Source organism: Diplotaxodon limnothrissa, linkage group LG10 (genome assembly GCF_057381915.1).
Source record: "Diplotaxodon limnothrissa isolate DT_005_m linkage group LG10, D_limnothrissa_male_GT1.1, whole genome shotgun sequence".
In the NCBI taxonomy this organism is placed as follows: domain Eukaryota; kingdom Metazoa; phylum Chordata; class Actinopteri; order Cichliformes; family Cichlidae; genus Diplotaxodon; species Diplotaxodon limnothrissa.
The window spans coordinates 24,085,125-24,229,303 of NC_140605.1; the positions used below are offsets into that span (position 1 = coordinate 24,085,125).

At 38.6% G+C, this 144,179-nt stretch overlaps 3 protein-coding genes across 11 annotated transcripts; 1 reads left to right on the plus strand and 2 right to left on the minus strand.

Annotated features, from left to right (window-relative positions):
- Window positions 1–15,343: 15,343 nt before the first annotated feature.
- gabra6b (gamma-aminobutyric acid type A receptor subunit alpha6b) lies at window positions 15,344–36,203 on the minus strand. The gene is made up of 9 exons (XM_085364631.1): window positions 36,169–36,203; window positions 35,893–36,011; window positions 35,438–35,505; window positions 34,140–34,360; window positions 32,609–32,691; window positions 32,268–32,411; window positions 31,831–31,983; window positions 22,986–23,263; window positions 15,344–15,604 (listed from the first exon to the last, which is right to left on the minus strand). The coding sequence occupies exons 1-9, from the start codon at window positions 36,201–36,203 to the stop codon at window positions 15,344–15,346; spliced, it is 1,362 nt and encodes a 453-aa protein (XP_085220757.1).
- A 13,435-nt stretch (window positions 36,204–49,638) lies between these two features.
- Window positions 49,639–116,818, plus strand: gabrb2b (gamma-aminobutyric acid type A receptor subunit beta2b). Of its 9 annotated transcripts, none has more exons than XM_085363976.1 (10): window positions 49,639–49,721; window positions 49,859–49,956; window positions 50,504–50,571; window positions 82,722–82,942; window positions 95,108–95,190; window positions 105,386–105,523; window positions 107,463–107,615; window positions 114,491–114,735; window positions 116,207–116,344; window positions 116,471–116,818. In XM_085363976.1, exons 1-10 carry the CDS (start codon window positions 49,639–49,641, stop codon window positions 116,816–116,818), a joined length of 1,575 nt encoding a protein of 524 aa, XP_085220102.1. The 9 variants fall into 9 exon arrangements, with proteins under 9 accessions (XP_085220102.1, XP_085220103.1, XP_085220108.1 ...); XM_085363977.1 differs by having other exon boundaries at window positions 49,865–49,956; XM_085363984.1 differs by having other exon boundaries at window positions 49,702–49,721; window positions 116,207–116,365.
- On the minus strand, window positions 58,335–67,352 carry LOC146624506 (zinc finger BED domain-containing protein 4-like). Its single transcript, XM_085364827.1, has 6 exons — window positions 66,780–67,352; window positions 64,757–65,817; window positions 64,295–64,611; window positions 63,931–64,086; window positions 61,724–61,919; window positions 58,335–58,383 (listed from the first exon to the last, which is right to left on the minus strand). Exons 1-6 carry the CDS (start codon window positions 66,981–66,983, stop codon window positions 58,335–58,337), a joined length of 1,983 nt encoding a protein of 660 aa, XP_085220953.1. The 5' UTR covers window positions 66,984–67,352.
- Window positions 116,819–144,179: the final 27,361 nt, after the last annotated feature.

Sequence of the window (144,179 nt, forward strand, 5' to 3'; positions counted from 1 at the left end):
CCCCCGGACCGCCGTCGCCTGAGTGGCCGCCGTTGCCGTCCGCACGGCCGGCCTCCCGAACTGTATCCACGTCGCCGCCGTTGCCGTCCGCACGGTCGGCCCCCCGAACTGTTTTGGACTCCTGTGCTGTTGGCCCCCTGGCCGGCCCCCTGAACTGTTTTGGGCTCCTGTGCTGTCGGCCCCCTGAACTCTTCTGTTTTGGACTCTATTTTTTTTTTTTCCTGTGTTTTGGTGTGCTTCGTTTCTTTTGGTTTTGGGCTCGTTTTTTGTTTTTGTCTTTTGGCCTTCTGGTGCTCCGGTTTTGTTTTGCTTCGAGCCCTCCTTCCTGGGTCCCCCGCCGCCCGCCCTGGTCGGGTTGTTTTCTGTTTTTTCTGGCTGTTTTGTTTCTTGTTGGGCTGTCTGGAGCCAGCCTTTGAGGGGGGGGTACTGTCATGATCCTGGGTCCTTTTGACCCAGCGTTTTGTGTTTTCTCTTCGCGATTTTGGTTCTGTTCTTCCTCTGGTTAGTGTTTACTCTGTTCTGCCCGTGTGTTCCTGTATCTAGTCCGCGTTTCTTAGTTTGTGTCCTTTCATGTGTAAGTTCCTGTTTTATTGTGAAGGTCTGTGTCTTATGTGAGTGTTTTCAGTTTGCCTCCCTAGTCTCGTCATGTTAATTACTCCCAGCTGTGTTCCCACCTGTATGTAATCTCCCTGTGTTCTCTGAGTGTATTTAAGTTGTGTCTTCTGTCATAGTAGTTGCTGGTTCGTCTGTGTTGTTTCCCCTCGGTCTCCCTGTATGTATTTCCCCGGACCTCCCTGCACCGTCATTCTTGGTTTGTGTTGTTAGTTTACCCAGTTTAGGTTTCAGTTTCATGTTCCTAGCGCCTTTGTTGTTTGCATTTTTGTTGTTAATAAACACTCACCTGCACCAGAGCTGCCGCCTTTTGGTCCTATATATATTCCACACGGCTTGCCCCCGCAAACCGTGACAGAAAGTTTTACAAACAACAGATTGTGTCTTACAAATCTCACAAGAGCTTCAAAGATTTTCTGACTAAACTAATAACACACAAACAAAGGTAATTTTGCCGTGTCTTTATTAAACACACAGAGTAATCATTCACGGTGCAGGCTAAAACAAAAAAGTAGATGAACCTATTTTAATGACTTCTTCAGAGGCTACTTGAAGTCAGGTGTTCCAATTAAGTTAATGCCATCTTATATGAGGTTTGTAAAGATTTCTCTCCTTATAAATAAAAACATGCTAAGTTTGGGAGCTGGTCTAAACCATCCCTGAATTGAAACAACTTTCATAGGACCATAAGTGATGTATTACATAGATGTATGAACCTGATATATAGCTAGAAAGGCATTTATACAGAGAGGTGTTCACCAGTCCAAAACTGCCTACAAACAGGAAATTCAGGCGCTTCCCTCAAAAGAGCACACTGGGAGTATAACATGCATCATAAAAGACGTGAAAAATAGAAGAAATCTAGATAACTTGCACAGCATTTTGTTAGAGGGAATAGGCACCGCACGCCAATACTAACATAGAGCATCGCAGTTTGAGACTCTTTTCCTATTTTTAAACCCGGGTTATTCCGTAATCACTGACGGAACAGTGAATTTGCAACTCTTAAAAGAAATGTTACAGGAAAAAAATCAGAGCAATAGTGTATGATCTAAAGGTTGGGTGTTGCAATATTAAAATTACCTGATGCAAATTAAAGCAGAATGTTTGGAAAACAAGAAAAAAGGCTTGAAATGAACCCTAACACTATGCTGTAGCGTGAACTCAGAGTTTGATAAGGTTTTATAAGGAGAAATAGTGCAAATATGTACTCTCATCTCATTGTTGTTCTGATTTCTTTTTTCAGTCTGCACTTTGAGTGATGACTCAATGTATATATAAATGCATGTTTCAATGCATATATATATATATATATATATATATATGTGTGAAAATGAGCAGGGGTCATTTATTGACAAAACATGGACATATGCACATATTATCTTTTGAAAATAAATTAATAAATAAACACAAACAAAAAGCAAGCCTTACTTGGTAACAGTGTATAAAGGAGCAAAAAGGGATCAACTAAATTCATAAAATGTAAAAAGCTGTAGTCATTCAGACAGGTACAAATGGCTAATATTGTGAAGATGTGGAGATGATCATCAAGCAGAGCCATACAATAGGAGTACATACATAAATATCTCATTATATTCACAAAATATACACATAATATAACAGTATATGGCATTCACTGTCTTCTAAGGTGTGGTAAAAACTTCTAGGCAAATAAGAAAAACAGAACAAAACATTATTTGATAAAGAATCAATAAGCCATGTCTGTGGAATGACCAAAAAATAAAAATAAAAACTGCAAAGGCCAATTTGTGGCCAAAGTCACCAGAACAATAGAATTCTATTTTATATAGAGTCCGTTATCTTCTACATTCAACAACCCTAACATACACATAAAGGGTCAGAGTTCATGCATATGTGATTCTTGCAACTAGGCTTTGGGTAAATGCATACAAGTTCAGTCAGTATAGAAAAAAAGTTTCTCAGCACTGTTTAAACTGATTATTTGACTGAATATTGTTCTGCAGAGAAAATGCCCAGTCACTGCTGGAGGTGGAACAAAGTCAGTGCTCCGAGGCTCCATTGGGGTTGCACCAATAGTTCTCTGGCAGTCTGATTTCACTGGCAGTTCCACAACACAGCCTGACATACAGGGCATTAAGGGTTGAAACGTCCCATCTCTTCAGCCTCTGCCTCATAGACAGAGGGGAAGAGGGTGATGAATAAAGTAGGGAAAGAAGGAAGATACAAGGACAGTTTATAGAGACTGCCATTATTGTTACTTTAGTCTTCTAATTTACATGTGAAAAAAAATGCACAACAGGTTTTAAAATGAGCAAATCTTTGAAAATCAGTTTACAAAGATCGTAGATCACAATACACTTTATCTCAGTGTCAACTGAACAAGGATCTCAAACACAATTTACCTAGAACATCAGATTTTTCATGTAGGATACAAGACATTCTATCTTTCACAGATCTACAAACTTATTAAAACAGAACAAGCAGAACACGTCTTTGCTTAACCCTAATAAAGTGGCTAACCTAATGGCAACTGTGATCATACCATGCAGTGATGGCATACAAAACAGCTATGTATAATCCTTGGCAATATTCAAAGACCCTTCTATTAATGTATTATTATTATTATTATTATTATTATTATTATTATTATTAACAGATTTAAAATGCTAATTTAGAAAAAAAAAAAGAAAACATTTGCATCCTACCAACATTTTCTATGAAATTGATCTGAACCTTAGAGTTCAAATTGATTTATTATTGCATTTTTTGTTGCATTGCATATTGTCTTCATTTGACCTTTGCATTACTGATTATATCTGTGTTTTCACAAATGTTCATATAAGATACAATAATTACATAAAATGATTGAATACTATTAAACATGATGTTATTTCTTGTTTCAAACTAAATATTCAAAACTGAACAAGAAGATGGGGAAAAACTTCTCCACCATAAAGTTTGTTTATGTTTCATCAATATCAATCAGCCACTCAACAGACACAGACTTCAGACTTCATACAATCTTTTGGTGCTGTAGTCAGGTGTTTTTTTATTTATTTAATATGAATAATAATTATTAATACTATCAAATATTAAATAATATTATTTTTTGTGTCTTTGTCAATAAAAGCACTTTAAATCAAAACACCCTTCGTGCATGATGCATGCAATGAGGCAGTAAACACACTGGTTTAGATGTAGACACCACATATCTTGAACATGTTACCCTTTGTACTTAATTGGAAACACTGCATAATCATATGCTAATCCACATAAGTGGATTATTAATGAATATGTCTTGGCATTTTGTATAATTGGTGATGATAGGTTTAATTTTCTATTTCTGCTGCTTTTTAATGAAAAACTAGAGCAATGGCTGTCATCTTGACAAATTATTGGGAACCAATGCAGGAATCATTTAACTCCAATTAAAATTATGAAAAAAAGGAGAAAAAATAAGTATTGAATAATAAAATGCTTACATTAGCATATAAAGGTTTAAATATTTTCTGTGAAAAGGGGGTTATTGCCATGCCTCGCTGTATTAAATGGTTGCAAGTAATGTCAATATTTTAGTCCAAAAATGTGGCTCAAATAAGTAGTATGCGTGGATGTTTTTAACCCTCTAGTAACTGTATGCACACGTTTTTTCTATCTGCATCTGCATGTGACACTAAATATTCAGTGCAGCCAATGAATCTGTGGAACACACCATCTAAACCCTTTGAAGATTTTTCTTCACATCCTCTATACTCCAGCAGAGGGAAATTAAGCCAATGAACCAAAAAATAGAGTGTTGGAAGGGAAAAAATGAATAGTGGAAAGTAGAGCTGGCAGTGAGAGAGTTCCTGCAATTCAGTCACTCAGTCACAATGGATGCAGTATCAGGACAAGTACACTTATTCCCTTACATGTGTTCTAAATATTGAAGCAGGAAATGTGTCATTTCAACCACAGATGCAATATCATTCTGATGTCTGGAACTGCATGTGAATTGCATGCACACAGAAAATCAATACATACAACAAAGTGGATCTTTGTGGATGCTTTAGCTCTTGCTCTCCCAAAGTAGGTCCTACCCCAGCTATTACTAATGGGTAATTTTTTTTATATCTCAGAGATTTGAAATGAATGAACAAGAGTGGTAGAGAGATGTAGTTTCTGTTTTAAATTATACCAGAGCATGGGGCTCTGGAGCTCATATGGCTTTGAGTTGCCTGGTCAAGTTGGCAAAAGGATCAGGTACATCTGCTCTCAAAGCACTTGCTTTCCATGCAACAAGATAAAATGAAATACAATGCACTGAGGTGGCAAAAAGAGAGCTTGGCAAGTATTTTTTTCTTTGTGTGAAAATCCAGTTTATTAAGTGATCAGATTGCTCTATGTGGTGAATCTCCCCATAAATGTTCTATCTTCTCCAGCACTAGAATCCGGCAACCTGCTTTTTTTGTTTGTTTGTTTTTTTTAAATATATTTTTGCTTTTGTCGTGTAACTTATAGACGAAGTTTAGTGGCAAACTTACTCTATATTATATTTTTAGATTATATCTGCTTTGCTGTTAGGAAGGGTTCAATGGGTTAATGTTGTAACCCATTGAACCCTTTCTTCTTTATCTTAATGTTGTAAGATAAAGAAGAAATTCTACAGGTAGCCTTGAAGCCTTTATCTGGAGTCTTTCTATACTATGTTTACTTGTATTTGCAGCCATATAAAAGTCAGTGAGCTGATATTAAATTAGAAAATATTTTATCTGAATAAATGGATAAGCATAATATTTTTGGCAGTTCAAAAATAACTTATAACTTTTATAACTTATAGATGTGTGGCTGCCCTAGTTCTGCAGCCAGGTAAACATATCCTACAATTAATATCTGAATCTCCTGTGGTATTCTTTCTGGATTAAGGAACTAGATCTCTTCAAAATGTAAATAACAATGATTAGAGATGGGTCAGATAGAGCCAAGTGACTAAGCAGCAGTCAGTAGTAGAAGGGAATATAATGTCCAAATAGGTGGTACATCAGGTCAGGAGCATGACCAGAGTCATGGTTATCTTTTGTTTCATGTACTGTGTAACTCCAGGTTCAGACTTTTCGCTTACATCCTGAAGTGTTTAAGGGGAAGCATTTGGCACAAATAATCCGGCTTGTGTTGCAATGTGTACATAGCAGTTTTTTGTCACTTACCACCATTATTACTTACCTACATGAGTTGGCTACTTGATATGATAAATGGAGTAGGAGCATTGTAAGTAGTGCAAAACATCAAAAGAACTTAATAACTTACTTAACTGGGTTTTGCTTTTTTATGGAGAAGTGGAACTTTTTGTTTGTGCCTCTTAAATTTATATCAGATTAGCCATAACAATGAATCTAATTGCCTAGCACTGGGTTCCACTTGATCTGCAAAAGCAAATCTAACCTGTCCAGATATGGACATGGGGTGTCTGAGGCTGGGTGTCCTCTGGTGCCTGGCTTCTTTAGAGTGTATCTCCTGTGAATTTGTGGCTCATTCTGGAGAATTCCACTGATTCATCATCAGATAAGTATCTGGGAACTTTTGTCTTTGTTGTGTTCTTCACCCATTCCTGAGGAGTTTTTATATCACGGGGGTAAATTATACAGCTTGGGAAGGTTGCAGTTGTTGGGGAATGTTGTTGCAATGGTGGGGTGTGCTTAGTCGGGAACAAAGGTTAGGTAAGCAGTTCAAGTCAAAGTAAAATCCATATGAATGTCAGAGCCCAAGGTTTCCCAGAAGAGTGCTGCATTTAAATGAACTGATCAATGTTGTTCACTTCAATGGTCGCTGGTTTTAAGGTTATGGCTGATACATATAAATGTAAATGTATGCATGTAAGTGTGTGTGTGCCATCCAGAAGAACAAACACTAGGCCTAGATGGTATCCCTGTAAGACAAAAATCAGAGAAGAAAATGTTGAATTAGTAAAAATTATTTAAAATAAAATAGAAAGCATCATGATCATGAAGAATGGATTTTAACACATTCAACTAAACTAATATATGCTTACAGAAACCTACACATGCATACCTATTCAAATCTGCATCTGTCCATATCTGCCTGAACACCATTCCAGACTGAATTTAAAGGTAAAATAAATCTGAAATTATTCAGTGTCTCACTGCCACTGTTCTCCTGAAAGACTTTGTGAAACCCATCTGGAAAACTTAGCTAGGTAGTTTACATCTTTACCATCTCTGCCTTATGTGTTGAAGCCGGTGACACTTTTGACAGCACTGAGAGCCATTTTTAGCCAGAGAACTTTACATGCCTGCTGGCAAAAGTTGGAGGTTTTCTGTGTGTTTTTAGTTAGAATTCACTGCAATACAAAAATGAAAACAAAATCTTTAATAGTTTCAGTATGCAAATGTATTTTTTGTGTCTTTTAACTTCATCCTTTATATCATCAAGTTTTAACTGTGATATGCTGAGACAGATTAAAAATAGGCATTTAGCATTTGTAAATCCAGTAGACATAAGTGTTTAACCATAGTGTCATTCCAGTCAAAAGTAAAACACAGTGGAGTATGACAACAAATGTACCATTGTATACTGATTTGTTATAATTTATTGTCACTGCCTTGTATTATTGGTACACTCTGGGGTTTAAGAGGGCTGGAATGATCTAGAATAGCATTACAGAATCTTCGATTCAATGACTAAATAAATCTGATAGTTAGTATTTTGTATGAAACTGCCTAACTTACTAACTCCATCTTTCCAGCTGATGCTACAGTTAATTCACCACTTGACCCTACCCTACCTACTGCAGCCCCTTCTCCACCATTGATTCATTCCTGTTATGCATTCAATTGAATTCAACAGTCGCCTCAAGGCGTTTTATATTATAAGGTAGACCCTACAATAATACAAACAGAGAGGAACCCAACAATGAAATGACCCGCTATGGGCAAGCACTTTGGCGACAGTGAGAAGGAAAAACTCCCTTTTAACAGGAAGAAACCTCCAGCAGAACCAGGCTCAGGGAGGGGCGGCCATCTTCCACGACCGGTTGGGGTAAGAGAAGGAAGACAGTATAAAAGACATGCTGGTGAAGACAGCCAGAGATTAATAACAAGTATGCAGATATCAATAATGTTGCACCAGCAGTACTTCAGCATCTAGCTAGCACTACAAAATAACTTTTTTATGGGTAATCTCAAATGAAACCTTTCTAGCAGTTCAACAAACATCACCAGTGACAAACAGGTTCTCTGTGCAGTTTGGCACAGAATCTGTGCGCTAGCTAGATGTGCACAGTTCACGTATTTTCCAGGAAGAACAAAGATGTTTTAAAACGTCCCACTTTAGGTGGAGAAAAATGCAACAAAGAGAGGACACTGAGAGATTACTTTCAAATGTAAGTGCTGCTCAGCATGTGACATTTGGTAAGCTGGAAATTTAAGGCTTAGGACTAATTCATATTAGCTTTCAGTGGATCTCTATATGATTTATGGCTAAAGTTGGCAATTCATATAATGAAATCTCTTTGACAACAAATTAAATGATGATTGAAATTCATCTTATTTAAAGTCAAGGAGGACAACAGGTGCCGGCCAAACTGGGCAGGGTGCAATAGACTTATTGGGCACATTGTACAGTAGGCAGACTCTTTGCTACACAACTGTTGGGTAGAGCTAGCAGCAGTAGCATCATAAGAAAGATAGACATGAAACTCAAACAATTTCTAAAAATGAAATTCATGGGAGATTTTATAACAGCAAATATGCTGGAAAAAGTGAAAAAAAAAAAGTCTTATTTATGGGTAAAGTCAACAAATATTTAAGTATATTCGATTGGATTTGGATATTTTGTACATGCAGTTTTTATGGTCCCCTGACCATTGAAATGAAGGGTAATTTTGATAATGTTTCAAAATAATTACTAAAATAACTGCCCCAAATTTGATTCATTGTCGTTGCTAAGTAACAGGACTTGTTTCGAGATGAGGTCGAGTTGAATTTGAATTTCTTTAGCAACTCTTCTCAATTTCCATGTTTACAAAGGCTAGGTTTTGGAAAGCAGCCATAATACAATATTTCACGTAACTCCTGCATATACTATGTAGCATGTACGACAAAGAGCAAAGGAAAACCTAAAGAAGGAGCAACATTTATATGAATATACCCTACAAAATTATTGTAAGACTTAGTTGTAAATGAGTCTTTTTCCCCTTTTGCCCCCTTACCTACACTACCTCCACTTGGCAAAGCCCACTTGGCGACCCCTGGGAACACTGCATAGATTAAACAAAACAATTTGCAATATACATGTGTCCAGGTGACAGAAATTATATATGTGACATTTGCTACGACATTTGTCATTCCATTCTCACAATATTTTACTGTCAAAACAATTCATATGTCTTTAAGAAAAAGATTCAAAGAGTCTGACTTGAAATGAATCATCAGTCTTGTTCTAGGGTGCACTGACAGGTCAAAGAACTGCAGACAGGCTCTTAAAGGAAGTGAACTTGTGACCTTTTGGTAACAGCACCATTTATCTTAAAACAAGGCTGCCTTTCCTTATTAACTGCATTTGTTCAACTAACCAAATGACAAATTTGCATCTGTACAGTTGCTAAAGAGGACTGATCAGCAAAGCACTGGGAGAGTCCCACAGAGACAAGTCTCTTCTTTGCAGTTGAAAGCCTGGGTGATTAATGCTGAGAAAATGAGGTAGAGGGACAGCACTCTGCTTAGCCTGTCAGGCTGTCCCGTTTTATCAAGGAAGATTCAGACTGCAGACTGTGCACCATGGCAGAGTGGAAGATGTGGTAATATAGTGGAGAGATGGTGACTGAGAAAGGAAGCGTTTAAAAGAGTGACACTAGATAGAGTAAGAAATAGAAAAAGCAAATGGGAGCAAGGGGTGATAGACGATGCGAAAAAAAGAAAAAAGAGAACAGATTTCTTGTTTGATAACAAATTATCCTATTAAGATTTGTAAATGCTTGTGTTTTTTTTCTGCATGAGTGTGCACACAGGCTTCCATGCAAACAAAGGTAGATGTGTGATAAACGCCTGACAGACAAAGGCAGATGTAAACAGTTCTCACAAGAACCAGGAGAGAAAAATGATAGATAGGGGATCACTGTTTATATCGGTCTTCTCTACTCCCTGTATGAGTGGCCTGTAATTGAATGATCATTACACCAAAGCTATGGCTATGGCCCTGCAGTTGAAAATAGGAATTGAGTTTGAAAGAGCATTTAGTGGTTTTGATTTATGAGCAACAATAGGGAAGTTGTTTTTTCAAGCCTGGAACTCTGATGGCCAATAAAGAGGAGCAAGGCTTATCGCCTGCTGTACCCACTCTGACACACATACACCATTTAGCCTGCTAGGCAGCCAGCAACCAGTCAACCAACCAGCTGGGGCCCTTCACGGAAGGAAGTGTTTTCAGCAAATTTGTTTCCTTCATGTCTCGCCCTGAATGGTGCTATTCATTAAAATAGCCTGCAGTCGGTAGGCACTGCTGCCACGGCACATTTATACACTTGTATGCCTGTATCCTCACTGAAGTAGACACACACTTGCACACAAATCCACCTACACTCACAGCAGACCAAAATCTTTTCTTTTGGTTCACCTCATCTTTGCAGGAGGCCCTTCAATAAAAAAGCAAAGACACAAAGAGAGAAAAAGGGTCTGTTGCTTGCACAGCTATCTGCTTTCAGTTAGGCCGCTGGAGTTGTATATTTATTTCTCTGAAATGAAAAGAGCTGCTCACTTTCATTTAATGGATACAATATTTGGATTCATGTGGGTCTTACTGAGAATCAAGAGGTTACTAGTGTAGGTGGTGCTGCACACAAGAGCAAAGAAATGTAAAGTGTTAACTGTGAAAGTATTGCGCAGTGGACCGTGTTTCAGTCATAATCTATAGCGCTCCCGCTATTTTAACTGTAATTTAACTTATAATCTTAGGCAGTGTTTGCACCACTTTAGCCACAATTCAAAATATCAGCCAAATATATCTCAATTATCCCAGGCAACAAGCAAATTAGGTAAAAATGCAATTCACCATTCAGGTTCTCACCCACGTTGATATGTTTCCCTTCATTCATGCTGATAATCAGATGTTTAATTGAGAAAAGGGTGAACTTTACAATACCAAACAGTTTATTTATGGAGAAAAGTCAACTATTGGCAGCTTTATAACCTCTTTATTCATGTTTACCTCCATGTGGCATAAAGATTGGCAGCAAATTTCAGTGTGATTTTACTTGTAAAGGTTATCATTTGGGTGAGTCTGTTGGCAAGATGCCAAAAGTGAATTATCAAGCAACTATATATATTTCATAATAACAAAATGCATGCCAAGAAATGTTTTATGACTGTTTTTAGTGTTTTAGAAATCATCATTATGTCAACAAAAGCGTTGTGAGTTTTTCTCTGCACTTGTCTATTTTCATGGAATGGATTGAGGTGCAGTACTGTTACTTTTTAGAGTCATCTCAGCAGATAACTGCCCAGCTCCTGACATGACGAGCACACCAAAAACCTCTGATCATCCTGCCAGGAACTCTATTCCCTTGCCAAGCCCGATAGTAACTTATTGCTGCCTCTGAGACCCACTGTGATTTGAAAATAAGTAATTTTGTTCCAAAGATGTAATATCTACTGCTGAAAAAATGGATAACATTTTAACAGGTGCATCTCTTCGCAGCATATCACTGTCAATAAGATTATTTTCCCCAAAAAGGGTCTGTTTGCGGTTGTTGTCTTCTGCTGACATGCCAAGTTCGCAAGTAGGATTTCAGACATGAGATGTTCTGTATTGGAGAAGACCTTCTGATCTTTCTCAGGATGAATATAAGAACCATCTCTACAACAACACCTGCAGCAAGCGTGTTCAGTGGCAGTTTTTGTCGCTGTTAGACGATTCAACTCTTACAGTCATGTAGCCGTTATCGATCAGAATGACAACCTGTGGTTATACTTGTTCTTTGCACTAGCTGCTTCTAAGACCACTGGGGGTTTCAGTTATTAGCCCTGGGGCTCTGTGTATTGTATCACCTCCTTCTTGCCTTTCATCAATCCTCCCCACTCACTGCACTTTCTCAGTCACACTTAAATGCACTGTATGTGAAGAAATTCCTCTGTGACATATGCACATGAATTCCAAAAGAAACACATGCATACTTTATTATATGCCATTTTCTTATTTTTAATTGCTCCTGATTCCCAGAGCTGAAATGCTGTCACTCTGCAATTTTTCTACAGGACGTTTGTCAGGATCTCCTTTCAAGCTTGCAGTTCCTATCAATTAACAGAAACAGTTAGGAGTGTGTCACTAAGCGGGTTAGTCACACACAGCTATCCTGATCCCTTCCAACACTGTCATGTCATCTGACTTGTCTCAGCTCATGCCAGGGGGCTTTTCTCTTTTTAGAGAAAGAGCAAGAAAGGAGAATAAAAGGAGCTGAACCCACACAGTTGAAAAGCCCCAGAGTCAGAAGTGTTGATGCACATTGATAGTGTGCATATCGATAGTGTGAACATAAATGCACAACCAGGCAGACACATTTGTTTAGAGCATATGGCCGGGACAAATCAAGCACACTAAGTTGCACACATACACAATAAAGTGAGCCTTTTTATCTCTAACTAGTATAAATCTCAACATCCTATCAAAGTGTCATACGGGAGCTATAGATGTAATATAAGAGAGCACAATGCATCTCATGATGTCATCAAAAGAACCATAGCGCTATTTGTGCTTTAGCAATAACAAAGCCAAGACGCAGCACGACTGCTGTGTATATCAGCAATAACTGTAAGTTATGTGCAGTATACAATTTAAAAGACAGCACCTGAAAAAACAGAAAAATAGATTCAGATTTAGTTTACTATGTTGTACTATAAGTATTCATAATATAGTCTGTTGTGAGTATTAGCCTCTCAAGTTGCTGTTTCAAGTCACATCCTATATATGATTTGATGCTGTTTACTAAACTGATTTAGTGTAAGCTTAAGGTGTATTGTTTGAAAGCTGTCGCCTTTGCTGAATTCAATATGTAGAAATCCTGATGTTTGACAAAAAGCTAAAGGATTTCTTTGAGATCACATTTTGTATGAAAATTTGAACGAAAATTTAAAAAAACTAAATATTAGTGGGAGCTTAGTTAGCAAACAGCAAAGAAAAGATCATCATACAGAGTGTGTGTCTGATCAGGACCTGGTGTCCACATATGTGGAAATCACATTTTGGGTTATTTAGACCAAAATACTGAATTTTGCTCTACAAGGTCCTGATATCTACTTACGAGGACATTATACTGCTACTGTTCTATGAAAATTTTAAACGAATATGCTCATATGTGGCTCTCATTTTTCTTAAAAACAAAAATAAGGCAAAAAACAAAAATCTGGTAAATCTTTGTTTTTACATTCATCGGGCCCCAATATGTCCAAATATCAAAGAGAAATTAAAAATCCATGCAGTGGAAGAGTTCGGGTCTTAGGAGGTTAAAAAGTGGATTGATTAAAAAAGTTAGCATGATTCAATAACAAACTTTAAATTAAAGTTTTAATAAGACATTAAATTAGCATTTGAGATAATAAACCTATCAGGAAAGTGTTTACTGAGGTCACAGATCAAGTGAGTAGAAGGGTTGTTTTCTGGTAGATTAATGAAGTTGCCAATTATAAAGAGAGCAAGCCGTCCCTTTTTACCATATATTTCACTTAATGTGACTGCAGATTCAACATAAAGTTAATTTTGCATTCAATATGACTTGAAATTCCCAAATGAGACCATTAAGTCATTAGTGAAATGTTGACTGAGACAATAAATTATGCGTGAATTAGGCTACTTTTATCCTAGTCTTCTCTACACTTTGACTTGTTTTAAGATAGGAGAGCCAACCCCTGCTGGCCATTACAGATATTGCACAGTTTTGTACCACATTAGCCCAAATATAAGAGAATTATGACTTTATAAAGAGGTCAAGCAATTATACATTAATTATTTTTTCTTTATTTTCTCTGGCTTGGACAGGCATGGCTCATTAAAGCTTTGCACACAGCTATTATGCCTGTTTACAAGTGCAATCTATGCATGGCAAATGATGGCTAGGAGATATATTTTTAGTAATGTTGCTAAGAGAAACAGAAGATAATTGCATGTTCATCCTATTTGGGCAAGAATTCATTATGTATTGAAAGTACATACTCATAAAACCTGTAAATAATGCAGTCCGTTCAGTATCAACCCCGTGACCAGTCTCTAACACGTTTGGAAAAAGTCATATTGGAAAAATTCTCTGTAAGTTGAAAGATCTTTGTGTATTTGATGAATAATATATGCCCTTCCAGAATAGCAAATGCACAATGAAGAAAGAAAAAAATGTAAAACAATATATATAATGAATACTTCACATTCCCATATTCTGTTTTCTCTCTCTGTCTCTAACTTCCTTTATCTCTTACACACAGAGACCCATTGATATACAAACACACAAGTACACACACACACAGCAGACAAACTTTAGAACACAGATGGGTATATTTTCAGTTATATTTTGCTCAATAGCCAAAGGTCCCTAAGCGCAACAAAATCCACCAATAAGGAAGACAATATAAGCTATTTCTCACACACTTGGAGACTTAGCAAAATGTAAACTTCCAGAACCACCTGCCCACATAATCAGCATACTGCCTTTCTTTTCATCCAAAACTCTCACATTTTTCTTAATTGTGAGAAATGTGTATGCATGTATGTGTATTGTATTATTGTTGTGGGGACATAAACCAGATTACACAGTCATATTGTGGAACCTTATGAGCCTTTTTTGAGCAAAAAGCATCTTTTGCGTCTTTTAAAATTTACCACATATTGACTCTTCAAGTTTATTATGAAGATCTGGAATCAAAGTAGGTAATTGTAACTGATGAAAAGACTAACACCAACTGCGTGTGAGAACCTCAGCATGCAAACTTGACAGAGAAAAGACTTTCTATTACAGTTTGGTAATACTGTGGTAGTGTGGTATTAATATGAAAGTAGCAAAATAACTAAACCTGCAGTTTCCCATCCAACGTCCTCACTGCTCCTTCAGACTCCACCTTCTCACCCAATATTATTATTACTCAGCTATTACTATTACTCTATTACTCAGCTAAAGCCACTGATTATGCATGATATTACTTAGTTATTACTTTGATATTAATTTGTATTTAAGTCATAGTAAACTCCTATTTCCATATTATTACCTTGTCATTTCCACCTTATTACTCTATTATTACCACACTGTTACCAAGCAGTAATGTAAAGTGCAAATAATTTTCTTGTTCATATGTCAATAATTTGATGAACATTCCATATATCATTATATCTTATATAAGTACAGAAGCTGTACATTTGTTTCGTAGTAGTCAAGTTAATGCTTGACCTCTGACCTTGACCTTGAGGCTGAGATCTGTGAGATTCAAACTTGTGTGAGATTTTAGTAGATGTACCAATGGTGCTAATTTGATACTACTATGTTGCGTTGTTCTCAAGTTATTGCATTCACAAATTTGGGTGTCGACGCCGCCTGCCCGCCCACCCTCCCACCCAGCAGGTTGCCGACAATATCCCATCGGGCTTTCTTAGCCGAGTGGGGGGAAAAAAACCCATTCAGTTATAGTCAGTAAGGCAGTAGTCATCCTAAAATCTGTCTGTTGTCTCTCTACAAACACATAAAAACAAATGCTGGAATCATTTGTAACAACATGCCATCTGTTCACCTGGACATCTCCATTGTGTCCTTGGTAAGATAGACAATCCAGTAGACCAGGTTGAAGGCGCCAAACGAAAGGGGGAAAAGGATGCGTGAGTATTTGTCGATGATGCTGGTGCCAGTCAGAACATTGTTGGCCGGTACAGCCGAACCTTGCTGGAGGAATGCTTGGGCATTGACCGGTGGGTTGGGAAATGTCTTGGCAGGACGCTCAAACATCGGGGTGGAGTTCATCCTCTTCTTAAGCACACTACTGGCATCCACCTTGGAGAGGAAAATAAGAACGATACAAAGTATATAAAGACCAGGGAAAAACAAAATGTTATAATGTCAGTATCTTATAACATCAATGCTAGTTAGTGTTAAGGGAGGAAATAAGGAAAAAAGGAAAAATCCATTCTGATGATAGTGGTGTGTTTAACATACTGTAAATAGATAAGTCCATATGTTCTATGGAGCATGTGATCTATATCTAAAATGAGTATGAGTATCACAGTAATTACACCCAGAAAAGAAAATCAATGATGTTTTGATTTTGATTGAAACTTCAGCCCATTCTGTCAAGGCTGGTGTAGTTGTGGGAGGCAAACAAACCATATTAAACGAAAGAAGCTCAATATATTGACGCATGGGTTTCTCACGCCTCATCAACTTTGAGTAAACTAGTGTGATCGCAACACATGCTCCCTGCTCCAATAGTTGTAAATCATATACAGTATGTGTACAGAAAGTAAGGGGAGTGTACATCTGGAAAATGGGTCAAGTAACAATGTGTTGCCTCCAGGTAGAGTAAGTGAGAAAGAACACGTTCCCTTTTAAAGGAACAAATTTCAGCATAAAAAAATACAGTCATTCCACGATGGCCTTTTATTGATCAGCAGCTTCACTGAGTAAGCACTGAACTTTATAATAATATAATTTAATATTTATTTTAAATATGCTGTTTTGTGCCATATTTATGCTTTATAGGACACTTTTTGTTTACATGGAAATTTCAAATATATTCCTTGTTAAATTTGCAAGTTTCTAGAACATTTATTGCAGAGCAGAGTTTGAACAGTTCTTTACATTTTATTTTGGGGGAAAAACTCCTAGTAGTTTACTAAAGCATTCAGTGTTTCTCACTTCAGTGTGGATATTTTTTGGCAGTCTTGGAACAAAATCTGAACTTGTGAGATTTAGGCAGGATTTGTGAGGCTACAGGATTACATGCTCCTCTACAGGTTAAGAAACTATTAAACTGTTACAATCCTAAGGCTTAGGGGAAACATTCCAAAAAATAAATAAATAAATAAAATCCATGGTGGCCAGTTTAAAAATCCATTAGCAGTTAAATTAACAACATTAATACTGAATCAAATTAAATATAAAATATTTGTCAGTCATTCCATGGCAGCTATGCTGAGTAGTGCAATCATGCTGTAAAATCTTAATATATTATACGTCTGGGGGTTTAAATGTGTTTATCATTTGAGGAAGTTCACAGGAGTGCAAGTCACAAACATTTGATATGGAGGTGTTAGACAAAGATAAAAAAGCTAATGTTTGAGCAGCATTTTAAACCTTTCTATTCTCTTTAAGCTGTATTATTATGGGCTTGATGAATATATCAAGCTCTGTAAAGTTCTATAGCAACACTGGGGAAGGGCTGTGAGAGAGAGAGCAGGTCCAGATGATCTAACCACCATTACCACCAGTCATTTTCGAGGTTAAGTTCACTCTTCAGTGAATAATAGTGTATCCTCTTATCTGTGAGTGGTATACTGTATGCTTCACAACACCAGGCTGTAGCTTCAAATGTCAGCTACCTGTTTCTGTTTCCCTTTTAGGTAACAACATGCAGTGAGTACACACACCGCATGCATTACTTCTGCATGGTGTACTGCACATGTCTGCAGTTGAGCCAAATGACAAGCTATTGCTCATGATGACAACAGGATCTCTTGGCTTCCTCTTAAATCTCATGGGAGATCAAGTCCTTGTCCCTTATTCACTGCTCTAGTTTTCAACAGACTCACAGAAAGGTTGGGTGCTGACTAACGGATATATGGATCATGTTTGGATGTGGGTCTCCGTGAGTAGAGCAGGTTAAGAGCTACACACGAGTGTGTTTATGTTTCATAGTGTGCGAAGGGGTTAATAGACAGCACGATTTCACTTTCTGTCCACTAAGGAGCCTCATCTCTGGGTGTTTGGATGTAAGTGGGTGAATATATGTAAATAATTATTACAAATTAAAAGCCATGGATATTACACACACAGTCACACACAACAGTTATGATCCAATAAGATGAACCATCGAAGGATACGGATAAATGAATGAAAAGACAAAAAATTTCCTGATCATTGTCATTTTGCACATTTAAACCATATTAATCTCACAATCTCACAGGGTTCACGAAACTGTTTTTTGTTTTTGTTTTGTTTTTTTACTTTTATGTACAGTACCAAGAGATTACTGGCAGAGAAATAAGGATAAGAAACAAATTGTTCACACATATATCAAAGCCTTCAAAAACACTGGTGACAACATAACTCTTTTAACCTCGCAAATTCAGTAACACAGAGATCTTGCCCTAGGCGAAGTGAATTCAGGTGACTTCTTTGAATCATAGCATGGTTGCTCAAGGTGATTGCACAGTTTAAGGCACAGTTGCACATTTTAGATGACTAAATTAATTTGCATGACTAAATTACATTGCAAAACTGCTACTAGTATGACTTCTGAAAATTTCAATAAAGAGTTGGTGGGAAACAGTGGGAGGCATGCAGTTCTGCATAGTGTGTGGGAAAGTTACTTAACTTTCCTACACTACTGCCATTATGGGAAGTGAAAGTAGGCTAATGACATACATTAACTGGCTTAATGGTTGTAGCTTGTTTCTAAAAAGTTCTTAAAAATACAAAATTTCCCAATGATTAAGCCTGGCAGGCAGTCATTTTAGGCTTGGAAACTTTAACTGTGCTGAATAAAAAATGAATAGGCTAGAGATGTAAGCTTCATGTAGCGCCGGTCCCTGGTGGTTTGATTATTTCCTGTCTCATGTTGACTGAAAGATAACAGTTGTTCAGTGTTTTTCACAGCAGAATTTTCTCCAAAAACTGGATGTCCATCGAATTACCATGACTAAATTATCATTTAATAATACCGTTGATAAAGGTGGATATTTATGGTTATGCTTCACATACTGAATTATTATAGAGTTAGCTATAAACATAGAAAAATAGGGGGTGGGGGGTGGAAGACTGCTAAATGATGTAGAAATAGAAATTTCTAAATAAATACCTGTAATCAGTGCATTCAACAAGTGTTACTTCATTACAATTTTTTTATTAGTCCTTCATTTATTCAGGTAAAAAAAAAAATCTCATTGAGATCAAAAAATCTCATTTCCAAGAGAGACCTGACATCTTGGCAACAAAAGTCAAAATGTTATGCACCATCCATGACGCTACTTTTTAGTTAGTGTTGATCCCTGAACCTGAAAATCCTCTCTTTCAGTCTAGTTATTAAGCCGACAGGACAGCAAAAGAATTTCCTTAAAAATGTCCTGATTTAATCAGTGTCTCATCGCCTAAGCAATCTTTTCAAATTCTGTGATTGCAAGTACCCGTGGCTCAACCTCTGCATAAAGATCACATCTTTCTATCTCTCACCTTATTTTTTTTTCTTAATATGAAAAAAATATTTTCTTTATTTCCAGCACTAAATACTGCACCACCTACTCACCACTGGAAATGCATTCAGCACCCGTTACTCACACTGACAAACACTCGATCCCCCATTATGTTTACAGTTGTATATTTGATTCATTAACTGAACCAATTTGCTTTTGTGAGGTTTCCATGCCTGCTGTGTTTTACATGACAGTCATAACAGGTCGTGGTCTTTTAAATCGTGACTGGTAGATGGCTATTTCTATTCCCAGTGATACGCCATTGTTGTGTTTTTTTTCTATGTAATAAAGAGTCTTTCCTCCTACATATTTGGTGAAAGCAGTCATTTTCCATGATGCATCCCTCCCACTCTATTTCTCCTCTCAGTGTAACTTTAATGCATACACACACACACACACACACACACACACACACACACACACACACACACACACACACACACACACACACACACACACACACACACACACACACACACGAATGCAAACTCACATAAAACACAAAAAACAAACCACACTGGCCCATCATCCATCTCTCCATCTTGTTCCATATAAAAAAAAATATATATATATATATTTTTTTTTTAAATGGACTGTGCCTGCTTTCTCAGCCCCCTCTCTGCTTTATTGTGGTGGTGGTTGCCCTCCTTCTTGTGAGCGTGCAGTGATATGCTGGATAGTCCCTTAATCTATGGCTCTTACATAATCGGCAGCAACATCATTCACTGAGCCACTGGCTGTCTCCCCGTGTCACTCACTGTGGTTATCACACAGTTACAGGGATGAATAAAGGACTGGGAGAAAGGGCTGGATGGATGATATACTGTAGCTAGATGGATAGATAAGGCATTGTTGAAAGCGATGAGTGAACTATATGGATGCAGGGGACATCGTTTGTTGCCGATGATGTATATACACGGGTTGGTTAGGTGTGTGTTGCAGATAATATCTGCATGTGAGTTATATGAGTGCAAAACTGGAAAAAGTGAAGATTGTTATGTTTCACTGTTTATGTGTGGACAGCACATTCAAGCAAAAGTAGCAGGAGAGACGCAGAAGGGAGATGTGTGTGTGTGTGTGTGTGTGTGTGTGTGTGTGTGTGTGTGTGTGTGTGTGTGTGTGTGTGTGTGTGTGTGTGTGTGAAGTAGAGAATAGAGGTCTTACAATAGCAGCATAGAGCAGAGAGAGGAAGCAGGGAAAAGCAATATTGTAACATTTAATTGATCAAAAGGGTGAGATAGAAGCATTGGATAAATTGCAAACAAAAGCATGATTTTGTGATTTTTCATGTATTGTGTTCTATTTACATTATAGATGTGGCAAATGTCGTATTTGTTCTGTCAGCAAAAAATACGACAGAAAGAATTTAGGGGGAAAAGGTTAAGAGTAGAATCAAATCTATTCTTGTCAAGCAGGACCAACATGCTAAAGCAGGGGTAAGGTCTCCCATTGCTCACAGAACAACCTTTAATTTTCTTTGCAGAATTTCACAATATATCACAAACACTGCATTGACATGATTACTTCATGTATGCAGCAGGGACTTGGCATGGTCTACACTTGTTAAAGCCTGCCTTTCTCATTTACATTCAAACAAAAATTTAAGATTTTTTTCAGGTAATTTGGTATTTCTCTTATGTTTCTGTTTATTATATTTGTTGAATGTCTTTCATGAAAGGCTTTGCTGTTAAACATTTTTTAAAATATTGTTATTGTTCTTTTTATTAGATATTCGACTGAAGACAACACTCATGTATCGAAAAAAAGTTCTTTAAATTGAAAGGCTGTTTAAAATAAAGTGAACAAAAACACGAATCTGCCGTAACACTAAAATGGGAACATTTCTAATATTAATAAATTGGAATGCAAACTAAATCTTCACTAAACAGAGGATAAACAACAAATATGAAAATGAAAGTGGTTGGTAAATGGACTACCATTATGGACTATATACCACTTTTCTTAAAGTGCTTTATACAACTTGCCTAATTCACCCCCATTCATTCAAGTACATTTTCCTATGATTTTTTTTCTTTTTGGTAAGTGTTTTTTAATCTAAAATTCATAGAAGTTCTTACTCTTATGGATGCATTGGAGAGCAACTCGGGGTCAGTATCTTGACCAAGGATATTTGGCATGCAGACTGGAGCAACCAGAGCTCAAACAACCAATTTTACCTGCTCTTTCTCCTTCAAAGCGGCCTTTAAGATTTAATAAAGCAGTTTTCGGACACAAGCACAATTGTGTGATCCATCACATTGCTCTGTAGAAAGTCTGATGCTTTCAAATTGCTGTAATTGTATCCCTCCAAGAAATACTGGCCCATGTAGGAGTCTTCTGCTATATGATGGATACAGACTCAAAACTCCAGCTAACTCTTTTTGCATTTGTGTGTCCATGGAGCATTCTCTAAAAAATGGCACAAATAACAGGAGTTGTAGAACTAGTCAAAAAAGACATCAAAGTGTGTGGCTCCGGTAGTGACATGGCTTTTGATGCACACTGTGTTGACGCAATAAGTACAGACTAAGCTTTAAACATTGATCAATGAACAATCATTTGTCATGGAGATATCGGTCACAGTGATGAAATATTCTTGTCATCGCTGGCATGAAGCTGAAACAACTATACGATCATAAAACTTAAGTAAATGTGGTTTAAATCATTTTACACTATAGACAGAATATAGTTCGAATATGTGTTTTCTCCCCACGTGGGTTCTCATAGGGAGTACTACCTACATTTTTCCTACAGTATGGCTTTACAGTGTAGAGTGCTCTAAGATAACTCCTATTGTAAATATCAGAAATGAATTGAACTAAATTTGAATAATTACATTTCAAGTTGTGTGATTCATTGCTGTTTTTCAAGTTCCTTGGAATAAAATGACAGCTCTGCTCTTTATATCACTGCCATCATGAATCATTGCATCAGAGCTCAGTTAACAATGGCTTTTTTTATTATACATACAACTTCGTCAGACACTTTTATATAGTCAGAGTTAGCTAAAAAAAAATTCAAGTGTTCAGGTAATTCAGGTCTTTTTCAGCAAACTCTTTTCTAACTCAGGATTAGACAATTCAGAATTCAAGAATTAGACTCAACGTAAGTTAAGCAAAAAGGTTGCATATTGTAGTACTCGCCTTTTTTAACACAATTACTATTTTTTTTATCTACTGCTCTCCGTTTGCCACACAGATGTGCTTATGTCATGCTGACAGAGCCAACATAAACTGTGAAAAGAATGAAACGCTGAAATTGTTATATAACAGCACAGAGCAAAGAATGGATTTCGTCAGCTAAAGAGAGACAAACACAAGCTAGACAGGATGAAAAAAAAATACAGAAGCTTAGCAAGATACCAGAAGTCAAGTCAAACCTCAGATCTAAATAAACACAATGATTAGGGAGAAGAACCTGATATGCAATATATAGAGATGATGTCATAATGCGCATGTTATATACCTCAACCTTAGAACCACAAGCACTTTTGGCCACCTCATTTTTGTGTTTTTAGCCCTTCCCAAACAAATGACTCATACTTCACAAAAAAAACTGCTTCCCACCTTCCTTGAGTTATAATTCAGAAAAACCAAAACTAATAAGTAAATTTCTAGAATTTGTGTAATTCAAATAGGGGCATATCAATATGTGCAAGCCATTTCACAGAGCAATTAGTGCAAAAAAATACATAAATACACTTTGCTTAGTATTAGCCAGATGTTACTGAGCCACATTTTTTAAATCCCATGCTTCATTCATTTGCTGGGATTAACCAATTTCTAATGTTTAAAGCTGGTTTAAGTAAAGAAAAGCAAAAAAGTAAAGGTGGCATTTCTCTACTTTTGTGATATTAAGATGTTTTATCTGAAAGAAACAACAGCAGGCTGGTCATCTTCAACTAGCTAATTATCAGAATATTTGTTGATACATGTAAACAGAAGTTTGAAAAGGTGAGCTAGACTTACTGAGGACACCTCTACGTCATTCCCTGCGGCCACAGCGGGAGCAGCGGCCGCAGTTGCTGCCTCCTGAGCTGCTGCCTTCATGGCCGCTGCTTTCCGGTGCTCCCTGTTGGCCTGTAAGGTGGAGAAGTAGTTGACGGCGGCAAACTCAATCAGGGCGGAGAAGACAAAGGCAAAGCAAACAGCAATGAACCAATCCATGGCTGTGGCATAGGAGACTTTAGGGAGTGAGTGGCGGGCACTGATGCTGAGCGTTGTCATCGTCAAGACAGTGGTGATACCTGCATATGGGAAGGAGACAGCAGTAGATATATTGTTAAATAAGGATGCTGAGCCAGCCTGTTTAAATTGAGCCTTTTTTTTTTCTCAAAATCTGTAGATCAAATCTTAGAAATCATTTATCATTTTACCCAAATCTTCACACCACTTATTACAATGGTGTTTAACACCAAAAAAGAGAAAAAAAACTATTTCACGCATGTCAGGATTTTAAAGAGAAAGCACTGCTGTTCAAACAGAGGGCCAAAGGATTGTCTGAACACATTTTATTGGATGTATATGAGTCAAAAATCGAGCTTTCTGGTTGAAATGAGAAGTTTCTGTTTGGAGAAAGGAGAACACTGCATTCCAGCAAAGGAACCTTATCCCATCTGTGAAACGTGGTGGTGGGAGTATTGTAGTTTGGGCATGTTTTGGTGCATCTGGTCCAGGGCAGCTTGCCATTAGTGATGAAACAATAAATTCTTAATTTTACCAGAGAAAACGTGAAAGAAAAAGACAACCAGTAAACAAACACTGATCGGTCGTTCTACCAAAAAGTTTTTGTAGTAAAAGAAAGATTATTTTTTGGAATCATCAAGGTTCTGATATACATCCAGCAGAAATGATGTGGAAGGATCAGGATAAGCAGTTCACGAGCAAACCCACTAACAATGCAAAGTTGAAGCTCTTCTGTAAAGACGGATTTGAGAAAACTGGATGTTTAGGTGTTCATTGCTTCTCAAAAAGTAAAAACATTAAAGACACTGACAGTAACAATCCACACACAAATATGCAATACTGGGACATTTGTTCCTAAAGAACAAAAAAGTTAACAATTTAGGTTAACAATGATTGTTAACCTAAATATTGGGAGAAATCTTACAGTTTCTTCATGCAGTTGCTAAATTTGAGATTTCAAATTTATACTTTCATCAAAATATCAATAGTATCAGCAATATCCATGATGAAACTGCAAACAAACCATCATGATGGACTCGTACGAGTTACTGATAAATATCATAATAAGCTAACTTGACATACACATTTATACATCTTCTTCTTCAGCTGCTTCCTTTAGGGGTTGCTAATGGATCATCTGCTTCAATTTCACCTCATCACTTATATCCAATTCTATCATCCCTACTCTCTGCATATCCTCGTTTGCTACATATATATGAACCATCTCTGTGGTCTTCCTTTTTTCCTTTTGCTTAGCAGCTCCATCTTTAAGATCTTTTCTCCAATATACCCCGTGTCCCTCCTCTTCTTATATTCATACTATCTCATCCTTTTCTCTTACTTTCCCTCCAAATTATTGAACCTGAGCTGTTCTTTTCTGTTCATTTCAGCTGTTCATTTCTAATCCTGCACCTCCAGGTCCCAATCGAAATCGTAGCATCGTGTTATTAATATTTATAGAGAAAGATATACTTTTAAAAAAAAGGCACATTGCACATCATACAACAAAAGATACTGTGTAACACTAGTTAAGATGTTGATGTCATAAATCTTTGATAAAAATATATGTGTATATGATGTAACAAGAAAATAACAGAGCCAAGCAGAGCATATTTTTCCCATGGAATATTTTTAACATGTGGCAGCAGTCCTGTTTTATGGCATATAACTAGAATGTGGCATTTCAAATCAGAAAGTGTTGCCAAAAAGTCACTTGAGGGAATGCTAATCTGTCCATAAGCAGACTAACCCCTGCCCCCACATTGGCACGTCGGTAAAAAGAGACCGAATATCTATAAACATTCTGGAGAAAGACATCCAGGCTGTATGGTATTTGCTAATATTTGTTTGCTTGTCTAATATGAGGTACAGACAAGATGATGGAGAGAGATGATCAGAAGAAAGAATGAACATGAACTTGAAGCTTAGACTAAGACTAACAGACTTCCTTTTAGTAGGAAATCAATATACATGTATATATATATATATAATTATTCTTTTTTAAATTTTTTTTCTAAGTAATTTTCATTTGGGAGAAGAGTAGTTTATCACACAAAAGGTCCATTACATGTCCATTTTAGATATAACATTTCAGACATAGCCCCTAATACTACTTAATTCATGAATAGAAATGATCCGTAGTTCTTAATCCTTAGATAAGAATTTCCCTTTTCCCCACCCAGATTCCTTCCTTATTAAGTCAGATAAAGATGCTGACAATGGTAAATGGTAAATATTTATATAGCGCTTTACTAGTCCCTAAGGACCCCAAAGCGCTTTACATATCCAGTCATCCACCCATTCACGCACACATTCACACACTGGTGATGGCAAGCTACATTGTAGCCACAGCCACCCTGGGGCGCACTGACAGAGGCGAGGCTGCCGGACACTGGCGCCACCGGGCCCTCTGACCACCACCAGTAGGCAACGGGTGAAGTGTCTTGCCCAAGGACACAACAACCAAGACTGTCCAAGCCGGGGCTCGAACCGGCAACCTTCCGATTACAAGGCGAACTCCCAACTCTTGAGCCACGACAATGAACATCTCTTTTAATAGCCCATTACCAAAGTACATATCTAATTCACTTTCATCAAGCTAAAGCAAGCAGGGATAAAGGGCCATTGAACACTGTTCCTGTCATGAATCGCTGTGTGGCAGGCAAGCAGGAGTGGTGGACCCAAAATGCAGAACTCAGACACGGAAGTGAAACTTAAGGCGCAGCTTTATTGCTGGGAAAAACCTCGTACAAACTAAACTCACCAAAAGAAAACCAAAAGTCAGAACAGAGGAACCAAGGACTGAAACACTGGAAAGAAACACTAAACTGGAGCAGGAGACCAAACACTAGGAACATAGAAGCAGAACACACAGCTAGTTGAGGGTACGACGCGACACTGACACAGAGAAACACAGGGCTTAAATACACAGACGGCAGAAATCAAGGGATGAGAGACAGGAGGGGAACACACCTGGGAGAAATCACAGCTGACGAGACAGGGGAAACGTAAACTGAGCACACTCACATATGACACAAACCTTCACAATAAAACAGGAAACTCAGACACATGGAACCAGACAAGACATTGAACTAACCAGACAGATTCACAAACAGATGGGGTGACACCATAGACAGAGACAGACTCAAAGGCAGACCAAATATAACACACAGAACTCAAACAATAATAATCATCATCATAAACTAGAAAATGATAACTAAAAGCGCTGGGTCACCGACCCAGGACCATGACAAGTCCGGAGGCCGGCCACGTGGAAGGCAGTGGCGGTGTTCAGGAGGGCGTCCACGGTGGCGGAGATGCCCAACAGGCGGCCAGGCAGATGACCGACGATGTGGAGGTGGTAGTAGGGGACCTGAAGGCTGCGTGGCCCCTGCAGCCCCAGGTGAAGCGGAGGCTGGACCAGACGAGGCGGACGCTGATGCGGAGGCTGGACCAGACGAGGCGGACGCTGATGCGGAGGCTGGACCAGACGAGGCGGACGCTGATGCGGAGGCTGGACCAGGCGAGGCTGAAGACGCAGAGGCTGGACCAGACGAGGATGAAGACGCAGAGGCTGGACCAGACGAGGATGAAGACGCAGAGGCTGGACCAGACGAGGATGAAGACGCAGAGGCTGGACCAGACGAGGATGAAGACGCAGAGGCTGGACCAGACGAGGATGAAGACGCAGAGGCTGGACCAGACGAGGATGAAGACGCAGAGGCTGGACCAGACGAGGATGAAGACGCAGAGGCTGGACCAGACGAGGATGAAGACGCAGAGGCTGGACCAGACGAGGATGAAGACGCAGAGGCTGGACCAGACGAGGATGAAGACGCAGAGGCTGGACCAGACGAGGATGAAGACGCAGAGGCTGGACCAGACGGGGATGCAGAGGCTGGACCAGACGGGGATGCAGAGGCTGGACCAGACGGGGATGCAGAGGCTGGACCAGACGAGGCTGAAGACACGGAGGCCGGACCAGGCGAGGGTGAAGACACGGAGGCCGGACCAGGCGAGGATGAAGCAGTGGCTGGACCAGGTGAAGCGGATGAAGCCGAAGCATGCGCTGGACCAGGCGACGCTGAGGATGCTGAATCCGGACCAGGCGACGGCGTGGAGGATGCAGCAGAGGCCGGGCCAGGCAACGGCGTGGAGGATGCAGACGGAGGCGCTGCAGCAGGTGGCGGCATGGATGAAACTGCTGCTGCAAGCGTGGATGAGGCTGCTGGTGGAGCAGCTGGTGGCTGGACGGGCTCCTCGGGCCCCCCAGCTGACGAGGAAGGAGGCTGGACGGGCTCCTCGGGCCCCCCAGCAAAAACAGTCTCAGAACCAGTGGGCACTGGAGCCCCTGGCACACACAGAACAGAACCAGCAGGTGCGGAGACCTCTGGCAGGAACGCAACAGAACCAGCAGGCACACGGGCCTCTGGCAGGAACGCAACAGAACCAGCAGGCACACGGGCCTCTGGCAGGCACAGATCGGAACCAGCAGGCGCGGGGACCTCTGGCAGGCACAGATCGGAACCAGCAGGCACACGGGCCTCTGGCAGGCACAGATCGGAACCAGAAGGCACACGGGCCTCTGGCAGGGACAGAACAGAACCAGGCACACGGGCTTCTGGCAGGGACAGAACAGAACCAGGCACACGGGCCCCTGGCAAACACATGGCAGACTGCAGCTGCACAGAGCATTGAGTCTGCTCAGGCAGCAACGGCCGGGGGCGGTCCTCAGCTGGCTTCTTAACCGCCAGGGGTCCAGAGTCTGCTGGGGGCTGAAACCCAGCCTCTGGGGAGGCCCTGGAATGAATCTCAGTCTCAGAACTGGCCAGCTTTTGAGGACTGATAACAATATTGTTTGGTTTGTCTCTCTGATTAGGATTCAAGGTTGTGGAACAGTTCTGTAAGGGTTGGATAGACATAGCTTGCTGTACCGGAGGTGTAGGGGAAAATGATGGTTGTGAAGTTGGAAACCGAGCTGACGATAAGGCTGATGATTCCTCTACCAACTGAGCTATTGACTGGGCTAAGGATTGAAATAAGGTTTGTAGTAAGTCAGGCTGTGGATGTGACTGTGCTATGGGAAGCGAGGCTGAATGTGGTGGAGGTGGCGACTGAGCTTCGGGCCGGGCGGCTAACAGAGCTTCGGGCCGGGCGGCTAACAGAGCTTCGGGCCGGGCGGCTAACAGAGCTTCGGGCCGGGCGGCTAACTGAGCTGACATAGCCCCAGAATAAACAGTTCCAGATGAAACAGTCTTAACTCCTGGGTCCGAAGGAGCATCAGAAGCACAGTCTTTTGAACCAAAGTGGAAACGATCGCTCTCAAAATGAATACTGTCATTTTCTGGAACAGGAGGAACAGAAGATCTAGAGTTCATGAAGCTGACGTTAGCGGCCTTGGGGGAAACGGTACGTTTATCCCTCGACACAGAAGGCGAATGTAGGGGGACTTTGTCACTCACCCTAGGCGGTTGGTCGAGAAGAGTCCCAGGCTCCTGCCGGAGCCGTGAGTGCTGGCGGCAGGTTCGCCGCTTCCAAGTAGAAGAGGAAGCAGCACTGGCAGAATGTGACAAGGAATGACTCGGCTGTGGCTGCTCCTGCTGTGAAGTGGAAACGCTGGGTGAGTCGGGTGGCACTATAATGATCCCTAACATCTTGTAGAAAGCTTGAGCTGGTGTAAGCTGGTTGCTCGCGGTCTCATAGTAATCCTCCCGGGACCGGCGGGAGCGTTTTCTGTGAGACCGGGGCATCCGGGGGGAAGAAGCAGGTGAGTGGACCGAAGGGTAAGCAGCTAGTGAGGAACGGCAGCACGGAGGCCCTCCAAGCGCTAGCCGGGTCCCGTCAAAGGCTGAGCTGCGCTTCCTCAGTGAGTCTGCTGGATCCATACTGGTCGCGTCGTTCTGTCATGAATCGCTGTGTGGCAGGCAAGCAGGAGTGGTGGACCCAAAATGCAGAACTCAGACACGGAAGTGAAACTTAAGGCCCAGCTTTATTGCTGGGAAAAACCTCGTACAAACTAAACTCACCAAAAGAAAACCAAAAGTCAGAACAGAGGAACCAAGGACTGAAACACTGGAAAGAAACACTAAACTGGAGCAGGAGACCAAACACTAGGAACATAGAAGCAGAACACACAGCTAGTTGAGGGTACGACGCGACACTGACACAGAGAAACACAGGGCTTAAATACACAGACGGCAGAAATCAAGGGATGAGAGACAGGAGGGGAACACACCTGGGAGAAATCACAGCTGACGAGACAGGGGAAACGTAAACTGAGCACACTCACATATGACACAAACCTTCACAATAAAACAGGAAACTCAGACACATGGAACCAGACAAGACATTGAACTAACCAGACAGATTCACAAACAGATGGGGTGACACCATAGACAGAGACAGACTCAAAGGCAGACCAAATATAACAAACAGAACTCAAACAATAATAATCATCATCATCATAAACTAGAAAATGATAACTAAAAGCGCTGGGTCACCGACCCAGGACCATGACAGTTCCCATGGTTTACCAAATGTGCACTGTAGCTGTGCACTTTTCATTAGCATTGTAGGAACTTATGGGGGTTTTAATGCACCTAATAATGTCTCAAAAACATTTTCTACACAGCACTTTGATGGTAAAACCTAACAACCCTCAGATGCAACCTCCTCCAACAGTCAACCAGTCTGACTGTTTAAATCTGAAGCACCAGTTAAATGACTGCAAAAGGGAGGAGGAACATGGAAAGAAAGCCTGTCAGGGTAGGAGGGAGAGGCAAAAGAAAAAGAAAGAAAGAGTGTGGGAGGGAGAGGGATGAAGTATAAAGACAGGATAGAAATGAAATGCTTGGGGCATTTATGGGCTTTTATAAGAAAAAAAGCAAGGTACAAATTAGGCCACACTCAATTAAGTCTGTAAGACTTGTGCTCAAGGGACTTTCAGCTCTTAGGTTGTTGACAATTCAGCACGCAATATGGTATGGTTTAATGCACTGTCAGTGTCAGGCCTGTCTCCAGAACAAAACAACCTAGGATGCATCTGAAGAAAATGAGAGTGCACTAGCTCTGGTTACCTTCCAAATAATGATTATCAGATTAATACACACAGCTATTCACTGTTTTCTGTTGTTGTAGCAAATGTATGTCTTGTGAAGTCAAAGAAGTGTTTAAAGTTCACAAATGAATTATGACTTCATAGACACAATAATTGTTTGTTTTGAACTCCCTTAATACATGTTTTGTATGTTTAATATTCTTACACCTATAGGTCACCTATAACTTATCTGTTCTTCTCAAACGTAACTAAACTGTCTATCTTTTAGTCACAACCCAAAACTTGTGTGTTAATTCAATTTATTCAAGCAGTGGCTTTTTGGCCATCACTTGCAATGCAACTTGTTTTGTACATAATCTCTTGTGTCCTCTGTCCTCGATTTAGAATGAGCAGGTTTTTGGGTTTGTTTCGGGGGTTTTTTGCTTGTCTGTATCTTTTCATTCCAGCCAGTACTGAGTGAATTGAGAACAGCAGGATGAGTGAGGCTAATGAGTTGCCACAGATGTGCTTTCTACATGAGGCTTCAACTTCCATGCAAACATTAATGACGGGGATCTATTCTCTGAAGGAGAATGCAGATTTGTTGGAGCGCTGGCTCGTTTCCAAAGACAAGGGCTAGCACTGCTTCTGTGCACAGCTGCATCTTGAGTTTTACAAATAATGGAAATTCAGTTAAAAATGATAGCAAAATCTGTGCACTTTTGCACATTATCCTCACTTTTTGCATCTGTGCTTTTTCTGTCTTTCTGTTGCTGTCATTCCTCTTAGTCTATCTCTGTTTTTGTTCAGTGTATCTCACCCTTGCTGCTCCTGAGGCTAGAGCTTGGTAGCAACTGTAGCGTAATGTAATGTGAGCAAGCGGAACCTGTGAGTGCTCGGAAAAGGGCCAAGTAAACATCCTCCCCCTCTCAGCCCTTGCATGACCAATTTCAAAAAGGACATCTATTCCCAATTAATTCAGCTCCACCATAGTGGAGGAGGAATAGAGATAATGAAGGTAAAACCTGACTGTGATGACTGTGGTGGTCTTTGTTCTATTGCAGGAGGTTTCATTTTAAAGACAGCTCATTGCAGTTTAATTTAGGGTGCAACAAACAGAGAAAATATAGTTGCTTAAAGTTTGTAAAGTGAGAGTCAGGAGTTGTGGGGTCAACCAGTGGGCGGCAAGTCAATAAATCCAGACAGTTTATTATTTGGCTTTTTGATACTTTGATACTTTACTAAAAAGAAGTAAGCCACAACAAAATAATGGATAATGTATGCTTGGCTATTTTGTTCAGCTAATTAATGGGCACTCAAGTTGTGTCATAATCTGAAGCTAACTGCAATGGTGCAAAATTAGAACTGAGAAAACCTGAATATTTACAAAAAATTGCCAGTTATTTTTGGAAGACAAACTGAAAATGTTCTTCAGCGTTCCAAATATTTCAATCCAAGTAGTCAATGGCTGTGTGAAATGTGTTAGCTCTGGAGTCTACGTCAAAATCCCTTTTTCTGATATTTTTTTCAAATCTTGAAACTGACATTGAAATTTATACACTAAATGAGTATGAGAATTTAAGGAGCTCTTACCGAACACAGTCCGAGCTGGAACTGATTCCTTATTAATCCAGAATGAGACTTGGGCCAGGATGACAGTCATGATACAGGGAATGTAAGTCTGAATCAAGAAGAAGCCCATTTTCCTTTGCAGGTGAAAATGAACGGTCATAATGACATATTCACCTGGAAGAGTAAATACCAAAAAGATTTGTCAATGCTGAGAATTTACTTGACATGGTTGCCATCTGATGAATACACCAGTCTTTTAATACTGACTGGTGAAAAGTATTGTTCTATTTATGATGAAATTTTTAAAAAGAATGCAAGTTCATGCATGACATAACATTCCACAAACATGTAATGGTAAATAGTTCACGGATTCACTGACGTGTCCTTAGCAGGTTTTAGTTTTAACACAGTGACCACTGCACACTCTTTATGACAGGTGATGTTAAACATCTGCTCACCTGTATTGGATTTTAGTCTCTCACTGGAAACTGTCTGACCAATAAGGTCATACTGCAGCAAACTGGATGATTCTTGTGGCACTTCAACAGATGACAGAGGACCTTTCTTCCATGTGTACACAATTTCACTGATGGGGTAAGCATCTAGACAGCATGGATAAAAAGGGCGATTAAAAATGAAAACTTTCAAAAATTCACACACACATACACACATATGTATGGCATTTCAAATTAAGATCTTTGACGATATCTTGTCAGTCATCTGCTCAGTGACAGAGTAATCAGTGATTGAAAGTGACACCATCTGTCGGGTGAGTAAGGCTGAAAAAAAACTAACTCACAACTCCCAAACTTAAGTGGGCAGGCATGGCCGTCCATGGGGAAGTTCATCAGACGCATGGGGCACTCTGCATTTATAGTTAATCTGTAGGAATAGAAAACAGTTTAATTAAGTGTATGATTTATATTTCATACTAGCTTTATAAACACTGCTCTTTCAAGCTGGGTCTGGTGTGGTGCCATTCAGCATTATAGCAAAAAAACAAGTACAGAATATAGGATTATACAATATTTTTGGTAACATAGATGACCTAAAACCTGCAAGACCATTTCACTGCGGTGAACACACAACTTGGCGAAGGACAACCGTGGATAACACATTTCACAAAGGATGTTTTTATTTATTTATTTATTTTTAATGGCAGAAGAAGAATCCCATGTTTGTTGTCTGCTCATAAGTAAAACATATACTTACATATTTTCATAACTTATTTATAACTTATTTTTAATAACAACTTAATGTTATTTTCTATTTGTATTTATTTTATTTTATTTATTTGTTTATTTACTTGTAAAACACATTTGATTCTTTGGAATTATTCAAGTTATAAAATTCACAGAACACAACATCTTAATAATATCCTTAGTTGTTAAAACATTTCCAGTGATATTATATTGGTTTTATTGTTAATGTAATAAATGACTTAGGTTATTCAGTTCTACAATGTTGTTATAATATTCTTGTTTACCAGAGTGACAGTTTATACAAGAACTCACAGCTAATAAGCAGCTCAGAGCTTTGAGGAAATTTCTCAGGCTCACAGACGAAGGGGGGGAAACTGATCCCAAATGAAATGATTCAAGTTAAACTACTTTAAAAAAAAAAAAAAAAAAAAAAACAACTTTAAGATGAAGTAATTCAGAAAAAGTTTAGATCTTTTACCCAAAGCTAACACAAGGACAAAATTCAAGCTGAGACTGTAGAAACTGCATCATTATACTCACAAAACTACAGTTAGCTTATCTGTTATTTAAACATCTATTGCCTTCGAATGTATTTTCTTTTCAGCCAGTGAACCAATAAATGTAGCACTACTTCATATATGTAAAAAAAAAAAAAACAATAAAAAAACAAACAAGTTGGTTTGTGTCTGCCATCTTGTCTATAGCCCCTCACCCCACCCTCATAAAATCTGTAATGTAGACAAAGGTGGCATCCCTTTATTGTAATATAGTTTACAAATTTTCTTAGATAAAGCCTTTTTATTTACTTTTAAATGTTTTAGAGTTCATCCACTTAGATAATCTAATTAAAAACAAAAAAATCTGTTTTTGTGCCATTATTGACTCTAGGGGCTTTTTTTTTCATTCTGCATATCTCCTTTTGGAACAAAGCTGGAGTCATGTTTGTTTGAATCACTTTCCAGGGCTGTTTTCAGTATCAGATGGCACATATCTTGTTTTTGGAATGGCACGCTGTTTCTTTTCATGTCTGTGCATATTCTTGGATGCCTGTTCATCTAATTTGTTTTCCAGGTCTGTGCTCTATTCCGGTCTTGGCTAGGTTTGAATCTCACTGTCCAGCACTGTTACCTCATGGTGTAGAGGATAGTTCCGTTCTGCATGATGCGGAACAGCTTGTTGGGGGTAGTCATGTTGTGAGAGATCGACCTCTTGCCATTGCGGAAAAATGTGTCCGGTGTCCAGATCTTGCTGACCATCAAGTTGTTGAGCCGCAGGATCTCAATGGGGCCCTCAAATTTTAGTCGTTCGTCAATCCACGTCTGACGAAAGAACACATCCATGGTGTATTCCTGGATGGAGGTGAGAGCGTGGGTTACGAATGTATTTACTACTACTATGACCACTCCTACTGCTGGTGCTGCATCTACTATCTCCTGCCATTATTATCTGCTTCCCCCGGAGATAATGGCAGATGGGTTTGTGAGCCATGGTTTCGAAGGAACCTGCTGGATAGAGTATTGGCAATGTGATGAATTGTTTTCTCTTTCTCAGTCTCTTTTTCTTTCTGGAGGATTATGTTATTAATGCCAATACTGCCAAAACTAAAACCTTGTTTATGATGAAAACCCTCAAGACATAGCATATTGTACACTTTGGTCACCTTTACACACACACACACACACACACACACACACACACACACACACACACACACACACACACACACATATATATATATATATATATATATATATATATATATAGTTTTTCTTCAATTGTTGCAAATTTTACTTTTCTGTTTTCCATGTTTCATTCCCTACCAGCTCTGAAAGTTAAGTGAATTGATTGAGTAATTCATTATTAATACACAGTTAAAATAGACACAGTTTATTTCATCTGTAGAGTCAGCAGTAAGTCAGTATTATGAGTCTATCCAGCCTTTAGATCACATGGATGGCCTTGCTTCCCTTAAAAGCTTTACATACCCCTCTATAGAACTGCCCCTAGCATATCGCATGGCAGTTCTAGTAGGCTTTAGAGGCTGTGAAGCAGTATCTAAAGCTTAAGACCAAAGATAGTAGAGTACAACAGACATACATCACTCAGCCTATCCCGTGGCAGAAGTAGCCCGCCTATTCCATCCTAACACAGCCACATCGCTATGGCGGAGGGTGGGGGGGGTGGGGGGGATTGTCAACCAGATTAAAATCCTAAGCTGCACTAATGACATCCTGCCCAAATGTTGGAATAATGAATGCTGGGAGTAACATGAGTTGAGGTTGAAAGACCATATACATTGCAGTGAAATCTTGTTTTCACATGTACTTTGTTTACAATCAACCAAACACATGTATGTGAATAACATCCACACATTTTTCCTTGTGTATCCTGTATCAGTACTTCAGTGGTCGGCATAGTTGACATACCATCTCAACATCTGAAACAGGTCCAAAGCTGGTGACAAAGATGTCAGTTTTGACCTCTGTAACTGGACCTACAGCAGAAAGATAAGTGGTTGCTTTGATGCAGACAAAAATTTTGGACTAGCTTATTTGTTAATTTCTTAAAATATAAAGAGGTTAAGGAATAAAGTTATATGTATAAAATGTGCCATTTACAGACTTAAAATAACCACATCAGATAAAATGAACACACAACAAAACAGCATGCTTTAGATATGATAATTTTATGAAAAGTTTCTAATAGCAAACTTGTGATTTTATTATAATGTAAGAGGGGAAAGACGGCTAAGAGATAACGTAAACTAGATGAGATACACACAACTAGTTGAGTAAAACTTTATCCTTTAAGGAAGGATATGGATCTAATCATCATGAAGCAATATTATACAAAATACAGTATAATACGTCCATTAGCATACCTCCAAATCCAGGTCGCAGTCTGTTGTCATAGCCATCCAGTAATCTATCCAATATACGCGTGATGTTATCCAAATATATACTGGTCTCACTGTGCTGATTTCCCCAAACACTGCTAGCACTGTAACTAAAGTACATATGCACTGCTCAAAGCTCATTTCAACAGATAGAAAATCAGTTGAATATACTGAGTTTCTCAAAGGCACAAGCATCCACAGTCTGTGATTAAGATGCGTAAAAGTCCGAGAACATGCAGAGAAAAGAGTTGCCATACTCACCAAGACAAAAATAAGCAAGTTACAAGGAAAGCCATGCCTCGACACCTGACAACTAGAAATCCCAGGTCAACTTTTAAAATCAGCATATTCCATCATTTTCAAAGCTTGATAAAATGCGAGTCCGCTCTTGCTTTACTTGTAAACCGTGAGAGGATACCGCGCCAGTCCAGCACGACTTGACTTTCCCTCTAGTGCGGTTGCGCCCGCCTCAGCCTGAATCGCTCAGCTGGAAAAACCTGAAGAGTTTTTAAGAGAGTGAAGAGGAAGAACGACGCGAGCTTTAACGTTAACGGGACAAAGCAGTTTGCAGGGAATACATCGGTCTCGACGGCAACTTTGCTTTAGACCGTTTTGAAGGTTAAATAACGAAGAATGTCGTCCTTTATTTATTTATTTATTTGTGTTTTTAAAGACGATGGAAAAGAAAAGCGCGAAGAGAGATACAGAAGGGGAGGAGGGAGAAGTAGAGAAAGAGAGCTTGCACAAATACAATACTGTTATATCAATGGACAGTATAGCAAGGGACCTTTTTGAGTACAGATTGATTTCAAATTCATTTTTCTGTCTCTCTCTCTCTCTCTCTGTGTGTGTGTGTGTGTGTGTGTGTGTGTGTGTGTGTGTGTGTGTGTGTGTGTGTGTGTGTGTGTGTGTGTGTGTGTAATCGCGGGACTTTGTTCATGCAAAACCCGAAAACTGCAAGTAGAGCGAAAGCATGATTCATATAGTAGTTAGGTGGTTGAGTGGAGTGGGCGGTAGGTACATTTAGTGCACCTTCAAACTCCACAGACCCAGAACAAGGGGGGAAACACCATACTGTAAAAGTCAGAACTGAGTTCACATGAATTTATTTCTGTTGCAAAAGCGCAGTTCAAGAAATTGCACCCTGCTAAGTGAGTTTCCACTAGCACATTTTGTGCAAGGTGTATGGAAGAAAGAAAAATATCGGAAAAGTAAACCCTGCAAATGAAGTGCAAAAGCGAAATTTATCACTCTATTTATTTATTTATTATTCATCTAGGTTCGTGCAAAAAAAGTCAAAGACAGTATTGTGTGGGAGGAATAGTTACTGTACCACCACTATGTGGAAAAAATGCTAATTATAACTCATATGCAATAATCATAAACTGATTTTTTCTCTTGAAAACAGAACAACTTTAAGAGAAAAAAAAAGTGAAAGCCAATATTCACTGACGAATGCCAGCAAGCCTCTGTAAGGTTATATGCTCAGTGATCAATGAACTACAATACTTTCTTCCAGTGCACCATTACTTTTTCATTAGAGGTATCATATCATAAGTGATATCATAGTGATTCCATCAATAATTCATATGAGGGATACAAATATAGGAAATTCTTCTAAAGGCATTAAATTGTGAAGACTGATTATGCAACTGTGGTCTCTTTGTACTCAAAGCTGAAGTTATATAATGATCTCAAAATATTGTTTAAATCATATGGAAACGATCACTTTCAGTTCAAGCATATTCAGATTTGATTCTTTTAAAAGAAAACTGGATATTGCTGTAATTTGTCTGATAAATTGAAGTTATTCTCTTGGTTTTCTCTTTAAAATGGTAAATGGCCTGTATTTATATAGCGCTTTACTAGTCCCTAAGGACCCCAAAGCGCTTTACATATCCAGTCAGCCACCCATTCACACACACATTCACACACTGGTGATGGCAAGCTACATTGTAGCCACAGCCACCCTGGGGCGCACTGACAGAGGCAAGGCTGCCGGACACTGGCGCCACCGGGCCCTCTGACCACCAACAGTAGGCAACGGGTGAAGTGTCTTGCCCAAGGACACAACGACCGAGACTGTCCAAGCTGGGGCTCGAACCGGCAACCTTCCGATTACAAGGCGAACTCCCAACTCTTGAGCCACGATCGCCCAATCTTGCATTGTTAGACATATCATCAAAGTAAAAATCGAAAGTTTAAGAAAGAGTTTGGTGAACATTTATAATTCTTTAAAGAAATATCCTGTATGCTGCATTATTAGAAGAACATGGAGGGCATAATTTCACTTTGCATACTGGATGATAAAACTAAGATTTGATATTTCAAAATAGAACACAGCATTTGTTAGAGGTATGGGAGCAGAAGCTTTAACACTACTTTATACAACACGAGTATTGTGGTGAGAGCAGTGGCCATCCTAGAAGTGGTGGGTACAATTGCAACAGTGGCAATAGTAGGAAATACAGACCAGGCATATACTGAGGTAGTACTGTATTAGAAGCAATTGCAGTGGCAGTTTCAGTTTCTCTGTTGACTTGCTGGTACATAATGTTATCTGACCCTAATGCCGCGATCAACTTGATCTTTTAAAGCATGAGGTCAACTCATCTGACCAACCACAGTGCACTGACCATGAAAGGCTTCTGACCTGATTTGCATTGCTGGCACTAGCTGAGATTTTGGATGAGCCACAGCAAAATCGAACACATTCTATTCCTCCCTGCTGTGAATGTGCTAAACATGCTTTGTAAAGCTTCTGATATCTCAGAAAAGCAGTCACAAGTGTACGCACATAAATACTTGTGATGCAGACAAGGGCCATCACTATTTAAGCCACCTCTGCAATTTGGTTGCTTTAAGTAGTACTGGACGCACCACACATTTAGTAGATCACTGTTTTTTTAAGCATGCCACCACTTATAAGAATATTTAACATTTACAAAAATTAGCACTTCTGAAAAGAGAAGGATCTGAAGCTACATGATGTTGTTTGTGTGGGAGAAGATTGGCTTGACCCAAATCAGAGACTGACATGCACTTTTGAATATATCTGTAACTTGTCTGCCTGTTTGCTCACCTAATTTCCTTCCATCATAGCATTTTTTTCCTAGACAGACAAGTTGCTGCCTGGATAATTACCTGACTGGATAGCTGATTGATAGAACGATGCGCTTGCTAGTTCGACGTTTTGCCTAAATAGCATAATGACTGACTTATAGACAGATATTAAAATGCTGACTGGATCATTGCCTGCCTGGAGACTACATCTAGAAGTGCACTCTGTCAGTCCTCCAACCAAACATTCACAATCAGTGGTGCAGCGAGTAGAGAAACAGATGGTTAGGCTGGCTAAATTGGGAGCCGTCTAAATCCATATTGTTATATGAACAGCCAGCAGAGATAAAATTCAGCTATGGCAACTCCTTACATCAGTTTTATTGATTGTCCTGGCATGGTGATCGTGATCTTACATGTTAGTCGCAATTCTGTCTTCCCAATTTATAATTTCTTTGTAACCGGTCACTACATTCTAAAGCCCATGTCAAGAGAACAATTGCAATTAATGAGAGGTCATTATATCTAACAGAGCATATTTCCATAAAATATAATCACTAAACCATTCATTAGTCTTAAGTTCTGAACTGAGATGAAAAAGGCACAGTGATTCTGATGGATTGCAATTAGGTATGCTTCGTTCCATGAGAACAATACACCTCGTATGCCAGGATGAATAGCAATTCAATTATGTCAATTTAGGAAGTACAATTACTTCGGGAAGATAACGGGACATACTTGAAAATCCAATGTGTTTTGATGAAGGAGGAAAAAGCCTTCAGAAGGAGTTTGTTAATTAGTTCATTATTCAACAAAACAGGATTTAATTAAACATGTCATGATATGCACTCTGTACTTGAACACATATAGCAGCCTCTCAAGGAGCAAGATGCAGAGCTAGGAGATTATTGCAAGAAACTTTTCACAACTTGCTGACCTTTTTGAGGGAGGAGGAACTTTCAGATGGTAGAACTGGAGTGTGTATGTGTGTGTTAAGCTGTATGTTCAATAAAATTCTTTTTAAAGAGACTGAAATTGGTGTGAGGAAGCACGCTACACTGTAGATAAACAGAAAGAAAAACAGATGAGAGAAGATTTGAAGATATCCGCTCTTGTGCATCTGTCCTTCAGCACCATGGACAGCTCTGACAGGCGACTTGGTTCTATTTTGCCAAAGAAAAATACAATAAGAATTCAAAGTCACTGCTGACAAACTTGCACACCATACTCCACAGTCCCTCTTACGGTGCCTGTGATTAGTCAAAAAAAAAGTGCATTGTCTAAACTCGTTTCTGGCCGCATCACAGTGCTTCTATAAATAAATGATTTTTCCCACGTGAGATGGACCCACTGTACTTCATGTGCCTCACAATGCAGTATCTATGGTAACCACTTACAGTAGAAGAAACTCAGCATGTGTGGTGTAATGTGGATGCGTGTTTGGAGATGGCATGAACTAAATGTGCTCAAGAACAGTGAACAATTTTAGGTCAGTGCTTCTAAAAGTAATTTTTGGATGACTTTAGGGTTAACGTCAGGATCAAGTTTTATTAAGTGACTGATATGTTTCAGTACGTGGTGGTATAAAGGAGTTGGAATTTGTATTTCAAAGTGCTATTTAGAGTTTAGTATTAGGTTGTTGTAGGGGGACTAGTGGTAGAGGTTATAAAATCATTTTGTGTATCTGAATTTTGTTTTTCCGCTCGTCTGTAGGTTAATGGCTAGAAATATACAGTTAGTGCTTGCGAGTGTTCCTCCATCAATAATGCCGTTGCATAACACCTACATTAAATTCAGTCTTTGAAATCTTTGGGACTTGGCCTGGTTTTATCTTTTTTTTCCCGTCAGCCCCCGTAGTCACACATCCATAACAGCGCACACAAAGCAGTAGTTCTTTAAAATCGCTGTTCCTTACACATGATGTGCTGCACCAGTTCCCGTGGTTTTCAACATTAGGAAGAAATTTCCATTGCAGTTTCCATGGAGACCAAACCATATCATAGTACGATAAAATGTTGATTTGGAGAAAACAGTTGTCCTCGCTGCCTCAGTTGACCTCTTGCCTGACTACAGCCAAAAGCTTCACAATGAACTGTGCTGGATAGCTGCCAACGTCCTGCTGTAAGGAGAGTGGAAATAAAAGTGGTGCAACAAAACAGAAAGCCACAGAATACATAATAGGAAATAATAATATTTATATATATGATGTGAAAGTTAAATGTTTTGCTCTGCAGATGCTGGTTTAATTATGAAACAGAAATTATTTGATTGCTGACATTCTGGAATCTTGTCATGCGTATGGTATTCCTTATTTTCCATATGCAAGAATAAAGAGTTGATATTCAGTCTCCATGGGAAGAAAAAAAGTCAATGTCAAGTTAAAGTCAGTGTGCTTGCAGAGGCAGTGCCTTCATAAATCTGCGACCTGAGTTGATTAAACTTGATTGAATCAAATTATTTGAAGAAAAGACGCAGAAAAAATAAAAAAAATTTCAAATGGCATTTTGATTATATATTGACAATCTTTCTCATACTTTTTATCACTGGTCTGCTTGTTAAGTTTGTCCTTGAAATTGAAAAAAAAATGAGTCCAACTTTATATACATATATATATATATGTATATACATATACATATATATATACATATATATATACATATACATATATTAAAAAGATTTGTGATTAGATTTGGTTTTGTGCTGTCAACGTATAATTTGCTATACAAAAGTAAGGCTCCCTTAATTTTGTAGCTGAGATCACATGTTAAAAAAAAAAGTGCCCCTTTAAAGTGCATCAAGTATAAGCCTCACTGTGTAACTGTAGCTCTTGATCTTTGAAATCTGCAGGTGGCATGGTGGAACGGCGACACAAGAAGCCAACTACATCGCTGTCATCCTGTGTCGCAGTCTAAATCATCGCTTTTGATGCCAAGACACCAAACGTGAGGTTTCTGGCAGAGGCCTCCAAATAATCCTCCCACCCTTCCCTCCTTCCATCACTCCCTTCATCTTTCCACCCATCCAACTGTGGCTAAAGCTGACACTCACCCTGGACTCCTGTCTGCAGTTCTGGCAGCAATGACCGACGTCTGTTGGGGCCAGAGTGAAATACTGAGACAGAAATGAAGAAAATGTGGAGGTGAAAATGGAGTTGGCCAACTATCTGCTGTTTTGGTGTTAGCTGGGCAGGTAAGGACACCATAACCTTGAAAAGCTAGCAGGTGGTGCTTCCTCTGGTAGTGAAGCTAGTTAAGGCAAGCTAATGAAGCATAAAACTTGGGTTATGGACTTCTTTTATTTATTTATTTTTTTCAATCTACATGGTAAAGGTCGATACCGCCATCCTCACAATTTGTTTGGTGTAAGCGCATTGTCAGTATTAACCCTGTTCAGGACACATTCACGGACAGCTCAAAGCAGTGCTGATGGGTAGTTTTTAACTGTAATGGATGGAGTGCAGCCAATATAGGATTTTGAATCTATTAGATCTGGTGAAACATTCATGAACTTAAATGTTGGTGAAGTGCAAGAGAGGACCGTCATATTTTTATGTATTCATTATTCAGAGGACCGATAAGTGTGTTTCTATTTAATTCATTCCTGATGCAAAATCCTCAATATGCCATTTAAAGAATATGCAATTTAAAGAAATTAAAAAATGTGTTGTACATTAGAGCATGACTTGTTTCTTTTCTTTTTCTTTAGTCTTCAAATCATGGGATCCTAAATGAAGGAAGTCAAAAAGCTTTGATCAGATATATGTATTAAAAGACACTCATCACTCTAGTCTATCCACTATCCTTCCTTCGCACAAGTCCAAATGATCTCAGTCTTGTCTCTCTTAACTTCGTCTCTAAACCACTCAACCTCTATAGCCCTCCTTCTGGTCAGTCCCACTGAAAATCAGCGCATCTTTAATTTTGCTGCTTGCTTTCCTTCTGTCACCAGTCACCGCTGACAGTCATCTCCATCTACTTCACCCTGCCGGTACTCTCTCCTTCACCTTTCTTGTGCACTGTCCATTGCTTTGAATGGATGCAATAATGTGCTTTATATTACACAAGCTACTTACATCAATAGCATGACTGATGATTAGTAAACAAAACATTTTTCTAACTTGGAAGTAACCATTTACAAAAGTTTGATTACACATTAATTGACCCTTTATTATTATTATTGATTGTTTTAAAGTAGTACATTTCTTCCTCTGTTTAGGATGTTTTTGGGACATTGTCAGTTGGTGGTTGTAAATGGTCTCTCCTTCTTTATCTTTAACTAGTATATATTGACTTTTTAGGATTCACCTGGGAGAGTTTCATTGTGTGGGAACTCATTTCAGGACCTTTAAGTATGAAGAGGTTGTTAATAGAGGCAGATTTAAGTACTGCACCGCTACTTTATGCTAATTTGTACCTTTTGTTTTCATTTTAAAGGCCACTATATAACACTTTGCAGCCTGGAGGTGAATGTCTTCTCTACAAAACTTAAACTTGCGAGAGAATTTTTACCTCGTAAGATTAGTTATGCCTGAGAAGCAACTGTTGCTTAGACAGAGAATCTGACTATTTCCTTCACTACTGCACCGCGTAAGCTTTTTTTTTTCCATGTCTAGCTATCAATAACTTTATCTGGGTCAACTATGCTTACACTACACACTGGTGATCGTCTTTTTGTGAAGCTTTTTTTTTTTTAAATTTAATTATTTTATTTTAAATTGAACTTAAGTTAACAAGTCAGATCAACACAACAGATTCAAGTTACACACAACACACAATAAGTGAAACATAACTTAAATAAACTTAAATATTTAAATAACTTCTATAATTTCAAGATGATGGAAAAATACACCACTGTCACAAAAGCAGAAAGCTGATTGAGAATATTTTAAAATATTGCATTACCTCAAGTACATCTCAAATACCCTTTTTACAATTTAATTGACCCAAACACTAAAATAAATGAAAAAATACAAGTAATATTTTCAAAAAGCCCTCCATATAAACAATCAATGGTTGTTTGCACCATGCCTCAAAACTGAAACAAAATAAAATAAAAATAATTACTGAAATAGTAAAGAAGGGTTTCTGGGTACTTAGCAACATGCACGACTTTCAACTGAGAGGCTGAGCTTTAGAGTCATTTTTTGAATCATTTTTTTTACATTTAGAGTCAATCGATGTTTACTTTCATTTTCATTCGCTGTTTGCCCAGATTTAGGCATTAAAACTAGGCTACTTGTCAGGATTAGGACCAGATTATAGTTTGGGATAAAACAGAACCTTTTACAAGGATAAACACATGTTAGAAAGCTCCATTTTCTAGGTTACCAGGGTGATGAGTTCTGCCCCATATAACAGCGACACCGCCAGCGCATATTTTACATGCATTTACCACTAGAGGTCGTTCAATTTTAAAAACACAAGGATAATTCATATTAGCTGCTTGCACAAACAACCTATTGGGTCGTACTTTACGCGAGGACAGTCTCGCATTGACATAATTTAAAAGTGCCTTCCCAAGTCCTCTAATGGAGCTCTCGTGCTGAGTTAAGGAGCTCTAATCAGCGGTGTCAATGCTGTAATTGCAGTTCGCATAAAAGAGAAATACAGAGAGGTGTTTTAATTACAGGGAAAGGCAGAGTGCAATTTCCTTCCCTGCCTGACAAATTGTGTTTGATTATATTATAAATGTGATGTACGTTAACTGTTGGATACTATGTTGTTTTGTAATTTTAGATCTGACAGTCAATCCAACTTTATCCAACACAGGGACATGGTGAGAGAGAGACAGAGAGAGAGAGAGAGAGAGGATGAAATGACGGCACTTTATTTTGGCCATGAGCTTTGGCATGCTGCTGGTCCATCTCTGTCCATCTGGATGGATATCAGACAGTCAATCCATGGGAAGCCTTACCTGCTGAGAACATACCAGGTGCAAACTCCACAGTAAGACAACAACCAGTAGAGGTTTATTAAGTACTGCACAGTAATCAATCTTCTTCCCTTCCCACCTTCCCACAGCATATGCGTGATAAATAAATAAATACAAGTAAACTGCTTTGGTCTGATTGTTTTGCTAATATTTGTTTAGGTTTTATAAAAGCTTTGACAAGATTTTAATGTGTAACAATTCATTAATAAGATAAATGGTGAGTTGAGATGACATTATAGGTACAACGGTTAACGCAGAAGAGCTCCGCATCATAATGAATTTGCTATGAAATTAAAAGTATCGATAAATGACCATTTTTAAAACAAAGATCCAGTATCTTAGGAACGTTACATTTACGTATCAGTGACATATGGAAAAATATATATTTCCTATCTATAGTCACAATGTGTCACTTTCAATTTGTGGCCAAAAAGCTGATTGCCCTTCAGTTAAATATGTTTGTATATGTGTGAAGATCAAACTATTAGAATACTGAATGTAGTGCCCATCCAAACAGTCAGTGTTTGACATCCTCTGCCATTGTTTGAGTTTTCCGTCATGTTCAAAACCTAAATCAACGTTATGGCAGATGATTAACTGAGATCTGCTATCTGTGTGCTCAGGCACAGAATGCTATCTCTCTCTCTCTCTCTCTCTCACACACACACACACACACACACGCAGAGCGAGATCACAAGCCTCTTCCCTGAATACTTCCATCATATTGCCAAGATCCCAGCAAACAAACGCATGTTTACTGACATGAAACAACACAAATGCTTCTTTGAAAACATTGCGGACATCCTTTTTCATTCCTCAGCACAGGGCAGCCTGAGTATAGCTTTGGAAGAAGTGTTTTACTGGGACGCTCAGAAAGGCAGTCATTACATTCCTCTTAGTGCAAAGATGCAGAAAGACAGAGAGGAAATGGAAGCATGAGAGCCCATTTGAGGATGTTTAACAATTGGCCAAACCAGGCATTAAGAACAGCAGAGCAGGTCAAAATATTTAATTGCTTTCTTCAGTGGCAGATTCAAGGTAATGTCTGAATCTACACACTGAGATTTGAGGGCTAGATTACAGCATTATGTTTTTTATACACACAGTATTATAACTTGTGTAGAATTGTATAATTCCTCCATCTGTTTATCTTCGAATGAGTATTGGTGAGTCAAAGATATGTCATAGTCTTCAAACCAACATACTTTTATAAACTGTTTTGTTTATACAACCATGTATGATTAATTATGTGAGCTACTTTCATATAAGACATGCTGGCAGGATTAAATTAAATAAATAGACACAAGCACACAATATTCACGTTAAAGCCCGACTAACTTCGGATATACATCATGATTTACAGGGAATTGTGTAGGAGAATGAGGAAGAAAAGTGATTTAAGTGACACTGATGGCTGTTAATGCCAAATGTACTTGGCCAGGCTGTAATTCAGAAACTGCTGATATACCATCTGTAGGATCTGCAGAGAATAGCCTGAAAAAAGGCAAAACATTCAGTAAGTGCCAGTTCTCTTTATAAAATTGTTTTATTAATGCCCGAGACCAGAAGAGAATGGTCCGACTGCTTTGAGCTGATAGGAAGGCAACAGTAACTCAAGGAACCATTTGTTACACCCAACATATGCAGAAGCCCATTTCTGAATGCACAAACATACCAACTAATAAAATCAACAGAAAGCATATGATTTATGCTCTTGTTCATTTGGATTTCTATCAGCAAGTGACCAAGTACAACATTTCACAAAAGTCTTGACCCATTTCTTTAGATTTTGCTTCCAAGGAGACAGACTTTCTGATTCTGCAATTCAACAAGTAGTCTTGGGGATCTTGATTAATGTATTTATGAATGCAAAAAAGTACATTTGACCTGTCATGCAACACCATCTGGAATGCATCCAATTGGTAATGGCTTTATTTTTCAGCATAACAATGATTCCAAACACTCTGCCAATGCAGTAAAAGCATACCTGGATGGCGAAACAAAACACACACACAATGGAACACTATCAGTCATCGAATGAGCACCACAGAGTCTAGACATCAAAATTATTGAAGAACTATGGGATCATCTTGAGAGAGAAATGAAGAAAAGATACCCTACATCTAAAGAAATTATTTGAGTCTTCTTCAGGAAGTCTGGAGAACTATTCCTGAAAACTAGATGAGGAAATGACAATAAAGGTTGCCTAAGAGATAAAAAGTTCAGATTGCCATACCAAACACTGACTTTCAAGCTTGTTAAATGCGTAAAAACTCTTTGCTTTATATACTCTTTTTCCATGTATGGCTGCATGTTTCGATAAATTGCTTCACCTATTTCCTAAATTCCCAACAAAATATAAAGAAATGTGGCGTGGTGGAATACTTTTGCATATCATGGTATTGAAAGGATAGCTCATTAAACTAAAACTGTATTTCCATGTGTTCATCTTGAGTTTCCAAGTCCCTAAATTTCGTCCTTTTTTGTCTATAGTTATAGCTGGGCTTTGTGCCAGAAATAATTTTAGCAAGACCAAATAAATAGCTTACAACTATAGCAGATTTGAAGCACAATTAAACTTATCTATGGTGGCTTCCAGATGACAAAAATGGGGACAAAGTCATTAAAGCACCATAAAAATAATTTGAGTTTGAATGAATTCAGCCAAAATAATGGTGGTAAACATTCTTACGGGTGATCATGTAAAGTGGAATGCCAACTGTTAACTACCCAAGAGGAGCACAGTGATATATGAGTTTTCAAGGCTTTATGAGGACCAAAGCATCTGTGCATGTGTTTCAGTGTAAAACCGTACAAAGACTTATTAGTAAAACAGGCCAAAAGCCCATAATGCTGATGTGCAAAACTTCAAACTTGTTCAGGTTTTTTCTTTTTTTTAGGTAGGATTTGTGCATTTGTGTGCAAAAGATGATTTGCAAATGGCCAGTGTTCATTAAAGACTATTGAAATGATTGTACCTCCCTGTAGTGAAATGCAAGCTACTTCATAACTTACAGCAATAAAAAATGTTTGGTTTTGATGTATGGGGTTGTATAGAATTAACGAAAAATAAATAATAAATCTGGCAACCTAATGTTTGTCTCTTAACGTGTCATATCAGCCCCCTGCAGATAAAGTTTCAATGTGTGCAATGGGGCTTCAAATATACCCCGATTATTATTTGATTTACTTAGACTTTAAGTTAAATTTACTTTGGTTTTTGTTTTCAGATTTTTGCACAATTTTTAGTTCCAGAAACGCCATCAGGTCGAATAAGGTGCAAAAATTCCACCTGTTGTCTTGATAATACAGGGATTCCATTGATTTATGTGAATAAATCACAGTAATGAATAGAAGTCTCAATATGAAGAGAGTTGTGCTTTGAATTGAAGAGAAAATTCTGCAGCTTCCTGGCAGGATCCCCCCCACCCCCCACCACCAGTACCACACACACACACAGAGCTGTGAATCGCTACTGGACTCCTACACGGGGCTCACTGCCTTTTGCATCTGCCTCTGATCCCACCATATTCATGACGCTTCGTGTCCGAGTTTACACAGCGGCGCACATCCTGCTTACCGGTGCGTGGAGCCACCAGCGTGCACGGCTGTGTGAGACGCGCAGAGTGCAAGCTTCAGCGCATAGTGCTCTCCTCCATGAAACCTGCTTCCAACCTCGAGGCACTGCGCTGGCAAGGCGCTTCCCAGAATGTAAAGCCAAGCTGCTCTTTTTGTCAGAGGCCTCAATGCGTTGAAGTCGATGTGTGAGCAACTGCTGGTTTAGACACGATATCACGATATACAGGAGAGAGAGAGAGAGAGAGAGAGAGAGAGAGAGAGAGCTCCATGGGCAATGTCAAGGGGAGCGGCTGACTGAATTCACTGGTTTAAGCATCATGGATAGAAAGGCTTTTTTTTCTCTTTCTCTGGGCGTTGAGCAAATTGCGGACCTGTTGTGTACCCCAGCTGTAGGAAAAGTTTTTTCTCCTGGTTTGGACAAACAATGTCACTGATGTATACTCATATCTGATAATATTTGCACATATCCTATGTCGATTAGATCTTTGGTTTAAGAACGTATCATACATATCCTTTCCTCTTCACCAACGCTTAGGTCTGTGACCAATTCCAGAATCTATAAAACTAGATTTTAGTTAAATGCTTCACCACAGTGCTGCTGTTTCACAAACAAAGATGCTAAATTTAGAATATGAACTGTGTCGTGCAGACTTCAACTGAGAGCTGCCGAGTTGCTCTGCAGGAGCAAAGAGATTTAGTGCCTTCAGTGGTTTGCTCGGGGACTGACGAGTTGGCTAACTGATGTCCGGAAAAAAAAGCTAGTGGAAAGACACAACCACACCCACAATTTTCAGTAATCTCACGAGTGTCGAACTATCGCTTTTTCTATCACAGTTGTTGCTTTTTAAACAACCGCTCAACGTGTAAAAAATCAAAACACACGCCCACGCATTCTCTCTCTCTCTCTCACGCATATCCAAAACAAACAAAACAAAAAAAAGGAAAGAAACGGGGAGACCCCCATATGCCCCTGAGCAACCTAAAGTCTTGATTCTCCTTTAAATTTTCTCCTAGATTTGCCAGTACCATCAGCGGCAGCGGTGCTGCCTCTCGGTGTTGTGGTCGGGAGTACGCATGCGCCCGGCATTGGAATTACTGCGCTGGCAAGAATAAGTTAGACCTCGTCTTTCCTAAAAGAGCGAAAAAACACAGAGTTTAAATATGGTAGTGTTCAGAAGACGAAGAATGATGTGTTTTATCGTCTGCTTGCTCCCCGTCATTGTGGCCATGGTGTGCGCTCAAAGGTAAGTGACGGAGGATGCTCCACTCGTTTTACTAAGTGTATTACAGACGGCATGGGAAATACTTAGGCACTTCTGTTTGACGAATATATCCTGTTTGAATCTGATTTTGTCTCTTTCTGTGTTTTCTTCGTCCATAGTGCCAGTGTCAGTGACCCTAGCAATATGTCTTTGGTCAAAGAAACGGTGGACAGACTGTTAAAAGGTTATGATATACGATTGAGGCCAGATTTCGGAGGTAAATGTACTTCTATTTTCCGATACTATGTTAAAGGCAGCGCGTTGTCAGCCTGTGAAATATTACAGTTAATGTGTTAACTGGGCAGTTTTAAGCAAGTAAGGAGGGGGGGGAGGATATATCAGCTTTAGAATGACAGTGTAGATAAAATACGACTAACGCCAGAACACATGTGGATGATAAATTGCACCAGCACATTTATTTGAATGACGAGTCTCCAGAGTTGGGGAAAAAAACAGTATCTGCTCATTTTTCTTAATATTAACGTCCAACTCAGGCGTTTATTGTCACGGAAATACGTTAGAACTATCTGAGCTAAAGTCAGCAACTTTTAGAGGCAATACCAATACTTTCACTGCTGGCCAACGCATCTAATCCCACCCGAAATGAACACTGTAAACTGTTATTCAGCTGACAAGAGCTAAATTCACAACTGTGTGCTTCCTAGTCACGTACTCATTATTAACCGATATGTCAGCGAATCACTCGGGCTACATCTGATGTGCAGTGTCTTCTTTTTTGTGTGTGCTTGTTTTCATCTGCCCAGGTCCTCCGGTTGGAGTGGGAATGAATATAGATATAGCCAGCATAGACATGGTATCAGAAGTCAATATGGTAAGTAGGCCATTATCACCTCTACTTTTGGGACAGTGTGTGACGATAGTGATAGCTGTTATGCTTAAGCCTATGGTGGGAGATGCCCACCATAGGCTGTGTGAACGTGCCAGATCAAATCAGTGGGCGTGAGTTTGAGACTTCAAAGCCACTGATCATTGTGTGTCATGACACGAATTAAACCTCTTTGGAGCTTTTAAATTGACTGGAATAGATGGACGATTGGTTTTTGGTCTTTTAAGCTGATTGCAGCCTCATTTTCTGAGCAAAAAGGCTGCACAGCCAAGCATCACTAACCTAACACAATCAATTGTTTTAGGGAATAAAGTTCAATCTGCATACATGGCACGCACCTGCAGTGTACTTCCATCTATCTTGAGGGAAGTTTTGATATTAACAAAAGTCTCAACGCTGACAAGATTTTCTGAAACATCGTTTTTGACGAGTCTGTCAAAGCTGGGATTTTGCTAGTAATAGTGACAGTGGAGGAACTTCAGCAGCTGTAGCTATGAGAGGTGATTAAGTTTCATACAAGTGCGCCTCCTAGTGACGATATTATAGAACATCACCTCGGTTTTGAGAGAAACAGAGACATGTATTTTATCACACTGGAAGGTCAGCTTGACACTTATAATACACCAAGCAAAGGGGGCCAAAATGATATTTATGATGTTATGCATTAGCTTTTGATAGGTGCATTGTCACTCCTACATTTTTTTTAAACTTCTTCTTTTAATGTTTTACTTCAACAGTGGGAGCTGGCACATTAGTATTTACAACTTTTACATGAAATGTCTAGCTGTGTCCTGCTGCAGCAGTTGTTTTGGTGTTGCTATCTGTGATATGCTGCAGCACCCAAACACTGTCGCTTGTGTTGTTATCTTCGTGCCTCTGTTGATTCGCAAGAGTGAGAAAACAGATGATAATATGTCTATTTGCATGTATTTGAGGACTTGCACAATCAGTCACACACACACCCACATACACAGGTACGCACACACATGCATACACAATGCAAGTCTTTGGAGCCTAGGACTGTGGCTTTGAATTCTTAATTAAAGCCATGTTTTCTCTGTGTGAAGGATGTTGAAAGCTGCCTTACATAGAGGTTGTTCATGTATATGTACTTGTTAAAGAGAGTGTAGGTTCAGAACTGTACTGTAAGTGCTAAAATAAGATGTATTTTCATGTATCAAATGCATTCATGATGTTCTTTCCATCCTCATCCAGATTAATTATAGAATAACTAAGCATGTGAACATGTTTATGCAATTTATAGATGCAGGCTGGTTAGGAAAAAAGGACAGCATACCATGTGTTACGTTACTAGTGATTCACATTATTTTCAAACTCATTAAACCACATTAGGACCCTTATGCCCTATGGATGGGGAAATTGTCATCCAGGATGACACGATAGAAGTGTTTCATCGTAGCAAAAAGTTATTATTAGAACAACCTTATACTTTTCTCCTATTTTGATCAAGTCTACCCAAATGGCAGGGTTCAGGTTCCCACAGCATAACAGGTCGTTACATCACCTCACTGTACAGTGGGGGTCGAACATCATGGTTTTTCATTTAATTTGTGTCCTCTCTGTATATTTTCTCAGAAAATGCACAACAGCAGGAACTTATTATTAAATGACAATAGTGCTAGAAAGTAAATAATGATATTTATGTTATTTAGATTACATGGAGCAGTGCGGGAAGCAAATCAGGAAACTGTAATAGATTATGAGCTAGATACCATGGTGTGCCAAAACTATTTTTGCTAATACTTTCAACTCCCAACAACATTCAGAAAAAAAAACTGACCTAACCTAACATCATTATTCTTGCCTACAAGCACACCACAGCTGGGATTTATATTCATGCACCCCCACACGGACAAACAACAAAAAAAAAAATCCCACTCTCCATCTAAACACAAAAAAGCTGCTTCTTTTGATCATGAGAAGCCTTTGTTAGGTTTGGCCTACTAAACACCCTCTAATGTGAAAGCAGAGTCATTACCACCTGACCCACTGGAGTCTCATAAAAAGAAGAGGCCACATGTGTGTGTAATGGTCTCAGCATCTTTGATCTCTTGTCTTCCTCTAAATGTAGCCACTTTTCAGGATAGCAGCTGGTGTAGAAGCACTTTCCTTTCTTCCATTTCCTCTACCCCATCTGGCTCTCTGTCTGCCACTTATTTCAGTGCAGGGATAGAACCTCCCTGTGTACTTTCTTTATTGAACGGAAAAGGGTTGAGGGTCGAGGATAATGGAGAGATGTCACAGAGGAATGCATCCAGCAGAGCTGCATTTATCTTCATGGTAGAACAGAACATCCATGTTTTGGTATGTATATATCAATTGAATCTGCTAGTCTGGCATTACTCTATGTTGGAGGCCTCACATCTGAAGCAGAGACACCAGGTGATGGCATATGTATTTGTTGACATTTTGCAAAAGACCTTTTAAAATAAATACATCTTTTGCAGCATTTGTCCTCAGTGTCATAGATCCATTTGCATCAAACTCACTTTAGATGAGTTCTCAACCTAAAAGAGCCTTTAAGCATGGGTGGCCGTCTCTGGTATTCATCACATAACCCCTCATAATATTTATGAGGGGTTTTAATATTAAAACTGTACATGCATATCTTCACTGATGATTGTGCCATATAGAAAACTATATTACATGTTTGGGTTTTTTTAAGGATTGCGGCTTGACAATGAAGAGGATGTGGCCAGTGAAAGGTCACTTGTTCCTGTGTTTTGGACCCAGTGTCACAATCTTTGGCTTGGGACTTTGGATATGATTGTCTAAGACCTAGGGGTCACATTTTTCACTTTTCAGTATGTGACATAAAGAGACAGAGAGAGAGACAGATAGGAGAAAGAGCTCTGACATTAACAAGTTACCATGTGGAGAGCCAGCAGCGGTGCTGGTGTTGGAGGGAAGGTCATGTACCTAGTGCTGCAGAGGGTTCATTCTGCGTGACTCAGAGGTGGACATACAGAGAGGGACGCACACTCGGAATACCAATGACATGTTAGACATTCAACCTAAGGCAAGTGGCTTGCAAGCCTTGATTCATGTCGTGGTCAAAATAAAAAATAGAAAAAATAGTGGAAATTAAGTGGGAATATAGAGGCATTAGTAGATCTCCCTTCAATCCTCTCAGTAATTGTCTTCTGCTTCTCTGCTGCTCAAGTCTCAATATTTACTTTTGGTTTAGCTCCTGAGCAGTTGAAGTTTAAGCCAGCAGTTTTCACAGGAGAGAAATATTCCTGTCTGAGGATGAAGAAAAGTTCTTATCCCCCTCCAAAAGGCAGAAATACCATTATTGATGCACATAAAGGTCGAAAGGAGCTTATTGATTGTTGGAGAGGGACTGCAAACTTCAGACCCCCTTCAATTTTGGTACCACCTCTCAGCACGTCTGGTGTAAATGCATGAAGACTGTACGGAAAACTCTACCGCTTATACTATATATCATAAAGATACATTATAATGGATGTTGGCTGAAAGGCAGGAGATTATTGCTTACCACATGATATTAAAAAGGAAGAAAGATTGTGATAGCACTTATGTGGTATTGCACAATATCTCATCCCAGACCTAAGAGCTTTAAAATGATATTAAGCCTGCTTCTATAGATATGTCTAAATCTATGTCACAGCCACCTTCAGTAATCTGGATAGAGCTGTATACCAATGAGCAGATGACGTACCGAGGAATGTTCAACCGTGTCAGTATTAGTTTAAATAGGTTTCCATGACATGGGTTTGAACACTGAAGAACACTTAGTATAAAATGTCAGTGGGGAAGAAAACATCTGCTTAATCAGATCATAATAAGGTTAAACCAATTGATGGGTGTCATGTAATCTTAGAAAATAATGAGCGCCACTAAATCTATTTTCATTAAAGAATACATCAGCTCTATTGTCTTTTTTTTGTCAAAGCCCACACACTTTGGCAGGGTTTCACCAAAGCTATACACAGGTTGATTGCTGCAGGCTTTGCCAGTACTCCAATTACCCCCACACTCCTGCTCCATGGTTGTTGCATAGTAACTAATGGAAGCGAAGAAGCAATGTGTGAAGATTCACAAACTGAAACACCTTTCATTTGTGGAAGGAAATAAAAAGAAATGTGCTAAAACTCAATCAACATGTGTGAATTTGTGAAGACACACCAATGTTTTTTGGTGTGCAAAGTGTCAAATTAAATGTGAAACTATTAAATCGTCTTTGCTCAGATATAAATTTGAAACAAGCTATTTAGAAAATATTGGTAATATTTATTTGAGTTGGAAATTTTGCAACTTGATGGCATACTTTGATTAAAATGACTAAAAAAAAATCTTCTTTTTTCAGTGTAAAAGTTATAACCATGCCTCTAACTTTGGGAAGGCTATAACTAGTCAAAACGTCTTCATTAAAAGTTACACTTGCTAAAAGCTCATTGAAGTGCCTCGTGTAGTGAAGTGACTTCTTATCCTCAGTCTGTGAACAGACATGGACATACTTAAAATGTCTTTAATGAGAAGTACAGTGTGTCTGTGTTTCTCCCATGCACATGCATAGATTCGCAAATCCAAAGCCCTCGCTGGTCTATAGTCATGTCTCATCTCATAAACTGGTATTTTAACAGATCCTCAGTGAAGTTGTTGGAATAATGCAAGAGACCAGAGTCCAGACAAATGCACCCATGGTCACATTCAGGGTTTTTATTTATTTATTTAAGAAAACAAGCTGAACACAATAATTGTACAGTTGCGGGCCATAAAACTACTTTATAAGCTAAAAGAGACTATGGACAGATGCATAGCTGCGTTGCAGTCTGCCACAGTAACTTTTGCTTCCAAAACCTACAACATCTGAAGCATCCTTAATTTGTAGTATTTAATCAGCTGATTATGAAAGCACTGGAAAATGTTATGTAAGAATTGTGAACAACCTTTATATATCAATAGAAGAACACATTTGGAAATAAAAGACCTCCTTCATTGTATATTGATGCTACCATGTTATTTGGTAGGAAAAGCTTATAATTTATTTGTGAATACTTTCAGGTTTGTTTACTCTTATTGTAGCAAAAGTTTGAAAGGGGAAAAAAGGCTGATTTGGAGGTCAGTCCAAATAAAAATATTTATCACAGTGAGTATTTTAGTGAAACGTGTTTACTCATACATTTATATTCACAGGGAATATTTTCAACTCCCTCATTATTAAGCTGTGATGCATTTTGAACTTTTCTAATAAGTTCCTGTCCTTGGCATTCACTTGTCTCTCCCACTGCTTCCAGGTGTAACCTGTTTCCTTGGTATAGTTTGTTCTTCAGACAGAAACCCTTGTGTCACAGAATATTCTCCACCCTCTCACTCTCTTAATATTTTCTTTCATGGCAGTTTTCATTGTGATACCTCTTTCCACCTGTAAATCTGGCCATGACTTTCCTCTGTCTAATCAGCATGAAGAGGAAAAACATGAAACGGAAATGGAAATTCTTCACCTTGCATAGAAATCAACAAGTAAATATGACATTGTGCAGAGGATGTTGGAGATGAAATTGTGTTTTAGTGATGACCCTGTTCCTCACTGGAGAAAGATTCTAGGTTCTGAGGCATTTTTGTGTGTTAGTACGTTCTCCCTCTGCATGTGTGGGTTCCCTCCTAGTGCACCAACCTTTTTCACAAGTCCAAAGACGTGCATATTAGGGTAATAAGCGATTCTATTTTGGCTGTATAGTTGTGACTGCTCACATTCACACCTATATCCATGTCGCTGTCTCTCTGTGGTAGACTGGCAACCTGTCATGGGTGTCCCCCACCTCTTTCCTATGTGTGATAGGCTCCAGCTCTGCCTATGATCCTGAATTGGATACATGGTTATGAAAACAGATGGATGGATGCCAGCCTATAGAGTTTTAGTAATCTATTTACAGTTAAGTCATGGGTCACTTGAATCTTGTTTTAAAAAAAGGCATAATTTATGTGGGTGTTTATGTACACAACATAGGATTACTTTTTTATGTCAACAATAAGAACACATAACCTACAGGTAGGTGTTAGCAGAAGCTATTAGCAGAATATAAATGAGGCTGAAGCTAATAATTGTGTTTCTGCGATAAGACCATGATATAATAAAGCAGGTAAACAGAAATAAGGTTCTAAATGATCCTCTTCATCAGGGAGATTAAGAAAATGAATGTAAAACTTGAACAGAATAAACATAAATGAGGAATTTCCTCCTTTGATGAGCACTGTACACGATAAAGTGATCACCGAGGATGTGCCTCACCAATAAATACCAACAAGTTTAGGGTAAAAAAAAAACACGTGTCAGAGCCTTAAGACTCTGTTTGTTGGCTTTATGAATATAGTATGTAAAGTAAATTTAAATTCTTTAACACATACAAAGCAAGTAATACATGTTCCATCAGTGTTCACATATTTTGGAAACTAGCTGGAATTATTCATTACTAAACTTCTTTATTTTAAGTATTGATTGTTTTAGAGACAGGGCATGGACATCAAAAAGCACTTGTAATGCAATTTTATTAAATGTTATCCTAAAATGTTTTACAGTAACAAAAACAAAGATTTCCACTCGTGTTATCTTTTAAAAAACAATTGCAAATTTAACAAATTAACATATTTCTTAACTAGACCACTTACCATTCACACAGTGTCTAATAGCAATTAAAAGCAACTAAAGTAGTACCAAACTGAGCGCCATGACACAACTGCCTAGCAACAACTGTTATAAAGAGAGTGCTGAAGGATCTCCAATCTGGATTGCTGAGTGTAGCCTGAAACTGTAGAGAAGATTGAGTATTTAGTTGCTCAATAAGCAAGCTAACAGTTGGAACCAAAGTCAATCAGATGTAGCAAACACATTTAAAATGCCGTGGGTAGGCAGTAAATCAAAAAGGAGGCTGATGATCATATAAGCAGGTACAGACAAGTGGAACACAGTGAAGGCTGCAGCAACACGGGAATAAGACAACTTAGGCAACCTGGAAAATGTTTTCTATGTGCTATTAATTTCAGATAAGGTAGAAAGAGAGGTCATTGTGATCAGTGTCAAGAAGCAACAGGAAAATTCAAAAACAGTGGCTGGTGGGCATGAAGAAAGAATGACATAGCTGAAAGTGATATTATATTACTGAGAGCACAGGAAATAGTCAGAGGCAGAGGAGGGAGGAGAGAAAGATGGAGCAGCTGTCCCCATGACAAGATTACCACAGGTTTTTGTGCAGTCGAAATCTCTTAAGCCGTGTGTACAAAGATGTCTGACTAAATAGGGACTAAGGAGTTAGCTTGCCATTATTTCTCATCTCACTGCAGGTATCTTTTTAAAATCACACAACTCGTCTTTACAAAACCTGTCCTCAGCCCCGAGTTATGATTCAAAAGTAGTTTTTCGATCACTGTATTTAATTAGGCGTAGCCAAGTGTTGAAAAGCTTTCACTTGGGCAGTCTAACAATCCCTTTTTGCAGATGATGTGGTTCTGTTGGCTTCATTAGGTGGTGGCCTCCAAGTCTAAGGCCATGGTCCTCAGCTGGAAATAGGTGGAGTGCCCACTCCAGGCCAAGGATGAGTTACTGAAAGAAGGAGTTTAAGTATCTCGGGGTCTTGTTCACGAGTGAAAAGAGCAGTAGATCAACCGACAGATTGTTGCAGTGACTGCAAAAATGCCGGTATGTCCATCAGTTCGTCATTCTAAAGAGAGAGCTAAATGTAGAAGCCAAGCCCTCGATTTAACGGTCAATCTATGTCCCTACCCTCACCAATGGTCACAAGCTTTGTGTAGCGACTGAAAGGAAAAAGTAAACGGATACAAGCAGCAGAAAAGAGCTTTCGCCGAAGGAAACCTAGCTTTTCCCTTAGAGATAGGGTGAAGAGTTTGCCCATCCGGGAGGGGTTCATAGTACTACTCCTACAAATCGAAAGGAGCCAGTTGAGGTGATTCGGGCATCTGATGAGAATGCCTCATGGGCGCCTACTCGGTGAGGTGTTCCGGGCATGTCCCACCAGCAGGAGGCCATGGGGCAGACCCAGGACACGCTGGGCTGGCCTGAGTACACCTTCTTGTTCCCACGGACAAACTGGAGATGGTGGTTATCCGCTTAGGCTCCTGCCCTGTGACCCAGCCCCAGATAGGTGGAAGAACATGTACGTATGGATGGATGGTATTTAATTAGGTTCAAAGTTTAGGCACAGTTCACAGCCTTGCTATACTTAGCCTCTCACTTTTCATCCTGTTCCATCATAAGGTTAAAAGTGTTGAACCTTAAGCTGTTAAAAAGTTTCTGTGCTGGGTTGAATGCAAGCTAAACAGCAAAGATGGATATATTTACTGCCAGAATACCATTGTCTTACTGCACTTTGCCTCTCTGCACTCTTTCCTGTTAAGGAAACTGGATAGGCAGAACAAAGAAAGGAACATATGGAGTTCAACACTTTCGCAAATGCAAAAAAACAAATTCACTAAAACTTTTCAAAATATTAAAAGCTGGGTGTCCCATGGGTACACTAAATTGTACATGGAGGAATCCTTTAAGTGTTTGGCCACTGCATTTTCACATCTTGATATAACTCAAATCTGGTTATCTTTGAAATATCAGCTGAGTTTCATACACCCATCACTGTATCCACACATGCACCAGAAATGTACTTCTTAGATTGCTATTAATATTACAGACATTGCATATTGTACAATTAGTACCATAGCTCTAAATGTCAAGGGAAGGAAGGCATGTAATCAATTCCCTCAGGTTAAACAAGCTCACTAGTTAAGCATCTGATTCACTGCTGCCTGTGACAGAGAATGATGGGCTGGATGTTCAGACAACAGCACATTCCCTGCAGCAGTAGGTCTAAAATCATCTTGTTTTCGTGTCGGTGGGCAGAGCAGGGCGATTTAACAGCATATTGCCACTGTTCTATTGAGTATTGCAAGGTAATAATTTCTACCCTTATATTATGTTGCTCTGTTATATTTTCCCATCTGTCTCTCTCTTTCTCTCTCTCCCTCCAAAGTGTATCTCTCATTTTCATTTTTTCTTTGCCTATTTGATAATGACACAAGGCTGAGGCCCTGCTGCAGGGGGGATTAGACAGAGTTACAAATCAAAGTGGGTTAATCGGCTAGCCTACCATTTTTGCAGGCATCTCTCAGTTCAGTGGTCCCACTACTCTATTTGTTTGTGTGTATTACTGTAGTGTTTGCGCACACCTGCTCAATGGTTGTTGTTTTTTTTTGTTAGTTTATTCGTTAAAACAAAAACGAGCAAAAAATATCACAACATATTTCTTTTGAACTTTTTATGGACTCACCTTTGGAGAGACAAATTAGGAGTGACAGTACAATCAACCATCCGCTTTCAGGAAATAAACCCAAGATGGCTTGTGCGGTTGCATACAAAGTCAGTTGATGAGCATGGTTCTGGTGATTCTCCTGCCTTCAGGTTTGGACATTGTGGACTCTTTTTTTGGAGACTGCTGTTTGATTTTTTGTGTGCAGCAGAAAACTCTCCACGCCAGGCATCATCCTGCACATGAAGATTGGGTCACATTCAGAGCTCTTTGCACAAGTTTGAAGTCAATGTTTAAATCACAAATGAGGATTTGCAAGTTTAGTCCTAGACTTCCAAGGAGAAAATGTAGCATGAACTATGTGCTGAGCTTTAGAACCTTTTTATTCAACCCCACATACTGATGAATATTCTTAAAATCCTGTTAGTTGCTGAAACTAAGACAGTCAGCACAGTGTGGAATGGACTGGACTAGGACACAAACAGGTCTAATCTCAGATTCCTCAAAGCTAGTGTTATTTTTGCCAAAGACGCTGAGCCTATATAATTACTTAATTCCCAGTGTTAATCAGTGATAAATGTTTAGTGGCAGCTATTTTCCTTTGATTGAAACATTTTTTTAGCCATATGCTGTCATGGCTGGATGCCAGGTGACTATTTATGCATTAAAGATGGTATGATATGTCTCTGACACTCACAGTTTACTGTGCACACATTTATCTTCAAAGCTGAGAGCTGCACAGTATGTTGTGTCACTGAAGTTGTGTTACAGAAAAGCAAAGACAGATGCATATAATACTCATAGTCACAGCCACATTTGGGTGCACTTTCCATTTTGCCTGCTCTTTTTCTTAATAGGAAGGGCACGAGTTGAATCACGATCGACTGTGTGTTCAAAATATGAGTGTTAGTGTGTAAGCATTGCTGTTGAGTGTTGTGTACCAGGGATAACACTCATCACTGCGTGGGATCTATTTTTAGGTTGTTAATCAAGTAACATGTTCTGACTGACACACTCAGTATGATATCCCATGAAGTGTGAGTGCAGGGAGATTGCTTCATTTTGGCTCATCCCACCGCAGTGACCTACCAGAGGTCAAAATGATGTGTGTGAGAGTGCAGATGCAAGTCTTTGCTTCAGTGCCTGTTGTCAAACAACAAAATAGCTCTGTACAGTGTTTCCAGATGCAAAGGGTGCCAGACACATTTACAGAGATTTGCTTCTCTTTATTTGTATGTGTTTGTTCTCTTTAAATGCATCCCAAAAATTGGACAAGAGGGAAGGGTAAAAATATGTTTTTTTTCTAAAACGTCTATTATGAAACAAGAACGGTCATGACACAGAAAGATGCCGTAATTATCCAGGGAACAATACGACACAGCGTAGCCACTCACATTTAGTCAGAGGTGGAAAGAGTACTCAAAATTTGTACTCAAGTACAAGTACTGTTACACTGGTTAAATTGTACTCAATTACAAGTAAAAGTACTGGTGTTAAAAAAATACTTGAGTAAAAGTACAAAGTACTGTTCTCAAAAACTACTCAGAGTATTAATTACTTTTTAACAGACTGATGTTTTATTCTGTTGTCAATAGCAGGCATTCAACTCGATTCACCAGTATAAATATTTATGTTCAAAGCACATTTTTCAGATGAACAAGGTATAGAAAGGTAACTTGTTTTGTAAATAAATGTAGATATAAAAGGAGGAATTTTGTTTGTTAAAACAATGACAAAAATGTTTCTGAACATGCGTAGAACCATTTAAACTTTTCCCCATACACTGAACAACAGGCAGGTAAGTGTCTTAAAGTCTTAGCATTTCTTTCACACTTTACTTTCTGAACCTTTTGTTCAGTTTCAGCAAGAGCTGGTTTTCTAAATTAACAGAGGCAATCCGACTTCGTTTGGCAGTGAAGAGTAGACCAGCACAGCTAAAAAGTCGTTCACACGCAGCAGAAGCAGGCAGAGCTGTGTTCAGTTTAAGAGAGAGGTTTTTGATGGCTGAGAAGGAGTGCAGCAGCTCCATGATGTCTGTGGCACAAGCAAGATAACCATCAAGCTCAACTGCACTTTGCAGCCTTCTGGAACAACAGTTTGACAACCCTCGGAGTATGTGGCAGGGACTAAACACGATCACAGACTTTAGAGGGAAAACCAGCACACCGCAGACCACGGCCTCTCTGTGTGAGGATCTAAACGTATTCTACGCTAGATTCGACACAGCGAACACCATGAGACCGGACAGTGTGCGCACCGCGGATGACGTCAGTGCGCACACTGTGTCTGAGGAGGATGTGCGGAGGTGCTTCAGGAAGGTGAACGCACGCAAAGCTACTGGTCCGGACGGGATTCCCGGCCGCGTCCTCAGGTCATGCGCGGCTCAGCTGGCTGGAGTGTTCACGCACATCTTCAACCTTTCCCTCTCTCTGTCTGTAGTCCCAGCCTGCTTCAAAATGGCCACCATCGTCCCTGTACCCAAATCCTCCACCATCTCCTCATTGAACGACTGGCGACCTGTAGCCCTGACCCCCATCGTAAGCAAATGCTTCGAGAAGCTGGTCAGGGACTTCATCTGCTCTGCACTACCCGACTCACTGGACCCTCTACAGTTTGCATACTGCCACAACAGGTCCACTGATGATGCCATAGCTCTGACACTACACACTGCCCTGTCACACCTGGAGAAGAGAGACACGTATGTGAGGATGCTGTTTGTAGATTACAGCTCAGCATTCAATACCATCGTTCCCTCGAAGCTGGACAGGAAACTGCAGGATCTAGGACTGAGCAGCTCCCTCTGCAGCTGGATCCTTAGCTTCCTGTCTGACAGACGCCAGGTGGTCAGACTGGGCAGCATCACCTCATCCCCCATCACACTGAACACTGGTGCTCCACAGGGGTGTGTACTGAGCCCTCTCCTGTACTCACTCTACACCTACGACTGCACAGCCACTAACAGCTCCAACATCATTGTGAAGTTTGCGGACGACACTACAGTGGTGGGTCTTATCACCAACGGTGATGAGACGGCTTACAGGGAGGAGGTCAGCGCCCTGACCCACTGGTGTCAAGACAACCATCTCACCCTCAAAGTCGCAAAGACAAAGGAGTTGATAGTGGACTTCCGGAGGTGCAGAGAAGTACACACCCCCATCACCATCAACGGCGCTGCTGTGGAGAGAGTGAGCAGCTTCCGGTTCCTTGGCGTACACCTGGCTGAGGATCTTACGTGGTCAGTACACACAAACAAAACAGTGAAGAAGGCGCAGCAGCGCCTCTTCTTTCTCAGGAGACTGAAAAGATTCGGCATGAGCCCCCGCATCCTCAGGACCTTCTATCGCTGTGCCATTGAGAGCATCCTCACTGGATGCATCACCACCTGGTATGGCAACAGCACCGCCTACAACTGCAAAGCTCTCCAGCGAGTAGTGCGGTGCTCTGAACGGATAATTGGAGGTGAGCTTCCCTCCCTCCAAGACATCTACAGGAAGCGGTGCCTGAGGAAAGCGGGGAGGATCATCAAGGACTCCAGTCACCCCAGCCATAAACTGTTCAGACTGCTTCCATCAGGAAGGAGGTTCTGCAGCATCCGGTCCCGTACCAGCAGACTGAGAGACAGCTTTTTCCATCAGGCCATCAGACTGCTGAACACGTCATAGACACCTCAGCTTCACTACTGGAACTTCAACATTATGCACTCCACACTGTATATAAATGCCACTTGTTTTGCACATATTCAACTCTGTATATTTTATATATTTTATTATTATTATTATTATTTTATTTTATTTTTTTACTATTTAATTTGTAAAAATGTGTATACACACACACACACACACACACACACACACACACACACACACACACGTAGGAAAATATTTAGTATACACATCCAGAAATGCATACACTATTATATATTGTACATATATTTATTAGTTTCAGGTTGGCCATTCTTGTATTTTGCTCGTTTGTGTTGTTGTGTTTGCACATCTCTGTTGCTTGTGGGGCTCGCACACAAGAATTTCACTCGCATGTGCTGTGCCAGTGTGCCTGCACATGTGATGTGACAATAAAAAAGTGATTTGATTTGATTTGGAGATTGGTCTGGAGAAGAATTCATCTTCATCAGATGACTCTCTTTGCTGATCCTCACTCTCATGCTCTGTCGTTTCAAGATGTTGTTTGATGTATGTCAAGGCTGTAATTGCAAGTAGATAACACAATTTTGTTATTTAAATTTCAGTGATTATTCCTGAACACAAATTTAAAATCGGCAAATTCTCAAAAAGGATTGTTTAGTATTCAGGACAGACCATCAATAACTTACAATGTATTAGGTGAAATACTCACTTAAGCATGTGTTCAAATGTAAAAATACACAAAAATGGGATCACATGAATCCTTACCAGCCTCTGTTACATCTGCTCTGTCAGTCCAGGAAGTCTTGAACTTGGGTAAGAGGACTGCAGCTGCAGCCAACTCTGGATCCTCCATCATCGCTCCAAAACGCTTTTGAAGGCCATTTTGCAGGGCTCTGATGAGTGGCACGCATGTCTTGCTTGATGTCTCCAGCCTGCTAAGTTTGGACAGTAGTTGTTGGATTACTGGCAGGAGCCATCCCATAAAGGAAGTGGACTCAGACTGAAGGATGTTTGAAGCTTTCACCAGTGGCTTCATGGTGGTACAGTACTCCCTTAGGAATGCAACTTCTGCAGGACTCAACCTGTAAGACACAACAACAAAACCCACCATGACTATAATAGGGATCTTCTGATTTAATATTAAGAGTCTGCTCACGTTTTTAACCATCCATTAAGGAAAATTCACAAAATTTGAAACCATATTGGTAGGTGTCCAATTTTACTCACATTTTCACCTTGAACTCCTCACAAATGCTCCTGATGGCATCTTCCCCCTTCTCATCAATGATGCGTATTATCCTTTCAATGGCAAGGTAGGTTGAATTCCATCGTGTTGCATTGGGACGAATGATCTGTAGCTCACACTTGTCCTCTACCACTTCATTAGCCAAATGAGATCGGCCAGTTTTGTTCCAAATGGCCTGGCATTTTGCAAAGGTTGCACGGGAGAGCCTCTTGTAGGTTTCATTCATGCTCTCTGCTAGGGCAGCATCAGTTGTTGCCACAAGGTTTAGCAGGTGACATGCACATCGCTGATGAGGCGGAAGTTGATACTCCAAACCAGAGTCTTCATCAAGAATTGCACTTGCCTCATGGTAGTCCCTATGGTCAGTCAGGTCAATAATTTCTGGGTCTGCTTCATCTTCAGCTTCATCTGCATCATTTTGTGCCCCAAACATGTGGAAGGCCTTGACAAAGTTGGATCCACTATCAGTTGTGGTTCTTACAACTTTGCCTCTAATCTTGTATTGGCAATGGATATCATCAAGCGCACCAGCAAGCATGTCAAATGTGTGAGACCCTCTCAATCTTTTGCATGCTAGTGCTGCAGATCTTCTTTCCAGGGACGCTTCCTCTATCCAATGGCATGTGACTCCAAGGTAACTTTTCTGATGAGCTGACCAACAATCAGTAGTGGTAGCAACAAATTTGACTTTATCCAATGCTGCAACCAAAGTCATCTTCATGTGATCAGCAGCTTCACAGATTCTGGCACGGACAGTGGGTCTGGAGATGACTTTGGCTTGAGGTTGTAATGTGGTAACCAATTCTTTGAAAGATGGCTGTTCTACCACTGCAAATGGCTGTAGACCCTCACATATGAAATTGATGACAAGCTTGTCAACAGTTGCTTGTGGAACATGTTTGTTTGCAGCTCTCAACATCAGGTCTGGTAACTTGGCTTGTGTATTTGCTGAGAGCTTGTTTGGTGTGGCTGTGGTCTTTCGCTGTCGAGATGTTGATGCCACAGTGATATTGTACTGCTCAGTCTTCGATGGATGTTTCCTCTGTAGAGATAAATATTATCATACGTCAGGTTCATACATTACTTCATAACATCACTGTGATTAACACTAAAAGAAAACACATTTTTAAAACATTATTCAACTAGACTTGAGCTAATCTTTGATTGTTGAGCATAGTATAAAAGAGTGGTGAATTGGTCAAATTTTGCAGATATATTGCTGTATTTATTCACAAGTGTAAACCAATTTTGAACGATCATTGCAAAAAACATGAATTTCTGTATACATTCTAAGTTCTGTAATATGTATACTATCTGTAAAAAGAGTATCGACCAATGTATCAGTATCTAAATTTTTAACTCCTTTTTATCAGTATCACCCTAAAGTTTTCAGTATTAGTCAGGTCCTAAAAATACTAAGAGAGCAAAATATGTGTATCTAGCAAATCTAATTTAAGAAAAGGGATCACATACACAAAAATGCTGCCCATACAGCTAACAAATAAAACCAATCCACATTATGTTCTTTAAAAAAAGATATCATATTGGGAAACATATAACCCTACTGATTAAGAGCCATGTCACTATGATAGACCTATATCAGGCTAATGATACTGATCAACTGATCCATCAATCGGGCTCTGGTACATGTCAGCTGAGAGCTGGAAGATTAATTTGAGATGCAGCTCAGCACTGTGTTCAAGTTTGTTTGTTTTTTTGTTTGTTTGTTTTTTTAAATAGGCCAGCTGATTGTAGGCCTGTGAGTTTTAAATGACTACAAGTTTAATTTATTGTAATGACGGTGGTTATCCAAATAATAAGCTAAAACATTCCTACGAATTGTAGCTCAATTATGCATGCACACACGCACATTAGCTAGCTCCGTCTTATTTTAATATCAGGCTAACCAATGGCGGTGACAATATCTTAGCCAAACTAGTAACCTTAACACACATGAAAAATAAGAAAGCAATATCATACACGTATAGTTGTAAAACCTCTTACCTCAATGTGTTTTTTTAGATTAGATGCTGAAGTCTTGTAAGCTGAAATGACTGTAGAGGTCAAACAAAGTTTGCACTGCATCTGGACGCTGTCTCCTTTTCTTCCTCTGTACACGAAAAATTCCTCCAGGTATAGCCACGGGCACGCGTCCTCCGTCTTTTCTACGTCGTTTTCATGGTTGACAGTGTTGTCCTCTGTCTCCATTTTGGCTTCTTTGTCTCCAAATCTTTCGTCTATAAAGTAGTTTATACTCCACCATTTAGCACCTCCAGACACCTGTGCCTGCTGCTGCAGCGGAGTTTATTCTTTGCTTACGTCTTAAATTGGCGCGGTTGCGATTGCACGGCCTTATTGGCTGCAAAAATGCAGACGAAAGGTTTGAATATTAATTCAAATTGTGGGCGTACTCAGTAGTGACTTTTGATTTTATAAGTAGCGAAGTAGATTACATGGTGTAAGTTGTACTCAAGTATGAGTAAAATTACACACTTGAAAAATTACTCGTAAAAGTACAAGTACCCAAAAAATGTACTTAATTACAGTAACGTGAGTATTTGTAATTCGTTACTTCCACCCCTGCATTTAGTACAACCTTTTGAACAAAGTTAAACATGTCAGTAGGCCAAAATTTTAGAGTGACATGAAGGTTACAGGTTATAAAAGTCAGATGACATTTATAGTCATCAGAACTAAGCAAATAAGACACTAATAATATGTAATATACAATTGTTTGTTTGTTTTTGTTTTTCATAATTCTATAATGACTGATGAATTAAAGCCAGTTAAGCACCTGCACTACAGCAGGTAATGTTTGAGATAAAGGATTAGCAGTCACCCTCTACTGACCAATCAGTGCTCAGGAAAATAACATAACCATACATGGAAGACCCCTTATCTCCCAGTGATAGGACAGTAATAGGGACTAAAGTTTTTTTAAGTGTTAAAGGTGTTGTTCTTGTTTTTCTTTCTGATTAGCAATATATAATGATTTGTAAGATGGACATTGTAAACACCTTGACCAAAACACAATTGAAAAGTGTAAATTATAACACATAGACATGGACTTCACACCTGACATTTGAGGTAAACAATGATTTCACAGGCTACCCTTACCACAGCAGTTAAAACATTTGAGTTGAATCACATAAAGACAAGGAAAATGACACAAGTCTTTTTTTTTCTTACTCTCAGTTTATTGTTAGTGTAGATGTTATTCACATACATTAAAATACAGTGTGTACAAAAGCGTGGCCACTAAGAGATACAGTGGTTTAATCCTAAAACAGGATAACTATTTGCATTTGCTGACTTTTAATCCAAATTTATAGGCAAGCTGAGTCTACATTTGATAACCACCATAGTGTGAACACATTGCTGAATTGCTAGTATTAAGATAACTGAGCCCAGATAAGACAAAGTTATCCTGGGTATGCTAAACTTGCTTTGTAGTACAGCCGCCGCAAAAATTCTTAACAATGCTGGGTTTTTTTCTCCTATTATAAGAGAATAATGATCCAATCAGTGATACCTGTTAAATACAACAGTAATACTTACCGGGGTGCTACATTAGGAGTCAAAATCAAATCACTATTTCATTAAAATTATTTCATTTTACCAACCAACTGAGAATGTTGTCAGTTGCAATAACTATAATGTATAACAAACCAAATGAGAAAGTTATTTGGAAGATTCTTGACGCTAATCTTTTAATAAACCTTACATGAGGCCAGCAATTACAAAGTTACAATATTTTTTTTCCTTGTGTATATTCTTGTGTGTATATATTTTCTTCCTTCTCTGATTAAACAGATTTATTAACGTGTTTGTGACTGTTTATCTTTGCTATAAATTTGACTGTTGGTCACATGATTTGCTTCATGTCTGGCAATAACATAGATTTTACAGTGTGTGAAAACTCATGATACTAGCTGTCAATGGAGCACAGGACTATATCCTACTTTATCGCAGCTTGTCAAAATACGAGAAGTTGATAATGGCTTGGCAGGAGAACCAGGGGGTGTGGATTGGTTTTCACAGCAGTTGAACGTGGCACAGAGTTGATAATGGGATAGCGCTGAGCGGTGTAATGCAGCAGTAGCACTTGGCCTAAAGGATATGTTTGCTCTCACTTCTGTCTTATGGGAAAGCATTTTAGCATTGTTACTTTTATGCAAGTTACAAGTTTAGTTTAAATTTAGATGGCTAGTTTTCGGTCCAAAAAAACCCAAAACACAGACAATACAAGCTTATTGATCATAGTCTTAGGTATGGGCTAGGTATGATTTTCCCTCTCGTATTTGTTTCCAACAAGATAGAACAAGTTCTGTGGTTGCCTGTTGTGCCATTAAAGGGAGTTTTATGTCCAGCACCCGTGTTGAATATGAATCATGAAACAATTTCTATCTTATTCAACCTTGTATAGACAGCTGTGATAAAGTATGAAATGAGTCTTTTGAAGGGCTTTTCCTTTTGCTGTTGCAGATTCTCTCTCTCGTACTTCTCTCTCTAACTGTGATTTGTGTTTATGTATGTATAATATAATAAGTACATTTCCTAAGTTCAATTCCATTAACAACAACATGTAATTTATATTACATGGCAAAGAAACTATTATAAGGAAAACCCCCAACAATCAGTTGAGCAAACACCTATGAGCAAGCACTTGGTGACAATGAGAAGGAAAAGAAGAAACCTCTGGAAGAACCGCTATCAGGGAGGGGCAGCATTCTGCCATGACCATTTGGGAGATCATGAGAAAGAGGGGGGAAAAGAAAAGCTTAGAGAGAACGGACAAAACAAATACATTTTATATTGCAATACTAACAGTTTCTTGATTGATAAATGGTGGTACAACTTGATAGCCAGAAGAAAGTACTGTACTTTTTGTCACTCCCATATATGAAATAAGGTTTTTTTTCTGCACATTGCAATGGCTTAAAATGTTCATCAGACCTTTGGGAATTTGTGAGATCACTGTCGAAGTTACAATTGTAGATAAACAAAATAATTATCTTCGAACAGTTATATAAGGATCGAATGGCTCCTAGCAGTGGGACAGATACCACATGCTCCCAAAGCACCTCTCACAGAACACACAAGTGAAACAGTCGAATGCCTTCTCCAAGTCCACAAAACACATGTAGACCACTTGGGCAAAATGTCATGTACTCTAAAGTATCATTGAGGGGGTAAGGAGGTGTTCCAGTGTTCCATGACCATGGACATGACCAGTTCTTTTCCAGCACCCTGGCATAGAGGCTGAGGAGTGTGATCCACCTCTAGTTGGAGCATATCCTTCGGTCCCCTTCTTCAAAAATGGGAAGCACTACCCTAATCTGCCAATCTAGAGGTACTGCACCTGATCTCCACTAAACATCGTGGAGGTGTGTCAACCAAGACAGCCCTACAACATCTAGAGTTTTCAAGCAACTAAGGAGTTGTTTAACTGGCTCAGTGACCTTGCCCCCGGTGATGGACGAGTCATCCCCCTTGTCCCCAAATTCTGCTTCCTCTATGGAAAACTTGTCGATGGGATTAATTAAGTCCTTGAATTATTCCTTCCACTGTCCAAAAATATCCTCAGTTGAAATCAGCAGCACTTCACCCACACTCTTCCACCATACACAGTGGAAAAAGAGAACCTCCTTAGTCGCCTGACAGTTTGCCAGAATCTCTTTCAGGCAGTCTTTTTCCGTGGCCTCTCCAAACTCCTCCCACAGCTGAGATTTTTCTTCAGCCACCACCAAAGCCACGTTCTGCTTGGCCTGTTGGTATCTATCGGCTGCCTCCGAATTCCAAAGGCTAACCAAGATGGATAAGTCTCCTTCATCAGCCTGATGGCTCTGTTCATCTCCAGTGTGCACCATCTGGTTTGGGGGTTACAACCATAGCATGCACCAACCACCTTGCGGCCACAGGTCAGTTCAGCAGCTTCAGCATTGGAAGTGCTAAACATGGTTCATTAGGACTCAATGTCCCCACTTGCTCTTGGAACACTGTTGAACATCTGCCAGAGGTTGGACTTGTAGAACTCATGGATGGGGGCTTCTGTCAGGTGTTCCCAGTTTACCCTCGCTATACGTTTAGTGACCCCAGGTCTGTCCAGCATCCTCCCCTGCAACCTGATCTAACTCATGGCCAGGTGGTGATCAGTTGACAGCTCAGCACCTTTCTTCACGTGTGTGCGGAATTAATGGTAGCTCTTATGATGCGATTACAAAATCGATCATCAACCTGCGACCTAGGGTATCCTGGTGTACATGCACTCATGGATACCCTTATTTTTGAACATGGTGTTTGTTATGGACAGACTGTGGTTTGCACACATTACCCACATGAGCGTTGAAGTCTCCCAGTTAGACTACAGAATCCCCCAGGTTGGTTCCACATTAGACAGATCAAACCACACAAAGATATTCAGCCTTTTGGAGTTGCCATGTAAGACCTCAAACCTTAACCAAACAGACATGATCTCAAGGGACTTATTCACATTGGACATTCAAAGAATATGGCTTCACTAACACAGCTGTGTGAAAACGGATTGCCCTATAGTCATCTTGAATAGTATGCATGACTAAAGTTTCCGATTAAAAGTTAATGTTTAAGTAACTGTGGCCAAAGGAGATTTTATTATTAATTAAATATCAAAGTTCAATGTTTTTTGAATGCCTAATTGGTGTGTTAGTAAATGCACACAAATCTAAGAAACTTACCTGTTACTGTCTTCTGTGTACTTTTTGAAGCAGATACTTAAATATTTTTAAATGGAAGGTGAAATATGAAAAAATGTTGAATTGTATTTTTGTTTGTAGAGCACTTTGAGCATTAAGGCTTCTTGATGCTCATCTGAGATTATTAATGGTATACATTCATGATGGCAAATATAGTTCTCAAAACAATTCAAACTGATCTATTTGCTTAGGATCTCTCCCGCACTATCATATATGGACTTGCACCTTCCTAAAAAGTGATACATTTGCAACCTATTACATTTAGTTTCAGTGAAAGCAATGCAAGTTCAAGTATGTAGGTCATCTGTTTCAAATCATCATTTGTTCGTACTTAAAATGGCTTTGCAGTTATCATTCCACTTTATGCCCTTCCCATCACTGATATTTTATATGTTTTTGTAGTGTTGTCAAGACAGATAGAATTATGGTCCACAATAACACATTTCTAGTGTTATCCTTGTATGGCATTGCCCCACATACACATACATACATTTTGGCACTGACACCCCTAAAGCACCCCTGTGTGTATTGTAGGTCAATCCAGCTGTGAGGAAATATTGCTTCTTCAAGGGTATCCTAGCTCAAGGAGATACTGTATTCAGACCATCAAATCTGAAGTCACAAAACTATGTGCATGAAAAAGAAAGAGACATTTGCTCCTAGCTACATAGGTAAACTGGAATAAACTGTATTTGTGGGTCATGCATATCTTTATAGCCAATTTTTTTATGCTCACTGTGGTTGTATATTTTCCTTCGATCTGGAGATACTGCATTAGCTCACTGTTGACAATGTGTATGTGTGCTGTGTACTTCTTGTTACACAACTTGAATAACAAACAGGTTCTTCCTCAGTTCCCCAAACGTCCATAATGCATGAGATGCTGGAGTCCAGTAGATCAGCGTATTTCTATGTGCATTGTATATGTGCTGTAGTAAAAGGATAGTTGTAGAGAGCCTCAGGAGCATCAGAAAGGTAGATATTTGACAAGTTTTCAAATGAGTATATGCATGCAGTGTGCACCACACATTTAGCGTCATGAGACATGCAGGTCACACACATATACCTGCCCACACACACATACCCCCACCCAAAACCCACACATGCAATCTTTGAAAGCAGGAGCGGTAAGTGGAACAAATAACATGCACTGAGACAGACTAATTTTTTTTTCCCCTTCATCTCTTTGGCTAGCTAGCCATCTGATGTGAATGAGATTGAAAGCTCCATCAGCTACACCCTGTCTTTCAGTGAAATTCAAAAGCACCCTAATAATCTGCGTCCTACTCTGTCCTCTCTTCTCTTCCCCATCACCCCCCACTGACCCCCTCTCTGAATTGCCACTCCACTCTACTACTCTCCGGGGATGCAAAAGGGCCTGCAGATGCTCCAATCATCTCTAATAAATTGTATGTAGTCAGTTACGCTACACAGCTGCCAACTGGCAAAGATTTTAACCTCTGCTTTGGGAGAACTCTGGGAAATAAAGGTTCCTCTAAATTCAATTCACCTTCAGCGATCGCTTTTGAAAGCTATGTCCAGGCCAAAGTAAATGATGAAAAGTATAGAGGGGGAAAATGGGTGACACACAGAAAGAGACAAAATAGAGAGACAGGAGCTACATGATGGAAAGAAAGATTAAGCAAAGTAAACAAACAAGAATCTGGCAGTTATTAAAATACATCGTCTGGATTTTGACCAGATGATGTATTTTATATATAAAAAGAGTATAAACAGTTTTGGTCAGATAAATATCCTCATGGAAATTAAATCTCAAGACCTGAGCAACAAACAAAATTGATCATACTCTTTCTAATAAACTCACATTTGCTACTCTTATCACTCCAATCTCATGTATTAATCAAGAGAACACTAATAATACTGGTCCTAATAATTTGGGAAAATTTTACAAGAATCCCTTAAATTTGCTTACACTTGTGATTATGAGGTTTAATCACTGAAAAATATGATTTAAAAAAACTCATTTATTTTTTTTGCATCTGCTTGACCACCTATAAACAAATACTAGTGTTATTAATTCTGGAGCAAACAGGCCAAACAAAACCCCCGCAGCAGCCCTTGTGTGGTTTCCTGTTGCCTATTTACTCCATGCAGTGTGCAAGCTGTTCTAGATACAGCTCTGAATCATAACCCCAGACTGAGAAATACATGTCACTCTGCTCTGGAGGGATGGATTTTTATTATTAGACTTCTTTAGAAATGCTGTGCCCTATTCCAGGTTTCCCGTACCCTGTCGATGATGGGGTGAGGGCCATGGGAGACAGGAAATTGAAAGCCACTTGTTGTTGGAGGGCTTTTTTGGAGGAACTGAAGTACTGGTGTACTAAAGTATGGGCATATGGGTGAGTGGCGAAGTGATCACTTCTCGTCCTCACTAAAGATATTGCAAAATAGAGGAAGAACAAAGAAAATGAAGCAGAAAGAGTGATAGAGGCCTTACAGTCAGGATGCTTTAGTATTCAACCCCAGTATTCAAGGTTACTGCACTTCAGAAATAAATTTAAACAAAATTAGGTGAATGTGTTAAATATGAAAATCATTGTTTTGTGTTTTTTTCAGTCAAAATTTGGTTGATTTTACCTGAATGCAGGATATACAGTTTGGGGTAATAAACTGGAGAGGAGATATTTAAATCAGAATCCTTAATGGAATTGAACAGCTACAGAACTCATATAGCACCTTAGAGGCTGATACACCACCTGTCATAAGATAAGATAAGATAAGATAAGATACTTTTATTAGTCCCACAAGGGGAAATTTCATGTTCTCAAGATGGCTTCCATCTGCTTAGTGATCATGATACCAGCTATTAAAATTCCCCATTGATGAATTCCCACCTATTTATTTCCCAAACCACATGCAGTAAATGCAACAAGAAGTCCTCTGAGATTAAGAAAGATGGAGAGAAGAATCTAGGGAGAGAGGAAAAGCTCCAGGGGAAATAGATGGAAGGATATTCATCAAAGGAGTGGGGAAAATCTGAGCTCAAATGGGAAAAAATAGCATGAAATAAGAAAAAAATAAATAGTTGGAGGAGATGAGGAAATAAAAATGGAGGGGAGACAATGTTTCAGAGGGAGGTCATAGCTGGTGCTGACTGGGAATGAAGAGCAGTGAGAATAAAAGCAATTTGCATTACCGTTCCACTGAGCTTTCCAGTGCCTTTCATTTGCCCCCATACCTCTCCACTCCACCCCACACACACACACACACACACACACACACACACACACACACACACACACACACACACACACACACACACACACACAATTCCTTTCTGCAAACTAACCACACTGTTCCACATCTCTCAATAGGAAAACTTTCTTCAAGGTTAGTTAGAAGAAGGAGATCTATAGTATTTAGTAATCCTTATTCTGGCCCTCACCTTTTCTCTTTTGATGTAGACTTTGTATTCCCACTCTAGTCCAGCCTTGTTCACTTACAATCAAAACAAATCACTTTCCATGACTTCTGCTATTTATTTTTCTGCTTTGTGTATTTGGTTCACAGTTTTTGTTAATTTCTTTACCATATCTAAGTTACATTATGCCTTAGAATATATAGCTATATATACTCCTTAAGCTTTAAAATTGTATATATACTATAAACACTAAATAGAGTGTGAGCTGAGCAATCAGCTGAACACAACTTGGTAGTAACCTGGATCAGGTGGTGTACCGTCCTAGTGTACCATTCAATAAGGTGGCAGTGTACCATGTTCCACACCTGCATTGCTAAAATGTCTGTATGGAGCTGTGGCTTTAACACAGTTGGGGCCTATACTTGTGGTGGCAACCCATAAACTGAAGGTGAACAGAGGGCCATCAAGCTAAAAAGACCTTTTCAAGGGTGGTAGGCCAAGTGGAATGCAGCTTTGGCAGCCATGTTGGTCTTAAACTGATTTTTCCAAACTGTTGGGGTGTTTGTGTCTCAGAAGGTGGAGTAGGTTGTAGTTTGAAGGTTAGTGGTTTGATCACTGGCTGCTCCAGTCTGCCAAAGTATTTTTGGGCAAGATACTGAATTCTGAGTTGCTCCCAATGCATTCATCAGAGTGTGAATGTGTTTGTGAAGTTTAGATAGAAAGCATGTAGACACTAAAAAAAATATGCTTGTATGAATGTGTGTGAAGGAGTGAATAAGCCTGCTGAGAAGGGGAAAGCGCTGCTCTGCTCACACAGTATACAGTGATAATGGAATGCTGCTGCATTTCCTCAATCCAATTCCCATATTGGGAGAAGTCTGCGGACTAGGCAAATAATGTGCCAATCACTGGAGTAGATAATTAAACAACCCTGCCACTAAGAAGTTGGGTCAAATGAAGTTCACATTGAGTTTCTTAATGCCCCGGATATTGTGGGCCTGACCTAGGTTAGCTGACACACACCTCTGCAACATTACATGGACTGGTACCTCAAGATTGGCTGGAGGGTGTATTCCAATACTCTTAAGCCTCCCTGGGAAGGTCTGTTCCAGGGTACTGAAGAAGCTACCTCCATTTGTCAAACCCCATATTCAATAGCAACAATTTGGTTTGCATCCTGGTTGCAAAATACTGGACCAGTGGGAGTTTGCCCAATAAATATGTTTTGTGGACTTAGTCGAGGTATCCAATCACATCCTTCAGGGTGTCCTTAGAGTTGTTCAGAGTGTCAGATATCAGTCCAGTTGTTGCAAGCTACTGAGTCCAGTCCGTGTGCTACCATAGCGTGAGCTTGTTTTACATTGGTAGCAATAACTCAGACTTAGAGTCAGCCACTCAGCCAGGTCACAGCCAAGAGGTTGAGGTTATCAGGTTTGGTGATTTCAGGATGTTGTCTCTGCCTTTTGCTGATGTTGTGCTTTTGACTTTACCAAGCCACGAACTCCAGCTTACACTGGAGTGGTTTGTAGTTGAGCGGGAAGTGCTTGGGATGAGAAATAGCACCTCCAAGTCTGAAACTATGAGAGGGTCGTGGCTTCAGACTGGAAAAAGATGGACACTCCAGGTTGGAGAGAACTTGCTGCCCCAAGTTCTAATGTGGCGTTCTAATGTTACTGTTTTGTTTAGAAGCAAGGGGAAAGGGAGAAAGGTGTAGTGAGTTAATTTGACATCTAACTAGGATGTCTCTTTGGAGCCACCTAAGTCAGGTGTTTTGGTCATGTCCTGCTGGAAGCTCCGAGGGAGTCCTAGGACATGCTAAAGGCAATATACTGGAAAAGTTACCTATGGAGAAGGATGTCTGGGTGCCTCTGCTTAGACTGAGGCCCCTGTGACCCAGACTTGATACTGGATAATTGGTTGAAGTTGAATGCAAAAACATACCATCTTTTTTGTCTCCCCTAAATATGAAGAAAATATTTTATCATTCACTAGAAAAAATTGAGATAATTGTATCAGGAAGAGCATTCAATGTAAAACCTGTACTCAAAAACAAATATGTAGATCACAAATGGATGCTTGTATATATTTTTGTGTCGTCTTGGTAAGACGCTGATAAAAAAAAGTATGCTACTATATAGTTTGTTTGTTTTTTGTTGTTTTTGTTTTTTGTTGTTTTACTTATTTTTCCAAAAACAAGAAGAAAAAATAAGCAGAGTTTATACAAGGGCTTACAACACAAGACAAAAAAGAATAAGACAGAAAGACCTGAAGAAAAAGCTTTAATGCCGTGCAGCGATGAGGATGAGAGGGTTAGTAGACAGGGCGGCTTGAAGGATGAGTGGGGTTGACGAGGTCAGACTGGGTAGCTGGAGCACCTTTATTTTGGGGTTTTCAGTAGTTTTTCTTCTTCGTGAGTTCACAAAACTGGTCTTCAACAATGTATTTGAAAAAGATGTAGAAGGAGCTTTAGTTTTATTTTTTTCTAGTGTACTGGAGAAAAGATATTCAAGGACAATTTATGACAGAAATAATAGTTTGAGCATTTCGGGAACAAACCATCTGCATGGCCTTTCAGAATATGTTGAAGTTTGTTGCAGATTACCTGCTCACTTAAGATACATATACACACATGGGCATTAGGTAGTTTATACTATATAGAGCTACTGATTATCACTTAATTTAGTGCGTGACTGTGAGTATCTTTTTTGTCACTCTTTCAACATAATGGCCTGACCTAAACTGTCTGGAATTGAATCACTTTCCTAAGTGGATGGAGGGGCTTTCCATGTGTTCTTCTGTGTTGTTTATGACTCATAACTCTCCCGTGTACTGTTTTTAGATAAGATACGTGCTTGGATTAAACACAGATTTGTTTTATTTTAGAAGAAATCCTGGTCATTACGACTAATTGAGGGTCATCATCCATAGCTAGGAGTAAGATAGCTCAAGATTATAAGCAGTCTAAAGGACTTACTTGAATATGCTCTGGGAAATAATTGTCGCCTTTCCCATTTGCATTTCACTGAGATAGCTGCAACTTAAGACTTATAATGACAGTACCTCTATAGCGATGAATGCTGATGGCAAGCTGAGCAGAATAAGCATATAGAAACAATCTTACAGCAGGATATAGAGTGGAGTGCACCCATGACATGATTGACTTTACTGCTTTTTCAGAAGAGTACTATATATTTCCAGTGTCTATATATGGAGTTGTAATTTCTGTAAAATAAAATTTCTACAGTATTTTAACAGACTTACTTACTAACAACATGTTATAGAGAAGCAATCAAAAGCAGTTTGACCAACTGTCTTATAGATTATAGAATTTCTTTTTTTAGTTGTTCCAAAAAACTCTAATAATATATTTAACCTTCCAAAAAGAAACAATTATTGCAGAGTGTAAAGCATCCTGCTGAATTGGATATTGGTTATTAGATATAATGGATCATGTCATAGGGTTGTGTGTGAAAATTTAATGATCACTTCGCATTGTCCCCTCTTTGACAGTGTGGGAGCACAGTAAATTCAATATCATTCTTCCTGCTTCACTCTGTCTCCTTTTTCATTTCTCTCCATCTCTCTATCTCTCTCCAGCATAGTTTATATACCGATGCTCATTATGACTGTTGTTATGACAGCCTCCCTTGCACTTACATGCACACACCCGCTGCAGTTATTCTGGTGATTTACAACCTCTTTCCTCCACAAGAGAGATGCACTATAACTGTTTTTGAGGGGAGCTTTATGTTCACTGTAAACTAGCCACAGTGGCACCTCCACAGGGCCTGTCCTGCTCAGCAAACCACAGCCTCCTCAAGCAGATCGGTGTGCAATAATAGGCTCTCAGGGATGACAACTGAAACATTCACTCAGTTTAATAACCAAACCGCAGGCCATTTAACACCCTTCTTTTTCCACCAAGGCTGTCCTTTATTTATTTATTTTTTTACACTATTTCTAAAGAGTATTTCAAATTCAGAAAGTGGACTTTGCCTTGTGGGAATTGTGGCTTTAAATGAAGTTTTTGGGCAGTGGCACAGTTTTGTTTTGTTTTTTGTGATGTTGCCTCTGTGCACCATTGGAGTGGATATTGAATCAAAAAGATACAATTTTAACCTTTAAATCAAAAGCATTGAATTAACTGTTTACAAATTATAATCAAATTTACACATAATCCCAACAGTTCAGAGTCCTATACCTAAATGATCAGACTATGCAGATGAAACATCTGTTCATTGGAGCTCTGAATTTGAGCGTGAAAGAAATCACGATGAAAGTATCATCAGTGTCGTCTCTGTGTGTCGGCCACAATATTGTCATTGTGCAAATAGATATGGACCTAACTGTGAGTGCAACATAAGATCGAAAAAGTTATTATGTAGTGCAAATAATTCTTTAAGAATGGAAAACTTGTAGAGAGTTGTAGGTAAAAATCACGGTTCTTTTCTTGTATTCCTTTATTAGTCAAGACTGTAATGCCACAAGAAGAGCATACACATTTACAACACATTAACAGACCCTTGTGTACAAACTGCAGTTCTACAAGGAACATTTGTAAAAAGGTGCAACACATAATTGAAATGTCATTTTCAGTGTCCAGACAAAAACATCTGTGTGTTTGTGAGGAAGAGGTACAAAAGCATTCCTATTGTTCCATGTATCACATGAATGCTTTTGTGTGATGCTGTGTCTAATAAGGGCATCAGAGATAGTATAGGAGGGGAACATTTCAACAAGCATCTCTTCAGTCACACGTGCTGTGGTGCATAGCATGGCAGAAAGAGCAGAGTGTGAGCTGTTACGTAACCTCCAATCCGGGACAGAAATGTTGCAAAGGCAGCACGTGCAGTAAAGGATCTGTTGGCGCAAGACTGAGGCTACCCAGAAATTAGATGACTATAGTTATTTACTGAAAAGACACAATAAAACATTTGTTTTAATTTTAATGTCTCTTTAACGTTGGGTTTTAGCATCTCTTGTTTCCAAAAGTCTTCCAACATGTTATTAAGCCTCCTAATGAACTTTTAAATGGAGATGCAGAAGTAAGGTTTCCCATTATTATTATTTTATTATTTTTATCATAAATTAAGTAAATAATGTACATTCTTGATTTATTGCCAGTAAGGTATTATATGGATGAATCCATGTAAATGGCACAAAGACTATAATGAAATTATATGAAATGGGTGTTTACACAATTCCAAACTATGTGTGACCCTAAATTTACCAGTGTCACTCTGTTCCTATTCCAAGTCTAATTATAGTATTGGATGCTAGTATTGCCACTCTACTGTTTATGTCTTGAAAAACCCAGTTCCCAAACTCATGGTTGTCAGCACCCAAGCCAAATAAGGTACAAACAACAACAACATGACAAAACCGATTTAAGTCAGACAGCGGTTTTACTCTGAAAGCTGCTTCCATTTTCCTGACTCCATACAGTCGATATCCAAGCCTCTAGTTCCCAAGGTGCTGTTGGATGTCAGATCTGTAGCCAACAGGCATACTCAAAAATGCATGTTCAGCCTCTTTGCCAGGAAGTGGATGTGCCAGTCATGACAAAAAGTTCCCTGAGACAGCAAGTTTGTTTAACTTAGTTTTTCATGGATGATTGGTAGGCTTCTTACTGCAGTAAGCTACATGAGCATCTGACTGCTGGCTTGACTATTTTTAACGTGCCCCAGATTTACCAACAGGGAATTTTCTTGCAATTTATCACACTTCTTGTATTTTTTTAAAAAATAAATTATTAAGCTGCTCTATGAGTTTCAGGTGATGTGTGCACTGTAGATCAGATTTCCTTGTACATTTATTCATATATTCATTGCCGGTTACTGACAGCATAGTTTCTACCACAAAAGTACTGTACTACTGCTCTATACTGTAAAGTACAATATAGAATGATACTGTATTATTACAGCAGTAGATGTTTTTCACATCTACCGCTATGACTTATGGGTTTATTTTGACAAAACCAGTTTTTTACTGACAAATCCTCATGTTCAGTTTTGCTAGTGTAGAGAGTTTGATCATTTATTCACCTGCTAGGCCACAAGGTCAGCTTTAATACAACATAAGTGGAAGGAAGCTGCAATGTTAGCTATATAAAAATATAAGATTAAATAATACAAATAAATAGTTCAATAGACTGAGCTGTGGACAATGCTGTGCAGTGTTGTATACAAACTTCGTGATAAACAATTGCATTCAGAAATAAACAAATTGAGCAAATTGTGCTTCCATAACTGCAGCTCATATCACCATTTCTCTTTTTTTTTCAGTAACATCCTACAAGTTGCATGTTCTGTGTGATTTAATGTTGGTGTCAGTATTTACTGTAATGTTGTATTATTGTCATGACATTTTACAGACAGAGCAAGGTGATAGCAAGCCTAAATTAGCTGTGACAGAAATCACAGTCAGTGCTTGCTGCTCTTTGAATTTAAATGCTAAGATCACAGTCAACATCCTGGCTCACATAGTAGATTTGAGGGATTTATTTGATCATCTTTTTTTTTAAGGTTTGCTAATGTAGTTGTTTTTGCAGTGGTACATTTCCTGGCACATTACCCCACTAATTGCAGAAGTGAAATAAACAGTCAGAAGTAATTTGCATTGCACTCCATGCACCCTCAACCTTGAATGCTTGTAACAGGAACTCTCTTATCAAAACATTGCTTCACAGCAGAACTACTGCCCAAATCCAAAAGCCAGTGGCAGAAAAAAAAGGAATACCATTCAGCTTAATTCAGGTCACACATAGAACTACAATGATCAAAATGTATAGAATTTATTAAGGGTTTTAACAAATTTTGAACTAAAGAAGAGCTCAGCTTTCCTTTGATAAGCTGAGCCCTTAGTTGTGTGGTAGGCAGGTGAGCTCTCTGTCTCATTACTAACAGTTACTGTTGGTTCTAGATTTCCACGTCTTAGGAGAACATTAAGCAAAAGCCAAAATCCTTTCCTGTTAGTGATTTCTGCAACTCGAATACATTCTGTGAGAGAGTGCGCTTTCTATACATTTCTTCATTTGACTTGACTGAGATATCTGGCGTTCCACTTTTGGGCTGAGCAAACAGTAGATGGGTGAATATGTTATGCAAGCACAACACAGCAAACCCAAACAGTTCTTAATCCCAGAAAGACAGCCACTGTCAAAGGAAATAGAGCATTTAGGAAATACTCGGTAAAACTTATTTTTTGAGGTTGCTTGGAGGTTATTTAGAGTTTTCTCAAATATGCGGTCTTTCTTGCTTTGTCTTTCTCTCTCTCTTCTATGTATGAGTCACATGAGTCAAAAATACACAAACACTCGCATTAAACCAACTGGACATGCCACTGACATGTGCTATACTCCACAGCCATACTGACAAAAACATACACACACTTACACACCAAACACGAGCCATCTTTCTCCCTCGCTCTCTTCCTCTCTCTGACACATACACACTCTTTCACACTATCTGTCTTAACCTCATGTTTCTATGAACAGAAGGAATTCCCAGTTGCTTTGTACTGGGGTTTTTTGGCCTGTAGTGCTACTATTTCATTTGCTTTAAAGTGAACTTCATCCAATATTGAAGCCTGTCTAGTCTGGTCTAATCTAGGAGTTTGCATAAGAAAAGTCTTACAGACCAGCTGTGTAAAATGCTTGTTTTTTGGGGGGAAGTAACCACCTCTTCTGTTGTTTTTCTCCATCTCTCTGTTTTATTCATCTTTCCTCCATGCTTCCCCAACTCCTTTCCTACCATTTTATCTTTACCCTCTATTTTCTTGCTCTTTTCTTTTCTCTGTCCTCCTTTGCCCATCTTTGTGCACTTGCAGGACTACACATTGACAATGTACTTCCAGCAGGCATGGCGAGACAAGCGGCTGTCCTACTCTGACATCCCCCTCAACCTGACCTTAGATAACCGGGTCGCTGACCAGCTCTGGGTGCCTGACACCTATTTCCTCAACGACAAGAAATCGTTTGTCCATGGTGTCACAGTAAAAAACAGAATGATCCGACTGCACCCAGATGGTACCGTATTATATGGTCTAAGGTGAGATTTTAATCTCTTAAAATAACATTTTTGTCAACACAAGAACAAGAACTAAAATGTTATATGCACAAATGCTGCATGACCTTTTACTTCATGTTGTCAAACAATTCATACTTAATCCTTGTCAGCATACTTTCTATTTTAAACATCTTGAAAACATCCTGGAAAAAAGAAAATCTTGCAGGTGAGGTAACAGTGAGACAACCATTGCTGCACTGGACCAAGTCAGTAATTAGCTCATTAGAGCCAGATGAAGAAAACTACTGATGGGAGGTGCAACATTCCCCCTAAGCAAAAATGATAATGTTGAGGAAGTGACCTACTTGTGTCCTCATTTAAAAGACGTCTGCACATCACCAAGCCAAGCCTCACTAAAGGCTTGTGTAACACTAAATTCAAGTCTTTTGCATGCTCTCTGCATAATTTACCTCACCACCAAGTATAAAAAGCAGATGTACTTAGAATAGCTGTAGGTGTAAAGCCTTGAAAGTTCATCTGAAATTAAATTACTTTTTTGTTTCTTTCGAGATCCAGGGACGTTCAGTACTAACATTGCTCATTTGAAGGCTGATTAGATAGTCAGCTACAGCACACTGAACTCTGTAAATGTCATTTCAGTTAGTTTAGATCTTGTTCTTCAGTACCACTGCTAATAAAACCGTTTCTGTTGTTGCCTTGCCAGCTACACCTTTCTGAGCACATTGGGGGTTTTTTTCCCGTTACCCCAATGTTACTACATGTCAACTAGATTTGCATAAATGATGTTAGATTACTTTTTCTTCCTAACAATAGTTAAACATTTTCACGATCAAAGTAATTTTGATGGGGTTGACTAACACTGTGAGATGATTAAATATTTAAGCCATTAAATTTATTTAACCTACTGAAAATCAAAGAGCATTAGGTGACAAATTATGAAGTATGATTGGTAATTTTTGCTGACAACGATGCTGTACACATTCAGCAAGATACTTCTCTACCTAAAAAACACCACAACTTTTGCAACGTTTTTTAAAACAAACTTTTAGGAGGGCAACTACTTTAAATATCTCAATGGTTTTCCTCCATGCAGGTATTTGATATGATAATATGACATAACCTAGCTCTTTCCCAGAGACCCGAAGCAGAAATCCTAGTTGCACTATATAAATTGATTGATCATTCCACTGAGTTTCAACCTCTCTGAGTTAACATGATGACCATGCGTTTCTTACTCCTCACTGATGTCTCATCATTTCATTTTGTAAATAGGCCTCTTATGCCCAAAGTCTATAAAATGTTATTGAAAATCATAACACTTTAATGGCTACCATGACGATGAACCGGATCTGCTCTGGGACGGTGAAATTTAATAGAGATTGAGAGAGCACAAGACAAAGGATGAGAGATGTGTTAAGAAGAGGATTAAAATGGAATCTTGCTATTATATTTTTCTGTGATACTCTTCATTGCTGTTGTTGGATAAAGAGGATGGAGAAGGAAGAATAAGACATTTTTTCTGAGATGAAGAAATGGAAGAAGAAAGCACTATGTGGAAAATTCTAAATAATACATTGTCTTGTGCTAAAATCAGAATAATCAACAGTCAATTTTCATGGAAGAAATCCAAAGCTCTCATGCAAAAAAGGGAAAATGAAAGAAAATGGGATAAAAAAACAACATACACAAGCTTTAGAGATGTATTGTTCTTTTTGTGAATTTGTCTATAAATACTCTAAATTTTATAAGATTTTTTCAAATGTTATGCCACATTGCATTATAGAGGATCTCCACTTTAACAATCCAATCACGTGGCCAATCATGAAAGAAAATCAACAAAATCATTTGTTCTTTTCAGCTAGGGAGATAGCTCAAAAAGGTTGTCTAGAGATGTTCGGGGTCAGGATGACTTTACCTGTATGTTCCCTGACCCTGAAGGTGCACAAAGGCTGGAGAGAATTCTCCTTTTCAAATTTTTTGAAGCATGGTTGAAGAACTAAATAGCAAATTGATCAAAGAGCCAAGAATAAACTCAATATAATTTTAAAATGCTTTGAGTTTCTGCTGGTAGGGTTTTTGTTTTGTTTTTTAATTATTTATTCAATAATTTGTGTGCTTGAGTGGTCAGTACGGATTGCAGCCCAGTGTCTCCAAGCATGTTTAACTGCAAGTTGTTAGAGCTGCACCATCAGATAATCCACTTCTCCTCCTTGTTTTGGCAGATGAAGTGATAATTATGAGCACTGTATCATCAGCAAATTTCAATGGCCTGATCATAGGGTTCACTTAGCTACACTTCTTAGGTTATTATTGTTTTGTTTGCCCATCATATACTATCAATTGCTTGATTAATTATGCAGAGCAAGCTATATTTGCAAAATATATCACTAGTAATCTTTTAAAAGTGTAGTGTAAGAATAATAAAAATATTTTAATTGACAAACCTTTCCTTTATAATTGGGAGGAAATGTTTTCCTTTGTTTGTTTTTAATTCATTTGTATTTAACAGTTTTGGACTGATATATTTCTCATTTATACTGTCTTATCTTGCACACAGTTCAATAAACTTTTCATATAATGGACACCTACCAGATTTAAACTTTGATGGATCGAGCAGCAGCCAAAAAGTCTCTGTTGCTTCAAAGCCAAAGTGCTTCATGTCTAGAATGTCTAAAGTGAACAAAACCCAACAGAAGAAAGCTCGAGGCAGTAGCAGATTGTGAAGGTCAGATTATACTGAGATAGAACTCAAATAGTACAAATCATTCTTGTGTCAGGTCATCCAAGTTAAATGTAAAATGAACAGCTATCAACACACTGATGCAATATCCAAATGGAAAAAAAAATCCATAATCACACGAAATATGGGTTTGAACGTTTCCCATCCACTGAAGAACTTGACACAAAGTGCAAATATTACTTTGGATGGAGTAGGATTAGACTGAAATTGGGGGAAGAAATCCATCACCTTTGACACTCAATATCATGTAAGTAGGATGACCAGATTTTTGCAAATCCTAAATTGGGTCATGGAATCTTGTGCAGGTCAGTGAGTGCTCATAAATCCACACAGCACATGCAGATACAGCATATTAATGCCCACTGAAGACCTACTAAAGCTGTGCAGTTATTCAATTTATTATGTTAATAAATTCAATTAGACTACAAAAATGTGTAGACACAAGCATGCATTAAGATGAAATTCATGCAAATGGAAATTCTTGTAGTCTGACATCAATTAAAAATATTTGAATGAAAAAATGTAACAATAATGCATAATAAAATCAGGACGAAAACATAGTGGCACGATGGACTATCAGCTTCTCTAGAACGTGCCCTCTATCTCTACAGCTCTATTTGGATAAATGGTTTAGAAAAATGGATAGGTGGATGCAATTCAAAAGATTAGATTTAGGTTAGACTGGAAGCAGTCTGAACTAAGTCCATCATATATCTAACAAAACCCGTGACAGATTAATAAATTTTGGCTATTTTGTTATTATAGGCGCATAAAGATAAAACAGCAATTTCAGGCTTTATAAAGGCTTTTAAAAGATTTATTTCTAGATGAAAACAAGCCAGGTGCAGGGACTTCTGCAGTTTTGGCATATGAAGTTACAGGATGACAAAAATAAATATCCCTACAACCATGTTCAGTGACCTGTGGTGTTTCGGGAAGATGTACTGTCACAAAGAAAAATGTTTTGAAAATATAATTAAATGTAGCATCTGCAGATGTTTTAGAACTAAACCCACAATTGTTGCTGCTTTCAAGAAAAGCAAAAAGCTAAAATTGACTCCAGGGCAAATATTACCTGTGCAAAAGCAAATATAAAATAATAAGACTGCAAGCATTTTTGGGCTGAGAAACCAAAACAAGAGTTGGTGTTTTGTCTTTGTTATATATAGGGAGTATTTGTTGGTAGATAGGGTGTTTATCACTGAAAAATACCCACCTTTAAACCCAGCTTTAGGAGAGCTCTTAGCATACACAACTAATGCCTGATTGAGAATTAACAAAAAAATGTCTTTGAATATTAAGATTAAATGTTAATGTTTTACCTAGAGCATCCTACTTACTATATTTTCATGGACAACAGTGGGTGGAAAGCAGCTGGCTATGGGGAATGATGACTCTCTAAATGCTGTCATTATCTTAAATATCAAATAATGCAGCTCTGGTGCACAGCACATTCACTGTTTCAATGAGCTCTGAGCTCTGCCAGCAATCAGAGTGGAGTATTTTGTTTATAATCACAGAAAATGGCTAGACTACAATTATGCAGGGGTACTCCTTTCCAAGTACAGTGCAAGGAACATTTACGATATTTTTCACTGAAAACCCCAAATAAAAGGGACCTACTTCTCTGAGTCCTACTATTTTTTTATGTATGTATAATTTAACTGTACTAAATTATAATGTTTTTGTACAATTAATTATTTGTTATGTTTTTGACTGTAAAAGTTCAAATGTTTCTGTTGCAACTACTATAAACTAAGACCAGCATAAATTGAGTACAAATAAGTGACTGAGAATATTTAAGTAAAAAACAAAAGTAAATCATTGCAACGCATTAATCACTCATATTTATTGTGATTGTGACCAACAGCCCGCACATTTCTTTGGCCTGAAATCCAGTCTCTTCCCTTAAAGCTACTTGGCCCTGATTTGACCTCACAAGTTAGATCAATCCAGCAAGCCAATCTCTGAGCACAGCTTGAAAAATATGGAGGGTCACTGCAGGTGATGCAACATATGGGACTTAGTGTGGTTGGCAGCTTTTTCAGGGAATGTTTTCTTTTTTTTTAGCAACCAGGGAGTGTAAGCAGACTGAAAAATGTGGCTTTGCATCATTTAATGGATGGAACAACTGGGGGAAATGAGAGGGTAAATGGAGAGCAAGACAGCAGTAAACATAGGCAATCTGATGCACACTTCTACAGTGTAACAGCTACGTAACATGCTCACACATTACCTCATACAAACATGCATAACATTTATGTTTTCTAAAAGCCCTGCCAGAGGCTTGTGCTCTGAGTTCTACACCGGTGACTCCGACTTGACACAGAGATCAGAAAGTTGCCGAAAAGTAACCGGCAATTTACTCCTTGGTTAAACACATGGAAGCCACAGAGCCCCATCACCAGCAGTAAATCCATCAGTGTGAAATAAATGCTGACAAAGACAGGGGACAAGAGAGAAAGAAAAGGAGAATCTATCTAAACCTCTTAGGCTCAAACAACCTCACCGTCACACTCTGTGGGGTGGTAATCCCTGAGGTGTGTAATATGAAACAGCATGTTAATGTTAGAACTCTTCCCTTTGAACTTCTTTACTGGCATTAGAAGGAAATGTTATGATAGACTGCTCACTGTCTCTCTTCACATCCTCTGTCCTAAAATATTCTTTCTATGGCTTTTCCATTTTTTGAATAACTAAGTAAATTACAACATTTCTTTTTCTTAGCAAAAATATTTAAAAAGTAATACTTAAGTTTATCATAAGAGCTGTCTGATCTTATTTTACTATACCTGTAAAGTAATAGTAATGTGTAATATTAATATTGAAATTATAAGTAACATTAAGTAATCTCCTACTTTTTTTTTTGTATTTGCTTTAAATGGGAAAAAGCTGGGGAAAAGATGGGAAAAGCCTGAGACTGTAATTGTCGCTATGTGGCTGTGAAAATTAGGTGAACCAATGACTCCACGATTTCAAGATTTAAGTGTCACACTTTCTATTGGCAGAGACTTTCTTTTTCTTTGTGTATATTCTGGCTAACAATGATAGGAAATTATAATATTATGTAATCTGAACAACAGGGAACATGCATACTGTACGTTAAATGGTGGAGGTCCAAGAATGGAACCTTGAGGAACTCCACATTTAAGTGTTGTTTGTTCAGATTCGGTACTGTTCAATTCAATTTAATTTTACGTAGGGCATTGCGATATGACCAAAATCTCATATCCCAATATAAGACATTTATTGTGCCGACAACGATACCGGTATATAGATCACAAAAATTTTACATTTTCTGTAAATTCTGTGAATCTCGGCAGCTCTACTTCCGTAAAGTGTTTTCAGCTGGGCGTCGTGTACCTGGAGTCGAGTGTTACATAAGTTGAAACAGCTGCAGTTTTCTCTGAGTATTTTTTTTTACCTGATGGCTCTTTTTAGCTTCTCGTCTGTAAACACTGTGCATACTATTTCACGTGATTTGGTTTATTTTGAAAAATCTCAACAGGATCTTCAGCTTTATTGTGAAAGGTTTATGTGGAAAATAAACAAGCAGACGGCAGAGCCACGCGATGGTTTTACCGTCATTGTTGCTAACGACAACACATAAAAACAGTCGCTTGTCCGTCCGTAGGGTGATTATATTAAGTATAAGAGAAAGAGAGAACTTTAAGAAATTCTACAGTGACCATCAAAACGATGAAAAATATTGCCGTAAACAGTTTATTTTGCGACTCCACGAAACAAACAGTAGCGTAATATGAAACGATAGACGTTTTCATATCGCCATCTGATATATATCGTTATATTGAACAGCCCTAATTTTACGTATACGTTACCATAAACACAAAAGCAGTCACCTCAAGATTCTTTATATTGTAAGGTAAAAACCCTGCAATATCAGAAAGACAAGCAATCACACAATCCCTACGAACAAGCACTTGGGGACACTGGGAAGGAAAAACTTCCTTTTGATAGGAAAAAAAAACTCTGGAAGAACCCGGCTCAGAAAGGGCAGCCATTCACCACAATCTATTGTTGGTGAGGGGAGAGAAAGAGAGAGGAGAAAAGAAGGGAGTGGAAGAGAGTTTAATAATAACTAATGATTAAATACAAACACAGATTTGTAAAAATACAACTCAATACTTTGTAACATAACCTTTGTTGGCAATAACAGAGGTCAAACGTTTACTATAGGTCTTTACCAGGTTTGCACACACAGTAGCTGGTATTTTGGCCCATTCCTCCATGCAGATCTTCTCGAGAGCAGTGATGTTTTGGGGCTGTCGCCGAGCAACACGGACTTTCAACTCCCGCCACAGATTTTCTATGGGGTTGAGGTCTGGAGACTGGCTAGGCCACTCCAGGACTTTCAAATGCTTCTTACGGAGCCACTCCTTTGTTGCCCGGGCGGTGTGTTTTGGATCATTGTCATGTTGGAAGACCCAGCCTCGTTTCATCTTCAAAGTTCTCACTGATGGAAGGAGGTTTTGGCTCAAAATCTCACGATACATGGCCCCATTCATTCTGTCCTTAACACGGATCAGTCGTCCTGTCCCCTTGGCATGATGTTTCCACCCCCATGCTTCACAGTAGGTATGGTGTTCTTGGGATGCAACTCAGTATTCTTCTTCCTCCAAACACGACGAGTTGAGTTTATACCAAAAAGTTCTACTTTGGTTTCATCTGACCACATGACATTCTCCCAATCCTCTGCTGTATCATCCATGTGCTCTCTGGCAAACTTCAGACGGGCCTGGACATGCACTGGCTTCAGCAGCGGAACACGTCTGGCACTGCGGGATTTGATTCCCTGCCGTTGTAGTGTGTTACTGATGGTGACCTTTGTTACTTTGGTCCCAGCTCTCTGCAGGTCATTCACCAGGTCCCCCCGTGTGGTTCTGGGATCTTTGCTCACCGTTCTCATGATCATTTTGACCCCACAGGATGAGATCTTGCGTGGAGCCCCAGATCGAGGGAGATTATCAGTGGTCTTGTATGTCTTCCATTTTCTGATGATTGCTCCCACAGTTGATTTTTTCACACCAAGCTGCTTGCCTATTGTAGATTCACTCTTCCCAGTCTGGTGCAGGTCTACAATACTTTTCCTGGTGTCCTTCGAAAGCTCTTTGGTCTTGGCCATGGCGGAGTTTGGAGTCTGACTGTTTGAGGCTGTGGACAGGTGTCTTTTATACAGATGATGAGTTCAAACAGGTGCCATTCATACAGGTAACGAGTGGGGGACAGAAAAGCTTCTTACAGAAGACGTTACAGGTCTGTGAGAGCCAGAGATTTTCCTTGTTTGAGGTGACCAAATACTTATTTTCCACCCTAATTTACGAATAAATTCTTTACAAATCCTACCATGTGGATTCATGGATTTTTTTTTCACATTCTGTCTCTCACAGTTGAAGTGTACCTCTGGTGCAAATTACTGACCTCTGTCATCATTTTAAGTGGGGGAACTTGCACAATCGGTGGCTGACTAAATACTTTCTTGCCTCACTGTATAGTCCCTGACAGTACTGCAGCATTCTGGAGTAACTTATGCATTGCAGGGAGGTTTTAGAACAACATGATAATAATAAATGAATTACAATAGATATCCTAGAAGCAATAAATGGATGAACTAGTTTTTCAGCATCACTTTGAGACAGGATGTTTTTGTAATTTGAGAGATCCTGCACAAAAGGAGAGCAACAAGTGTCTGGTTAGACACTTACACTGGTAGGCATCACCTTGTTTTCTACCACAGTTTTTTACCATTACCACTGTTTTTTTGTACAAATACCTCAGTTTTACCTGATTTTAGAAGCAGGAAAGCTTCTAAATTCATCTTCTTTATGAAAGCTGCTTGTCACTGGCATTGTATACAATGCCCATTCGCACTCCTTTTTTTGCCTTTTATAGTCGAAACTATGAAATGGAAACGCAGAGGAGATTTTTGAAAAGTAATCATAGCACAGTTGTGTTCGTTTAACCAGGCTTGGGTTAAAAACATAAAATCAAGATCATTTTTTGTAATATATTACTTTATAAATTAAATGCATTAGCTGTGCACTCTGAGTACACTTGGTTAATGCTTTTGATCTTGCCACATAGGATCACTGTTTAGACAAGTGGCATGGAGTCTGTCTCATCTATGATACACATCTGATTGGTGATGTGTGTAACCACTGCTGCGTAATATATCTTCAATTTGGCTCAGCTTCAGTGTGGAACGTTGACCAGTGAGTGAGTTCAGGCCAAGCCACCTGTCACAGCCAGGTGGCTTGGCTGCAGGTTGTTACAGGGACATCCTCTGGAAGCTTTGGATAATAGGGTGGATGGAGTTAGTTAAGGAGGAAGGAGCATATTCTGTCTGACTATGTATGGTGTCCTGCCTATGTATTCTGTCCTTGTTGCGACTTGAGGCGACTGTTGTTGTGATTTGGCGCTATATAAATAAAATTGAATTGAATTATTCACAGAGTTTAATTAGTATTAGATGTTCCAAGAGCAGGGCATAGATTGGCAGCAAGTATCTTGGAGTGATCTTTACAGTTCCAGAATAAACTGAAGTTGTCAATAAACTTTATCCAATAGGTGAGACATGCTGAAGTTAACAAGGTGTTTGAACTAAGTAGTCTCCTAAAAGATCCTATTCCCCTCTCCATGGTAGGAAGTGGGCCACAGAAGAATAACTGATGTGATGGATGCTCAGTTTAAGTGAGGCAGGGATAAGTTTTAGGTCTCCTTTTTTAAAACGCCCCATAATCCAGCAAGTGGAGCATAAAAGGAGAATATTGTCTCCAATTCCGCTGTTAGCTTCTTTGCAGACATGTTGTCAGTTATTGGATTTTGTTTTAATATATTTGCCATAGACACAGACTATGGGATGCCTTTTAGGTGTTAGTAAAATCTTGTAACGCTGGTGCATAATTGTTTCCAAATCTTTGCTTACAAATAATATCATGTAATGTTGATTATATCCTTAATTTGAATGTCCATTAATCTTTCTGTGTTTGTATAGTAGGTGTTTGTAATTTATGAATATAAATGTATTGGCATTATAGTGGCTGTTTGAATAATGGCATAGTAAAAGAGAGATAGAACAAAGAAAGCGAAAGAGGCACAGAGGCACACAAGCATGGTTATCTCTGCTGTGTAACAGAGGATTGGACTCAAGATGAGCCTCTCCTCTGGCACAAATTTATCTATGTTGTCAGGTGTGCCTAGACGATTACCCACCATGCTGTGCTGCTCTGTGGCAACTCCCTCAGTGGGAGTGAAGTTCTCACACAAGACCAGAGTCAAGGAAAGAATGGCAGCCTATTACTCACAGCCTCATCCTTATGTTCCTTTCACAAAGTCTGATGGACAGCATAACCTTATCTATTGACTCATGGTTGCCTTCTGTTATTATCCCTTATTATCCCTTGCTGCCTATTTGTTTTGATATTGACTGAAAGGCTGAATGCCTTTATGGTGATAGATACAGTATCCACAGAATATGATAGGATAGAAGTAGTAAAACAGTAAGCTCTGGTTCTTTGACCAGGGTTGTTTACACATATAAGCACATTTACCACAGCAGTACATTTCTTTGGTTAATTTCTCATAATCCATGACAAGAAATTAAGATAGAAACTGCTTTAGGTTGCTCTGTTATTCACAAAGGGTTAACACAGTGGTTGTTTTAACATGCCCAATTTAGCTAACTCTACTTTTTCTTTTTCTTTTCCTCTTTCTTTTTTTTTTACACTAAATGCCTCTCCTGATGCAACCCCAAAGAAATTTGTGTCTCCTCCTGGTCTCAAAGCTTTCATGTGTTAGGTGAATGCGACACTGTGGAGTAACTATAACAAACTAAAGCATTAAATAGTATTAATAGCTATAAAAAACAGCAAGTCAGAAATCAGAATAGTATGTGTAGTGGAACTATAAAGCTCTATATGCTCCTGATTGTGGTTCACATCAAAAGAGTCAGAGTTATGTGGTCAAAGAGGGTCTTGACATATTGCTGAGATCAATTCCTCGAATGTCTTTTTAGTAAAACATGAAACATAGAAATACCATCTAATAAAAAATGTTAAACAAAACAAACAAAGAAAAAAAACACCAAGATTCTATTTAGATTGCCTCTCATCCCTCATTTGAAGTCATGACATATTTTCACATTTGAATTATTATGCTAAAGGGAAAGGATAAGTTAAGCCTTGGGGGGCAGTAATCTAACATTTCTCTTTTCCCCCCAAGCTGTTTTATCTATCTTTACCATTTCCCATGAAGATAATAATCTATCATTTTATTGATGTTCGCATGCTCCATGGAGTCATGAAGTGTTCATTTGTGGCACATCAGGTGCTATATTTGAAAGCCAAGTCCCATTTAAGCTTGGAAACAGGAAATTATGTGAAAATGTCATTTAAAGTACTTTTTTAATGGAATGTATTAACTGAACAACTCAGATATTTGAGGTTTTTATATAGCTGTATGTTAGGAGTGTTAACCCATCAGTACCATGCTGTAATAATGCTATAATAAAGATATTTCCTTGTTTAATATTCAAAGGAACTTAGATTCTTCTTTTAATTATTAAAAGAATAGCTTTGTACAATTTATGTCATTTTTGTTTGTCTGTGCAGCATCTCACAATAAACAGTAATGTTCATGAAAAGGTGATGTCTGACAAGACGAGTGCACACTTAAATAAAACTCTGACACTAACGTAACATCATACTTATTTAAGTTATATGACATTTTTTGTAACTGCTATAAGTAAACAAATGAAAGTATAATATTGATCTTTCAGTCTGAAATTTTTTATTTATTGTGCTGATTCCAGTTACACTAACATCATCATCATTTTATTCACACAATAATACTGACCTACAAAGTCAAAGTTTTCAATAAGGTTAATTTGATCCCATATGGCATTTTAAGGCATTATTACATTCATTTTGACTTTTACAGTATATCTCTCTCTTCTGCTGCTGTCACCACTGTCACAGAGAATAAACCCCACAGTGATTCATATCCCAGGTGAAACCTAACAGAGAACCCACAGGATTATCCAAACAAAGCTAGAATTGGGACATAAGGATTAGCTATTCACCTATAATGCCCAGTGGAGTTCCCACCACTACCACCGTTCCAGTCTTTAAAAAAAAAAATAATAATAATTTAGGGTTATTTATTTATGTATTATTTTATTTTTACAAGATTTGGATTTTGTTCAGTTACTCAGTGCCATGCAGCTAGCAAATGGTCATCAAAACTGTTTAGAAAATAAATTAAAAGTAAATAAAATGAGGCAATTAAAAGAAAAACAAAACAAAACAAAACAAAAAGTTGATTCTCACAACTAACAGCATCTATATTATATATCTTTGTCTAGTCCCTGCTGTAGTTACCCTGTTAAAAAATAGAGTTTGCTCTCTAATTTTGCTGTGATTTCTTTTCAGGATAACTACCACTGCTGCTTGTATGATGGACCTGAGAAGGTATCCACTGGATGAGCAAAACTGCACACTTGAGATAGAAAGTTGTAAGTAATTGATTCATTAATGACCATAATGTGTTCTTTTTTTTTTATTAATGTGTTTTCTTATCAGAGTTGAATTAATATGTCGACTCAGTTTAACAGTTTAAAATTCTAGGTTTATGTCTAGCAATTTAAATTTGTCCCTTTTAGCCCGTGTTCTTCCTTTGTACTTTAATAGTAAAGTAAAGTTAAAGTAAAATGAGTGACTGTGCCACTCATTCACAAAGAAATTTAATTTACCTCCAAACAAAAGTGGTTGAAATTTAGCTTTAATAAGAACTAATGGTGAATAATGATAAATACATCTGAATGCCTGCAATGCTGCTAAAGTGCATTACACCCTGAAAGGCATAAATCTGGTGTTAATGTATGAAGGGAATTATAGCATGAAGGTTTAAAGGACATCAGGATCACACAATACATGGATTTTAACACAAAACAGTAATGCAAATATGCTTCTTGTAACAGTTATCTGTTATTAAGATTATCATAGTTTTACGATGACTGTCATGTCAGATGATTTTATTTTGACTGGAACTTTACTTTCTGTACTCATGGCTAAGGGTTCATGCAGCTTCACAGCTGCTTTACAAACTGTTCAAATGAAACACGCTATTTGTAATCTAGCAGCCTGCTACAAAAGTATCTGTGAGAGTATTGTTGTAGTAATCCATGATTATTATACACAAACCACATTGTTCGTACCACAATGTTTGCTTGGTTCATGATAGGCATATAAAGCTCCATAACTGCATTTCAGTTATGGATATATTCTGTATCCATTCTGAAAGACATTTATAGAACAAAAAATAAATTGACAGAATAAATACCAATAAGAAAATAATTAAAATCAAGCTTTCTGTATTCAGTTAAATAGTTACAAAATACATCAAGGCATATTCTGAAGTGGAAACTGTATAAATAAAAATAAATAAATACATACACACATTTGTAAGTAAATAAATAAATAAATAAATGGGGTGATTTATTTGAGGAAAGGGGTAATAAAGGGAAGTAGAATGGAAGAAAACATTTTAAATGTATCATGCATGTTTTGTCAGTTTTTGTCATTGTTGTCATTTAGTTATTGCTTAGAAAGTAAACTGATTGCTGCATTTATCCCCCCCCCCCTTTCGCAAATACTCGAGTTAAACCCCCAATACTCATTTTACTTTTGGGCAGCTTTACTTTCAATTTCTACTCCAGCTGGTCCAGCAGCCTCTGATAGTTCTCAGTGTTCTCATACTCCATCTTTCCTATGTTACTGTAGAACTGCTAGATCTCACAGTTATAATTAGCCCCATGTCAGCCACGCCCATGTCTGGTTGGTTAGTTCGAAGCTCTGTTCTTTCAAAAATTTTGGAACTCTTCCATAAGTACTTTGAATTCATATGTGGCACATGTATGTACGACATGTGCTATATCTTCAGTACATCGTTATGCCTTTCAGTGTATGTCTTTCCAGCTTGCAACCTTAACACTGCTACTATGTGCTTAACAGTCTCCAGGGCACCTTTTCATAATTCTTCTCTGGTAGAATCCTACCTTTATGGATCTAATGTTAAGGGCCTGCTCTCAAGCTGTTCTTCAGGACTGCATTCTGTGGCCAATGATAGGATTTCTTGATCTCAGTCACTTCCTTTATCTGCTGATGATGCATACATTGCATGGAGGGGCTTGTATCCCATAGATTTTACTCCTCCTCTTCATTACTAGATTAGATTAGATTAGATAGAACTTTATTAATCCCTCGGGTGGGTTCCTCTGGGAAATTCGATTTCCAAAAAAGCACAGCACCGACAGAAGTTACAGAGTTACAGAATATTATATATATATATATATATATATATATATATATATATACATACACACACACACACACACACACACACACACACACACACACACACACACACATATATATAAATACAGAGACAATATAAATAAAATATACGAAGGGGATAAATAGAATAAATAGGAATAAAAATAAAAATACAAGTGAATTGCACATTTCAAGTATTGAGTCTATTGCACCGAAGGTGAAAAAAAGTTTGAAAAGCCTAGTCTAAAAAAGTTAAAGTTAACAAAAAAGGTGCGGTGTTGCAGAGCTACTTGGAAAGGCTGCCGTCACTCCAGCGCCATCTTGTCAACATACTATACATCTTCTGCTGCCTAAGGCACTCTCATAGCAGTTCATCCCCAATACCCATCTTCCTAATGTATTCAGAAATGTTCTGAATACATCAGGAATATGTATTGGCTCTCACAACTGGATCTTGGCACTGACACTCACTAATCCTCACCATCCTTCTTTTCATGGCTGGTGGAGTCTCATGGTGCTGGACTTTAGATGGAACCATCAGTGCCCTCAGAAGTTTGTTTGTATTGATGTTACTGCCATACCAACTCTTGTGGCCACTTTATTATTTAAGCCAATATCTATTTTGACATTGAAAGCGTTGATGGTATGGGTCTTATTCCTACAATGGAAAGGGCTCATCAGCACTTGTTCGTTTCAATTGAGCTTTATTTATATAGCACCAAATTACAATAACAGTTGCTTCAAGGTGCTCATTATTGTTAAGAGGCTTCATATTGTCTCACTGTCTATTATCTATTTGCTGCTTTACCCGCCAGTTCCTGGTCCTTTGACATTTTGTTGTTTCAATACCTCATATGTGTGGAGCTTCCATGTTATGTAGAAGAAGTTTATCTACCAGTTTGTTACCTGGTATTTATACGAATTATACCTTTGTGGGTATAGCCAGTATGAGTATTGTTAGCCACTCATGTGATATTCGAATAGAAGTGGATCATGGCAGGTCCTTGTTGCTGTTTGCATACACAAATGCACACAACTGCCACATATCATCTATATATAGTTTGTCATGCCAAGGGGACAGACAAGAAAAAATACTATAATAAAATCTAAATGGGAACTTCATGTATATTTTTACTGCAAATGTAACCCCCTGCTTTGTAGTGTCCAGTTGAACAAATTGTCTGAGTTCAGAGAATGATGGTAAACAACTGAGAGGAAGATGGAGAGGAGTGGAGCATTAGTGGTGTACATATGAGCTCACCTCACAATATGTCCAGTCATTAGTACCACAAGCGCACATCCTTCTCTTTTAATGTGGTTGGAGTGTTTTCTTTCTCTTAAGAAACTAGCTGGATATTACTAACTGTGGCTGTGAGCATCCATCATATAGATTATGTATGTGTAATTATCATAGCCACTAAAACATACCCAATAGACAAAACCTCTGAAAACACATGCACACTTAAAAGGTTTAAAGGACTCCCAGTGCTAATATAAAAGGGTAGACTACTGGTTTCCATCCATCTATCTCCTTTATAAATTCATCAGTGTTTTTTTCCTTTCTCAAAGTTCCACCACAAGTGTTTCTTTCTTACTCTGTATGTATCGCTCCATTAGCCATTCTATTTTCAAATTGAACTTTATGTGACTTAGAGGCAAATGTAAAACCGCTGATTTACCAGCTTTTATTCATGCTATGGCAAAAGTGCTCCATAACAAGTAAATAAGGTTTTGGAACAGTGGACACTTTATCAGCATAGCGAGATGTAAAACTGTTAAAGTTAATTAATCTGTTACCGTGCACACAAATCTCAAAGTATTAATCATGCTTCAATTCAGATCAACTCAGATCCTATGGTACAAAAGTTTGTATTAGTATACAAAATTTCACACCTAGACTATTATTGAAGGATTTTCTTGCATTTGAAAATGCCATTCCTACATTATTTATAATGCTCAGTGTCGCTGTTACAGTAATATACAGTCTATATGCTGCTGTATAGCCCTACCTTCAAAAGAAAACTGATTTGATCAAAAGATACAACACTGACTTCATAACAACAGTAGCTGTGAACCTTTTCAATAAATCATACCAAGATTAGGATCAGTCAGCCGTTAAACATTGAACACTAGCCAAGAAGCATCTTCGTGTAGCAGCTTTACAAACTTGTAGTGTAGTAACTTTACAAAATGTATGGCTCTACACAAGACGACAAAATTGGTCATTTCAGCAAAGCTGTTTTAAAAGCCATAAAATGAAACAAAGTAATTAAGACAGCTATGTACGTATTCGATAACTTTTACATGTACTGAGGGGAAAGTAAAAGGCACATTACATTAGATGTTTCAGTCGATATGTGCTCACTATGAAACTATCATTTCATTACAGCATCTCTGTCAAGTTATAGTTATATTTTCTGCACCAGTGATCCCCATCATATGGACAGCCACTTCCACTCTATCTCGCTGTTGCCATCACTGCTTATCAGAGCCCATTTTGGAAACTGCAGACATTCTCTGGGGTGTGAATGGTTTCCACACGTGGGCTTGCATGGCTTATTTATTTATCTTATCTTTAGATGTTCCGCCCCTGTCCAGGCATCCAAGTGAGCTGCAGCTTGCTGTATACTGCAAAACTTTAAAGATATTTTTTAATTACTAGGAATAACATTAAAGTCGCTTTGAACTTTGTAAAATCAAAGTTAGTTGCAGACATATTTAGAGTTGAGTATTCTTCTCAGCTTCACTGGGCTATGCGTGAAGCAGGCATTTGTCGGGGGATGGATTTCAAGTATCGATTTTTGTGTGAGAGTGATGGTGATGTTTGTGAATGTGTATGTGGACACATGTGTTTACGCATCACAGAATGTCTATTAATATTTATTAAGTTGATATGCATTTCGTCTGATAAACTGTGGGGAAAAAATAATCCAAAGGACTTGCTTGGTGACTTTAATAATTTTCAATAAACAGTCAAAATTTAGGGAGTCACAGCATACTGTATTTCAAAGTATTCTTATTTCAAATGTTTGCAAATGCCAAATGTGTTTACAAGTTTTATTTACAATATATTTAGAAAAAAAGTATAGATGTGAAGAATAACATGATTGTTTTGATTCATAATGCTTTATCATGACCTTGCATGCCAGTGGTATTTAATATATGTATTAGAACTTGGTATTCTTTTATAATAAGTATATAAAAAAACACTTTTTTTATTATCCCTGATTATCTTCTGCCCATAGCAATATCAAAGCCAGTGTTTTATCTCCTTCCAAAATCCTTCTTTGCCCATTAAAACAAATCAACTGAGACATTATTTCATAAGCTTGATAAAAATGCCTGGAGTCAGATTTGGTCAGGGAGATATGCCAGAGTCCCAGTTAAATAGCTTTAGTATTGTATTGCTATCTCCTCTGATGTTATCGTGAACAATTTCATTTACTTTTGGTCTGGCGGTGCTCTCTGACATTGGAATCCATAAGAGAAGGTTTTGTGCTAGTGTAAAATAGATATCGTCACCCCGTGTTTTATTATTATTTAAAACTTATTGTTTTTTTTAATCTAAGTTCTGTAATCTTGTGCCAGTTAATAGTTACAAAGCCAAGTTTCTTATTTCACCATTTTGTAATTAATAGATATACTCTCAACTAATTATTTATTTTGTGTCTCTTACTATATTCCTTGCAGTTAATTTCATATGGGATGGGAATTAAGACAATCTGAATGTGCTAAACACTTTGACACAAAAACTTCAGTAAAATAAAATTGCAAAGTCAGTCTAAGGGTTAAAGTTCTTAGGTAACTAAAAACTAAGTTATAAGAGCACTGGGTCAAACTTCTACTCATCTATGCTATTACAGTACAGAGGTGTGTGTAGTCCTTGTTTGTTGACAGTTTGTTTTTCCTAACATGCCCCCATTCAGTCATCCACTTCAGTCATGCAGTAGCTCTGTTCCCCCCTGAGTGTGTCCACAACACAGATTGATAATTACTGCTATGACCTCATATTGTCAATTCACCATAAGCACATGGCTCAGAAAGACTCTTGTTGTCTAGGTAACCCTCTCATGTATTTACTACCAGGTCTTCTACAAGTCAAAGATATCCTTCGCACTCATTGGCTGTCATCAGTGTTGGTCAAGTTACTTGAAAATAGTAATTAGTAAATAATTACTGATTATTTCTCCAAGAAAGTAATCCAGTTACTTTACAGATTACTTATTTTCAAAAGTAATTAGTTACTTTTAAAAAACATGATACACAACCTGAATACGTAATAAAGCAATAGACCTTTCAGCCCAATTCTATTTTTTCTGCATAATCGATCATATAAAATGTATTTAAATGAAAAAGTCTTGTTTTAAAATTTGTTTTATTAGTTTTAATATTTTAACTTTATGCATCAAGCAAAAATTTAATTATTTGCAACAGTCTTGTTTAATCTAATTTGATCGGATATCGGAGAGAAATAAAAATTATCACAAAAACGCCTCACAAAACTTGCGACATGGCGTAACTCGGCTCATAACCGTAGCACGTCAGAGCAGTATGCGTCATGTGATAGAGCGGCTGTGGCGTGCGAGACCTGTCGCTACCAAACCAGCATTTCATCTCAGAGAAAGTTATCCCAGAGAGAAGTAAAGCAAGTGTGTAAGTTCATCTCTGAATGTTTGTAAAGCATTCCAACGTTAAGCATAACAACCGATATATGGAGCGACTGCCTCTTCCCTCTCCCTCGCTCTCCTGCTGCTACTTCAATCATGAAACTGATCAATGATCAGCTGATCGGCTTTTCTGTCGCGAGTCCGTCTCTCTTGTTTGTTTTTGGCCCACTTTGCACCAGAAAGAGGGAACCAGCGGCTAAACAACAGCAGCACGTTTAAGCTTGATAAGCTGTTGTTAGAATTTATTTAATATTACTTTCTACACCAGGATCCATTTCTACACGTAATAAGCTAGTACTTTTGGATTTTTTGTCGCTTAAAAAATTCATCCAAACTAAAATTATTTCTGTCTGCCCCTGACCAGTCCTGACTTCATTTCAGTCATCTCAACTAATATAATTTCCTTATACACTTCACTCCATGAGGATTTTTTTCTTTTCTGGCACCTGTACTGAGGAAGTCATTTTACCATTCCTTCTTTGGAAACTTTTTGTTATAGAAGAATGACCGAAAGTCACATACACATTAACAAAAAAAAATTACAATAAGTAAATAAATAAAAATAAAAAGCAGACAGATAAGCCTCCATCGAACTTCTGCTTAGAACTTGTTCCTGTGCTGCCATCATTAGTGCCTGTGAGCTGTCTTTCAGTCCACCTTTGTCTAACCATTGATAGGTTTTCTTAATATCAGCCACTTCTTCTACCTGTCAGTGGTGCATGCAGTGCAGGGGCCTGTCCTTCCATGATATTTCCTACTCTTGCTCCTCTTCTTTCTTGGGTTTCTTCTGCCTGAGGTATTCACTAAGCACACGGTCAGTTGTGGCCATCTTGGATTTGGGTGTCCCATTCTTGGTTCTGACCAGAGGTGTGGACTCGAGTCACATGACTTGGACTCGAGTCAGACTCGAGTCATTAATTTTATGACTTTAGACTTGACTTGAAAAAATGTTCTAAGACTTGTGACTTGACTTGGACTTTTACACCAATGACTTGGGACTTGAATTGGACTTGAACCGGTTTACTTGAAAAGACTTGATATTTTACCCAAAATATAAAATTTAACATGCATATTATATAGAGATTGAAAATGTGACGTCATTCACGGGTAGAACCGCAAAGGATTCTGGGAACTCGTGGCAAGCGGTAGTAGCGCACGCAGGCTTTCAATTGAAATCAGTCACACAGCGATAAAAAGAAACACAAAAATGTCAAGAAGCCGTTGTATTATTAACTGCAATAGCCGGTCGCATGACAGCCACGGGAAGCCGACGGGTAAAGAGATCGGTTGTTATCGGATTACGTCGTTGAAGAGAAATTGTTCAAGCCATGTTTCCGAAGTAACAAAGACGCGACGGATGGCCTGGATTGCAGCCATTCAAAGATCAAATATAACGTCCCAGAACACTCCAGCTCACAGGTTAGTCTGCTCCAAGCATTTACACGAAGGTCAGTATTTTTTAGTAGTTAATACGTCATTTTCATAACATAATTGGTGATATAGGTTACAAGCAAGTCTGGCGCTGAACAGAAATTGTCGCGCTATGCTCCTGTGTTTATTGTGCATAAATAGTGAATTGTCCTGACACAATATTGTGTTTCGCTTCTGTTATTATGGTACATTAACAAAAACATACTTTTATTCACAGGATAAAACAGGTTTTTTGTATCACTAATTGCCCAGTACGATTACAGCATACAATATTGTTGTCACTGCTACATTTCTGTGATGCTACCAGAAATGATTTCCACTACTAATTAATTACCCTTGAGCTCAAAGGTCCTATTAATAAACGGTTAACGAATGTGTATTTATGACGACAATTTGTGAGACTGGTAAACTTATGATACGTACGATGGTCTTTCGTTCTACACGGTGCATTTCAAGGTCCTGTACCCATCCGTCGGTAAACTGTACCTGGACTTGTTGCAGTGACCTGAAGTTACTAAACTTCACGAGTGTATGCACTCACTCCAAGAACCGTATGATTATAAATATGCATATAAATATGCTACAATGAGATAGCTGACTTCATCTAACTAGCAAATGTTGTCCAGGCTACGTTGGTGATGCAGTTCTTTTTAATGTGTATGATATTTTTGTCATGCGATTTTAAAGCTGGTCCTACAACCGCATCCAAGAATAACATGCAGCGTATCTCAGAACTGTCGGTGAAAATTATTCTTGGAGCTAGGTTTAATTGAGCTGCATTTTAAAGAGGTGCAATTTCACAATTTGTGTATATTTTCTAAGTTCACTATTTTGTCATGTGTTGAGAAAAACACAGATTTTAAAATTACATGGTCTAATATTTACATTTAGCATAACTGCAACATTATTTTTTCGTTTTTTTTTTTAAAGACTCGAAAGGACTTGAAATTCAAAGTTTCAGACTTGTGACTTGACTCGGACTTTTACACCAGTGACTTGAGACTCGACTCTGACTTGCCTGACATTACTTGAGACTTGACTTGAGACTTGAGGATAAAGACTTGAGACTTACTTGAGACTTGCAAAACAATGACTTGGTCCCACCTCTGGTTCTGACATTCACTAGTCCTAGCCCACCTTCCTTACACTTAGTGTACTGTCTCAAGGTGCTGTCTTCGTTGTTTGTAGTGTTGCCTTCTGGTAGTACAATCCCCTCAGTTCTGACTACTTTCCCTCTCTTTGTTGCCACCTGGCTTCAGTCTCTCAGGTTCAAGCAGCTGGCCATAGCTGTGAGACTTTGCTTGACAATTTCTAAGGCCTCAGGTATGGGCAGCTTACTTCTTATGCATCCATTTGTTATATTAGCAGCACCAATAGTTGGCTAATCTTCCTCCATGCTGCCTTTATCTTGATGGAGGGTACTGCCTTTTGTGGCTGTTTATCTTGTAGCCAAGCATCTCAGTGATCAAAGTTGCTGTGGTGTCACAGTAGTGATTGTCCATGTTCTAGTAGACCTTAAGAAGGTACTTCACGTAGTCTTGGTAATCAGCCACAGAAGGTCTAGGTTTTCATTTTAGCTATGATCCTAGCTATCTCTCAGGTCATCTCCTCTCACACTCACAACCGTTAGTTCACATATAAATATTTTGCCACATTGCAGTTATTGCGAAGTGCACAGTAGTGAGAGATCTAAATAGTAAGGGTATCTTCATGTTGAGATGGCTTTGAATAAGATTTTAACACACAGTAATTGCACTACTGAGCTTTACTTGTGTAACTAACAGAATTAATATGTTAGTTACACAAAAATTAATGACCAGCATTCATTCTTCCAAGGTTGCAGTATTGCGAACTGTTATATGTGTGGTTCAAGGAGTGTTAAGAGCACAAAAGTCGATTGTTTTGACTAGAAAATAATAACAGGTAAACAAACCCACAACTTAGAAACATTTCAAACCATATATACACTATGCAGGCCTTTTGAGGAGAAGGAAGCAAATAGGAATAGGAAGCATATTTAAAATGCACATGCTTTTACAAAAAAAAAAAATTCAAATGAATAAAAGAGTTTTTCCTTGCGGACTGCCATGAATTTTTCATCAGTAAACCAAAGCCCAGTGACTGCATCTAAAGTCAAAAGACTGTAAACTGGTAACAAATGCAAACCTAATCATTACTAATTAAATATACAAGAACGACATGGGATAGATCGTGAACAGATATAGTGTGTAGACCTTATTGTCAATCAGTTATTCTTGTTGCTTGTACTGTCTCGCAGATGGTTACACTACAGATGACATTGAATTCTACTGGCGAGGAGGAGATAATGCTGTGACAGGAGTAGACAAGATCGAACTTCCCCAGTTCTCCATTGTGGATCATAAGCTCATTTCCAAGAATGTTGTCTTCTCCACAGGTAACGCATCATAAAAATCATGATTCATTATCATTGTTACTATTATTACTAGTAATTTTACTTCATTATTATATCTCTCAGTGTCTCTGTATATTCATAAAATAGTTTAGATGTTTCATACTTTATCAGTACTGACTTTTTTCACTGTTTCAACTTATATATATGAAAAAATAATTTCCAGAAATCCTAAACATCATGAAAACAAACAGGCATACAGATCTTTGAATGAATCATTGTCTTCGGAGGCAGATGATACCATGACATTTTAACAACAAACAAAAGAGAACACTGCCTGATATAATGAAATATTCATATGTTCAAGTTTTTCATATTCATGATTTTGTCATGCAAACAAGCATTTGTGAGCAGGACAGTGATTTTTTTGGTGATTAGTTAAAGCCGCTGCACTGAATGATAGCGTAACGTAAATTCAATATGAATGTTGCAGCTGCACCAATGAAAGCTTGTTTTGTCTGCACACACTGCTTGTGCGTGTATGTATGTGTGTTGTTGTGTATTGGTATACTATTAGTATGCAAGAAACTTTACCCAAGTGTCTACCTGAAGTGTGCTGGATTTTATTACCCAATATAGAAATGGGGGAATTCCCCTGGTGTCAAACATTCACTGGATACAGCTTGGTTATAAAACTGTCATAATTATAGTGCTAATTTGAAAAACTCTGTAATTGAAAAAAAAAACCCTCAAAGAAATGTGTTGTAGTTGGACAATTGTAGTAAGACTTTATTGTATACCAAATTTGTATTTGTTTCTATCACATATATGCTGACATTTCAAATAACAGGCTATACAGGAATAACCTGGATTTGTCCTCATTCATCTTCATAGAACAAAAGTCACAAGATCACGAAAGTTAGACTTTATCCTCTGGATACCACAAAACAAATTTTAGTCAAGAATTGCAGAGATTTTTCCTCTGGCCTGACAGAACACCACTGTCATTGACAGAACCACGTGATCAACATGGTCACAAACCCCTGTTTTCCTAATGAAGCATGTTTCAGCCTTCAGATTTTTAAGCTTTATTTTGAGTGTGTGCCATGACCTTTTTTTTAAGGAAGGTAGTAAAAAACAGTTGCTCATCAGTCAGTGATATTGGAAAGAACAAATTTAAATTACTTGGTTCAAACTGATCCTGATTACTGATGATTGTGTTCATATTTTTTGCCACACACCTGATATCTTTGGCATTTCACATCTTTTCTGCCATGGTCCTGGGTTGTGCGACCCAGTGTTGAGTTTTATGTATCTTTTGTATTCATTTATGCTCTAGCTTAGTTCGTCTAGTTAATTTCTAGGGTGCTGCTTAGCCCTTTGTTTCTTAGTTGTTTATGTCATCTCCTCCTGTACTCAGTCTCCCTGGTTCGTGCATCTACCTGTCATGCGTCATGTCTGTGTGGTTAAGTTCAGGTCACGTCTAATCTCCATGTTTCCTGTTTTACTTTGAAAGTCTGTGTCTAATGTCAGTGTATGTAGTTTCGCTTTCCCTGTCCTGTCATTAGGTCCATGTGTATCAGCTGTTCCCCCTTATGTGTTTCCACTTCCCTTGATCATCCCTTATGTGTATTTAGTCTTTGTGTTTCTTTCAGTCTGTGTCGCGTCATCTGTGTTCCCACCCTCCATGTTTTCACGGCCAGTCTTTGCAGTCATCGTCATAGTTTTCTGAGTCTTTATAGTTTATCACAGTATCAGTTTCCCAGTTTAGTTATAGTTTAGTTTGGTCACGGTATTTCTGGTTTGTTTGAACTCTATGTCATCAGCCATAATAAAGGCTCGCTTTCAGTTTAAGTTCACTCCCGTCTACTCACTTGCGTTCGCACCTGGGTCCACCACACACACCAGCATTTCTTCTCCACAGACCGTGACATTTTCTCTTTTTTAAACATTATTTTTAATTATTATTCTCCTTTCTCCAAAGGTTCTTACCCTCGTCTGTCTCTGAGTTTTAAGCTGAAGAGAAACATTGGTTACTTCATCCTACAGACATACATGCCTTCTATTCTCATCACCATCCTTTCCTGGGTCTCCTTCTGGATCAACTACGATGCCTCTGCTGCCAGAGTGGCTCTAGGTAAGGTTCATAAAACAATAAATAGGCCAATAAAAGGGGAATATGTAGTTGAAAGCTTGCCCAACCTGTGTGCTGGTTGTACTAAATACAAAAATGAAGAGCATGCATCTTACATTCTCTTGTTCATCTTTTCTCATTTTATCTCTAGTTGCTTATTTCCTCGATTTTGTGAACTTTTTGAACTTTACACATAAACCACACTGTTACTGTATCTTTTGCAAGTATTGTGGGTGTTAGTGGGTCAAATATTAATCAAGTATAGGGTTAAATCATAGAACTATAATGATGGTTGACTAGGCTGATTTGTTTCTACTTTTAAACCAGAAACCGTCTGTTCTTTTTTGGGGAGCCGCAATTTCCTCCAGTCATTCTTGATTATGTAAATCCCATGTTGCCTGGGAGATTTGTAACGAGCTACTCTGTGTTTATCAGTGGTTCACTGTCTTCTTTTTACCGAATTCCATTCATTCAGCTTAATCTATATTTCTACCCAACCCCTCCTTTTTGTCAACAAGGCAATTTTGCTGATTGACGACTGGGCTATATGTAGTGGTCCAGGGGAAGGCATGCATGGGATTTAATGAAAAAAGTTAATGTTTTATAATAGAGGCAGGTCAGAGTTGGGAAATGTTTGGCCACCTCCTTCGCCATACTAGATTCAGAATCTACTTTATCCTGACCTCCTTTCAGGCATTAAAATGGACTTGTAAGGGCTATGTCACATGATCACTATGTGCAAAAATCTGTTGTTATTGTTAAGCTCTTATCACAACAGCTTGGGAAAATTGTTTGAATCCTATTTTGACCAGTATTAATTTATATTAATTGGCTAGAACTCTTGGGATGCTCTGAAAAAATGTTTCTTAAAGCCTGGATGCAATGACTAGCACAATTTAAATGCTATAAAAATCAAATTAAATATATAAAAAAAGTAAAATAAGTCTATAATGCTGCTCATTTTGAATGTGATGCATTAATAATAATAATAATAATAATAATAATAATAATGGATTGCATTTATATAGTGCTTTTCGAAACCCTCAAAGCGCTTTACAATTCCAATATTGATTCACTCTCACATTCACACACTAGTGGAGGCAAGCTACAGTTGTAGCCACAGCTGCCCTGGGGCAGACTGACAGAAGCGAGGCTGCCATATCGCACCATCAGCCCTTCTGGCCAACACCAGTAGGCAGTAGGTGAAATGTCTTGCCCAAGGACACAACGACCAAAACAGACAGAGCTGGGGATCGAATTGGTAACCTTCCGGTTACAAGATGAGCGTCCCAACCCCCTGAACCACTGGGTTTCCTCACTTGCAAAAATATGAACAGTGTCTAATTTTCAAATTCAAATTCAAATTTTATTTGTCACGTACACAGTCATACACAGTACGATATGTAGTGAAATGCTTGGACAACTGCTCGTGACCTAAAGAAAACAAAAAAGGAAAAGGCTATGAATAAGATAGGAAATAAATATGAAAAATTAAAAAGGGTAAATTTAACTAGGAAGGAATAAAATATAAATTAAGGTTAAAAATGAAATAACTGTACAACACAAATTAGAATGAAGGGTAAATTTAACTGGGAAGAATAAGATAAAATATATAAATTAAAGTTGAAAATAAAATAACTGTACAACAAAATACACAATACACAATATAGAACTATATAAGAATGTATGAAGAAATCTAAATATAAATAAATATATACACAATAACAGCAGCTGTACAAGTATTAACCGGAAATGAAGAATATAGTGACCAGTGTTGTGCAAAAACAAAGTCCAGAAAGTCCAGTGTGTGTAAGAACTATATGTGTGGGTCAGTACTGTGTGGTGGTGTGATTGAGAGACCGTATCGCCTGCGGGAAGAAGCTCCTCCTCAGTCTCTCTGTGTTGGTCTTCAGGGAGCGGAATCGCTTTCCTGACCTCAACAGAGAGAACAGTCTGTTGTTGGGATGGCTGAGGTCCTTCACGATCTTCCTGGCCTTGGTCCAGCACCGCCTGCTGTAGATTGAGTGCAGGTCAGGGAGCTCGGAGCGGATGGTGCGCTCAGCTGACCGCACAACCCTCTGTAGAGCTCGTCTGTCCTGCATGGTGCTGTTCCCGAACCAGGTTAAGATGTTTCCCGTCAGGATGCTCTCTATGGTGCAGGAGTAAAAGTTCCTGAGCACCTTGGAGGGCAGTTGGAAGTCTCTCAAGCGTCTGAGGTGGTAGAGACGCTGACGGGCCTTTTTCACCACGGTGTTGATGTGACAGGACCATGACAGGTCCTGCGTGATGTGAACTCCGAGGTATTTGAAGCAGTCCACTCTCTCCACTGGGCACTCGTTGATGACAGGGGTCTGGTAGTTCCTCTCCTGCTTAGTGCTGAAGTCCACTATCAGCTCCTTTGTCTTACTGACGTTTAGAAGGAGGTTGTTCCTCTGGCACCAGTTCTCCAGATTCCTAATCTCCTTCAGGTAGGCCGTCTCGTTGTTATCAGAGATCAGGCCCACCACGACGGTGTCGTCAGCAAACTTGATGATGGTGGTGGAGCTGGTAGTGGCCACACAGTCATATGTGTACAAAGAGTACAGCAGGGGGCTCAGAACACACCCCTGGGGGGCTCCAGTGCTGAGAGTGGTGGAGGCTGAGACATGTCCGCCCATCCTTACTGCCTGTGGTCTGCCAGTTAGGAAGTTGGAGATCCACTGACACATAGATGAGCTGAGTCCCAGATGCTCCAGCTTGGTGGTGAGTGTGGAGGGAATTATGGTGTTAAATGCAGAGCTGTAGTCTATGAAGAGCATTTTAACATAATTCCCCCTTCTAGTGACCAAGTGAGTGAGTGATGTGTGGAGGAGATGAGAGATGGCATCGTCTGTGGAACGATTTGGACGGTAAGCAAACTGTAGTGGGTCCAGTGTGTCTGGTAGTGAAGAAATGATGAAGTCTCTGACCAGGCGTTCAAAGCACTTCATCACTACTGAGGTGAGGGCTACAGGGCGATAGTCATTGAGAGAAGCAGGGTGGGGTTTCTTCGGGACAGGAACAATGATGGACTCTTTGAAGCATGTGGGGATCACCGACTGAGATAAAGAGATGTTGAATATCTCAGTGAACACAGGAGCTAGCTGGTATGCGCAGTCTCTTAGGATACGACCTGGGATGCCGTCTGGTCCTGCTGCTTTCCTGGTGTTCACTCTCTTGAAGGCTCTCCTTACTTCATGCTCGGAGATGACGAGCACGTTTCCGGTGCTGGCAGTATCTTCCTGTCTGCAGCCGTTAGCGCCGCTAACACTAGCATTGTTGGAGACCTTAGCTGCAGCCTCGAAGCGAGCATAGAAAGTGTTCAGCTCGTCTGCCAGAGTCACGGCCGCGTTCGTCATACCGGTTGTTGGTGCTTTATAGTCCGTTATTGTCCTTAGTCCCCGCCACAGGCTCCTAGAGTCACTCTGTTGGAGTTGTGACTCTAGTTTCCTCCCGTAGCGCTGCTTCGCCTCTTTCACCGCCCTCCGCACGTTATATGACACGGCTTTGTACGGGTCCATGTCCCCCGTCATGAGTCCCGTGTTGTAGGCAGCGGTGCGGGATCTCAGAGCGTCGCGGATGGTTTTATCCACCCACGGCTTCTGGTTGGGAAACGTTGTGATAGTCTTTGTCTCCACGGTATCATCCGCTAGTTTCCCGATGAATCCCACAACCGCTTCCGTAAACACGTTGACGTCATCGTCGGAGCTGTTTCTGAACATGCCCCAGTCTGCGTCATCGAGTGCGTCCTGTAACGCGGCCACCGATTGATCCGTCCAGCGCGCGACCTTCCTCTGAACCGGAACTTCCTGTTTCAGCCTTTGTTTGTATTTTGGCATGAGGAAGATGGCGGCGTGATCAGATTTGCCAAACGGGGGGCGGGATTGTGCCTTGTAGCCGTCCTTGACCGTAGTGTAGCAGTGGTCCAGTGTCCTTTCACCCCTGGTGGGGCAGGTGATGTGTTGATAAAAGTTCGGCGCTGCGCGTTTGAGGTTGGCGCTATTAAAGTCCCCCGTCACAATAAGCGCAGCGTCCCGGTGTTGTGTCTGGTGCTGTGTGAGTGCCTCATGCAGCTCGCATAAGGCGGTGACCGTGTCCGCTTGTGGTGGAATATAAACGGCACTTACAATGACCGATGTAAATTCCCGAGGTAGATAAAAAGGACGACACATGATGGACAGTAGTTCCAGATTTGGTGTGCAGGAGCGTGTGAGAGGAACAACGTTCGCACTGTTGCACCAGTTGTTGTTCACCATTAAACACACGCCGCCTCCCCTTGACTTCCCCGAGTCCCGTGTCCTGTCCATGCGGTGAACCGAGAAGAACTCGGCCGGCTGGATGGCGTGGTCCGGCACCGCTGGGTTCAGCCATGTCTCGGTGAAGCAGAGGAGATTGCAGTCCCGAATGTCTCTCTGGAACTTTATCCTGGCCCTGAGGTCGTCAAGCTTGTTCTCCAGTGACTGGACGTTGGCGAGCAGGATGCTAGGCAGAGGTGTGCGGTGTGCACGAGCTCTCAGCCTGTTCCTGACGCCGGCTCGCTTCCCTCTAGGCTGCCGCCGCTTCCCTTTGTTCTCCCTCGAGATCTCACTCGGCCAGCTCGGATCCGGAGTTAAAAACTTCGAATTGTGAGTACATTGTATACCAATAGAAACAAGAGTGTCACTGTCATACCTAATGTACCCAATGGTGATGATTTTGCCGATTTAGAAACGCTGAAAACTAACTTAAAAAACAAAGACAAACAAAGACAAAGAAAAAGTGGTCGGAGCAGTCGTGACGGGAGCCGACCTCACCGACCTCACCGGCGCCATCTTAAAAAATTTTCATGGTATTTTCATTTGAGAGACAGGATATCATGGCCCTACAGAATATTGTAAGGTCATGCCATTTGACCCCTGATCTCAGTTTTACATTTCACATCTTCCTTTCTTTCAGGTTTACCCCAAAATGTGTTAAATCTTTAAAGAAAGTAGCAAGAGAAAGAAAATGAACTGCATAGTTAGTTAGAAATATACTGTAGTGTAATATATAATAAAGTTACTCATGACCACTTATATACAGAGTAGTACCCATTGTTTATTACCTACTCCTACATAATGTTTGTGTAATCAAAGTAAACACACGTCGTGCTGCCCTTAACCAATTTTTACTGTACAACAAGTACGTTAAAAACAACAACAAAATTAACTAAATAAATATACACTGAATATGCAGTGTTTGTGTGCACAAACTTGGCCAAACAAAGATAATCCTGATATACAAAACACAATACTACTCCATTAAAATGAAATGAGTGAGCTGCCTCAGCAGAGTTTGCACTTTTATAGTACTTGATGTTATTTTTTGTTGTCGTTCTTATTGTAATTTAATTTAAATGCAGCATTTTAATGATTGTTAAATTAATGTATTCTAATTTATTTATATGTTACTCACTACTTTAGAAATTTTGTTCCAATTGTTCACTAGAATTTAAATAGTACTGCTGTTTTTTCAATGAATGAGGCATATGTAGGAGGACACGTAAGCACTGTAATTTAACCATTTTAGTAAGTTCTCATATAAGCATTAGAATCTGGCTTTTCTTACCATTTCTCATTTCCTTTATATGAATAGAACAGTGCTAATGTAAGCCCAACACATGTACATCCAAGAGCGAACATTGTGTTAAAAATTACAAAAAAAAGGGAAAAATTGCCATGTAATAACTCTTGCAGGGGTTTGTGTGCCGTGCATAATAAGCAAATTCTCAACACATTGATATGCATAGTCTGACAGTTTGCTTGGGAAGGCTTTGGAAAAACTGTCTTTCTCAATAGGAGTTCTCCACTAATGAACAAGATCAAGGTTGACATTTGAATTTCAAAATACTCCACTTCAGGTTCTTCTTCTAAAGCATATTTTTAAAATCATGGGGCAAACCCTTTACTTTCACTGATCAAGGTCACCTAATCAATCGAATCAGCAGCCAGCATTTGGAGGCATTTCAGCCAATGGTGCGCAGCAAGTCACTGAACAAACCGTTGTCCGTCTTGGACAACCCAACACACCAGCTGCATTCCACAAAAAACCAGCAGTGCACATTCTCCCACAGACTTATCCAACCCTGCTGAAACAAAGGACGCTTCTGGAAATCATTCTTTGTTTTCTCTATAAAACTCTACAACAGCTTTCCATTTTTCTGATAGGTGAACACAACTGTCAGAACATAAGCTTCCTCACACATTTCTATATTTGTCCCTCTTACTGACATTTTTAAAAAAGAGTACATATTATTGAGTTGCTCTGCTATTTGCAAGAAATCTATTTTCCACAATCTCAGTCTTTTTTCAATTTTATTTCCTTTTATTTGGTCACTATTATTAAGAAAATTTTACACTTCCCAATATTATACAGTAAGGCCTTCACCTTATATGTGAAGGCCTTACTTTCACAACGTTATTAATATTCCTTCCTTCTTGAATTATTGTACTCGTGAGGTTTTTAGAAAAGTTGACTTCTGACTTTGTCATTGAGGTTCAAGGTCACTTAGATTTGAACTCATTTGAGATTATTAGTTGATTCCCGTATGGCATCAATTTGAAAATCCTACATCGCCACATTCATGAGTTATTGCATTGATAAGATTTTCAGAGAAGTATACCTCTGACCTTGACCTTAGACTCACAGGCCGGGACTCAGACTTGTCCAAGATTTGTCGTAGATTTCTCTATGGTATGACTTCTTTCTTGAGTTATCAGATTGACAAGATTTTCTGAAAACTGGACCTCTGACCTTGATCTTGAGGTCAAAGGGCAAAATTGCAGTTTTAAATCTGACTACTGAATTTCTCAATATCTTTTTTTGTGTTTTTTGTGGTTAAGGTATTACCACTGTGCTGACCATGACTACCATTAACACTCACCTGAGAGAAACGCTCCCCAAAATCCCATATGTCAAGGCCATAGATATGTACCTGATGGGCTGCTTCGTCTTTGTTTTCCTGGCTTTGCTGGAGTATGCCCTAGTAAACTACATCTTCTTTGGCCGGGGCCCTCAGCGTCAGAAAAAGGCAGCGGAGAAGACAGCTATGGCCAACAATGAAAAGATGAGAATGGATCCAAACAAGGTAACTATCTAATAGCTTAGCTTGTCCCTGTAGTTTGGTCATCTACCTGCCTACGAGCATTTAGAAAGGACTTGTTGAGTCCAGTATACTCACTGCATTGGTCACTTTGCACAACATAGTTGACATCTTCACACAGCCACATCCATTTATGCTCGCCTGAGGTAAGGTACCCACTACAGTATTCTCGTGAACGATAGGTGTTGGCACTTAGATAATAAGAAGCCAAAACTGGAAGTCAAAAAATTGCTAAGTTTTTTTTTTCCCCACAAAGTCTCATCTTTTCAAACTGCTGCAACATCTCACTTTGTATAGTCTGCAAATCTCTGGCCTTCATCAATAAAATGGTGATAAGAACCAATGTGATCCTTGTGTCTTCAACCCAGCATTGGCAGCAGTAGTACAATGTCCCGGGTTACACAATTGGCAAAAGGGTGGCTTGCAACAGAATTATTGCAACTTGGTGTCAAATTGACGTCAACGTTGTTGTATAATGCTGCTCTGCCACCACAAGAGGACAGGTATAATGGGGCCCTTATTGAGAATTAGTATGGTTTTCAGAAAAATGTTTACATAAACAATTAAAAACTAGAAACATATATTTGAATACATAGGCAAACCACATCTGATGTTTTACCTCTACATGCATGAAAATGCATGAAATCGCATTTACAGTGAAAATGGATTATTCAGATTGTCTAAAGAGTCCAGAATAATAATTAACAACATTCACTGTTAAAGCAGCTTAGTAGGATTGTTGTAGCCCGTGTTTGGAAGCCAAAATGACTCGTGAAAAAGAGGAGGGTCTCGGAGACAGATGGCTTTTCGCCTTGACAAAATGCAAATGATCACCATAACATGGCTGCACCTGGACTGCTGAAATACTCAAGGCAAAATGCCAAAGAAAACCAAATAGAAAAATAACTGCATTTATATCCTTTGACCTATTTCAAAGAGTGCACAGTCTATATAGCAATTTAGGAATTCTGTTCTGTTAACCATTTAGGTTATGTCTACATGGAATTTGAAATGGAAACACTAGAACAGCGGTTCCCAACCTTTTTGCGCCACGGACCGGTTTATGCCCGACAATATTTTCACGGACCGGCCTTTAAGGTGTCGCGGATAAATACAACAAAATAAAACTAGTACCGGTACCGAAAAAAAGAAGATTTATTCATAACACACGTGAAAAGACCCAGGAAAACAGAGTTAACGATAAAAACGATAACAAAATAACGCTGAAAACCGATAAAAACCCTGAAAACCATACATTTCACACCTGAGCCTCAACTCTCGCGGCCCGGTACCAAACGACTCACAGACCGGTACCGGTCCGAGGCCCGGGGGTTGGGGACCGCTGCACTAGAAGATAATTATTTCATAAACTGCAAAATGTAACAGTAACAATTTTTTTTAATCCAGTCCATCAACTGAACCACAGCAATATTGTTTTGTTTGAATGTGCTTGCAGTGGCTGGTGGGGAATGTAGTTGGCAGAGATGACACGCTGTATGCAAGAATGAAACAACGTGATATGGATGGCCATGAGTCATTGTGGGAACCAATCTTTGTGGATGATGCAGCAATTGGACTTGATCAAAAAAATAAGGTATCTGAAAATGATGTGCAGGTGATTTCAAATGAGTTTTGTGCTAATGTCAATGCCAATGTCTCAAAAATAAACCCAACACTACATAAACTTGAATCTAACAAACTTTACTCTTTTACTGGGCAGATGGACCCACATGAAAACATCCTTTTGGGCACCCTGGATATTAAGAACGATATGGGTGTTTCAGAGCTGGCTCTGGGTCTCAATGACCCACGGAATACCATGTTGACATATGACAGCTCAGCCCTACAGTATCGCAAAGCAGGGCTGGCCAGGCACAATTTTGGCCGAAATGCATTGGAGCGTCACATGACTCAAAAGAAAAGCAGACTACGGAGGCGTGCTTCACAGCTAAAAATCACCATCCCTGACTTGTCTGATGTAAACTCTATTGACAAATGGTCACGGATGATCTTTCCAACTGTATTTTCTTTCTTTAATGTTGTTTACTGGCTTTATTACGTTAATTAGGATAAAAAAAATGTTTTTAATAAAAAGGACATTCATGAGGGCAAGACCAAACAGCAAATATGTTGCTAATTTTGTCTTTGTGTCTTGTTTGTTTTCTATCCATGTGATCTTGTAATTGCTAGACTGAATCGGTAAATTACGGACTGGATCTGTCATAACTTGGAAAAGAACATTTGCTGGCTTACACGTGAAAACCTTACACTAGAGATTACAAACATAAGGTGCCTGTTCCTGAGTATTTGTTTAACATTTTATGTATTATGGGATGTGTGGATCTTTCCGTTATTTAAAATGTTTGCGTTTCTTATGTTTTTATTACTTTAGATTTAAACTAAACAGTAATTGCCAAACTGTTATATAAATGAGATATGAATGGATAAGCTGACACTTTATAATGACCATTTACTTTTACCGATACTAATTCAAAGTACTTGAAGCAAGTTTCAGGTTAATAGGGCTTTCTGTCTCAATTATATCAAAATGTCATGTTTATATGGGACACGGGGGCCTGAAATATACTTTTTTAGGATTTTGTTATTTGAAAAATCATTGAAAATGGGGAAATTACCAAAACATTCCAGATTGATTGAGTAAGAGTTGCATGTTAAAAGAAAATACAGTGAGTTTATTATGATTGTTGGGTGCTATCCACTGTGTCAGACAGCTAAGGGAACAAACAATATTATTCCTGTTATTCACTTAAATGAGATTTATTTTAACAGATGCATGACAAATTAAAGGATAATCCAACATATAATCTATTAAGATGGTGCTGGGCCACCATGTGTCACAAAAATCAATTCAGTGCATTTTCACATTCATTCCCCAATTTTGTGGAACTCTGCTGAAGAGATGGAAAATTAATCCAAAACATATTCTCTTAGTTGTATTCTAATGTAATAACCAAAATCTCTGTTTGGTTTATTGGTTGGTAGGTTTTTGGACCACCTTCCCACAAAATGCCACTATCGGCAAAACAAAGCCACCGGTTCTCCCCACTTGATCACTTCAGTGATCAGTGACTTCATTGTTTTTCCTTTAATTTGTTTCTTATCTGTTTATCGTTGTTACATGGGTTTGCTTTAAATTGCTTGATGATATAATGATTGTTTCTTCGTCTCTTGTTTTGTACAAAAAAAAAACAGTCAGTGAAATTAAATGGGTGCCTGTGTTCGATGGAAAGAATAGAATTCATAAATACACAAGCATTATGTCATTATAGTAGCAACTGACACCACGATTTGAATATTTATTTTGACTTTTTTGTTTCTCTGTTTCTTTGACTCAAATGTGTTTATTTATTCATCTTAATCCCAAGCTAGACTTGTATACTATATATGGGTATAAAATTACCATGTATTGTTTTTACATTGAAAAATATGTTGACAATCACAAAATATACAGCTGTCAATACACAATGAATTTAGAACAATGACAAAATACTTGCTAACAGTACTGCCCAGAAGGTGGAATTTATGTGGAACAACTGATTATGCACAAAAGTTGTTATAAGCCATAGAGGCTCAATAGTTCTTCTAACATCTGGTGCTCATGGGAGTGTTTTAAGAGAAACCTTATTGATCTTTTTACACTATATATTTCAATTTCAATTTAAAACAAACCTAGGGCAGCGATACACCAGTTCCAAAGTCCCTTTCCTGTAGCTCTATACTATTTAGATCATCAAATTGCTCTGTTAAAAAACAAAAACAAAACTAGAGGTAAAAAAAAAAAAAGAGTAGCAAAGCCTCACATGTGAAATTGTACCTACATAAACATTGTTAAATATAGTGGAAGAGGGGAAAGCTAACTTCAGATATTTACCTAAAACACAATCTTGCGCATATTGCTGAAGTCCTCTGGAGTGATATTCATTTTGAGTCTTAAGGCATGAGTGAATACTCTAAGCATTAATATGTTAATGTTTAATCAAAGTGTGGCCAAGAACAGTTATGACCCACTGCATGCTCTGTGTAGAAGTAAATCTTTTTTTTTTCTAATTACCCAAATATTCACTCAGTTTTTGTGTTTAATTCATTTCACAAATACATATACATAATGTTTACAGGTTTATTAAAAAAATGTCTTAATAGTTACTTGTGGTGTTATTAAAAATACAATTTTCTTTTCTAGAAATAATTTACTTAACCATTATAGTCACTCTCCAACAGCTCACAAACAAGTTAGACACACTGTGCAGATTCAAGTGAGCTTTCAGCTCTGGTATTTATATATGTTAATTATCAAAATAGTCAATTTCACACTGCTTTCTTAAGATTGAAAACTGTGCATTGTAAGTGAAATATTGTATTTTTGTTCAATGGTTATGGTGATTATGTCACAAAATTTGTCGTCTTTGTTGTTTTAATATAGCTTTCTATCTCTCTCTCTCTTGCTCTCTTTTTGGGTCACTTTTAGAGGGATCTACTAGAAAATGATTGTTGGTGTGAATCTCTGAGGAGTTCAACAAAAAATTTGGGAACATGTTCCAAAAGCATATTTATATATGTATATAGCAAACATATATATTGTTAATCAGAAATTGAAACATATTAATACATATTAATAAATACTTAAGAACTTTCTACACAACAAAAAAAAAACAAAAAAGATTTTCAATAGCATTTATATTGTAACATGGAAAGAGAGAATGCAAAAGCAGATGTAATGTAAATAATCTATTCAACAATGTCACTTGATCACTTTGATCTTATGCTATTAATCGGAGAATAAGTATTTGTTTTTGCCAAAATGTAAACATGTCTTGATGAATGTAGTTGATGTTCCTTTGCAGGGTGTTTTTGCTATAATGTTTCAGCAAATGTATACGAGATTTTTGTACCAATAATTAGCTAAACACAGCTTAGTCCACACCACCACTAACACAAAAACACACAAATACAAAAGGTCATGTGATTAAGAGGCTAATAATACCTTGTATCAGACCAAAAGTCAAACATCTCAGGTCAGCACAGTTCACACTATTAACAACACCGACTACAATATACTTGTACTTAAAAAAAAGAAAAAGAAAAAAGAAAAAAAAGCGGCTTGGTGCATTTGTTTTATCTGTTCTCCCTGTAATTTATTTCCCTTCTCCTGTTTAATATAATGCTCATGATACAGTACAGTACACAGTAACTATATTAAAAGTATGGTACAGTATTTGACCATAACCACAATCTAGACATGGCTAGTATTTAAAAAAAAAAAATACAATAATAAACAAAGTTATTCTATACACATCAGCTGTAGACATATAAAGATAACTCAGATTTTAAAAACAAATCTTAATAATAGTGCTGTAACACATGATGTATCTGAGTATGAGTGTGGGAAGTGGGTGCATGTTGGCCAGATAGCAATGCATTTCCAAAGCACAGTTTGGATGTGTGTTTGTACTTCACAGCACTTTTTTGTTTCATATATTTTTATACTTCTATATTCCAATGTAAAAATGGCAAAACCCATTTTTCTCTAAACCTTGTAAAACAAGTTTGAGCATTTTTCATATTTATACAATGCTTATTGGTTGCATTGCCCCTTAGGGATAGTGAAAATGTAATGATTTGTATGATAACGAAATCCTGTCAAGATACCTTGTTTAAAATTTAATTCATATAAAATACATGGTTGTAAATGGTTTGAAAATGTTTTTTTTTCTTAATTCCTGGAAAGTTAAGGTTTTTGGAAATTCTAGATTCTATTTAGGAGAATCTGGAACGAATGACATCTTAAAAGCCTAAATGACACATCTTTCTGGCTGAGTATGTCTGCACACAGTCACAGAAGAAGCCTTAGCCTCCTGCTGCCCTGGACCTCTTTCCAAGCAGCATCAATCCTACTCACTCTCAACACCCTCCACCTTGGAAAACCCTTGTATATGGCACTCATAAGAACATAGCTGCACATTTTTGAAAGACAAGCTCTGTAAAAATTATGTCTTTTCTTGGGAAGTGAAATTATTTCCCTGATAATAAATATTATATACAGTTCAGAGAATGCCTGTTTTGCACTTATTTCAAATGAGGGGGAAAAAGCAGAGTGATCTCAATGCATGGCAAGTATTCCCAGTTGTGTAAAATTAACAAAAAGTAGACAAATGCACTTGAATTATGACCGACTGCAACATATAATGCAGTTGATGCTTATGCAGTACAAAAAAGCTAAAACGGGTCATTTTCTGACATGATGGCTTCTTTTTGTGATTCATCTTCTGGAAAGCACATACCAACACTTCAGAAGGTTAATGAGTCATTCACATATGTATGAACTTTGGAATATTGTACACAAATCTGTAAAATTAGTAAAACTGCCATAAGAAGACTCTGCACCTGTACATTTCCCACTGAAGAATTTTGTTGAATGAATAATTGAAAGAGCCCGTTTTCACTGGAGCAGAGATTTCTCTAAACACTCTTCCCATTATAATGAAACACACACGCACACACACACACCTATGTTTTAACATGACTGTAGTCCAGCCAAAGCCAGATAAATCAAAAGAACTTGCATGTGATAGCAACAAAATTGTATGTAACTATGCATAACCTTTTCCATTCCACACAAGCAGAATGTTATGCTGAGATTTGAAACAGAGCCACCGTGGTGTAGAAATAGAGCTCTTGTGGCTCTGAATAGGAGTACATGAGTCATGACATAGAGCGGTAGGCAAGCTTGGCATCGCAACAAAGACATTAGAACGAGTGTGAAATGTGTCTTTTTATCTTTCACCCACAACACCTTTTTTGGTCATCACCCACAGTCTTCAGTTTGCGATTAAACTTACAAAGGGAAGCAGTGACTGTTCAGCCAATATATCAAACCAGCATTTTTTTTAATGGTGACTCAGTGTTGAGGGATAATTGCAATACAAAAGTATGACTTTGTGTTAGAGCATCTGGATAAATATAGACACCGGAAGTATATGTGCGCGTGTTAGTGTGTGTTTCAGTGTATTCTAATATAAAAGCCCACCTTCCATTTTTATATAAATGCTTATGTGATTCAATTTTTGATAATCCAAGACTCAACTCTAGCAATCAGCTACAGAATCTGTTCCAGTTCTTTTTCTGCTTAGCCCAGGTAAGATTATTCTGACATTGGTTTAGGAATTGCTTGATATTAGGAATGCAATAGTTGTAGCCCATTTCCTGTACAAATCTGTGCATAGCGGCACTTGATGCACCTACCCATGAAATGATGATTCTTGACAATCTTCTGAAGCCTGTGGTCATCTGTGTTCCTCGTACCCCTGTTCCTAACACATCTTTCTCTTCCACTCAGCTTTCCTTTTATATACTTTATGTATTAAATCTGTGTTTATTCAGTTGTTGTCTGATACTAACCTGTGAGATAACTGACCAATTACTTTCACATTCCTTTTCCTTATCTAGAGTAAAGTAATGGTTAAATGTGTTTGTTGACTTTGCTTGAAAAGCTCTTTTCCCACCGTATCTATTGAGATAACCTTTTCCTATGAGAAAGGCAGAATAAGGTTGGTGGATTCAAGCTTTACTTTTGTTATTCTACTTTGTTAATTTATTTTCTCATATTATGTAACTTCATGAAACATCTTTAATTTCTCTGCCTCTGCTTCTCTTCTTCTGCATGTGTGTGTCCCTAGTTAATTAGGAGGAATATATGTTAATGGGACGCTGCTAGCAGACTAATTAAGATTCTGATTAGACTTAAGATACTGTCAGCCAGTCCCACTGTGTGTGCCCTTATGATTATGTGTGCTTATATGTGTGTCTTGCCTCTGGTTTACTTGTTGAGGAAATCACCCAAACTCTAACATGCATTTTGTCTATGGTTAGAAAATGAAACTAATTCTTAGCTCTTATGGTGACTCATACTTCATGAAAATATCCCATTTGATTATTTCTCTCAGACATAACATTAGCAGTAGATTTTTAAATAAGAGGGTACAAACTTCTAGTTTGGATTGCAGAATAGGCAGAATTTAAATCAGGAAGATACTGGACTTATTGTCAAGTCTGTGCGAAACATATTGATAAGAGACCAAAAAGTAATATGAAATATTAAATAAACCTGTATTTAAAAGTACTTATTTCAGGGGGTTTTTCCCCACTTTCACTTTATTGTCTACAAGTCATCAGTATCAGTTATGATATCGGTTTGGATATGTGGTGAGAGGGAAACATGAAGATGCAACCAGGAGATGTCCTTACTGAGTCATCAGAGCTGAACAGGTGATAGAGAAACAGGTTTACCTTTTAGGTGACATAAATGAGTTGAACCGAAAGTTATGAACTGTTTCTGAGAGGCAAATAACACCAGGATCCTTTGTAGCTGACGGCTGGTAACTGTGCAGGGGCGGGTCTCATTAACAGGGAAAGGGGGGCACAAAGAAATACTTTTCTTTCTTATTCTCATTTAAAATGTCCAGCTTTTAATAAATAGTTATCTGAATCTTACAACCAAAGTTTTTATCTGATATAAAATGTATATAAATCATACATATACCAACAAGTTGTATCAAACCAGAAATTTAATGAGCTGGATTTGTCTCGCATTAACTGGCTGGACACAGAGGACATCGAAATTCAGCTGATTGAACTGAAAAGCTCGACTCTGTGGGGGTCAAGGTTTGCAGAACTACGAACGCAGCTGGAATCCATAGCTGTGTGTGTTCATGGGGCTTGCATTTTCACCTGCTGGACATCACTACCTGACAAGTTTAACTGTCTTCAGAACATTGCAGAGGCCTTATTGACAGTATTTGGCTCTACATATCAGTGTGAGCAGATTTTCTCTCACACGAAGAGTGTACTCAGGTAGCTTTCTGAATGCAGGACACTCAGAGACCTGTGTCTCTGAGTGGGAAACCAGAGATCACATTAACATGAGTATCCCTGTATTAACAAACATGCCATATTGGTCCAGTTTTTTTTTTTTTTTTAATCATTGTTGTGAGGAGACCATAAATAGCACTTGCATTTTCTGTTGTACAGTGCATTTGCAGTTATGGAGTTCATGTTATGGATAAAATGTGTCCTTTTTTTTTGTTTCAAAATAGTGGAAAACTATTCGCTGATAGCTGCCAACATCTGCGAACAAATATAATTCTATAAAGTTGTTCTATATAGTGTGTAACTGTTGATATAAAGCATTATTAAATGTATTGCTAGTGCAATTCTATGGCACATTGACTTCTGAGGAAATTTTAGATGGCACTCATCATCAGAAAGGTTGCCGACCCCTGGTCTAAATAATCTAGAAAAATATTAGCAATACCTTAAGGGACAGCAGTGACACAAAAATGTCTGATCTTAATCCTTTATTGATACAGTACATGCATTAGTGGACTTCGATGTGTACTAATGTGAGAAACACATTGGTTGAATTAAAAGAATTACACATCAGATAATAAGGTGGTGTCATTAGGTATCATCATGAAAGCACACTCTTTTCTCCTTATGTACAAACAGGTTGTTGGATGAAGAAAAACAAACGTACAGATCTGCTACAACCACTGATGTCCATTTGTGGGACATTTAGAACTGCAATAATTTGTCTACTTTGGGAGTAGAAAACACATTTTCTTAATGCATTGCTTTGGTCTTAGAATGAGCGTAATCTATTGTAAGAAACTGTTTTAAAATTCTGGGCTAAAAGCCAGATTTTCCCACAAATTGAAAAAAATGTTCTAGCTATAGTTATCATTCCATTCAACAGTGATTTAAAAAAAATGTACTGGCAGCTAATCAACAAAATGCATATGTTCCAACTTTGTGTAGTAATGTCTTTTGTTTTCTTAGATGAATACATTAAGCTCTTTAATTAATTATTCTCTTTTGTGCAGTCTATTCAGAAATATGTTTAATATAGGTTGGATAAACACATATATAGTAAAAGCAATTTTGCTATGCATCTACATCAGGAATCTGTAGATAATTAAAGAAATTTTGATAAAGCATTCATTAAGTGAGCAAAACACAAAGTGAGTGTAGATAAAAATGTCACGTTGCTGTCACAAAGCCCAAGATTCAAAGAGCAAATCTGCTGAATACGAGTGTGCACAGTTTTTCTAGATTTTCAACAATAAAACAATTTTCAGACATTCCCAGTGTAAATTCTGTAATCATTTTAAATCTTCTAACGAGGCCATGTGTTCACATAGCATAGACACAAACAACTGCAGTTCGGTTTCTTTTTAACACTACTCAGGATATGGAGTTAAGGTCATACTGACTGTCACTAGGTGGCTACCGTCTTGTGCTTTTTAACAGCGTCACTTCTCACTTCACGCTCACAGAAAAATCACCAGTGAGGAAAACTGCTTTTTCTACACCTTAATATCAATAGCAGTTCTCATCGGGTATATTTTCCTGATTCAAATGTCATATAAAGCCAACTGATGAATGTAGGCATTTAGTATATTCTATTATGAATGAATATCACATACCAGCAAAGACCCAGAAGGATTAGATAGATACAGTACATAGAAATATGCATCCACATACAAACACATTTACAAACCAAATACATGACTCTTTATTGTCTTGGTCATCCATATTTGGTTATGAATATTATTTATGTTCTCACTTTTGTTTGATGTTAGACATTTTTAATGCTTTTAAAAAACAGAATGTCTCATTTAGTCTCTTTTGACAGTGACTTGGTTGATCAGCATACATCAAGATATAGCAAAGGTTCTTACAAATGTGTTGCTACATGTGCAATGTTGGGTGCTTGAAAAAGACGACGACTGGACTTCTTTAAACATTGTCCTTAATGTTGTTATAAACTCCCTGAGATAAAAGTCAATTTTGGGGCTGCTTAAGTTTAAAGAAGTCTACTCGCCTTCTTTTTCAAGCTCCAAAGACTACAATTAGCTGCATGCCTGAAAAACTACAGATGAAATTTACCTATGGAGTATATGGATGGCAGATTGAAATGTGCATTGAATAAGGCTGCAAGAAAAGAAAACAGCAAGAAAATCATGAGGAAGATGGAGCTCCCTAGAGGGAGAGAAAATGGACCAAAAGAGCAGGCTTTATACCCTTGGCTACTTCTACCTCGCTGCTATTTTTCTGACAATACCAGCTGCCCTCAGAGGTATAGCAAAGGGGGTAGCAGGAAGTAAGAAGGGTACACGCAATATGTAGGACAAATGGGATAGTGTAGTAACACAAATACTGTAAATATTTTTACGTGTTTCACAATTTCCTTTTTGTGTATGTATTTTACGTTTCCGTGCCCAGACATTTACAGGTGTATTCAACGCATCATGTATGGTCTATATGACAACGTAAATTAGACAATGATGGCCCCCAGGAAATGTTTCTTGGTAAAGATCCAAAGGTGACCAAAAATAGACCAGATGGAAAATGATATATCAACCAGACTCTCCTCCCTCCACTCCTGTCCTGCCATTTTCTAAAGTCAAGATTAGTGATGTCATAACTTGTGTACAGTATAAAAGCCCACTGAACACTTAGAAAATGACTTATTTCTTTTAACATGGCCTCTACTTCCTGGGAGTAGCATGAGAAGAGGAAGAGAGGCTCTTTGAATACCACACCATGAGATGCTTACACCAGGTGGAACCCACAGGGTGCCCTAGCTGTGCAGAAATGTTGTACAATTATGTGTTAATTTGCCCATGTGGATAGGAAAGACGAGTGAAGGAAGACTGGACTGTCTGTCAGTGCCAAGAAAATGGTACATTAGCTACATTAGCCCTAAATTACATGGCTGAATATATCTGAAATAGCTCCACTTCCACTTAAAAGCACTAACATCCTTTCTGTTACACAACATTAGTAGCATTAAATAAGGCCAGTTTAGCAACATTATTTAAATTTTAAAAGAAATTCAGACAGAAGTTTCTCTGTGCCACCCTTGAACAAAAATGTTTTTGATTCCTTGTGGTTAGCGAGTTTAATGAACAAATCCACTTGAATAGGATAATCTGTAAATGAAGACACAATGCATGAATCCTTGTTTGTCCCTAATCTTCCAAAGCACTTGATGCTATTAAAAGGACCGGCAATTGTATTTATAAAATCACTTTTCTCTGCCAGGAATATTATTTCAATACGTTATTCCGTGTGTCTTTAATTAATTTCACTGTGGAAAGATCCAGAGGAATAAAAAAAGCTATGGAACAGAAATGGTTGCGTGGGAGAACAGACCCGCAATCTCTTTACATTAGCAGGGATTAAGAACGTGAAAGCATAATACATAAAGTATATTGCTTTCATGGGCAAATTATTTTCAATATAATTTCCAGTTTCATGTGTTGCATTCATTTTTATTGGCTATGTCTATGAAAAATTTCTGAAGCCAAAAAAATCTATTCCAATAAACGAAGTACTGAATAAGCTCAGAATTTATACTAATATGATGGTGAGAAATTGAAAAAATAGTACTCATGTTTTCTTAAGAACTGAAAAATGTCCAAGTGTATTTCCATAAGGATTTTGGCACCATTCTACTAATCCATATGCAAATACATAGAGATTACCCATTTTATCTTTAACAATAAAGAAATTCTAAATGGCAAAACAGATTAATTGCATAACACTGAATAAACAATTTGTCCACCCAACTTGTGTTACAAGATAAATCCCAGTATCAGTTGCATTAGGATGGGCTGCATATAATCCATGTTTGCATCAATGACCTTAATTTATATAATGGGAGAAAAGGGATAAATATAGAATAAAAGTCAGAAAAAGTGAAGGACAAAAATGTAACTGAAAACAACAAATAAGAACTAGAGTAGGACATATAGAGAAATTAAAACTGACTGATGTGTCATTTTAATTTGCAATGAACTACATTACCCTGCTTCACTCTCTCTTCCATCATAGTTTTATTGTAATAAAAAGTAGGAGCTGACGTCAAAACAACAAACAAAAGGAGCCAATCTCGAGGATTTAACAAATTTACCTTCTCAAAAGAAACAGACCAAATGACAGCAACGTGCCTCCCTAACTAAGAAAAAACATGAGAAAACTACAATCAACAAAAAGGCAGTCCACCCCTACTTAAGTGAACAGCGCTGGGCAAGTAACAAAAGGCCTGCTGGTTGGAATGAGCCGAGGATAAATGACTGGCCGTCCATGGCGGTGTCATCATATAAGCTGTCTACAGGTAGCTAGCCAATCCGTATGAGCCGCCCTCTGGAGCCACCAATCACGGAAAGGCACCTACACACTGAGATTTGCATATAACACAACATTACAACAGCAGTCGCAACACAAAGTTTAAACATTTTAACACTTAAATTAAAGAATTTAGCTCTCAGTTTTCTTAGTGAAAAAAACCTAAACAAATAAACAAAGACCTGAACAAGGTGGCTAACATTAGGAATTTAAGGGATTATATAGGTTTTGGTTTCAAAAACATGTTACCCTGCTACCATAGGGTTACTTGTACTATATGTCCTTGCACAAGGGATTAAATATCTTCTTAGCATTAAAATGCACTGGACTGTTTTAGTTATTCTCAACAGACCCATTCAGTGCCTACATTGAGCAGTTGAGTGCATTTTGATTTTTGAACTTCATGCAGAATATTATTTGGAAGCTATGCTACTTGTTAGCATAATTGTGGACCCATGAATAAGTAATAAAAATATAAGACCACAGTTTTTCTTTTATTTGAAGAATAATGTGTACTCAATAGACCACCAACATTAATGTGCTCTCTGCCACACTGGCTTGCAAAGAAGGGGAATTGAATTACCTGTCCAGAGTGTACCCTGCCTCTCACCCTATAGTAGCTGGGAAGAGAATGGCTGGATGGATTTCTAACAGCTGATATAACATACCCCTTATTAATTCTAAAAATTTCCCATTTTGTTGCTAAATAGAAGTTTAAAAGTAATTAATTGAAGTGTTGCATATAAATCATAGATATTAGAGGTAGGAAAATTGAACAATTTCAAAATAAAGCATAACCTTTACTGATGACCCCAAACTGTAAAATTATGTTGCCAATTCTTACACCATAGTTTTCATACAGTTACCAAGCTTCAGTATTGTTAAGTTGTATCTGTTCTAGGAGTCTGGATGCATGTGATATTGTATGTGAATTCTAATGTGCTTCATCTAAAGCATCTAGCCTTATTTTTGTGTGTTGTTTTACTGAAACCATGTGGCTGTGCACGATGAGTCATTCACTTGCTCAGTTAGCCAGCCCCTCTTGGCTCCTCCTGAAGGCCATTTGGTTAGTAGATGTGTGGCCATTTAAACTGGCCAATGCTGAAATGGCACCACAGCACAGACGGTGCCTGGTGAGTACCTGCTCTTAGCTCATTATTGGCAGCAGTCTCATGTTGGCATTGCTTCTTTGCTGATTCTCAGCATGTCTGCAAGCAATAACCAAGCATTATTGGTTATTGCACATCTATATGGAGAAAAGGGCCTCAGCTGGAGAGGTTGCAAAGTTCACATAGGTTTGTACCTGCATCGAAGTCAAATAAATTAGTTTATTAATTAAACTATGGTAATATTATGTTTCTCAAGAGCTTATAACGAATAACACACAACTAGTTTTGTTTATTGTTTACAAGCTAACAAGGAGTGTGTTAATGAATTTTGCTGGGAGTTTTTTTTTCCCCTGTATCTTCAATCAAGCTTTCTGCTCCTGTGTCAATATTACAATCCCCAAATCAATTTTGAACAGTAGATGTAGGGTGCTGACACTGGCCTGTTGTGTTAATTGATGTGCTAACAAATGGCAACACACCAGAGTTGATTTAATAAGGCTATCTCTATTTGCAGCGTTATAGAAAAACACAGGGGAAGAAATTAGGGCTGCAAAAGAACAGAGACCAAAGATATGATTATAACTCATATTTTTTTGCAAATAGAAAACAGTCCTTTTTCCCTGGTTATGAAGCCACAGATTCCATAAAACATAATTTTCTTTGCATATTTACGTTATTATTTTGTTTGTTTTAAAAAAAAGAAAGTCTATATGAGATATATGTCTACATACATCTCAGGTTTTCCACCATGAAATAGGTGCTGTGAAGAGAAATTAACTAAATGTAAACTGTGATGAGGCCCATTTGGTCCCAATGTACACAAAAGGTTTTAAAACTAAAACCTCAAAAATGTCTACTTCACAAAAGACATTTGAGGTAAACTAAAGAGTTGGAGACTAAAGGGCACAACAAGGGGTAAGTTGCAACACAATACAAAAAGCATGCAAAATAAGAGGCTGTTTTAAGAACTGTAAATTCTAGAGCTTCTTGGTAAACACTTAAGCGTCATTGTCCACAAACACCTACATTCATCACTCCATCAGTTCATGCAGAGATTGGAATAAGGCATTCTCCTTTTCTGCCCCATCTTCATGGAACATGTTGCAAAAGGATTTGAAGCTTTCTCAATTGATTTCACTTGCAGACTTCAAAATACATACAAATGTTTTTGTGAAATCGTCTCTGGGAAGTTGTTTTTGTTTTTAATATGACTATGTACATTAGTTTTTGTTTTGTTTTGTTTTTTTGTTTTTAAATTAATAATTATTTAATTTTAATATGACATTTTAATATTTTTGTCTGGAACAGGTTTCTCTTGCAAATGAGACATTGGGTCTCAATGGGACTACCTGTATAAATAAGGGGTAAATTAAAAAAAAAACACCAGTTTTTACTTTGGAAGTGTCAATTTTCAATAATTTTCAGTTTCGGTTTCAAACGATCTCTGGTCCTCATTCAGTGCTCTTCAGACAATATTGTTTCAGTTTCTTCAGTTGGACTTTCTCCTGCTTTTTTGCCTCAGCAATGCAGGATCCTCTCTTACAACACAAATGCTTTCTCAGCTTCACCTTACATAGAGATATGGGGGTCTGGCAGTATGCAGATAGTATACAGATTGTACAGGTCTGTTGGGTTAGATTGATTCTGACTGACACATGCACAATAGTAAGAATAAAATACGGTAATTCATGAACCCAGTGGTATTTTCATGCACATGTATTTTCTAGTTAATGGGTGAATACAAATGAATGAAGCCCGTTCTCATAAAAGCAAATTTAGCCACTAGCATATTTCCATCTGAATTCATTGGATAGGTACACACAGTGAATAAGCTATAAAATGCAAACACTCCAATAAGCAAAATGCAAAGAGGAAGACAATGAAAAGGTACCATCTGAAATTGAACAATGTTGACAAGTTTTTCTTTTTGCAAAAGGAAAAAACATTAAAATATACTGATGATTTCAACTTGGTAGGGAGCTAATTTCATACGTTAATACCTCAAAGGCCCTGCAAGAAATATGTTAAACAGTAAACACTAAAACACAAAGTTGTCAGTGAAGCTCTGTTCAGAGGAAACAAAAGGGCAAAATCAGGCTCTCACAGCAATGATTCCAGCAATGGTTTCGTAGTACTTTGCAAGTAAGTAAAGTAAATGAAATCAAATCTGTCTATATTCTAATATTTAAAGATCAGTGTATTGTTTTTTGTGTATTCTCTGTTTAAATGTTATGAAACAGTACAGCAGCAGGAGCTGTAAACTATCAATACTCAAAGCTTTGATTTCTGTAACAGGACTGCTGTTACTTTATTCACAATAACAGCTTAACATTTTCAAGAGAAGCTTACAAAGCATGTGCTGTGACAAATGCAGATGGATAAACAATAAACGAAATTGAAGAACTACCGTGAATTATTTCATGTGTCCCAAAACATAAGGAATAATGAAAAAACAACAACAACAAAAAAAACCAATCCCTCTCTCCTTGACTCATTCTCCAATTTTAGCGTCTTGCTTGAATTGTAACACTGTGTTGGCAATATTCTATTTGTTCCTTGGGGTGTCATGGGAATCTGAAACGAGATGTCGGGAGAAAGTCTTTCAACAAGGAGTCTTACATGGAGTAAACCCCTTGTGTGGATTGTCAGAAAATTGAATCAGAGCCCACATTGATGTGTTAGCATTACTGAAAAATTTCTAAAGCGCTGTGCATTTCTAGTAGGATTTAAAATGCAAAAGGGACATTGCTGCAGTTCTCAGAGGGCCGAGGTAGAGAACTACTTAAGGGATTTTTGGTTTTTAATGGAATCTGTCAACATACATCCCAGATTGACTAGTATGTAAGCAATATCAGCCTTATTCACTTCTGTGCTTCCTGTAAGTATCTGTTGTTTATTGTACCATATCAGTTTTACTCCAAAGCTGTAAAATGTCGATGGGGTATTGTCGTTACCCCATTGGCCGGGCGGGAAGCGTGGACAATTGAGTTGTGTAAGTGAATACAATAAATGAGTCGACATAAGACTTTCAAGTTAATACAATAGATGCATCTACTAAAACTCTGGGTTGAGTTCAAATCCTGGTGACCTGTACGAATATCATAGGTGCATCTACTAGGAGCCTGACGGGTAGCACTGCCAGCTTCCAATATTTTTATACAAAAGAATGATGCTTTGATGTTGATGTTTTAGCAATGAAAATAGGCTTTTTTATTTTAAAAAAATAACTATTAATAAGAGCTTATTAACTCCAGTTAATAGCAGATAATAAAATAACGTGCTTGACATCACACCTTTATATTGTATCAATCCATTTCATTCATATAACGTTCATTTAATGCTTTTTCAGAGTTACATGATGCTATTATTCTCACCCTCTCAAGAACTGACTTTGAAAGAAAAGCACAAGATGTCATAACGTTTGTGAAGTAATTGACAAATTCCTGCTTTTGGCTCTTTGGTTCCTCAGCATGAAACAAATCTCTTTACTGTTGAGACTTTTACAACAGTTAGATGTAATGTTATTCCCAGTAGATGAGCAAAAACCTCTAAAAAAATAACATTGAAATGAATTATTTATAATGTGAAGAAACCACTTACCTCATGGGACTTTGTGTGACTCTTTCTCAACATAAATGAGAAGGAAATGGCTTTAGATTTAAATAACCTCAGGCCTTTTTTTTTTTGGTGTAATTGCCAGAAGCCTTGATGAAACAAAAAGGAGATGTAGCACCCCACAGTTTAATTGTGTAAACTTCTCCAACTGATCATTGGATGGCCACGGAGCATCAATTCCAAAAAACCGACGTAGTCCTTTCAGTCAAATAAAAGACTGAAAATAAGATACATAGCAACCTTAATTATTTGTAGAGTCACAGAGGTCACCAAAGTAATCTGAAACAAATTAAAGTCACTGTTGTTGTCCTTGCATCTCAAAAGAAGGTGAATTTAAAATATTCTAGCCCTAATGAGACTTGCCCTGCAGTCCTTCCTCTTCATTGGCATGTCTTATAGGATTTCTTGTAGTTGAGAAATCCAATTTGAGATGAAATTTTACAACTGTTCTCTTGAGAGATAATCACATTGTTGATAAACAATTGTACTGCTGTTAAAGCCATGTTTTTATGGACTATATTTAAAGACGGAATGTCTTGGTGTGACTTTGTAGCCCTTTTGTTTTTTTAATTTTGATTTAACCATCTTGCTGAAGAGAGGGTGATGATAAATTACTAGTTAGTACAGCAAAATAAAAAAAATAAAAAACATTCATCTATTTTCTTTGGCGCTTATACAGCAAAAACGTGAAGTGTTTACATTGTTCCATAACATAAATCTACTTATTTTTATGTATGCATATTTCAAAGGACCATGGACTGGCAAGGCTTGAATTCATCATCGGGGGACAAATTAGCCAATAAGTAAAAAGCTAGTCTGGAAAGTAATTATAACATGTAACCCACTATTTTATGCTGAGTGTTGAAAGAGTATCCAATAGACAATGCAACCTCAAGGAAAAAAAGAGGGTGGGAAACATGTCCTAGGCATGGTTTAATTAAGGTACATGTGATGGGAAATTCATCAATCTCTTACAGAAACCCAAACATGTTACTATGATTAATTAGTGAGGTTTTGCCTTTTAGTAATTGGATTGTTAGCCTTTTCCAATAGGGAAATGTTTGCTACATTACTTAGAAGTAGGCACACTCTAACAAACTGCTGTGGTGCATTGGGATGTTTTCAATAATATAAACCACCATAATAATATGCTATACTGTGGAATCTTGGGCATTCTAAAAATAGTAAACAGTGTCTAAAATTTCATCTTTTATTTCCACCAGACTGAGTATAGTGATTGAAGTGAAACAAGGATCAATGCTGTATTTATTAACACCAATTTAAAAAAACAAAAAACAAAACTGATCTAACGCATCCACTGAGAATACTGATACTGAGAATACTGATATATGACATTAGGCAAGTGTACGCAAACATATATTTGTGTACAGTAAGTTATATTTTGTAATTATTAAATACATACATACAAAAAAATGTGTTATTTTAACAATGTGCTTTATTTTGAAAAAACAGAACAAAACAAAACATTAGGACACATTTAAACTGCTCGTCTGTGGTCCCTAAATATCATTTAATTACTTCTTTCCCAGTTGTCATGACACTAGTTCATTTTACCAAGAGGCTGTAATCAATAACACTCCCTAGCCAAACAATAAATTTGCTTTCAGATGGTGAATGCCAATAACAACTCACTATCAGTCCCATGAAAATGTAACCCCCTTTCCTGATTTGCATATTTGTCACATTTAAATGCTTCAAATCATCACAAGTATAATATTAGACAAAGATAACCTGAGTAAACAGAAAATACTTTTTTTTCTTGATGATTTCATCCATTAAGGGGGGAAGCTTTCCAAACCTACCTTGCCTTATGTGAAAAATTGATTCCATCACTTGATAGAGCCTGTCTTACAAAGTGAATTAGGCTGAAATACCTCAAAAACCAGTACATAATTCTCTAATCTAAAGAGAAACATGAAACATGATCTAAGGAAACAGGTGAGAAACAAGACATCTATCAGTCTGGAAAGGGCCATAATACAATTTCTAAGGCTTTTGGATGAGATGAGCGCCATTATCCACAGTTGGAAAAAAGATACCTGGAAGTATGGTGAACCTGGTGAACCAAGAGTGATTGAGAGCTTATTCAGAAGGCCATAAAAAACCTAGATCATCTAAAAAACTGCAAGGCTTACTTGTCTCCATTAAGGTTTGTGTTCATGATTCAGCAATAATCTTTATTTATTCCAGACTTAAAGTCCACAATTTAAAACAAAAATTAAACAAATCACATAACAAAAAAAAAAAAAACACAACAAAAAAATCAAATAAAAGCTACACCAAAATCACCTTCCCACAAAGACATAACAACACCAGTGTTTCCACAATGAACCGATAACTTGTGGTCCTAAACCTTTTATCTGTCTCGTTCTCAAAGTGCTCAGCCTGAAAACTAATTTATATAAGAGGATACTCAGTTGTAAATATGTTATCCTACACTGGCTATAAATGTCACCATTGTCTTACATTTGATCTGCAATACGATATCCATGGTATTTGACCTTGTTACAGGCAGTAAGATTGTTTAACAATTTCAACTTTGATCTGAAACACACAGGCAAGTCATTGTCTGAATTGTTCAAGAAAAACAAAATGACAATTGTAGAGTTGCCTAGTCAAAGTCTGTGTCCAAAATGCTTTGGTATAACCTTAAACAAATAAGTAAATAACATTCCTCCACAATAAAGCATAAATTATTCATTACAGTTATAACAAAAGTTTGATGGCAGTACATGATGGCAAGGGTGGTAAAGCCAAAGAGGTTTGGATAGCTCTTTTCCCTTAATAAATGAGATAATGATATAAAACTGAATTTTGTATTTAAGCAGGCTATCTAAAATTTAAATTTGTTTGCTGATCTTAAAAAAAAGCTGAGAAATCAGAAAAAAGTTAAAACTTTTTCGTGGCGCTGTACGTTGCTGCTCTGAACCTGTCAGGGTGCTGGATTGTTGATGCAGCATTTTGAATGTCTTTCGTATTTTTGACTCCTTTATGCTGTTTGGGGAAATGTTTAAGTTCTATTGTTTACAGTTGGTATGGAGTTTAGTCTTGGTTAGGTTCTAAGTTTAGTTAGTCTTATGATCTGTGTTTTCTTGTCAATGTGTCATTCCCTGTTTCCTGCGTGAGTCTGTCATGTCCTCTGTGTTTGTCTCTTAAATTACAGCCGTGTTTCCCTCTGTCTTGTCTCCCTTTCTGGTTTACATATTCCCCTCATGATATCATTCCGTGTCTCCCCTGTCTGCATCTTAGTGTTTCCTGTTTTACTTTGACAGTGTCGCGTCCTGTGTTTAGTGTGTTTAGTTTTGCTTCCTCTGTGTCGTTAGGTCAACTCCTTCCAGTTGTTCCCTGTGTGTTTCCAGTTTCCCTAATTCCCCTCTTCTGATTATATTGTGACTGTTTTCCTCTGTCCTTTGATTGGCTCTCTGTGTTTCTTGCATCATGGTCCAGTTCCCTCGTTCATGTCTTATGTTCTGGTTTCCTTGTGTTTTAGCTTAGCTTCAGTTTGCCCGGTTTAGTTAGTCAAGTCTCAGTCTCTCATTTTGCCTTTTATTTGTAGTTATTTGTTCCAGCCTTCGATAAACAGCTTGCTTCCTGTTCAACTTCACTCGCTTGTAAATGTCTGCATTTGGGACCTCCTCCTCTCTTCACATTCTCTGCCATTGCACTTCATTGTCAACCTTTCATTTACTGAGTTACTGGTACTTGAGGAGGTATTAGTGGTTTAGTGTGCACTTGCATCACTACATTCCTTTACACTTACATACTTAATGCAAATAAGCAACTGTACGGGAGTTGTTGTTGACTGTTCTGACCTAACCTAAACAGCATACTGTATGTAAGTGAGTTTGAGACACATGCACTGCTCTTTCATGCCACCACAGCTACACTTGAAAGAAACACTTAAGCAGAGTTTAGTGCTGAGTTAAGTACCCTTGGAGCAAAATTAGTATTTCCATCACAACGCTACCTAGAAAATAAAAGCATAAAAAAGACAGGGAAATGTATCTAGCAAGTGAAGAAGTCATGGATTATTAAAGAGGTTAGACATGAGAGGGAATGCTTTAAAGGAAAATGTTAGAAGAAGGAAGTGGTGGAGATGCAAGCTGTGAGGACATTTGTTTATGGAATGGGTGAGTATGTTTGGAGGACCAGCTGGAAGTAGAGATGGGACTTGCTTCTCTCAAGCTTTGCCAGCTGGTGCACCTGTTTCAACTCAGGACTGGTGGAGACTCATTCACTTACTGACATGTATTAATGTCAAGTGGACTTGTCTTCTGGCAGGAAAATTGACACACACGTGGAATAGTAGTTAAGATAGTCAAAACCAGTGTGTGTGTTTGTGTGTGTGCAAAAAAAAATGTCACTCATCGCTTACTCATCACTCATTTGTTTGAGAGTGAATCATTAGCCTGGACTACAAGGCAATCACAGCATAATTCTGTTTTCCTAGCATGTTCTCTGAAGAAGAAAAGAAATCGGAAAAGTGATTTTAATGATTTGACAGTTATAATTACATGCCATGCTTGGCTCCGGTAATAGCAGGTTGTTGTAAATATTTTGTTGCCATATTGGTTTTCATTGTGTATAATGTTGATTTTATAAGATTACAGACTTAACAAAGATGCCAAGTTTATTACTGTTTTTGCCTTTAATTATTATATGCATGAATTAGTTAAACCATAAAGGAGTATAATGCTGCATAGGCATGCATTCATTTGTGCCTTTGTGCCCAGCTTTACAGATTTTAAATGCATAACTAGTGTGTAGGGGTTTTTCATGTATGTCCTAGTGGTGAAGATAGTTATTATGTTGCTTAACACATGAAATCACACTGTACTGTATGATATTACTTTTACCTATTATTATTATTACCATTATTATTGAATATAACCCTATCATCATTCTGGAGTCAAACAGGATAGCATATGAGCTATCCTGTTTATTTCGAAAAAAAAAACCCCAGACATAATCCTTTTAGACCTTGTTTCATTACCCATGATATCAAGAAAGTTCTATCTAAATTACTTTAATAAGCCACATCTAGGTAATATCTTAATGGAGAGAAGGAGAAAGTGATAGTCTGATGATGGTGAGACTGTTCCCTGTCCATTCAATTTATCATTCCTGGCAATCTGTGATGTAAGTCTAGCCTATGCAAATTGTTGTGTAGAGACAAATGTTCTTCACTGTCTCTGTGTCTGTCTCTCTCACTTTATCTCTGTCACTCACTCACTAACGTACACATACACACACACACACACACACAGGGACGTATAATTTAACTTGACCAAACACCGTCACCCTTTTTATCCAATAAAGGGCTATGACAGCAACTTTATCTCGGCCTGCTGGTTCCTCACTGATGGTTTTCTTTTTTTGACAGCTTTAATGAGATTAGAAAGAAGCCAGAACCACAGAGACATGTAACGCCTTTAATGAGATGGAATGAAACTCAGCTAAACTATTCATCAACTGGGATTGTGTTAGGTGTACCCATGCAACCAGCCATGCGCGCACACACACACACACACACACACACATACACGTGCAAACATGTACAAAATCTAAGAGTGCTTCCTAGCCTCCTTTGACTCAACACGACAGCCCTCCAAATTAAAGCAGTCGCGACTTGGTGTTGTACGCATTACCGGAAAACACTAGATTCCACTGCTTTGACTTCCTGAGATGAGTCATACCCTAGGGGGATTTATCTTACTGGCTAGATAGAAGACAGAAGGTATAATCTATTTAGATATCTCAGCATTTATCTTCCCTTCCCCATTGCTTCCATTTTATCATTATGGTATGTACGGTAGATTTTCCATCAAAAAACAAAACAAAACATAAAAAAGACGCTGTCAAAATTGCGTTAAATGAGCCCTGCAATAGCAATTGTTTTGGATAAGAATGAATTCTCTTGCTGACTAAATGATCTATTTAGGTGTAGTCATTTCCATCTTTCACATCTGAAAGAGACTTACGAATTGTGATTATCATTAGTATCATCACTATTATTATCTTAAAGTTTGTCTGGCATGAAGATTGTATTATAACTGTAGTATGCAGTAGCTATCATAAATGAGTTCGAGGAAGCGATATATTTAAATCCTTACTGTGACTATTCCTACTTGTAGTGCTACTTATCCTTACAGACCAGGCAAGTACACTTAACTGGCATTTCAGTGTATCTTAAGCAAAATATTTAACGAACCAAATCAATCCTGCTATGATATCTTTGACTATATGTCCTCCTGAAAGTTTTCCTTGTAATACGAATCATGATTTCTTTACACTCACTTTCCGTCAAATTAATTTCACAATAGAGTTGTTAAAATAAAATGTGTGGGTTAGCAGCCCTGACTGCCATGTATGTCATCTCTATGATAGGCCCCTGGGCAGGCATTTTTTTAGATTCTTGCCACCACATTGTACCTGAGCAAACACACTATCTCACATTCTCTCACTCTCTGTCGGTCTCTTTCTCTCACACATACTGAAAGTGCAAAAATAAAATCATATGGCAATAATCATATCAATAACATCCTTCTAGTTTGTGATCAGTACCATAGAAAGCAAATGCAGCATTTGGGAATGGACACTGTTATTTCAGCTTATGCTATAAGCCAGTGTTTCCCAACCACTATGTGCTGCGAGAAATGATCAGGTGTGCCGTGGAAGATTATCTGGTTCCACCTGATTGGTGCTCTAAGCGACCGGCATAATGGGCAGAACAATTATATTCTCTTCTACTAGAGGGCAGTACAACTACCTGCTCTAATTAAATGGGTTACCAACTGCCAGTAAAACAGAAGAAGACAGAAGAAATTACATAATAGTCATGCTGTGAGAAGAGGCAGCACTTAATAGCAATAGATAAATATTTGAAAAGAAAAAGCATTCAATCTGACGTGGTCCTGGAGAAATTTCCGACCCAGATGAAGGCCCTAGCATGAGTAGTGGTCAGAAGAAAGCAAAAAAAGTATACTGGGGACCAGAGATGGGCAGTAACGCGTTACTGTAATCCGATTACTTTTTTCAAGTAACGAGTAAAGTAAGTGATTACTATTACAAAAAAGATAATTACATTACCGTTACTTTTCCGTAAGCATGCTGCGTTACTGCGTTACTAAAACTGTGATTCTTTTGTGAGTGTCTCATGACAATGATGTAAACGAGTGCGACATTTGTGGCAATAGCTGTGTCCAGATCAAGAATTGATAATATATCGAGTGTGGGAGAGAGTATGAGCGTGCAGCATTTAAAGCGTGGAAGTACTGACCTTACTTTGAGTTTGATTCCGTAAAAAGTGACAAAAACATTAGCGTCCGCTGTTCACTGCGTGGGAAGAAAACTTCTTTTTACAGCGAAAAAAACCCTTAACTTCCAAGCAAGTACCGAGTGCGCTACCACAGAATGTGAAATTCACGGAGACACTCGCGTATTTTTCCACTGACTGCTGCGGCACACCTGCACCAGGGCAAACCTCCACCTACCCCACTCCCGCTATACAGGTGAAAATAGAGCAACAGGACCGCTAGTCTTTGATTTTATTTATTTTCTGCTGTGTTTCACTTGTATTTATTTGAAAGACTGAGTGTAAACACAAAAAAATATTTTATTTTATGTGCAGGAATGTGCAGAAAATAGGTTTAAATGTTAAACAAATTTCTTCCGGTGAGTGAATGTTGCATATAATTTAATGTTTGTTTGATGCATAATAAGTGATGCATAATAAGTAGTAAGTAAAATAAGTAATCAGTAAAGTAACAGGATTACTTTTTGGGGGAAGTAATCAGTAATTAGTTACTGATTACTTTTTTCAAGTAACTTGGCCAACACTGCTGGGGACAAACCGAGACAATTCCGCTATACCTGGTGCTTTTTGTGACATTTTTGTTTGGTGGTGTGCCGTGTGATTCTTCTAATGTGAAATATGTGCCATGGCTCAAAAAGGCTGGGAAACACTGCTATAAACCTACTCCATCTTCTTCAACTAGGTTACCACAAGACTAAAGTAAATTTAACCTAGCTAAAGTAACCGAAATATAATAATGTTTGTAACCATGGTCGGACAGAAGTCATCACAGGTTCACTAAAGAAGTGGACATCGCTAAACATCAGCACTCTGAGAAGATGCAGCAGCAGATCTCAGAGAATGACTCGGCCTCTGTGTGGAAAGGTTTTAGGAATATCACAAACTACAAGCCTAAAACCCCCCACTCCACTGATGACTTGCTCTTAGCCAATACCCTTAACGACTTCTACTGCCGTTTTGACGAGCCATCAGGCAGCCTTCACACCTCCAACGGCCCCAACAATAGAGACACTTTGGACACTAATTCCCCCACCTCTCCCCCCTCCATAGAGCCATCACCACCTTCAAACCGTTCACCTACAACACCCCCCTCCTCACCCCACACAAAAGAGGATTTCACACCACCTCCTCCCACCACAACTCTTCATATTCATGAAGCAGATGTGAGGAAGCAGTTTAAGAGTCTGAATGCTCGGAAAGCTCCCGGCCCAGACGGTGTGTCTCCTGCCACCCTCAGACACTGTGCAAACGAGCTGGCCCCAGTGTTTTCTGGCATTTTCAACTCCTCACTGCAGGCATGTCATGTGCCTGCCTGCTTCAAGTCCTGCACCATAATCCCTGTCCCCAAGAAACCTAGGATCACTGGACTAAATGACTACAGACCCGTGGCTCTGACATCTGTGGTCATGAAGTCTTTTGAGCGCCTAGTTCTCTCCCATCTCAGGACCCTCACGGCCCCCCTCCTGGACCCCCTGCAGTTTGCATATAGAGCCAACAGGTCTGTAGACGACGCCATCAACATGGCCCTACACTTCATCCTGCAGCATCTGGACTCCCCAGGAACCTACGCCAGGATCCTGTTTGTGGACTTCAGCTCTGCCTTCAACACCATCCTTCCAGACCATCTCCGAGACAAGCTTTCCCAGATGAATGTGCCTGATCCCATCTGCCGGTGGATCACTGACTTCCTGACGGACAGGAAGCAGCATGTGAGGCTGGGAAAGAATGTCTCGGACTCCCGGACCATCAGCACCGGCTCCCCTCAGGGCTGTGTTCTTTCTCCTCTGCTCTTCTCCCTGTACACCAACTGCTGCACCTCCACCCACCAGTCTGTCAAGCTAATCAAGTTTGCAGATGACACCACCGTTATTGGACTCATCTCGGACGGGGACGAGTCTGCCTACAGGAGGGAGGTTGAACGTCTGGTGTCCTGGTGCAGCCACAACAACCTGGTGCTGAATGCCCAGAAGACAGTGGAGATTATTGTGGACTTCAGGAAGCACACAGCCCCACTCCCCCCCATCATCCTGACTGACACCCCCATCACCTCTGTGGACTCATTCCGCTTCCTGGGTACCACCATCACCCAGGACCTGAAGTGGGAGCATCACCTCCGTCATCAAGAAAGCCCAGCAGAGGATGTACTTCCTGAGGCAGCTGAAGAAATTCAACCTGCCAACACGGACGATGATGCAGTTCTACACTGCAATCATCGAGTCCATCCTCACCTCCTCCATCACCGTGTGGTACGCTGGAGCCACTATCAGGGACAAACAGAGACTGCAGCGTGTTGTGCGCTCTGCTGAGAAGGTGATTGGCTGCAGACTCCCATCTTTGCAGGACCTGTACACCTCCAGGACATTGCGGCGTGCAGCTCGGATCTCAGCTGACCCTTCTCACCCTGGACACAGTCTGTTTGACCTGCTCCCCTCAGGCAGGAGGCTCCGGTCCATTCGCACCAGAACCTCTCGCCATAAGAACAGTTTCTTCCCCTCTGCTGTTGGACACATGAACAATAACCATATGACTGTACCCGCCACTAACACATGACCCTACGCTGTGTCACTGCATCATTCCATGTTTGGCACTGATCACCACCTGCACTCATGCACATATCTTTCCACGTAGCACTTTTAATTCTTATCCCTACTTTTATTTTTTTCCATGTCTATTTAAGTGCTATTTATGACACTATGTTTGCACTGAAGCACCGCAGCAATTTCCTAATGTTGTAAACCTGCTCAACATTTGGCAATAAACCCCATTCTGATTCTGATTCTGATCCTGTTCACTTCTCTCCACCCTGTGTTAAGCACCACTTTTTTTTGCTTTGGCATGTTAAGCTTTATTTAAGGTCACTGTGCTAATGAACTGCTCTATAAGACACTTGTTTGCATAGATGAGGTCAACGGGTTGGTGGACAAATTTTAATATATTTTTTGTATTATTTATATATTTATAGGCTTTGGTTTAAAACCATGGCTTAAATATATGAAATATATAGCTGAGTCCCTCCTTCCTTCTAAGCCCTGTTTCAGTGATCCAGCTGCCCTCTCAAAAGATACATATTTCTGTATATGTTATGTTTATATACAACTCTGCAAAGCAGCCAAAGCGCTTTTGTTGCAGACCCATTTAAGACACAGTGTGATGAATTTCATTGAAACATTTCTTTTACCATTTAGCACATGATATATAGAGTCAAATGCTTTAAATGTAGAATCTGTGTACACAGTTTTCATTGTTTCTCTTTATATATTTGAATCCGTTTTCTCCAGCTGCAAATAAGCAATTTTCTGAAGCTGTAAGCACTGGCATTCTCCACGTGTGGGCAACTGTGAGTAAGAAGCTAATGAGCAAAATGGTCAATGAGACTTGAAAGGGACAGATGGAGTGACTGAGTGAGAGAATGGCAGATGGAATGACTGAGAGTGGGAGAATGATGACAATGAAGCCAAGGATTTGTGAGAGGAGTTGAATGATTTGTATGGGTGCATACATAGACATGTGGGTTTGATGTGTCAGAGGTGGGGGTGGGTTGTCCTATCAATGTCTAATTGTCTTTGTCTTAAATTGCAATTCCTCTGGTCTGCCAGTGGCCCCATTAAGATGACCTTCAGTTGCTAATGGAAGGGGAATGGGAAAAATGTTGCCCATGATGAGGGCACAGAGGAGCTAAAGAGTGTGTGTGTGTGTGTGTGTGTGTGTGTGTGTGTGTGTGTGTGTGTGTGTGTGTGTGTGTGTGTGTGTGTGAGTGAGTGTGTGAGAGAGAGATCAAGGTAATTTTGTTTATTTTGAGAGAAGATAAAATGAATAATAGCAAAATTGGTAAGTAAAGTCAAGAGAAAGGATAAAACGCCTCCAACCGTCCATAGTTTGATATTTGAAGCTGTTGGTAACTGAGGAAAATGAAAAGGCTTTTCATTGATGGGATAGATTGGGCTGGTGGTGGTGGTGGTGGTGGTGGGTGGGTGGGGGGGTATAAGAGTAAGGCACCTGAGGCCTGAGATAATATGATGATAAACAGTCCCGAAGGAAAAACCCTTTCCGCCCAGTCATTTCTGGATGTAAAAAAATACAATTAAACCTACATTGAAATGAAAAAGCATACATAACGCACTCTGTATCCTGCCTAACCTCTCTAGATAGCGGTCACATGTTTG

Excerpts from the sequence above, each read along its gene's own strand:
- gabra6b (XM_085364631.1), bottom strand. The coding sequence starts at position 36,203 with ATGGCTTTCCTTGTAACTTGCTTATTTTTGTCTTG. Across the intron at positions 32,412-32,608 it reads CCCACTTAAGTTTGGGAGTT|ATGCTTACCCCATCAGTGAA; the intron begins GTGAGTTAGTTT and ends CATGCTGTCTAG. Across the intron at positions 15,605-22,985 it reads ATGACGTAGAGGTGTCCTCA|GTGGATGCCAGTAGTGTGCT; the intron begins GTAAGTCTAGCT and ends TTCCTCTCCAAG.
- LOC146624506 (XM_085364827.1), bottom strand. The coding sequence starts at position 66,983 with ATGGAGACAGAGGACAACACTGTCAACCATGAAAACGACGTAGAAAAG. Across the intron at positions 64,612-64,756 it reads GAGGAGTTCAAGGTGAAAAT|GTTGAGTCCTGCAGAAGTTG; the intron begins GTGAGTAAAATT and ends TGTGTCTTACAG. Across the intron at positions 64,087-64,294 it reads AGCAGATGTAACAGAGGCTG|CCTTGACATACATCAAACAA; the intron begins GTAAGGATTCAT and ends TTGCAATTACAG.
- gabrb2b (XM_085363976.1), top strand. The coding sequence starts at position 49,639 with ATGGTAGTGTTCAGAAGACGAAGAATGATGTGTTTTATCGTCTGCTTG. Across the intron at positions 105,524-107,462 it reads GAATGTTGTCTTCTCCACAG|GTTCTTACCCTCGTCTGTCT; the intron begins GTAACGCATCAT and ends CTTTCTCCAAAG. Across the intron at positions 107,616-114,490 it reads TGCTGCCAGAGTGGCTCTAG|GTATTACCACTGTGCTGACC; the intron begins GTAAGGTTCATA and ends TTTGTGGTTAAG.